The sequence below is a fragment of the Clupea harengus genome, chromosome 25 (genome assembly GCF_900700415.2).
Source record: "Clupea harengus chromosome 25, Ch_v2.0.2, whole genome shotgun sequence".
In the NCBI taxonomy this organism is placed as follows: domain Eukaryota; kingdom Metazoa; phylum Chordata; class Actinopteri; order Clupeiformes; family Clupeidae; genus Clupea; species Clupea harengus.
Genome location: NC_045176.1, coordinates 6,323,753 through 6,463,801, shown reverse-complemented (window position 1 = coordinate 6,463,801; position 140,049 = coordinate 6,323,753). Strand labels below are relative to the sequence as shown.

Here is a 140,049-nt window from a genome sequence, read left to right as displayed (position 1 = left end):
CTGTGCAGTACCTGCTCTTGTTCTCCGGCTCTCTACGTGACACTGTGCAGTACCTGCTCTCTACGTGACACTGTGCAGTATCTGCTCTTGTTTCCCGTTCTCTATGTGATACTGTGCAGTACCTGCTCTCTACGTGATACTGTGCAGTACCTGCTCTCTACATGATACTGTGCAGTACCTGCTCCTGTTTCCTGTTCTCTACGTGATACTGTGCAGTACCTGCTCTTGTTCGCCGTTCTCTATGTGATACTGTGCAGTACCTGCTCCTGTTTCCTGTTCTCTACGTGATACTGTGCAGTACCTGCTCCTGTTTCCTGTTCTCTACGTGATACTGTGCAGTACCTGCTCTTGTTCCCCGTTCTCTACGTGATACTGTGCAGTACCTGCTCCTGTTTCCTGTTCTCTACGTGATACTGTGCAGTACCTGCTCCTTGTTCCCGTTCTCTACGTGATACTGTGCAGTACCTGCTCTTGTTCTCCGGTGTATGCAGGGCCCAGAGCCCATGCCTCCTCCTCCACAGGGCTGCCTTCTGTCGGCACGCTGGTTTCAGACGGAGGTGCCGTCTCTTGGGCCTCTGACAACTCATCAATCTGTTCAGCGGGAAATATAGATGACATAAACACTCAGCACGCAATAGTCTTAAGGCATCAAAACACTCTGCGCCATACAGCAAATGGAGCTAAATCTAATTCCATGAACTACATATAGTGATCTGTTCCTGGCTATGGACCTTGTTTGACAATGTTATACTTTAAGCTAAAACACTGTTAAACGTCGTGTTAAATTACATGTAGCTATCAAACATGCTGGTCAGTGGCCCTCGACAGAGCAGCTACAAAGAGCAATGTTTGTAACGGTCATATTTCATTGCAAGACATACTGTATATATACACACACACAACACTGAATGGAAGAAGTGCTGCTGGTAACACGGGGCAAAGACACCCTTGGAACATGAGCCTCAGCTAGTGCCACAGGCATACCTGTCCTGCGTCTGCCTCCTGGGAGGGATCCTGCAGCAGACTGGTGTCCTGTGTGGGTTGGGCCTGGGGCAGGGGCTGGGCCTGGGGCAGGGGCTGGGCCTGGGAGGCAGCCAGCCTTTGCTCAGAGCAACACACATGTCCAACCGGGTGCCTGCACACAGGGATGGCACAGGGTCTGTTATAAAACCATTACATAACAACACTTCCCGTAGAGAGAATGGGCGAAGCAGATTGCATTATGGTAGCAGTGATACTTCAGCTGTGAGTGCTGAAGAGGCACTGTAGCAAACGGCATGGTAAGTCACCCCCCCACAAGTGCTGGAAAAAAACTGGGTCATGTCTACGTACGCTGCATCATAGTAATGAAATCAAGTGGTGTGCAATGTGAGATGGTAACAGAAAGATAATCCTTTATGAAAAGATGAAAAAAATGAAATCCTATATGAAAACGTCAAATCACTTTCAGCTGGTACCGGATAATCTTTCCCACCTAAACAATAATCATGTTAGAGCAATCCTGGACCAGACAAGGCGTGTTGAATGCTACAGTTCTAGTAACATTAAAATTTTTCTGTGGTGCAGAAAGTACAAGCTAAATGCTAAAAACACATGTGCTACTAGCATGAAATCACTAAGCTTAAAGACTCAACCTTACACATAGCATCACTGACTTTTCATCTTAAACCCACTGTGGACATCTTCATTGTGAAAGCATACAGGCCCTATTTCTATTGCTAAAATGTAGGACACCGGCACTACAGAGAGCCATAAATGCTTTGAGACCCGTGGGTCCTATGATGGCTTACTATGGAATAAAAAAAAAAGGTTCTAAGGCTGGGATGCTGGGGGTTACCTACATACAAAAACATACCCTGTGAAAACTTAAAAAGGGTGATTTAAGAAAGAAATAGAGTGTCTTAGTAGGGTCAGCCCTCATAAGATTGCCCTGTTAGATTACATACCTAGAAAAGTCAGGGTAAAGCCCTGCAGGCTATGCTCAGAATGTCAAATACTCAATAGTTAAGCTTCTTAAATCCAGACCAACAAAAACCACTTGAATGTTTACTGGTCTGGACTACAAAAATTTGAAAAAAAATAACAGAAAAGGACAACTTTCACAACAAATCATGCTTAGGTCAGGCTAATGCCACGAGGTGCGCCACACAGGAGGCTAGACAGAGCCCTGTGAGCGATGAGGAGTTTTTCAGTCTCGTCGTATCAGACCGAAGGGCCAGCCAAATTCTCACCACGGGCAGTCAGGTCGGGTGAAAGGACTGCCAGAGAATGGGACACCTCAATGTCACAGCTGTTTCTTCTCAAACACCCCACCACCAAAAACAAAAGTTCAAAACCAACAGGTCCAAAAATAGCTGCAATGATTATGATACTTTCCCACTGTTTCATGTGCCGAGGACAGGAAACCAGGGGATGTTGTTACTGAAACAGGAAGAGCTTCTTGTTGAAGGCCGTTTGACAGTGCTGATGTAAGCCAATGTGACAGCACGGATCTTGATGTACATCTTTCCATAGATTAGTCCCTATTTATCAGCATAACTATTGTACTGATGCCTCAAGATGACAGAGTAGGAAACAGATAAATAACCTACAGAACAAAATCCAAAGGGCTTGCCAACATTGGCTCAGACAATTTATGACACCAAGGGAGCAATAGTAATTAATTTGGCCTCATCTGAACATTACACACCAGTACTAAAAATATGAAGACATATCTAGGACAGGTAATCCCAGGACAGGTGTTCGAGAACAAGGTTCACGTCACGTCAACCCGGATGTCACATAATTGCCCCGTGTTGTATTACATTACAATATCAGTAGCTGACATGTGCACCGAGTGGCTTGATAAGACAACGAGGTTTTAAAATGGCTGTTCAGTTCACAATAACAATAATGAACTGACAAAACATCTTTGAAAAAGAAAACATTTAGGGATCACAAAACACTCTAACTAACTAGAATTCATTTTGTGATGCTAATTGATAAAACTATATTAAACACTCTACTTAGTTATCTTATGAGGGGGAAGTGGGGGTGGCGCTTACACGAGATATACAAAAATGACTCATCTCCTATGTTAGTGTGACGTGTCAGATTTCAAGATTAGGGTAGATGAGCATTCGTATCAAAGTTTGTATTTAGCACTTTACACTAAAAGGTCAAACGAAGTTGCCGTTGTCAACAGATGCCCACCAAGAGGACGCAACATGACGAGAGGCAGGGAAACGTCATGACAACCTTGGGACAGGGAACTGTTACATCAGCAATTGCTGTATAGATCAGGAAACGTATCCCATCTCACAACACACACACACTCACTTGACTGACATTAACTTTTAACTTGGGATGGGACCTCAGCATCAAAGTTGGCATATTAGCCACGGCACTGTCATGGAAGTTATCCTGGCTAGCTTCGCATTGACCGCACTGATCACATTGCTAATCACTAAGCACAGATCCACTGTTATGTATCGCAGAGTAACTATAAAGCTATCTAACAAATAGCATAACAAATGCTATGAACACATTAGGCACCAAAAACCGCTGAATACGTAGGTAGCTAGATGCCGATAGCCACGGATTCATAAATAATCACACATGAACTGACATGCTTGTGGTTGGCACCGAAGCTTCAGGGGCCACGTCGCGTGTAAACATCAACCAACGTCAGCTTCAAAGCTTGCTATCTATAAAGCTAGCTTGCTAACAAATCCCAAATCATTTAGCGTTAGCAATGTCATCCCATCTTACCACCAAACTCCCCTTAACTAAGGCCAAAATGTATCGATAAATATGCATATTCTACCAGGGACTGTTACAAATAATTGCATGGCAGGTTATACAAGCCCTCTGATCTCAATTTTACAACAATCGAGCACCTGCCACCTCCATTACTTGTTCGGCAGTTCAGGCGTGTTGATGCTTTCAACTGACGTTACGGCATGTTAGGTTAATGTTACCTCCGCAGCTAGCACAGCTAGCTTTCCTAATGTACAGGTAGGTTGTTCTACAGTTCAAACCTTGAAGAATTAGCCAAAACAATAAAACTACTGCTCGGTTACGTGCCAAGTAATGACAACTCAGTGTGCAGTAACTAACGTTAAGTGAAACAACACGTTAGATGACCAACTAGCTCAGTCAACTTACCAACAGAATACTGCAACGACCGCACATATCAATACAGTCCAGCGCTTCATTATCCTGTGGTGACTAACATCCTTTCGGTTTATGCACAATCTTTCTTGTTCGGCCGTTTTTTCGTACATTCAGTTGATACACTTCTGAGTTACACTACCAAATCAACTCTGCTGGTCAGGAGTAGTTGCTGTCATGCAGTGGGTGTTCAGCAGTTCGTTCCCTCCTGTGTTCAAGTTGTTGGAGGAAATAACAGTCGGTAAGCGGCTACTTACTGCCGCTGTCCAATGAGAGGGCAGGAATACTATTGCGCAGTTTGAATGAACCCGACTTGGTTTCTTTTGGATTTACTAGTGTGCACCATTAGCTTATGCCTTATATAAATTAAATGTCTGGTAGAGACAAGCAGTTACACGTAAAACATAATTAAGGCTCATTCCTACAGATGACTCTTGGTATTCTTTATTAATTCCAAGTAAAAGTAGTAAAATATGCAAAAACTCTGTTCAGTTCAGTCGTTCAGTGAAACTCTGCATGGGTGTTTCCATAACAATTCAAACCCACATTTAGACCTGCATTGTTACACAGATGATTTGATTCTGTTTCTACGGACTATAATTAAAAAAAAGTAGCTGGATGCGTAGCAGGCTCAGTCTTCATAAGGTACAGACACATATCTCACCGTAAGTTGCTGGCTCCCTCTGCTGGATACAAAAAAAGACCTTCGGGGTTTCATGAATGAAACGGGGCTGTACAGTATGTTGTCCTGGCCTGTGTCTGGTTATGAAGTGTCTGCATGATAGTAGAAAAACATCAGACGTGTGTTCAGGAACCTTTTCTGTGATTTTAATATAGTTTAGATGCAGTGGCCTAAGTAGTATAGGTTTTCATAACACCTCTACGCCTAAAATAAATATAGCCTATGATATGATGCTGGGGAAAGCAAAAAGATGTTTCAGTGTATCCCATGCATCTTAACTTTTTGGAGAATATAATCTTAAGGATGAGCACCATATGTTTTTCCACAAATTTGTTCACATTTTTATTACAGAGATCTACGGATAATCAGTATGTGAGGAGTGACATACATCACATTTTACATAAACAATCTAAGGCTTAATTAAAGTGATTTTAAGTTTTCAAATGACTTGTGGTCAAAAGAATCAAAAACAATTGGGCGAGTGAGAAGGACATGTTTATTGGAGATCAAGAGAGATACAGAAAGAATGTAGCCACTCACACGGCTCCCAAATAAATACATTTACAAAGGGGAGTTAAATGTGTTCCGCAGAAGACAATAATATTCTGATACGTATGTGTGTAACACTGTCTATGTAATATTCTATTGCATATTATATTCATGTTCATACTATTAGCTTTGGCAATACAGATGTGTTACCCATGCCAGTAAAGCAATTCCACTCTCAGTTCAGAGTAAAAGACAAACACCGTTACAGACAGTGAGCGCGAGATAGAGGGGTTACGTGTACGCCCTTGTGGAATGAATAAATTACCTATTTGGCGATATCTATATTTGGCAGAACACCACTTCACTACAGGACAGACCCACAGAAACAAGACTTTACACTGGGCACTTAATAGCAAAACTAACTTCTGCTCTGACATATCACAGGGGGTCATTTATAGACTTATCATAGAGAAACCGAGTGTGACAGCTGGTCAGGTCATCACCGCAGATTACATGCTTTAGAGATGGAGGAGGTTGACAAGCTCACAGAAGAACATACGGAAACTCATAGGGTGTGTGGCATGATAGAAATTGACAGATCATCAGTTGCCATCGCTGAGGGGAGTCCTCTTCCTACATGGCAGCCAGCACGGATGCTAGTGGCATTCTGAACACATCCAAGGAGACACATGCATTGCCTTCACAAAGGGTATCACCCTTCTATCATTGTCTGATATGAATGTCAAGTATCTGGCGGAATAAATAATGTATTAAAAGCTATTTCCCTATAGCTAGCTTATCAACTTTTGTGTTCATATACTGTGTCACATTTGTGTCAATCACACTCTAATTGCACCAATCACTCTACACACTCTAAAGAGAACAAAAATGATGATGTTCAGTTAACTGGTTTAAAGATACGACGACACCCCCCCTCTGGTATTGAGGGCGTGCCAGTGATACTCGTGACAAAGACTGATGCCCTTTGCCACAGTAGGATAAGGGTGTGTGCTGCCAGAGGTCGAGCACACGAGCAGACACAGTCAGCATAGTGAAGTGCACATTTAGGCAGTTGGTTATAACAGGTTATAACCCCTGTGACTGGTTATAACCCCTGTGAGTGCGCTCCAGCCTGAGCCTCAGCCTCCTGACGCGGTGGGCTTGGCAGTAACAACACAGGCACAGCGTCACAAACCTTTACTTGGTCACCGGTAGGGTCACGTTTGGAGTAGCAACAGAGTAGCACATACACACACACACACACACACACACACACACATGCATGCACGCACACGCGTGCACACACACTTACACACACATACATACATACACACACACACACACACACACACATGCACGCACATGTGTGCACACACACTTACACACACACACACACACACACACACACACACACGCACACAGAGACCATGAAAACAAACACAAAACATGGAACTACAGCCTCAAACGAACATGCAGACGCACGAAAAAAAAAACATACATGTACACCACTTGTCACACAACACGCAATCTTACTCTCTGAATATGTATTTATAATTTCACGCAAACAACACTGACACACACACACAAACACACAGAGGCGCATACGCACACGCACACACACACACACACACACACACACACACACACACACACACACACACACATATATACATTAAATTGTACTATCCATTTCCAACTCCACATTCATATACACACCCCATCCACACAGTCAAAGGCAACCACACACACACACACACACACACATACACACACTGTACAGCACAGCACAGCACAACACACCCACAAACATGCACAACAAGAAGCCTCATGGTCCAGCTGCATTGGGAACATTCATGATAAATGCCCAATGCTGCGTCTCTGCTGAGAGTGTCTAATGAGGAGCAACAGTGACAGTGCAGTCAAGGGAGAGACAGTGACAGGTGATGGTCAAGGGAGAGAGACAAGGGGTTGCTGCTGAGAAAAAATCTAAGAACCACACAGTCAGCACGGGCACAGAGATACAACACAAAAACAAGCACCACTAGAGGGGACACTATCACCGGGGGGGCTGGGGCAGGGGGGGGGGGGGGGGGGGGGAAGGGCACAGGACGAGTAGTGGGTCTTGGACAGAGCAGCGCAGGGTGGAGAGTTAGCGCTAGGGAGAAGGACTTGGGACATGCAGGGGCTTACAGGACTGCATTGAGAGGGGTTGGTGGTACCAACGAGGTGCCACTCAGATGTTAGGAGGGTGGGGGGGGTGGGGGGGGGGGGGGGGTGAGTGCTTCATCCACACAGAAGCGGTCGCCTGCAGTGGCCTTTCATGGGGCCTGCCTGGTTGGGGAGGGAGGGGGGCGCCGACTGCAGGATAGATATGGGATTGGGAATGGGAATGGGAGGATAGATATGGGATTGGGAATGGAAGGATAGATATGGGAATGGGAATGGAAGGATAGATATGGGAATGGACATGGAAGGGGGTGGGAAGGATAAGTTGACATAATGACAGGTCATGGTATTGTGAAGAGAAGAAAGAGAGAGAAAGAGACATATTTAGTGAATGTTAGTTGCAAAAGATCAATACAGCACAGTTGGTTAAAGGAAGTTAATTGTTTTAAGGGTATGGAAAGCATATTGGCAAACCGCCCCACAAAGGTTGAACAGAGTGCATTACAGTAACTGGTAAACAGAGAGAGAAGGGACAGACAGATAGAGGAAGAGAGAGGAAGAGAGAAGGAGATGAGATAGAGAGGAGAAGCGGGGCAGGGAAAGTTTAAGTGAGATTAAGTGTGCTTCCAACAAACTGATCTGTAGTAGTCTACTCCAAGTCCCTGTTTCATGGCCTTTGTCATGAGGCATGGAGTGTCAATGTGAGGGGCATACCTGTGGCCTGACTCACCTGGGAATGCTGGGAGGAGCCCGGTTGGGGCGGCTGGGCACCTGGGGGGAGTCTGCGCTGTTGTTCAGGGGCCCCAGAGGGCCTGGGCGGGAGGGAGGCGGAGGGGCCCCCCGGCCAGGAGCGGGCCTCTGTCCGGACGACATCCGCCTGGACGCAGTGGGACTGGCTGGAGGGGACCTGAGGCACAAGAAGAAAGGGGCGGAAGAGGAGAGATTGAACCTATTATTCTCACTATATATGCCTGAACAAACATGCATTTTCTCAAAAACTGCTCAACTTCTGTGAAACCCAAAGATATTAATTAAAGTGTATTCTTGCACACAGGTAACTAGCTAATTTACTTCACACCAACTGTACCACAACAATGAAACGATGGCAAACGTGTGTCCCCCCCCCCAAGTGTACCTGCGAGATCCCCCTGCTCCCTGCCAGGAGCTGTCCACGGGAGGGGGCATTGGGGTAGTGATGGTGGTGGTGGAGATGTCTCCGATGATGGCCAGTGCCTCTTTGAGGGCATGGTGGGTGCGCAGCACCTCTTCCCTCCTCTGGGCCAGCTCAGGGGACTCGTCCATCAGCGCGTTCTGGTCCCCGGTGGAGTACAGCTGAGCCAGCAGGTCTGCGTTGATGAAGTCTTTCACCTTCAGTGGGACGGAAGAAGGGAAAATGGGGAGATCTTCACTAAAAGTTTTAGTTTTTTCCTGTGCCTTTATTCAGTTCTCTGTCTCTTTCTTTTTCCTTTCACGCTTTTCATTTTCTTTCTTGTTTTAATCTCTGTTCATTTTTTTATGTTATCATTTTTTGCTCATTACTTTTCACATCATTCATTTTTATTTACTGAACGATGTTATATTGAGCTGCCTTTCATTCCTCTTCTTGTAGTCTGTAAATATTTTATATTCATTTATTTTTATATGTCTCTCTGTCCTGTAGATTTGAACATACTCTATGCATTCAGCGCTTCAGTCTGGAATATGCTTTACAAACACTTTGAATTTGGAAATATAAAACCATATCTATTCCAAGTCATATCTATTCATATCTATTCCAAAGTCACACAAAAGCTGTGAGGTGACGATAGAGATCTAGCTATGAAGGAAACTGACCAGGGTGCATATGCCCAAATGCACGAAGTGGGCTATGAGGTTGAGATCGCATGCGATTTTATTCAATTACAGATTTGGAAGACACAAAGGACTTTGCATCCTCACATCCACTGCAATCTATCATCATGTGAGGATGACCTTACGTGGTTAACTCACAAACTTACGTTGGTTATCATCAGATGCATGATGCTCTTGGGCATGAGGTCCCGGATGCACTTGTTGACGATGGCCATGTAGGACTCCACCAGATTACGGATGGTCTCCACCTTCCTCTCGAGCTGTGGGTCCATGGAGAAGTTCTCAGCCGGACCGGAGCTCTCACCACCCTCCATCTAGGAGAACACAAACATAAAGAGCCAATCATCACCCTCCATCTAGGAGAACACAAACATAAAGAGCCAATCACCACCCTCCATCTAGGAGAACACAAACATAAAGGGCCAATAAAGTGCATGGTGTCCTCTTTACACATGGACACAAACATAAAGAGCCAATAATCACCCTCCATCTAGGAGAACACAAACATAAAGGGCCAATCATCAGTGCATGGTGTCCTCTTTACACATTGAAACAAACATAAAGGGCCAATCATCACCCTCCATCTAGGAGAACACAAACATAAAGAGCCAATCATCAGTGCATGGTGTCCTCACACATGGACACAAACATAAACATGTGTCTTCACACGGTCTACAGTATATAGGACAGGTAGATGCTCACCACAGCATTTTTATCGGGGTACACCCCGGCTCGCAGAAGAGAAGACTTCCAGCTGTCCACCTCCTCCTGGGTGTCGCACGCCAGCTCCAGGGTGCGATTGTCCTTGTACACGTTCCTAAGGACCACAAAAAAACAACATGCACTTAGAGTCAAACGATCAAAGTATGTCATGACACGGTCAAATTTCACGTCAAACCTTCAACTGTATCAAATGTTTTCAAGATAAATTCCATTGCAAGCCTAAAAAAATCATGACTGTTCGGCAGAGGGGGGAAATTCCCCGGCACCGAGAGTGGAGACCCTCTCCCAGTTTTTTGCACCAACCATCTGTTGATTAGAATGAACCCTAGAGGGGGGGGGGGCAGGGTCCGTGAGTGAAAACATCTGGCTCAGCACAATGCTGCAGTGAAAACATGGTGGCACTTTTGTTTCCGACAAAACGTCCTCATCGCCGCTCTTGGGAGGCTTAAGTGTGATTTAGGGCCAAGGGCAGAGGCCGTGAGGCAACGTTAGGAAGAATTAGGTGAAGCCTTTCACAGCCGCCCCCGTCCAAATAAAACACAGCACAAAGGTCTCCCTGGACAAAGAGCGCGTGTCCTGACCCTGGAAGGCAGACTGACCTCTGCTCAGTGTTGAAGATGGAGAATATGTGCTTGCTGGACATGAAGCTCTTCTCCACGTCGCGGACCTTCAGGTTGTCCAGGGGCAGCATGTACTTCTTCTCTTTCTCCTAATCAATAAAAGCAGGCAGACAGACAGGGTTTAAAGCAGGCAGACAGACAGAGTCAGGCAGACAGACAGAGTCAGACAGGGCAACAGACAGGGTCAGACAGGGCAGCAGAATTTTACGACAGCACGGGTTCATTCATTTGGGGATTATAACCACAGAAGGGCCAAGACCCTGGCCACCAATATCAAACCCGATCCGCTTTTCAATGATGTACATAAAGAACACTGGGGGAGGACAGTAGCAGAGTAGCGAGCAACAGCCTTTTCATGTGCAAAATCCAAGATTCAAAATGGCTAAACCACAATGGTGGCGTTCACGCAAAAATGTTTCCACCACTAGATGGTATCCCCAGAAACTTTACTGAAAAATTTGAGAGGATGGAGGGGGGGAACGACAGACAGAATGGAATAAATAAAACGAGTGAGACAGGAAAGAAATGCAGAAAGAGAGCAATCATGGAATGGGGTGCAGAACATCAACCAAAAAGAGGGGGAGGGAGGACGGAGCCGCACGGAGGAGAGCGAGGGAGAGCACCCACATGTGGAAGTCATTACCAAACGCTGCGGTTGAGAAACAGTTGTTTCCCCTCCTCCCTCCCTCGGCCACGAGGGGGGAGTTCCAGTCTCAAGACACATTTGAAGGCCTTGGAGTGGTTAAGAGGTAAGAGAAGACACAACTGAGATATGTGAACAACACAAACACAAAGGCAACCCTGTCGGCACTGTATAAGTGCATGATGAGGAACACTGACTCAGTGTACCATTGCTGTAGGGAAGACAGGGGTAGAACACTTAGTGGACGTGATGACGATCTGGAGTATGTGACCCTTGCACAATATGCTGTCCCCTTTAGGATCAATTATTGATCAATATCTTATTGATCATATCTTATTGATCTATATCTTATAGATCTTTCCTTCTCTTTCTCCATCACGCAATCCCTCTTTCTCTCGCTTTTTCTTTCTTTCTTAAATACTTTCCTCTCCATTCCAGAGGGGCCCACTTCCTGTTCGGAGTTTTTAGTGGGAGAAAGAGAGAGAGAGAGAGAGAGAGAGAGAGAGAGAGAGAGAGGGGGAGAAAGAGAGAGAGAGAGAGGGGGAGAGAGAGAGAGGGAGAAAGAGAGAGAGAGAGGGAGAGAGAGGGAGAGAGAGAGGGAGAGAGAGAGAGAGAGAGAGGGAGAGAGAGGGAGAGAGAGAGGGAGAGAGAGAGAGAGAGGGAGAGAGAGAGAGGAGAGAGAGAGAGGGAGAGAGAGAGGGGAGAGAGAGAGAGAGAGGGAGAGAGAGAGGGAGAGATTAAATGACAGCCTGGCGTTAAGTCTCAACATCTGGTAACGCTTAGCAGCACAAGGGAAGGGAGCAAGGAGGAGAGTCGATGAGGAGGCGGAGTGAGAGAACCGGGAGAGGGAAAGAGAAGGGGTGAAAGAAGAGAGAGAGAAGGAGTGCTAGAAAGTGAAGAGGGAGAGCGAGAAAGAGAAGGTAAAGCGGGATGAACACAGGAGGGCAGAGAGAAGAAAAGAACACCGCAAGAACCGACCAGGAAAGACTGGTGGAACAGAGGCAAAAAAATCGGAGGGATGGTTGGGAAAAGAGAGGACTGCGTTTGATGGTTGGCGTTAGCGGCCAGAACCCATATATGGTTGCGAGGGTCCCTCCCTCACCACCCACTCTCTCTCTCTCTCTCTCTCTCTCTCTCTCCCCTCTTCTCTCTGCCTCTTTTTTGTGCTATCCCTTCCTTGAAAGCACGCCCAGATTCCCTGGGTCGTCGGAGTGAATGTGCCACGTCAAGGCTGGATATTCCACTTGGCCTGCTCGGTGACAGGGGGACAGCAGCGGGAGCAAGTCCGTTAAAAAAAAAAGGAAAAAGAAAAAAAAGGCAAAAAACAAACAAACAAGCAAATGGGAGAGTACACAAAGGACAAGACCGAGACCTGGATGGGGGACAGATTTCCTCCCGAGAGAAAAAAAAAATTGGAATACTTTCGCCTCACTGAAGTCGAAAGCGAGCGAGCAAGAGAGGAGGGGGGGGGGGGGGGAACGAGAAGTTCCGAAGTGCTTTCTTCTCTCTGGAAATAGACCCCCACCCTCCACACACGGTACCTGTTTGTAATCGCGTTCCGTCTACCCAGTGTTCAGACTACCTGTTCATGGATATGCTGGTGTACAGTAGTCTGCACATTGGTTAGACTGGGCGAGGGAGAACGTCGCTCCGACTCCGGGGGAAATGGAGGCTGCGAGGGCCGGGAGGCCTGCTTTCATCACCGCCTTTTGTCTCATCTCCTCTGTCTCTCGCTCTCTCGCTCGCTCGCTCGCTCGTTCTCGCTGACGAGACCTCGAGACGTCCAGATCACACACACAACAAGAATTGTGTTTGGTTAACTATGGCGCTCTCTCTCTCATCCATCGTTCAGACCCCTGGGAGTTTGAGCTGACTGAGGCTCCGGTGGAAGTGTGTTGGGGCAGAGATAGAAGAAATAAACAGCATCTAATGGTAATCCACGAGACTGAGATAAGGCCAGTGAGGCCACTATGGCTGGATAGCAACCGCAAATAAACACTGCAGGCAGCGTATAGCTATATATATGTGTGTGTGTGTGTCATACACACACGCACCTACACACACACACACACACACACACACACACACAGACATGCACACACACACCATAGTGCCCAATAGCTATCAGGTGTCAGAAAGGAAATGTTGTATGTTGAAAGGGTGGAGAGGAATGCCTGCAGATTTTGTGCAGTTATATTTGGGTCTAGGCAGAGACTTTTTAGCTTTAACCTCATTTAAGTTGGTATAGTTACATAGAGTCAATGAAACACACACACACAACAGATTCACACACAAAAACCCCAAACTGGAGACGATTACCAAATTAATATGAGGGTCCTGAGGAATTTAAGAAATATTTGCTTCTAAAAATAAAACTTCTAATAATTTGCACAATAACTGAAATACATGAATATTATAAGTTCCCAACATACCCCAAATACATTTTAAATTAATTCATAGTGGCACAGGTAATCATTTCCTGTATTTCATTTGTCAGACAGTCTGCATATTTATCGGCGTATGTGCCTCCGACTTTTTGCATCAATATCAAATTCTTTCTTCAGTAAGATTATTTGGACAAATGCCCAATGCTCCTTGTGTGAGGTTTAGCAGAGTTAGCAAGCAAGGCTGCGTAACAGTGAACAATTTCATAGTAATAAAATTACATTTCATAGTGTAATCTTACTCTATCTTATTCCAGTAGATTGATTATCTGTAAAATGTTGCTTTTGTACATAAAATGATAAAAAAAATATTGATCAGAATCAACCTAATCAGTCATCACCGTAGAGGTATGAAGATTCTTTGATCTCAGCGGATATTCCTTATGACACATGAAGCACTAATGTTTGTTTAAAATGAATCATTCTTTTTTTGCTGAAGAAAAAAGACAGTTACAGCAATATAAGTCTCCACCGCTGGTAATAATGCAGATTTATGGGTGTAGGGGTGGGGAGATTACTGGGTCAGCAAGCGCCTGAGCCACATGGCTGAGAGTGAGTGAGCTATTTGGGGTCCTGGGGTTATTTATGGGGAGGTAAGCAGCTAAGTCCGTTAAGTCTCGTGCGTTGTGGTGGTAACGGTGACTGCACTTCTATTAGACCAAACAACAGCATGCCCACGCAACAACAGCATGCCCACGTCATGTGCAGGGGGGGGGGGGGGGGGGGTGTCCACGTCAAACCCAACAGAACCACTGGAATAATTAACAGATTGGTAGAACTGTAACTGATTAATTCAACATCTGTATAGTCACAAGGCGATGCATTTCAGATAGTAAGGGTGAGAGGTCGTAATGGTGTGATCTGATCTGATGTGATCTGTGGTGGTTAATCAGAGGACAGAGGCTGGGCTGGAGAGAGAGAGAGAGAGCGAGAGAGAGCGAGAGAGAGAGAGAGAGAGAGAGAGAGAGAGAGAGAGAGAGAGGAGTAAAGAGGCAGAGGCAGAGAGAGAGAGAGAGGGGGAGAGAGAGATATAGGAAAGAGGCAGAAAGAGAGAGCGAGAGAGAGAAAGGAAAGACAGAGAGAGAGAGGGAGAGAGAGAGAGAGTTAGAGGAAAGAGGCAAACAAAGAGAGAGAGAGAGGGAAAGACAGAGGGAGAGAGAGAGAGAGAGAGAGAGAGAGATAGAGAGAAGGATGTCGCTGCTTTGTGCCTCTTTGGGAAAGTGGGGGTGGCTGAGCTGTATAGAATTCTCTTCTCCACATCTCATTGGCTGCTCGTGTTTTGTCAGAAAACTCACAATTTTCCGGCCAAGAATGTGTGCTGGCCAGACCTGACCGCCAAAAAACTTCAGTTAGTCTATAATTGAGTATTTTTTGTGCGTGCCTGCAAGCATGCCTGTGTATATGTTTGCATGGGTATGGCTTTTAGTCTGTGTGTGTGTGTGTGTGTGTGTGTGTGTGTGTGTGTTTGCATCAGTGAATATAAGTAAATATTATGAGGATAAGGATTCAGTGTGTGTTTGAGTGTGAGTGTGTGTGTGTGTGTGTGTGTGTTTGTGTGTTTGTGTGTTTGCATCAGTGAATATAAGTATATATTACGAGGATAAGGATTTAGTGTGTGTTTGAGTGTGTGTGTGTGTGTGTGTGTGTGTGTGTGTGTGTGTGTGTGTGTGTGTGTGTGTGTGTGTGTGTGTGTAGTGTGTACAGGTGTGGGTGGATGTGTGTTAATCTTTGTGGAGGAATGAAGGAGAAAGTGTACCAAAAAGGCTAAGGGGAGTCAGATGAGAAGAGAGAGAGCATGGAAACATAGAGCATACTCTACATCCTACTTCTAGTCATTGCGTAATAACGGCATAATTGCTTGATATTTTGAAACAAAACAGCCCTTGATATCACTGTTTTGTCTAGACTGAACCTCTTTTTGATGTCGTCCCTTCTGTGCATGTTCACTTGCGTGCAAGCCATGCGTATGTTTGTGCGCGCGGCTGTGTGTGTGTGTGTGTGTGTGTGTGTGTGTGTGTGTTTGCGTGTGTGTGTGAGTGTTGATTTAACTTGGGGCAGCTCCAGCTGGGTCACAGGCCCCGACCAAATGCCTGAACTCCAAGGAGAAATGGAGGGAGTGGTGGGTGGATGGCTGGCAGAGAGACAGAGATGAAGTCAGAGAGAGAGAGGGGGTGGGAGAGAGAGAGAGAGAGAGAGGGAGAGGGAGAGGAGAGGGAGAGAGAGAGAGGGAGAAAGAGTCAGAGGGAGAGGGAGAGAGAGAGAGGGAGAAAGAGTCAAAGGGAGAGAGAGAGAGGGAGAAGGAGAGACACAAAAACATGTGTAGGACTTAATTAAAGCAAAAGGCAGTGTGGAGAGTGGAGAGATGGGGAGCCGTACAGCCTGTGCCAGTTGTGCTGCACTAGATGCCATCATCTCAACCAAACACACCTAACCTCAGCTGCTCCTCTTCGATCACACATAGCAAAACCTGCCCTCTAACGTTACCATGTTACATGTGTGTGTGTGTGTGTGTGTGTGTGTGTGTGTGTGTGTGTGTGTGTGTGTGTGTGTTTGTGCGTGTGTGAGGGCGCACATGTACAAGATTAATCCCTTAATGAAAGAGAAGACACGCACTATATAGTGGTCAATTCCGTCGCGTCACAACTGCATCACACTTCCATCCACTGTGTATGCTGAGCTAATAATGGGTTTACAGAGCTGTGGATCCCATCCAGGCCTTTTGAGAGTTCCCCTTTGATCAGGACTGCCCTTGTGGCCATGAGAGTTCCCCTCTGATCAGGACTGCCCTTGTGGCCATGATAGTTCCCCTCTGATCAGGACTGCCCTTGTGGCCATGAGAGTTCCCCTCTGATCAGGACTGCCCTTGTGGCCATGAGAAGAGTTCCCCTCTGATCAGGACTGCCCTTGTGGCCATGAGAGTTCCCCTCTGATCAGGACTGCCCTTGTGGCCATGAGAAGAGTTCCCCTCTGATCAGGACTGCCCTTGTGGCCATGATAGTTCCCCTCTGATCAGGACTGCCCTTGTGGCCATGAGAAGAGTTCCCCTCTGATCAGGACTGCCCTTGTGGCCATGATAGTTCCCCTCTGATCAGGACTGCCCTTGTGGCCATGAGAAGAGTTCCCCTCTGATCAGGACTGCCCTTGTGGCCATGAGAAGAGTTCCCCTCTGATCAGGACTAGAGGAGGTGATGAGCCCCGAGGCTGGCGGACCAGAGGAGGTGTTGTGTGTCTGCCTGTCTACACTTGCTGTGCAGAATATCCTGGAGCCTGTACAGCAGGCACAGACAGGCAGATAGACAGCAGCCCACCAGGCACACACCAAGACCACAGATGCCCACCGAAGAGGAGAGCCAGTCACACACACACACACACACACACACACACACACACACACACACACACACACACACACACACACACACACACACACACACACACACACACACACACACACACACACACACACACACACACACACACGCTGAGTAAGTGTTCTCCTCCTGACCACTGTCTTGCTATTGTACATGTAGATACCGGCACACACACACACACACACACACACACACTCAATCATAGTTTCTCTGTCTGTCTCTCTCTCTCTCTTTCTGTCAAATACCCTCATTCGCACATACACATACACATACACAGGAAACAGATGCCCAGATCAATCTACAAGATCTATTCCAGCCCAGCCACACTGAGTCCCTCTGACTGCCCGTGGGCCCACAGCCTCTCACCTCGTCATCCTTGAACCAGGCGAGGCACTCCGCTGTCAGCACGAACCAGTACTCCTTGGCACCGCCCTTGATGATGCTGATGTTGTTGATAGTCAGCCAGCCCTTCCGAATGACCTGTGGAGGGGGGGTAATGATGAGAGGTCAGAGTTCAAGGGTCGAGTGTGTCAGTGTCTGGGGCCTGAGCCTCTCTTGAATAAAACACATGGGTGCACATCATCGCAGGCATCACACACACACTCTTGGTTCAAAGCTTGCAATTCCACACAATGCAGGTTAGTCCGTGTAAAATAAACCAAACTAAAAAAAGAAAACGGTGTGTTTTGTATTCATTCTTCACATATAAAGCTTGTGATACTTAAGGCTTTGTGCAAAGGTGAGGTTCACCAATCAAAACCAAAACATTAACACTGCAGGGATGAGTGGCATCGGTGTGTGTTGAGAGTCACGACGGTTAGAAACGTGTTCAGTGGCGCATCAGCACCCACTCAAAGCCCTGGTGGGAGGATGCAGAAGAGGTTCCCTGTGAGCTGCATGTTTAAAGCCCTGGTGGGAGGATGCAGAAGAGGTTCCCTGTGAGCTGCATGTTTAAAGCCCTGGTGGGAGGATGCAGAAGAGGTTCCCTGTGAGGTGCATGTTTAAAGCCCTGGTGGTGCACTAAAGGTTCTCTGTGAGGTGCATGTTTAGAGCCCTGGTGGTTCCCTGTGAGGTGCATGTTTAAAGCCCTGGTGGGAGGGTGCACTAAAGGTTCTCTGTGAGGTGCATGTTCAAAGCCCTGGTGGTAGGGTGCACTAAAGGTTCCCTGTGAGGTGCATGTTTGAAGTGAAAACCATTTGCATTTCAAAAAAGAAGACATTGTGTGTTTTCTAATTGGGAGGAACCTCTTTAGTGTCTCTAATAGGAGGCAGTCATTCATTCAGACTCTTACAATGATGCCAGAGGCAGGCGGAGAAGTGGCCTAAAATCAGGAGAATAGAGGGAGGGGAGAGGAGGGGGAGAGGAGGGGAGAGGAGGGGAGGGGTGGGGTGGAGAACGAGGGCATTAAAACAGCTGGCGGTATCAGCTGGCACACATTCACAGACAGCGCAGTGGGCATTAGTGCTGGCGGGAGCACCAGCGGGTCAACTGGTGCATGACCCAACAGCTGCACATCTGGGTGTGCAAAGGGCGAGAGGAGCTCTACTGGAGAGTAGGATGCTGCGTAGAAGTTAACATAGAGAATGAACGTGATAGAATGTTTCAGTGTTAGCATGACCTTTCAGAAGTGCAGACCTCGTGGCATATCCACTACATCTAAGCCTAATCCCAAACAATCGGATTGTCAAATAGTAATCATCTTAATGGTGATGCACACTGCACTATGCACAAAACCAAAAACTGTTTTGCACTGTTTTAGCAAAGACACTTTCAACGATGTGCCTGAACATGCCCATAACCCCAGTGGACAAGGGACCAAAGTCCTACAAGCACCTCTATTGATTCATGAATCAAATACACACAGGGGCACACGGCACGATGATGCTGTTAGGAGATGGGTCCCCCAATCACACGGATAACTACGCAGCATCCTAAGCTCACCACTAGAGGTCGTATTCACACATTCTCCATGTCCTTACCTGGTTGCCCGCGCTGGCCTGGTGGAGAGGAAAAGCTGTTCAGAGAGGTTGTGGATGGCATGCATGCGGGCAGACGGGCGGGCGGGCGGGCAGCGTGGTGACACACAGAGGGATGTTTAAAAAGATGTCTGAACACACGCTGGGCAGAGCCAACGCCAAAAACACATATGATAAAAATCTAAATATAAAAAAAAAACTCCACCATCTCAATGAGAACAGACTGCAAATCAAACTGGAGAAGGTGAGTTAAAGCCAAAGGAAAAAACCAAAGGAGAAGATGGAAATTCAAAATGGTTTAAAACATGCCTCAAAGAAATAAAGTTCTTCATGGTGAACACAGTCAAATAATAACAGATGGCTACATGTGGTATTAATTATATGCCACAATAACAGCATATACAATACATGATGACAGCAATCATAACTGCTGGCGAGTATGTATTTCAGACATTGTGAATAAGGGAGGTCCCATGTGAAATGCAGGGTGGAGTTGGCGCAGGGAGCAGATTTTGAACTCCCAATCTCCCTCTTAATCCGTATGAAAGCAAATCCTAAACTGATCCTTGCTCATCTAACCATCCCCAGTTCTGTCGATTCAGCCAACTTTTAAGAGTCTCTCTATTCTAAACCTTGTATGCGTTCAACCAATACAGGAACACGTGTGCTTCCCGCTAAACTAGCATCCACAGACCAAACACAAACAGAAATCCATCGTTTACCTGGTTTCCTGCTGTGTTCTTGTTGCTAGCCTGGCTACTCCGCTGTTGGGCACTGAGAGAAGGAGGGGGAGCAAACGAGAAGAAGAACAGTGTTATTCTCTGACTGGTCACCCAGAGACAGTCAGGCTTTTTAAGCCCTTGTGAGTGCTTCTGTTAACGCAAAATCAATGCCAATTTGTAACACACTGCGGTTCCAATTTGTGTCAATTTCTCGTTCCACTGCTATAATGTCTCACAAAACTGCACTACAATATCCATGTTCGTAACATTATCAAAGATGTACATACATGTAATTAAAGTCCAGCATTTTAGACATTTTACAGGAAACGCTGAAATGACACCTACTTGGCAAACCCGATGAAGTCCTCATGATTTGTATTGATGTAAGCAAGCTGAATATCAATAAGCAACAAAACCTGAAAGGAAGTCGGGTAGAGAGATTATTCTCTTCACTGAAAGTATGAAATGTATTGCCAGATCGTCTCACTATTTTGTACCTCGCAAAAGACTGATTGTGGAGTTTGTGTGTGGGTGTGTGTGTGTGTGTGTGTGTGTGTGTTTGTATGTCAGTGCATGTGCTGTGTGTGTGTGTGTGTGTGTGTGTGTGTGTGTGTGTGTGTGTGTGTGTGTGTGTGCGTAGGTGTGTGTGTAGGTGTGTGTGTGTGTGTGTGTGTGTGTGTGTGTGTGTGTGTGTGTGTGCGCATGTGCTGTGTCCTACCTGCTCCTTGGCTTGGCTCTCTCTGTCACGGATATGCGTAGTGACAATCCTCTCCGTCTCCTCCCTAAGCCTTGGGAAAGTGTCCAACTGAGAGGAAGAGGAAGCACACAGATGTGACCCCACTCGAAATGTTATTTACATGAACTGCAGCATGCCTCAAGAATCAATTCTAAACCTCACGACAGATATTACATAAATACTGAATGTATAGAACCTTTATTTTTACATTAACATAACATTATTTTATCAGATGATCCCTCACACCAGAGCAATAGCAGACAGGAAGTAGACATAGATACCCCCTCATACCAGAGCAGTAGTAGACAGGAAGTAGACATAGATACCCCCTCACACCAGAGCAGTAGTAGACAGGAAGTAGACATAGATACCCTATTGCTGCACTGGCGAACAGTGTTGATGAGCTCCTGGATGACCAGGTCAATGCACTTAATGCACGGCTCCTTCAGTTTCACGATCTGCTTCTTCACAATGGCCTCAAAGGCCATGTCTGGAGTAAACAATCCTGTCCTAGAATGGGAGATTAACAGTCAGAGGGAGGGAGACAGAGAGAGAGAGAGAGAGAGAGAGAGAGAGAGAGAGAGAGAGAGAGAAAGATTGGAGTGGAGAACATGAGAACGGCAAAATTCTACAATCAACGATTGTAAATAGAACTAGGAAAGAGTAGACTTTGCATCAAAATCTTTGCATCAGCCAATACTCTCCTTCAATGCCAATAACACACACACCTGATTCATCAGCCAATACTCTCCTTCAATGCCAATAACACACAGACCTGATTCATTAGCCAATACTCTCCTTCAATGCCAATCACACACACGCACGCACGCACGCACGCACACACACACACACACACACACACACACACACACACACACACACACACACACACACACACACACACACACACACACACACACACACACACACACACACACCTGATTCCAATAACACACACACCTGATTCCGTGAATGTTCTTGATGGCGTAGCTGATCTCACGACGCATGTCTTTGTCATCACTTTCCATCTGAAGACCAGAAACAGACATCAAATGTCAGCTATTGGCAAATGGAACAAAATGACAAAAAAAGACAGCAATGGAACTAGACAAAATAATGGCTGGGCAAAGACAGTTGTACTCCGTCCCAGGCAGACACTGCCCACCTTGACCAGCTCAAAGGGGAAGCGCTCATGGAATATGCGATTGATCTTGGCTCCGCCAGACAACTCCACAGTGTCCACCTGGTCCCCCGAGCCCTCGATGCGTTTGTCAAAGTCCACAGAGAACTGCTGCACCATCCTGCAAAGCCACACAAGATGGTCCCATTTTGTGGCTATTGGTGGAAAATTGAGTCGTGGTTGTCATTCAAGATCATTAGGAGGTTAGCAGGGAGAGCACAACCAAGCTGGCAAAGAGACTTTAACACCAAATCACAACAGCATTGGTATGATCTGTGTCTAGTAGTTACAAAACCCAGACATACAGTACATGCAAAACAAAAAATCACAAGCAAACGATTCAACCAATCTGGTAAAGCAGAGCGTGGCTGAGCGCGGGGGCTACTCACTGCAGCAGGGCCGTGGTCTTGCGTGAGGGGTCGTCGGGTTAGGGTTAGGGTTAGGGTTAAAGTTTATTATTATTATTATTATTATTATTATTATTATTATTACTCACTGCAGCAGGGCCTTGGTCTTCCGTGAGGGGTCGTCGGGGCGGAAGTGGCGGTACTCTTCCGCCTCCTTATCCAGAGACAGCAGCTGGGTCTGCAGCTTACTGCGGAACGCTGGGAGCGTGTCTCGGATGTGATTGGTGAGTTGCTAATTTAAAAAAAAAAGGAGGAAAGTGTGGTGGGTTTATAGTTTAGACAGCTCTTGTTGGCATCACCAGCTAAACTACCACTGTATAATGGGTCATGAATAATGGCAGAGTAATCATAGCAGGACTGTTAGCTGCATGAGAACTTGTACAATTCAGTAGCTGTTCACTTTTTCATTTATACGGCTTAATTTGATTCACACTGAGACCCCATTCACACGGTTCCGTCCGAATGCGTTGATCCGTTAAGGGCGACGGATCCCCATTCACTTTGAATGGGGTGACGTCATCCTTTGCCGAACTGAACGGAGCCACAATTCAGTTCGGCAAAGGATGACGACACCCCATTCAAAGTGAATGGGGATCCGTCGCCCTTAACGGATCAACGCATTCCGACGCAACCGTGTGAATGGGCCGTCAAGGCTTAACCCAACAGCGCTCAATGAGGTCTTCCTTTTTTCGCTTTACCTGATTGAGAGCTTTCTGCAGGTACGCGGTGCCCATGCTGTTGGCCATGTGTCTGTATGAGGAGTGGGTCAGGAAGAACTTCCTCTCAGCATCCAGGGCAGCTTTGATGTCCTTCTTGCCGTCAATGTCCTTCTGACTGCGGTTGACCACTCCAATGTAGCCTGGGAGGGAGGTGAGAGGGGCACGGGGACAGCACAGACAGAGACACGGGAACATCCCAATTAAAAACACAAGAACAATCTCAATGAAAAAACAAACACAGCTGCAGATTAAACGAGGGAAGAAAACTAAAAGGGAGCTTCAGGAGACAGAGGACGAGAGAGAGAGAGAGAGAGAGAGAGAGAGAGAGAGAGAGCAGGCCTCACCTCTCCTCAGAGGCAGCAGCTTGTTCTCCAGCACTTCCCTGGCGTCTGTGCCCTCGTCCATCAAATCCAGCTTGGTGATCACGCCAACCGTGCGTAGACCTGCAGACACGAGATTCAGCGAAAATGAGTGATGATTCGCAGCGTGCTGCCGGTCCAACATAGCCGCCAATCACAACATTTGGCTACGCACAAAATGCAAAATGAGTATTTCTCAATCTGGCTTCTCAAAACTTTTAACAGTTTACAGACACAGCACCATTCCTCAATGACAAAGAAAAGATTTACCAGACATCCACCACAATATGGTTACAATAGGCTGTATTATCTGAAGGAGTTGCAAATCAGGATTAAAGACCACAATTATTAATGATTGACAATAATCCAGTCAATCTCACATTAATTAGTATTTTTTGCCTCTTAATTAGACTTAGGTTAGAATGGAATGTAAGGGTGTGCTAGAGAGGTGTGAGGCCATAGGTGTCTTCAGCACCTCTCCTCTCAGGTCATAGCAAAAGGTCATTGTATTCCTTCAACCCCTACCCCCATGATACAGGCCTCTGAAACATTTGTAGTATAGGCCTTTGGCTAAGTATGTATTCATAATAATAATGAGCAATATATCTAGAACTGTAGTATAGGCCTTTGGCTAAGTATGTATTCTTTTTCCCCCGGTGGAGGAAGTAGGCACCTCACCCTGTGGGTCCACGTCTTTGGCCAGCTTGAGGGCGTCTGAGTTGGCAAGGTCGCTGTTGGCAGGGGTGACAGCCAGGATGAGGCAGCTGTCCCTGCAGATGAACTGCATGATCATGTCCCTGATCTGTGACTCGATGTCCGCGGGCTGGTCCCCCACCGGCACCTTGGTGATGCCGGGCAAGTCGATCAGAGTCAGGTTAAGCACTGGGGAAGAGAGAGACAGAGAGAGAGACATTAGCGTTAGCAGTGTTAGTCAAGTTAGCATGATACGACCTTGCCTTGCATTGCATGCCTATGAGTAGTAAAGCTGAGAAAGGAGAGGGCCATACCATGAGGGGAGTACACCCGCAGGTTGATGGGGACGGGTGAGATGCCCCGGTTGGCTCCAGTGACACGATCGGTCTCAGCCTCGATTTCCTGACGCACCTCATCAAAATCGGTGAACTTTTTTCCTTTGCAGTGGAGAAATTCAGCAAACTCTGCACAAACAGAGAAATCAGAGGATGCGTTCAGTAATATGATACAGGTAATTTTTCAGTTTTTCAGTGTGTGTGTGTGTGTGTGTGTGTGTGTGTGTGTGTGTGTGTGTGTGTGTATGTATGTGTGTGTGTGTGTGTGTGTGTGTGTGTGTGTGTGTGTGTGTGTGTGTGTGTGTGTGTGTGTGTGTGTGTGTGTGTGTGTGTGTGTGTGTGTGTGTGTGTTTGTGTGTGTGTCTGAGAGAGAGAGAGAGAGAGAGAGAGAGAGTAATAAACAGAGAGTTTGTGTGCATGGCTATTACAGGTAATATTATAGGTAAAACTGTGGCAGTAAATTTGAACCAGGATGTCCAAATATATATTTTTTCCATATACTTTGCAACGTGTTGGGCTGGGACCACCATTCAATTACTATTTAATACACTATGATAAAACTGCCCTTGGCCCAGTGTATGTGTACCTGTAGGGTTACTGATGAGCTGCAGGACTAGGGGTCGGCGGGTGGCCCAGTGTGTGTGTGTGTATGTGTGTGTGTGTGTGTGTGTGTGTGTACCTGTAGGGTTACTGATGAGCTGCAGGACTAGGGGTCGGCGAGTGGCCCAGTGTGTGTGTGTGTGTGTGTGTGTGTGTGTGTGTGTGTGTGTGTGTGTGTGTGTGTACCTGTAGGGTTACTGATGAGCTGCAGGACTAGGGGTCGGCGAGTGACAATCCCGGAGCCACGGGGCAGGAAGTCCCTGGGGTAATTGATGAAAACAATAAGTTAGAGAAGAACTTTAGGCTACAGTATATTTCACAGTCACACGCTAGATGTGAGTGCTAAATTATGTAATTCACAGGCAGCTGTTCATATTCGGTCTTCAGCCAATACTTTACTTTACAGGCTCATGAAGTCTGGGCATAATTAATCTAAGTTATTCATCTAATCAGAAAATGAGGCTCAGGACAGAATTATCCAACATTATCAACATTCTTCCTCCTTAGTTTACAAATTCGTTTTTCTTTCATGTAAAAGGGTGATTGACAGGGTGCCATTGACACTTGTTTATTTATGCATACTCCCTAACTAGCAGACAATAGTGCTTATGAGCGCAAAGGTGTCCATGAGTATCTCATTCGATCAGCAAATTGTATTGATCACATTGCCTCCCATCGTCTGCAAACAGAATCCTACACAGGTAAGCAGAATGAGAAATGCCATAGCGCTACCAAGGGAAACAGTGACTAACTAGAGCTTAGGGCGACCCAGGCCTGCTAAAACGTCTCTAAGCCGGGTCGCAAGCCTGATAACCATATTAAGCCCACGACGAGCAATTTACGTTTAACGTAAACATCTAATTATAAACACATTGTATCTGTGACAAGCTAATGGAAGGGGCATTAAAATGCCACTCTGCAATGCAATTTAACAGTCAACTGATTCATTAAGCTTCATAGTAAGGTCAAAGCAGAACATTGTTGAGAGAACACGGTGCCACTGGACGTTTAGGTTTATTTCATTTGGTCGTTCAAGAATTATGTCTAAGCATAGGTAGCCTATCATGCATTTCGTGCAGCAGAGCTTCGTTTGTCCGTAACGCCATCAGAAACTCTCCTGACAGCGCACAGAGGCCCTGCTAATGAAGTTGATTGAGTCGATAGCACGACGAGGGTGGTGTAACCCACATACTGACTCCCTTGGTATATCCATGTAGTGAAGGAGCGGGTTAAAAATAAGCTGTTGTAAGGAACTCTGAACAGAACAGTGTGCTTGCCGCGACTTAGCAAGGAGACAGTTCAGAGAAGACCGTTTCTATTGGATTAATTGAAAGGGCCCGAGGGCAGATCCTCACGCAAGTGGCTCTGCTAGCCTTCGGATTACCAACCTACACCAGTCACCTCGCTGTCATACACTGGAAATCATGCGTAATCAGAATGCTTAATTGGCCCTTACTTTCCCACGAAGTTTTCCAGTACGGAGCTCTTTCCGGCGCTCTGGCCTCCGACCACGGCAATTTGTGGAAGGTCAAGATTGCAAGCCTGGCCGATGGTGCTGAATGCATCTTGGAGTTTGTTGACCAGCGGGATCATGTCCTCCATCCCTTGGTTACCCATCGTGCTGGTCGTATGATAACGCGAGGTGCGTGGGCAGAAAGAAAGGATGCGGTGTTGTCTTGGTCCAGGCTATCGAGGTTGTTGGCGTGTAGTCATCTAGGCGCACATTGCCCCAAGCCAAGGGTTGATTCAGCTGAGGACAGATGCAGAGAATATTGCGCAGTTGCTCGCCACCGCGACATTACAATATTTTCAAGGACATCGGGGAGCTTTGGTGTTACATAGCTTATAATGCGCTTGGACATGGCAACACATAATACACACTAAGCAATATGGCTTAGCTTAATATGTGAGAGGAACGAACAAATTGTTCTACACATGAATTTATTCAGATTTGGTATGATGCGGCCATGTCACACGTCTCGAGAAAGCTGTGTCACCTTCGTCATAAATTGAAGATGCCAGGCCTAAAAGAAAATAGCCTTACCGTTGCCTCTGTCCTCTTGACCCGTTGTGATTCTCCTCTGCAGTGTTGGGCGACGAAACAACAGGCAGGTTTACCAAGTGGCTTATCCGATCTGCTTTTTTCAGGGGATATTTCGTACCATCACCTGTATATTCGGTGTTCCTCTAGCTTGAATGAATGGCCTGTTGCTAGAATCGTATTTTCTTCGATTCGGGTGGCTACATCAGGACTTCAACCTAGAGCCATTTACACCAATGACAGAATAATCTTCCTATAACGCAGCCGCACTAATTACAATGTAACGCTACACAGCGTGACAGGACTGACGCATTATGTAACCAATGTCAGGAGAGCTGTCATGATGAGGCGGACGAAGAGGCACCCTATAGGCAGAGCACACAACATAACAAACCCGCCTCCTCCTGTTTACATCGTGCAGTCTCCATCGTGAATCATGATGCTGTACGTTTTACCGTACACCACAGAGCGGCAAGAAATTCCTTTAAGTGTTAGTAGGTTATGTTGACTTTACCTGTTTAGCCTCGGGCTACGTATTCCCTGTCTTGTCATTCGACATCAAGTAGACTCTCGGTCCCAACACTGACGACGACAGATTTCGTCTGACCACAATGTCTACAGGTACTTCACACCATCTTGTCATTTAGAAGTCACTAGGTGGCAGTGTTAACACTGAGATTGGGCAGTGCTCACATGTCTTGGTGTTGATACCATTTTTAGTCCTATGAAAGGGTTTAGAGTTTTCACCTCCAAATGAAAAAAATGAAACACCCTATCACCTCAAAAAAAAAAAAAAAACCTTATAAGCATCGCAAAATGATTCAATAATAATATTTACTTCAGGACACACAATCAGTGGTCAGTCAGAGTATGTTCTGTATACATATATATATATATGTGTGTGTGTGAGGGTGTGTGTGTGTGTGTGAGGGTGTGTGTGTGTGTGTGTGTGTATGTACTGTGCATGTATATATATATATATGTGTGTGTGTGAGGGTGTGTGTGTGTGTGTGTGTGTGTGTGTGTGTGTGTGTATGTACTGTGCATGTATATATATATATATATATATATATATATATATACATGCACAGTACATACACACACACACACACACACACACACACACACACACACACCCTCACACACACACATATATATATATATATACATGCATGTGTGTGTGTGTGTGTGTGTGTATGTACTGTGCATGTATATATATATATATATATATATATATATATATACATGCACAGTACATACACACACACACACACACACACACACACACACACACACCCTCACACACACACATATATATATATATATACATGCACAGTACATACACACACACACACACACACACACACCCTCACACACATATATATATATATATGTGTGTGTGTGTGTGTGTGTGTGTGTGTGTGTGTGTATGTACTGTGCATGTATATATATATATATATATATATGTGTGTGTGTGTGTGTGTGTGTGTGTGTGTGTGTGTGTGTGTGTGTGTGCGTGTGTGCGTATGTATGTATTCAGCCATCATGCCTCAACCTCTTATGATAAACAGAAGAATTATTCAGGGAAATGGCTTCTGTGACATGAATGAGTCACTGGAGATATTCGCCTACCTAATGTATGATGTCAAGGTCCTTGTGTCCAGAAACATCTGAGTCAAAGAATGTACTGTATGTTTGTGATTATACGTCAATGAAATGAACATTAGGTTGTTCCTTGTTTAAAGTCGAGGGTTTCAGAGTAGTCAAACTATCTAGGCTGCCTCACAGTGGACAGATGTAGTTTGTTAGTCACAAAATATTAACTTTCTGTCTCTCTTTGTGAATTACATTAAATTACAAAATGTTACTTTAGCCCCTTCTCTCCCCCCTAGTTCAGATTTTAGCGTGGTCACTCTGTTTACGTCGGATGTGCAGCACCCTCTGCTCTCACCACTGAAAATGTAATATGAAAAGGAAACTGAAGTGCCAAGGGCAAATCTCAGCCATCACTCAAGGATGCATACATTTACTGTTATTAACGTGGTAGTAGAGGTAGTTAACACAACCCCTGCAGCAAACAGACACTAAACATTTCTTCAAATGTAAAAGCAATTTCACTCTTCATTTTATGACCTTAAAAAATATAAATAATAACAATAATTGTGGTATGTGGCACATGTAAATTGAAATGAGTGATTCTGCCAAATCACCTAAAATCTGAAAAATGTCCCACATGACCCCTTCCGTTTTTCCCCCACATTTTTGTCATATATACCCGTCCTTCAGATATGGGCAACGGCCACATTTTAGAGCCCAACACCAACAGTTAACAAAAATATGGACATTTGAATGAAGGTACCCTCACTCACATTTCCTCCAGCACTGCTCAAAGTGTGCTGTAGCAGTTTCAGACACCGTTGAGGACATCAGGACGGAATGTTCTGCTGTGGCTAACTGCCATCTGTAGAGCCTGAATCTGAGTGCAGATAACCTCTTCAACAACTGAAAATAAAAAATGATATTAATCGAAATCATCAAAGTTTTCAGCCTCCTAGGTAATTACCAACATTGATTTGTATTTACAAAAGACTTAGACCATTTTAGACCTTCACCTCAACTCCTTTTGCTTTTTGAAAACCATGTAGGTACTAAATACAATGCAGACCAATATTTATTTTCAGTGGAAGAAAGTCCTACTACTATGGTACATTGAAATCTAAAAATAATAAAAATTCAGATTGCATGGATCCATCACAGCAGACAATTTTATCCTGATATCCTCAATAGTGGTGGTGCTCATTTTCTTATCTCTTGGTGCTGGGCTCTGAAACTTTGCCTGTGCCCACATCTAGGCATGATGGCACATCTAGAGTACAGGTATACATGATGCTAACCCTAGAAAAACTGAGGGGTCATGTTGGGACCTCTAGGTGAGTTGGCATGGAATAACCCAAATTAAATCTCTTTTTTTGAACGAGACAACAAAATGTTCTGCAAAGGAAAACATAATCCAAATGAGAAGAACTATGAATGAATGGTGGTGATTCCACAGGCTTGCACTGGCTTTGTCCTTTTGACTGTTCTATCGATCCACGTGAAGACACATGACATTTGTCACATTACATAACGCATGACATTTTACAGATGCAGGGTGCACAGACATAACTGTCAACTTTGGATATTTCGGTTTTTTTTCCAAACATAAGGTGAATGTTGTGAGTGCTTCCCAGGTTATTCTGAAGGTTCAATCCATTGTAGAGAGCTCTGTTCTTAGGAAGGGTATAGAAGAAGAAGCCCAAGTAACAGCATGCGTTCTTAGGCAAAATCAGAGCTAGACATTGGCAGTCAGTGAATGTGATGGCAAACCTTGGGCCTTATGTCATGTTCAGCTGGAGTAGTTTGCCTTCTTGTGATGTGAATTTTGGTTTATTTTCACATGTGTACTAGTGAATGAGCTTGTTTTTACGTTAACGTTTGTGTACTTACCTTGCCAGTACCAATTGACAGTGCGTCATAATGGCATCACTTTGTATGTATGTAACGTGTGTATGTGTGTACAGTATGTATATGTTTGTATGTATGTAATGTGTGTATGTGTGTACAGTATGTATATGTTTGTATGTATGTAATGTTTGTATGTTTGTATGTATGTAACGTGTGTATGTGTGTACAGAATATCTATGTTTGTATGTATGTAACGTGTGTATGTGTGTACAGCATGTATATGTTTGTATGTATGTAACGTGTGTGTGTGTGTGTACAGTATGTATAAGTTTGTATGTATGTAACGTGTGTTATATATGTACTTGTATAATATATGTTTTTGATATAGTTCTTATTCTCATGTGTCATGAATGTCATGCTTATACCATTTGTCTGTGCACCATGTCTGATTATCATGTGTGGTGTGGGAGCGCCCTACACGTGTTTTTGTTGCATGCTTCTTTGTCACGTGTCGTGTCTAAAATACACACACACGGCGGTCCCATTTAAGCAGGAGTCGAACAGCAGATGGTGAATTCTTTAAGCAGGGTTTATTGAAGATCTTAAACTACAATAAGAGAAAGTCCTAGGAATATTTTCTGTCTCTCTAGCGTCGCGCCCTACCATTTAAACCTCTTCTGACACTCCCACTTCAGCTTTGACTGGCCGACCCTGTATCCAATCACATCATTAACCCCTAACCTGACTCCATCCAATCAGAAAGCTTAAAATGTGTATCATGACCCATCCTCTACCCGGTGGGCCAAACCCCTTTTCTAACATCGTGTTTTAGAGTGTATTATCTGACCTTCCTTCTGAATCATATTAAAATATCCCACACACGTGGTAGAGACAAATTGCAGAGCATCACAATATAAACACGTATTGGTTGGCTCTGCATCCTGAATGGTCCAGTCTGGTCTGGTCTGCTTTGCTTTGTAAGTCTCCAGAAGTCTCCACAGGCTCCTCTTCAACCAGCGCATCCTGTCCGAATCGGCAGAGCAGACTGCAGTTCTCATCAGAGACTTCACCCCTGTAGAGACTCCGCCCGGCCATTTCACAGCCCATCAAACCAGCCCCCTGGGGGCAGAAGAACCCTCACAGACACACGCCAAACTCGCCGCACGCACACACAAATATTATTCTGCCGCGACTCAAGGGAGGGGATATGGGCCCACCACATGTGGTTGCACTTGACAGAATTGATTTTTGTGAATTATTTATTTGGTAGATTATGACTAACGTCAATGGTTGATTTTTGTGTTTTATATGTTTGTGTTCTCTGTGTGCCTTACTTTAATGGTTGAACACTGAGTGCCAGTTCTCTGAAGTCCTATTTCTTTCCCCGGTACCGGGGGCCAAGGGCAGGAGTGTAGATGTCCCCTCTACTTGTTTATGTTCTTCTTTCTTCTTCTCTTGTTGTCAGTTAGGTTGTTCGGCTGAGAGGGTCAGGCCTGTGCTAGAGGTAGGGCCAGGGACAGCTCACTCTGTTCTTGGAGACTCTGTCATGCGGAGACAGACTAACTAGCTGGGATGATTGGGGAATAAGAATCTTAAAGCAAAAAAAAACATTGCTGACTGAATAGTCAGGACATTTTTCAGGACTTGTGAGGGTATGTGGCGAATTCATTTTGTCTCACCTGATGGCAAGGTGTTACCTCATGGAAAAAGTTGAACGCCAATGGATCAATATGAACAGGTTTCAGTGGATGAAAGTATGCTGAACGGTGTAATAAAAATTCAGCCATATTCTCAACTGGCTTAGTGAAAAAAAAAGGTTTCGTGCAATGTGAGTATTCTAGGCAATTTGTCACATTTTTGTCAAATGGCATCATGGGATTGATTCCAACAGAAAGAGAGAGCGTGAGACTGGAGGGGATTTCAACATGGGAAGCAAGAAGAGCTTGTTTTTGAACACTTCTAGATGAATAAAACAGTTGGACATTACATAATCTGCACAGCACTCCACCCTCTTGCCTGGAACTATAAATGTGACATTGATAGTCTGCCCTGATTCAGCCAAGGAACAAAGTTTGTACACATGTGCACATGGACTATGAGCAGACACAAGCACATTGTTATAAAACTCAATACAGAGTCAATACACGTCCCCATCTACATAAATACTGACTCATATAAATGGTTTTGCGGCAACTCTACTTTTCTATTTGGGAAGTTCTTGACTGTAATGGCTTAATAAGGAATTTAAGAGTCTTTGCATACTGTACTGTGATGATTAGAAAGTCCAGGGCCTGTTCTTACAGAGCCACCTGCCCACAGGCATTATTACTGGTATTATGTTTAACTGAAATTCCATATATTTAATTGTGGATGCCTACTGCAGAAGATGCTCTGCTGAATCACAAGAGGAAGCAGTAGAAGAGGAGTTGGCCAGACAGACCAAGAGACAGACAACTGAATTGGTTCTGTGCATGTCCTGATCATGTCTCCATGGCGATTACTTCCACACCCCCATAAGTGCGTTTCAACAAAAACCTTTGCCATTCTGTTAACAGCAGCACTGTATCAGTAGGAATAACAACGTTCCAGAAACCCTGTTTATTTCCTTGATTATATACCTGGCTGAAGTATACTCTAGACAGCCTGTAATTCATGAAGAAAGAGCAATCCAAACACCCCCACGATCCTGACAGACCATAAAACAACCTGCTGTTGGGCCGCCACTGTCACCGCATACGTCCACCTCTGGTTTTTCCAGAATGTCCTATGGTGCCTGAGGTAAGAAGCAAATAGGCAGTTTGAGTTTAAAAAGAGCACTTTCAATAGAAAAAATAACAAAAAGCACCATCTGAGAATGAATAAACATTGTGTTTTTTCGACCCATTAGCATTCCAAACTCATAAGCACAGCCATTTCTATAATGAGCACGTGTAAGGAATGGTGGTCTGAGAAAGAGGCCCTTCATGAAGGAATTGTCAAAGCTATAATACTGTAAATCAGGCCAGCACCACATTAACTGAAGTCCTATGTAACATTTTGGGGGAAATTACTGCTTTGTATTAGCACTAGTTACACACCTGTGTGCACTGAATGTTAAAGGAACATTGTTTGACATGTGTTTCAGACATATTTTTGTAGGGAACTGTTTTTTTTTTTCAATTTCATTTTTTGTCATATGAAGGACAAATAAACACACCTTTTGTTCCCATTACCTGCCCAAGCCCTTTACTATGCAGCCTAACCTAATATGTTAAACAGCTGTTACAGCACATCACTAAACACGGTATACAACAAGTGTGTACACCCCAGTGCAACATCACTTCAATGTCAATGATTCAAAACCGTATCACCTTACAGTAGTTGCATTACTTCTGAGTTGAACAGTAGGGTATTTGCGCTTGTGAAGTAAAGTTAAATCAAACGTTAAGAGTTTAGATTTATTAAAAATCAGGCCCCACAGTAGGAACTCAAAGCAACAAAAGTTAGTACACCTTTTATTATTGAGATTAAAATCGTTTTTTTTTTTTTTTCAATACTTCGTATGTCCAGCTTTATTTTTGATGACAGACTCAATCCTCCTAGGCATGGAGGATAACAGGTCAGGTGCCATTCTTTTTTGCCAGTGTGCTTTGGATCGTTGTCATGATGAAATATTCCTCTTCTTCTCTCATTGAGACAGCAACTCATGCAGCTTCATAACATCACCCTCCCAACTCATGCAGCTTCATAACATCACCCTCCCAACTCATGCAGCTTCATAACATCACCCTCCCAACTCATACAGCTTCATAACATCACCCTCCCAACTCATGCAGCTTCATAACATCACCCTCCCACCTCTGCAGCTTCATAACATCACCCTCCCAACTCATGCAGCTTCATGACATCCCTCTCCCACCTCTGCAGCTTCATAACATCACCCTCCCACATATGCAGCTTCATAACATCACCCTCCCACCTCATGCAGCTTCATAACATCACCCTCCCAACTCATGCAGCTTCATAACATCCCCCTCCCAACTCATGCAGCTTCATAACATCACCCTCCCAACTCATGCAGCTTCATAACATCCCCCTCCCAACTCATGCAGCTTCATAACATCACCCTCCCAACTCATGCAGCTTCATAACATCCCCCTCCCAACTCTGTGCTGTACTTTTGGGACCAAAGTTCTGGTGTTCACAGGTCATTTTATAACAATGCTCATGCAATCACAGGTGGATTCACTTTTCTTTGTACCATTAGGCTTGTATTGCAAAGTATTTTTGATAATTCATAAGAGAAAATGCTCTACTAGTCAACTTAGAAATAATGCAATTATTGAGAGGTGATACAATTTTGAGTCATTCGATATTGAAGTGATATTGCACAGGTGTGCGGTCACTTGTGTTGTATACTGAACAACAGTTTAGTCAGAAAACCCCAGTGGAGAAAAAGAGTGACTGTCTTTTTTTTTTTTTATAAAGCTGTCATAACCCAATTTCTTTTATACCCTCTTGCTACTCATGACTTAGTCAAAGGCCATAGTTCATAACCCCAAGACCATCTTTCTCCTCACTCTTCTGGGGTCAAGGGCCATAGTTCATAACCCCAAGACCGTCTTTCTCCTCACTCCTCTGGGGTCAGACCAATACTGTCTACCTGTCATCAGATGGAATGGAACAAGCTAGTAATGTATGGACACACATTGTATGGCTATAATGGAGGGTCTCAATATAAGCAGCAGTTTCCAACATTTCCTTGAAGAGCATCAATCCCTTCGAGGTTTTTATATAATTATATAATTTTATATAATTCGGGAAGAAAATGGGATTCCCAATCCTTCCATCATTTTTTATGGTTGTAGGAAATATCCATGGTCTGCTGTCTAGAGCAGTAAGCATGAAAGCCTGTGTTTTACGCCTGTGGAAAATTCCTTTGAGTGTGTGGGAAGGTGGGCTTCAGGGACAGACAAACAGAGAATGAATCATCGTCTCAGCCGTGGTCCATTATGGTACCCCGGCTTGGAGTGCAAAAGCCATTTCTGCTTTCCTCCCCAGAGGACAAGTGGGAGCTCTAAGCCCCGACCCACCCCCCCCCCTCTACCCCTTCCCCCCCACCCTCCCCATTGTTTGTTATTGTTAAATCGCACTGCGCTGTGCTATGCAAACTTCCCCTGTCCTTTCCTATTGCAAACATGTGCTTCAAGCACTCGCTCATAAACAAGTCTGCCTCACTTCCTGTGTCTCTGTGCGGGTCCAGGGTGTCGAGGGGGAAGCGCCGCTCTCATAAAACAGAGGAGAAACACGTGCCTGGATCACCTGCTGGAGAGACGGGGATGCTGTCCAAAACCTCACGCCCCTTCAGCAGGGGCTGACTGACTTCAAACGGGGAAAAAAATGTCTAAACAGCTGCTGGGAAACAGAGAGTGAACGGGGCGAGTTAACTTGTCAGATCACGCACCACAGAGGAGACAAGAGTCTCTGTCTCACCGTGTCTCATAAATCACTCGCTGATGACTATTTTCTCATCTCAATCTCGTCCTCTCTCTATGGGCACCCCCGTTGGCCTGCGAAGACAGGGTGTGGCATCTCCCCCCCCCCGGTAAACGATAACCGTCTAGACATGCTGTGTCACCGGGGCAGACATCCCAAGGTGTGGAGCCAGCTGTTTACAGCAGGGCAGCTGTGGTCTATCGTGCCACTGCAACTTGTTTACTGATTAAATTGCTTCACTAATTGTGGAATATGTCTTCTCTGCTGATGTGGTAATGTGAGGACGTGTAAATACTGTGGAGATTATGTGGATGCACTGATTACAAGTTGTAACCATAAACCTTATCTTTCAGGTCAGTTCAATGTGTCATGTAATCACTCTTTATTTTTTGATTACTTTCACATAACTTTTGATAATTTGATTTCATGTACCAAATAGCAAATGTCTGTGCCAACTAACATTGGGTATATGTTCCAATTCAACAAAAAGGGCAACCACGTAACAAAACAGGAATCATTAATAGTTTATATTCAGTGCATAAAATAAAAAGTAACTACAAAGTGAGGAAAATAAAAAGGAACATTCCTTCCACTTAAGGTCTGAATAAATAAAACAGAGTGTGCACATTTGCAACAAGTTGTAAAAGTAAATCCTGGGATAATGACACCTGACACTTGCAGCTTACTGACACTGACAGAGTGGCAAGTTAAGTTCCAGTTGAAACAGCTAAACACTTTGTTTAAACTGCTTTCATCTATAATATTCTGGGGTAAGAACATCGACCGCTATATAGTTTGCAAACAAATAAAAGCCCATGATTCATTAAAACTGCGTATAATAATGTAATCATGCCATCTTCCAAATTAAGCTGTTATCTGTCAGTGAGTATTTTCAAATGTATCCTACTCTGATTACAGAGGGTTTCTTTCTTTTTTCTTTTAGTGCAATCCTTCATGGTTGAGGTAGACTGGTAGAGGTTTTCCATCTGAGGTCAAACTATCACTCTCTCTCGTGCAGAGCCCACATATCAGACGAGGGGACCAGTTGACTGACCGCGGTGGGGCAGCTGGATGAACTGCATGCCACCATGACTAACTAAGCTGATGGAGTCATCTCTGTCTCCTCATCTTACTACAGAGGATAACAACCTACTAAAGTCTGTGACATAAAAGGCACCACTTGTGGTTTAAAAATAGTTGTGGCCTGTTAAACTTGCATGTGATTCTTACTGTGCGGAGGTTCAGAGCCAAGAACAACTGTAGGGACTCCTATTACAGAGGACCCTTCGCCCCAACCTTTACCACGTAAACATGCTCATGTCCAGAGTAGCCGCTGCAAAAGCGAGACAGGCCTCCGAGTTGGCAACACACAAGTGCCATAAATGTGTCCAAAAGAGAAGTTGCAGGGGTGCCCAAAAACAGGATCTGCACATGGAAAAAACATTTGGGAAGTTTGCATTACATCACACTTCCCGCTAAGTGCCCCTGCCTTCCCAGCTCACTCCCGCCCTCTCCGACAGGCACCTATGCGCTCCGACTCCTCCCTCCACCGCCTCTACCGTGAGTATATATATCAACCCCAACACCTATCTGAGCTCAGGCAAACAAACAGGAGACTCAACCGCAAGACACATGACATCACATCACATCACATCACATCTCATCACAGCACCAACACAACAGAGCAAAGGGAATCAAGGCAACAAGAAAGAGCACCACAGTTTCTCACGGTAACTAAGTACAACTCCACCCAGCCATGTGGATCCGGTTTGCCGTGTGCCTGTGTTGCCTGGCAGTGGGCTGTCAGGGGCAGGACAGAACGGCGTCGCTCCGCAAGGCCAACAACGACTTCAGCGGCCGCTGCCAGTACACCTTCACCGTGGACAGCCCGGCCGAGTCCAGCTGCCCCCAGGCGGGAGCCGTGGGCACGGAGATGGAGGGCGTGGCGTCCCGGCTCACTCTCCTGGAGGCTCTGGTGAGCCGGATGCTGGGGGAGCCAGGGGCAGCGATGGTGGGTGAGGCCGGGCTGCAGACCGCGGAGGAGGTGAGCCAGCTCCAGCAGGACAACCAGCGGCTGAACAGGCAGGTGCAGGACCTCCAGAGGAGGCTGGAGGAGCTGACACTGGAGGCGGAGCAGCTGAGGGAGAAGCCCTGCCAGCAGCCCCAACCCTCAGGGGTCACGACAGGGGTCACGACAGCAGACAGCGGTGAGCTCCGGGGGGAGAGCAGGGGGAAGATGAGGGCAGACAGCGGTGAGCTCCGGGGGGAGAGGGGAGCAGGGGGAAGACGAGGGTAAACAGCAGGTGGAATTGTATGTCCATTTAATTTAGTTGAAAAGGTGCTACGCTACTTCACTGTGTTGTACAACACATCAAATGAGTATTTGCTGAGTAACATTTAATTGGGAAATAGTTGTGCTAATATTTGTCAATATATTCTCGTCCAAAATTAATCTTTTATTAATGAGATTCTGCTTAAGAATAGGTTTTACAATGACTATACATTGTATAATTGTATTGCGTTGTAGTTCAAATGGATATCTAACCTATCTGCCATGGTGTCAGGTTCTAAATGAGAATTCATAATTGATTGTGTGTGTGAGTGTGAGAAGACGTACTCAGCTGGAAATGCATTCATCCTAATCACAACAACCATCAAAGAGCTCTGCACTGTTCTGTGACTGTGTGTGTGTGTGTGTGTGTGTGTGTGTGCGTGTGTGTGCGGGCGTGTGTGTGTGTGTGTGTGTGTGTGTGTGTGTGTGTGTGTGTGTGTGTGTGTGTGCGTGTATGCCATCAAAGAGCTCTGCACTGTTCTGTGACTGTGTGTGTGTGTGTGTGTACGTGTGTGTGTGTGTGTGTGTGTGTGTGTGTGTGTGTGTGTGTGTGTGTGCGTGTATGCCATCAAAGAGCTCTGCACTGTTCTGTGACTGTGTGTGTGTGTGTGTGTGTGTGTGTGTGTGTGTGTGTGTGTGTATGCCATCAAAGAGCTCTGCACTGCTCTGGCCCTTCAAAGCCAATCAGAGGAACATAACAAATACTCGTGACGGGTTTCTCTCGGTGATACCATGTCTACTCTTGTCCTCCTCAGATCCTGCGTTTGGGAGCGGAGCCTTTCAAGAGATGAAGGCTGAGGTGTCAGAGGTGCCTGCCCCCCCTCAGATCCGGCAACATGGACAGAACCAGAACCAGAACCAGAACCAGAACGTGACCAAAGGTACCAAAGGACTCCAAAACACCAGAGCAGTGTGAACGAATAAGACAATTCAAATTCGATCCTAAATTCCCAATGAGAACATGATTACAAAATGACATAGTTACATACAACCACACACTATTTAGGTCGTTTCTATTCCAAACAACTTGGTAATTAAAAAATAACTGGGAAATGGGGTTTTGTCTTTATGTAATGACTGTACTCCTCAGGCTGTGGAGTGCTGGTGTCGGTGGACGAGCCTGTGACTCACCACAAGGTTGACAGCATCACAGGCAAATACGGCGTCTGGTTCCAGGACCCAGAGCCCGCGGGGCCCCCCTACGGCCCTAAGGTGGTGTGGCGCATTGAGGCGGTGGGCAAGGAGGTGAGGCAGCTCTTTGCCTACGAGGACATGGACCAGTTGGTGCGTGGCTTCCCCATGAAGGTGCTGGTCCTGCCGGAGGCGGTGGAGAGCACCGGTGCCACCGTCTACCGCGGCTCCCTCTACTACCAGCGCCGCCGCAGCCGCACCATCATGCGCTACGACCTGGCCTCCGAGAGCCTGGCGGCCCGGCTGGAGCTGCCTCACGCCGGCTTCCACGGCCAGCACCCGTACTCCTGGGGCGGCTACACCGACATCGACCTGGCCGTGGACGAGAGGGGCCTGTGGGTCATCTACAGCAGCGGCAAGGCCAAGGGGGCCATCGTCGTCTCGCAGCTGAAGCCCAACAACCTGGAGGTGAAGAAGAGCTGGGAGACCAACATCCGGAAGAACACGGTGGGCAACGCTTTCATGGTGTGCGGCCGGCTCTACACCGTGGCCAGCTACAGCTTACCCAACACCACTGTCAACTACGTGTTTGACACAGACACCGGCGAGAGCCAAGCCATCGCCATACCCTTCCACAACCGCTACCGCTACAACAGCATGATCGACTACAACCCGGGCAACAAGAAGCTCTACGCCTGGGATAATCACCACATGGTCACCTACGACATACAACTGGCATAGTATAACAACAGCCCTTAAGCAGACACAAACCCTCTGAATGACACAGACCGAAGCATTGCAAGTCACCTGGTGCCATAAATAGTGTTATATGCATTCAATCATCTCGTACAACCATGTCATGTCATGTCAGAAGAATTATTAAGGCTATCCTGGTTTGTAACTGCTTTAGTACAAAAAGAACTTCTTTGTGATGTATTTGTATATATTTTGTATTTTAAAAGCAAATTGTATGTACTTCTGTATATAGAATATTATGATTATTTACCTCAAATGTATTTTTGTATGAAAGCTATTGTAAATTGTAAACTGCTGTCTCCTTACACAAGCCATCTGTCATTCTAATAATTTAAATAATAAATGATTTAAAAAAAAGGGTTGATTGATTAGTGATTATGTCTTGTTTCCCTTTGTAAATAAATTAATAAATAAACATTATTGTGGAAGAAAAATACTATTTTACACTTCTAGCTATAGCTCCATGAGCAAGAATGTACTTGATTTCCACATAGACCCCTCAAACTCACGAGCCTGGCCATTACATAGACCGTAATCCTTACCTACCTCACAAATATCTTCTGAAACGCATTTGATAATGAATTTGGGAAAACAAATATTTCGTTGCAATTAATCAAAAAGATTTTGAATGCATTTATGAATTAAGTATGTTTTGGCTCTGATCTGACAGACAAGTTAGTTCTTAGAGAGGCTCCACATCTTGATTCGGGGAACTGATAGATCATGGGCGCCATCTTCTGGGTCTTTGATGGTATAATTAGGTCGAAAAAAGCTTTCTGTTTGTCTATGGCTTTAACACCATTCTAACCACAGTACATAGCATCCTGTTACAAATATAGACAACAACTTCTAGAGGAGTCACCACAGTCTCTGTTATTGCATTTCCACAAGCACAGCAATGCTTTTTGTTTTGTAATGATTCAAGAATGTGTGTGTGAACTGTGTCAGTTAAGATCCAACTGTGACCATTTTGTGATTCATATTTTACTCAAACAGTACTATATAACAAGTATGTCGAGAGAATGCTTAAGAGACATGTATTTATGAATTACTTTTTGTTATGCATGCACACTCTACCACAGACCATGTTTACTATACGCAAATTTGTTTTCTTTGTTAAAAAAACTTTTCTTCTGGATAAGGCTATAAAATCATCACATCTGGCTGACATATAGTTGTACTCTCTACAGTACAAACATCCCACTCACATCCAACAACTGCAAATCTGTGTCAAGTCCACAAAGCTGTGCTAACAGGTGATGCTACTAAACAACATTCCTCTTTTTCCTTCTCCTGGTGTGTCATTTCGCCACCACGCCACGTTTTTTTGGCATACATGCGCAAAACGCTCCGAAGCAATCCATTTGTAATTCCCCGAATTACGTCTCTCGGGAGCCGCGGATAAACTCCAGGGGGGGGGGGGGCTCAGTCACGCTCCGGCCAGTCTGTTCTGCAGGAAGGTCGTCAGGATGTCCTGCAGGCGCTCGGGGGACAACCAAAGCCTCTCCACCAGGCTGTAGTGGCAGTAGCCCAGCCCCAGCCCAAACAGCACGTCCGTCACGTTGCTCTGGCCCAGTAGGACCCGTGACAGGCCCACCAGCCCGGCCCAGGCCAGGACCAGGGCGTGCAGCGGGGCGGCGGCGGCGGGCACCAGGTGCGTGAGCATGAGGTGGGCGCACATGGCGGCCCGAGTAGCATGGCCTGATGGGAAGGAGAAGCGGTCCACCGCCAAGGGCATGAACATGTCTGAACGGCTCTGGGACGGAGGCCGGCGACGCACGATGGCCTTCACAATTCCAACTAAGGCCATGTCCAGCACCAAGGCTGAGAGAGAGAGAGAGAGAGAGAGAGAGAGAGAGAGAGAGAGAGAGAGAAAGAATGAGAGAGAGAGAGAATGTAAGTAACATACAAGGGCAAAATCACGAATAATGCCTCTCCAACTCAGCGCAATGCCAATTTGCAAGATCACTTAAGGATCCTTTAAATGTTTGAACTTGACTTTTGCAGGTGTCCATATGTGTGTGTCTGTGTGTGTGTGTCTGTCTGTGTGTGTGTTAACTCCCTGACCTCATACTTTCAACCCCCCTGAGGTGACACTTTTTGTGGGGTGGCTAAAAGGGAACATTTTTCCACTGTGGTGTCCTCTGTTCTCTCTGGAATCAGGCTGCAGCTGCCGCGGCCTGCTCATTGATAGAGCTGAGATAACTGGGTTATAAATGGATACCGCACAGGAACCACAGCTGAGGGATCACTATGTATTACAAACAACTGTAATTCCAGAGACTGCCGTGTGTTCACTGTGTCCAACTATATGTGAGCGTGAGTGTGTCTCTCTGTGTGTGTGTGTGTGTGTGTGTGTGTGTGTGTGTGTGAGGAAGGGAGGGTTGTACACAATTAATGATGACCAACCAAAAATCATTGCCAGCATTATATAGAAGCACATGTGTTCAAATAATTATGGGATAGACACAGGCTTTGGGATAATAATACGTCATTGTTTCCCTGACTTTCACTGACAACGTTCGATAAGAGAATGAGGATTTGAATATGTAATATGTGAAAAGCAATGTCATCAAGCATAGATCCAGCAAGCATTAATTCAGACACCGAGCACACACTGTTCTTGCAAATAAAGGAGAGCAACATGAAGTGCAAACACAGGTATTTGCATGTAGGTAGCCACAAGTATAACTACTTACCCATTAAAAGGTTTAACATTGTCTCCAGGTCAGCCGCTGAGTCGCTGTGGACCAAACCATAAGCCGCGCTCATAAGCCAAGGTACTCCGTGCCCGCTCACCTCCACCAGTTTTACAAGTGGCCTCATGCTGCCCAGCAAGGAGTCTTCGCAAGTACAAACACCAAGTCGTTTCGAAAGCCATAAGTCAATAGCTAGTAAAAACCTAAAAGCAATGGTGAGAAGAGATAAATTGAGTCGCTTTGCATTGTCCTGAGACTGTGTACCAATAACGAATGCAGACGCACTAGAAAAACTCGAAGCACGGCGTCGCGACGAGTAATCCACAGATCTACGAGGGGACACTGCCCCGAAATCAAATCTTCCATTGACACTGTTACCACAGATTCCTGAAACACTGCCACTTCGACTGCCGTTTCTTCTCGCTTTCGGTGATGGCATCTTTAAAAGTTGCATAAAATAACTAAATAAACTATAGGCTAAATTGTGCATACAAAGAAGGCTTACGGTGTGGGAAATGACCTCGCAACCTTAATTCAAATACATATTTGAGCAACTACATATGATGAGGCTACTCCCCTGTGTAAATGCCTAATCAACATTGCCGGTAAAAACCCATGGGCAAGGGTGATGCTGCTGAGCGCTTATAAGACCAGCTATCACGTGGTAAAAGTACAGGCGCCGCAGTCGAAGAAGTATAACGGCACCTGAACCCCACGATCCAGCATCAGACCACCCCAGTATTCGAAAGGCAAAAAAGTAAAGTTGTGCCAGACTAAGTAGACCTATAATATCGGTGTTTTCTATGGGTTTAAACAACCTGCAAGCGTCTGATTTATTTTTCCAACTGCCCATTTTAATAGTGTAGGCTACTTGTCACAAGTTGCGTTGCACTGCAGCCCTATGACGCACAAATGTCCCGTTAATACCACCCATCACCTGCACGGACGCAACCGGATGCAACCCTCAACAAGCCATTTGAAGTTGTCAAAGCCAACAGAAGCACAGAGGCTCCTATCAAGCTGTCGCGATGCCTGTCTTATTACTAGGGGACATATTTCCTAATTTCGAGGCCGAAACTACAATTGGTACAATAAATTTACACGATTTTTTGGGAGATCGGTAAGTAGGCCAGCCTATTTGCCTCTGGACCATTCCTTTAAATAAATGCTTCTGCAGAACATTAGCCATTAATTTACAATCAGCCAATCTCTGAAGTCAAGACAATTTGTGATGATTCCGTGGACTGTTTCCTATTTCCCACCCTCAGAAACAAGGTAGTTTAAATTCGACTAACATGAGAACGAACGTTGGAGCTTCTTTGGCAAATGGAACACATTAATGTAACTGTAAGTTAAGCAAAGACGACCCAGCGAACTGGTAATTACTTCCCCCATCTACATGCCTCGCGTAACAGGAACTTTGCTGAAATGAAGCGCCAAAATTAGTTTATATGGATCTGAATGTATATGGATTGGCTAATGGTTTTCTAAAACTGACGTGAATTCTCAATCTGCGTTCGAGAACAACACCGCGCTTTCTTTCTCACTTTCTGTCGGTGCGACTTTGCATTTGATCCTATGGTTTGCCGTGATCTCGGGGCTGCTGTTGTCTCAGTCAAATAGAATGCTGATGCTAGAACTGCATCGTATGTCTGTGGTTTTGATTCTGATGTTAGGCTACACATAGTACGTTTCTTGCGCAAATACAAACGTTTTACAATGAGAAACGCAAATATGTTTAGCTTCTCTCTAATACTGAAACTGTCCGAAATCATCTTATGGGACACTCGTAGGTTTCATTGTGTGTGTGTGTGTGTGTGTGTGTGTGTGTTTTACGTTTTACTGAATAATGGACAATATAATTTGCATGGACGGACTATGAAACCATGGGCCCCTGGGCCTGGACATGTAAAAGGCCACCTCCCCTTTTTCTTTCTTGTCGTTTTTCTATTTCTTATGTAAAGTAGTATTTATTGTTACATCAGGTTTTTTTTAGAGAGATAGATAGATGGATACTTTATTAATCCCGAGGGAAATTTAGGTCATCCATAGTAGCTTATACACTTACTCACAGACATACATACATAAATCACATGTTCACAGGGAGTGGGGTGTTTACAGATACAGGAATGGATCTGACCCTATGGTACATTGTGCATAGATTGGTAAAGTGTTGATGTCCACGAGAAAAGTGTTCTTGTGCTGCAAGTGAGGATAGTGCAAGAGATAGTGTTCATGTGCTTGTGTGGATAGTGCAACGTTCTTGTGCTTTTGTGTGTGTGTTTATTACTCTTAGCTTGACTGTTCTCTCCCTTGTACGTCGCTTTGGACAAAAGCGTCTGCTAAATGACTAAATGTCACCTTCGCGCAGATTTGAGTTTGTGAAAAGGAGGAAACACATCGTCGCGGAGGGAGGGAGCGGGGCAGTGTCTAGCATGCCGACCACGCCACCCCCTCCCCACGACAAAGTTTTGCAATATTTTTCACATGCAAAAACAAAGTTTTTTCCGGGTAAAAGAGGACGCCTGGTCACCCTACATGACAGCAACTTCACGCAGAGGCTCTGGCTTAGGGGCCCCCTGACCTCATGGGCCCCTGGGCCTGGGCTCGTTAGGCCCGTTCAGTAATCCATCCCTGATCATTTGTATAACAGATTGGTTTGACTTTTAAACACATCGTGTCTTCTACTACCTCTCCATAGATGGGGCATCCTCTTCTCGCACCCTGCAGACTACACTCCTGTTGTACTACAGAGCTAGGTCGTGCTGCACAACTGAGTGAAGAGTTCAAAAAGCGGGCCGTCAAAATGATAGCTTTGTCTGTCAACGGCGTTGAGGACCATCATGGGTGGATAAAGGTATCACACCCTCCAAATACAATCACAACTACACAGAATGAGTTTTTTGTTTACCAATCAGTTGCAAACATTCATTTAATCTTACAGATAATGGGTATATGAGTCCCTTGTGTTTGGGGACAAAGGATAAATAAGATACAGCATACCTAAATAGGCGCCTTTACAAAAGCAGCGCAAAATCAATTTCCCTGTGACTGAAGTCATGACGAACTCCATTATAATTATTCATAGGACATCATAGCTTACAATAATGAAGACCCTGGGTACACATTACCTTACCCCATCATAGCGGACCCCAAGCGGGACCTCGCCTTGGCCCTAGGTATGCTGGATCCAGATACCAGAGGCAAAGACGGCATGCCCCTCACTGCCCGATGTGTGAGTAAAGCCAAACATCATCTGCTCTTTTCTCACGTTTCTTTGACAATGTAATGGAATGTTTTTAGCTAAGCATTGTTGTTTCCTGATGCACGCTATGAGATAGACAATTAGGATAGTAGTTAAAGCAACAATATGCCACAATTTGACACTTTTTGAGGTATGGTTTTATAGGCGACTGGTTTTGGTACCATCCTCAAATTCATTTTGATAGCATATGGTCGTGTGAAGGACAGATACACACCTGTGTCTTTCCCACTAGCCATCAAGGATATAGAGCAGTTAAACCGGTGTACATAATGAGTGTAAATGCCAGCTGCTTATCAGCACAGGGGTTTGAAGGACTTAATTACCTTTATAGCCAGAATATGCATGGCTAAAACATCTGTATACATTAACCTTTGTTATGGTCCTTTCAGTAATGATGCCGTAACCAATTGCCTTCCTAACAAAGCAACCTTCCACAGGTGTTTATCATTGGTCCTGATAAGAGGCTGAAGCTTTCGATCCTGTATCCAGCCACAACTGGTCGGAATTTCGACGAGATCCTTCGGGTCATTGATTCCCTACAGCTGACAGCTAAGAAACGGGTGACCACGCCAGTGAACTGGAAGGTGAGAATGATGCCCGACGAGAAGCGGTTCCTGTGACTTCAAAACTGAAATTGTCTGTGTGTGTGTGTGTGTGACCGTGTGTCTGAGTAGCACACATTAGGTCATTGCTCCTTATCAAGGCAGGTTGTTACACTTATCAAGTGTTGCAATTTGTTATTCACTGGAATTCAAGCTACACTACACAGTGTGCCTCTCAGAAGCTTAGGTCATGACAGCACTAAAGTGGACCAACAAACCTGAGTAGACACATGCACTGTAGATATTAACATTACATCTTAATATTTTGATAAATGATTAACCTGACCTTTTTTTTCCTCTTGGGATTGGGAAGCCTGGTGAAGCTGTCATAGTTCACCCCAACGTCACTGAGGAGGAGGCCAAAGCTCTCTTCCCGGATGGTGTGTGCACAAAACAACTCCCATCGGGGAAAAACTATATGCGCTACACACCGCAGACTTGACAAAACACCTGGGAAAGCATACCTGACCTCAAGACCCAGGAACAATATTACACACTGTGACGCAGCGTTCCAGATGTTGAGTGGAGATATGAGAGCAGACTCTACATGTTAAAATAGCTGAAATTATGAAGCCTTTCAGCTAAAGTCTAGCTACTGATCCTGAGATGGAGAAACAGCTTTTAACACTTTGTGCCTTTCCAAGTAATGTGGTCTTCAAATAAACAGTGATTAAATGCAATAGGCTGTGTGGGTGGTGAGTTTATTTCTGGGTTCATATATGTTATTATATGAGTTGATTTTATGTTTTTTATACTGATCTTAGACCGGAGTACTGAACACACTAATAAGCTTTTATATGAATGTATAGTAGTGATCTACACACATCTAATTGCTTTGTGTCTGTAGCCATAACATTTCCTTTTTAGTCTTGTTGTCCTCCCCACTCTGTGTGGCAGTCCTCTGGTTCTAGCCTCATGTAGTAGGCTATAGGTCAGGATGCAGGATGTCAGGATGCAGAACTAGGATGTTGTTGTTCAGTGATGATGGTGTAGCCTTTCCAACCAGGGCTAATACTGAGACGCAGACATCAGGACAGGCATAGACATATATACATGTATATGTGTCTATGAGGACAGGGCTCCTGACCACAGGTCTGGTCAGGTCAGGTCAGGTCAGTGTGGCACCAGTAAACACCAGATGTGGTTCAGGGGCAGAGTTAAAGCATGTGGGCGTGAGTTGAGGGTGAAAAAACAAATAGAGAAATGTAAACAACCAACTATAGGTCAGATTTTGTACGGCAGTTGGGCACTGTTGTGTATCCTGCCACCCTTGCTATCCTAACTAAATTTGCATGCACCATGTCAGCCAACCATAACTAAACATAAACAAAAATTTCCAGACAGCCTCTCCTTCTATATCATATTATGTGAATACTGATACTGATAAAGTGGCCACATTACCTACTGTTAATTGTCCACCCAAATTTACCTTTCTATCCTTTTATCAAATTGATGTTTACTAACCAAATTTTCTCTCTCTTATAGCGTGACCTTTGCTCGCAAATGCTGATGGCTGTGGAAACACTGTTCCTCATCACCATGTCCATTAAGTACATATACGCATATTGGCAGCTGAACTGTCATACACCTGCAGTGTAAATAATTTCTGTTCCATTACTCTACTTACACCTGTAATAGTAACCTTACAAGCACACTGTATACCCACTAAGGTGTTCTACAATACTTGAATGCTCTCTCCCCACCTTATCCACTATCAGTTTTGTATTTATCATGTTTATACCATGTTATGTTTGTATGTATTGTGTGCATTTACCTCATCTATGCCCCCCCCCCCCCCCCCCTTTTTTTTTCTATCTCTACTTCTCTTCCTGGCAGGCTCAAAGCAGATGCCCCCCCCCCTTATGTCGAGGTTCTGCTTAAGGTTTCTTCCTGCTAACTGAGTTTTTCCTATTTTCATTGACAAATAGATCAGCCTCTCTTGTGTTAACTTAATGGAAATTTCAGAAACGGCCTCTTGGGTATTGCCTCATTACCCGCTACTCTTGGACAAACATTTTGTCCAAACCAACATTGAAGGTACAAAAAGTCATTGGCTACAGATAAGTTCAGGCAGTTAAAAGAGGAAGCTGCAAATTGAGGAAGATAAGAGGTCAATAGTAGGCTGTGTGTATGCCACAATACTTTTTAGAATTGTGGTCCGTTACTGGCTACAGTAGGATGCATGTCTGTTTAATAACATTATATATACGTATATATATAAAAGAGCTTCTGTCTGATGTGTTCCATTGGCTCAGCTTCAAGGGATTTGTACAGTAGTCCTACCATCAGGACAACCCCAGACACAGAAGGCCAAACAACTTGCTCCGATCTTGCCCTGTGTGATGAGCTACTGCAGCAACTGCACTCGTTACAGAGCGCTGGACCTCGGGGGAGGCCAGGGAAAGAGCGCTGGACCTCGGGGGAGGCCAGGGAAAGGGGGAAGAAAAAGCGAGAGAAAGAGACAAGGAGAGCAATTCCAGTGAACCAGTGAAAAAAAAAGCATATTCACTAAAATAATTTATTATGATAAAATCGCATTTAGTAGCAAATTAATCTTGGTTGCTGTCCCTTATAAAACCACAATTCCATAGTTTTGAGTTGCCCAGCTGAAAGATTTTTACAGTGTGAGTTTCATTGGAGAACTGTGCCCTGGTATAGAAATGTCAGCTGTGCCACTTCTGGTTGTGTGGGGAAGCCTGCCCACTGCTCTCTCTTGGTCACTCTTGCATGAGAAGAACACACTCCCTCTGGTGGGCAAACAGCCGCAGAAACACACGGAATTTCCTCCTGTAGAAACTGTAAGACAAAGTCCACATAATATTCCTCTTTTTCTTGGCTTCAATAAATTAACCCTTTAGCCAATTGAAACACTTTGCACTGTGCACTATTCGGGTGTATAACAATAAGAAAAATACACCATAAGACAAGGAGGAATTAACAGAGGCTTTAGTTATGCCTATGGCCACCTTGCCATACCATTAATGCTCTTGGTCAGGTCAAAGCAATCTACTGGTGATATTGTGGAACATGACATTACATTTCACAACAGTGTACTCACTTGTCTTGCTCAAGATTTGGTTTTACAACTCTTCCGACTTTTGCCATTTTCTCCATGGCTTCCTGAAAGACAAGTCAGGGTCAAGAGCTGCGGTTTGTAAATGTGACATTGCAAAATGGGCTAATATAATATCAGTTTTTACTTTTTCCTAGATCTTCCTTCAAATGCTGTCAAATGCGTATTTGTTTCCCTACATATGTTGTGTGTTGTCTCTGAATGTTACTATGGCAACAGGGCTATAACGAAACTGAACTGATTTTGACTATTCAGTATTCTGAAGGCCCATTCCCTGTTGTCCCAGCTAGCTAATAGCACTCCATGCAGCAGATTGGGTGTAATTATTCTTTGAGTAAGGTTAATTTCTCTCAGAGTTGTGCCATACCGGGATGGACCTGTAATCAAATGAGGCGCAGGCTCCTAAGATGGCGGCTCCCACCAAAACAGCCTCTTTCTCAGCAGGCAGGACCACTGGCAAACCTACAGAAACAAGCCTTATCATTACTTATATGAGGCACCATTTGTTTATCAGCATTATCTGGACATGCGCTCAAAGTGAAAACATTCTCATCGCGTGTACACTACCATGGACTGACAAAAGTTCATCATGAGAACTCAAAAGAAGGCACAAAGAAGAAGAAGAAGAAGAAGAAGAAGAAGAGGCTCCCCAGCCACCACTAATGTGTGAAACACTGTGAAAGACTCTGGCAGAGGCCCTCTTTCATGGAAGACTCACACCACAAAGCTCTTAGGCCTCTACAGTTTACACTGAGTTTACACAGAGTTTACACAAGTCACACAAGACACTTCACAGATCTGACAGACATTCGGAGCATAGAGGCACCTAAACCAAATTAGCTCACAGTTAAAGTTTAAAGCTCTATTGTGATCCGCTGAAGAAGAAATGTGTGGGCCAAGCACCATAGTACCTAACTAATGTACCTACATGAACTGCAGTCTCATGCTGATTGTCAACACTTACCTGTAGCGTTAGCGTGCATCTGCACAAAAAGGGCATTCTTACTCAGCCCCCCACACAGGAAGAGGGTTGTGATGCAATGTCCTGCTTCCTTCATGGCCTCTAGAATGTGCCGGGTGCCAAGCTGAGAAGTGATGAGCATAGGATCATAGGATAGGACAACATATTTTTCAGAAGGGCTTTCGAATGTCTCCAAGGCTCACATGAAAGGTCTTTCACACGAGGATTATATTACTCACAGCAATAGCCTGAACAGTTGCCAGGTATAACAGGGCCAGGTCATCCAGGGTCTGGGACAAGGAGAGTCCAACAACCTACTCATGAGAAAGATAGTCGTCTGAGTAAGTAAGGCATATCCTAATGGATATAAAATGCTGAATCCAATTATATCAGTCACAATTGTTTATATGGTCAAATTTAAACGCGTACTTGCTAATCTATTAACAAAGTCTGCTGAACTACAAGAATTCCACATAAATGTCTTGCAAAAAACTACACATAGCTGCCTCCAAATGTGAAGCAACATTCATGCACTAGACAAACAGGAGAGAATGCACAGAAAGTACCACATACTATAGAGCAAGAGGCTTAACCCACCACACATTTAGCAAGAGGCTAAACTCACCACACATTTAGCAAGAGGCTAAACTAGCAAGAGGCTAAACTCACCACACATTTAGCAAGAGGCTAAACTCACCACACATTTAGCAAGAGGCTAAACTCACCACACATTTAGCAAGAGGCTAAACTAGCAAGAGGCTAAACTCACCACACATTTAGCAAGAGGCTAAACTCACCACACATTTAGCAAGAGGCTAAACTAGCAAGAGGCTAAACTCACCACACATTTAGCAAGAGGCTAAACTAGCAAGAGGCTAAACTCACCACACATTTAGCAAGAGGCTAAACTCACCACACATTTAGCAAGAGGCTAAACTCACCACACATTTAGCAAGAGGCTAAACTAGCAAGAGGCTAAACTCTCAAATATATGGTGCTTTCTGTGCACCACACTGTGATTCAACACATGATAGTTTTCATGATAGATATTTCATCCCACCGTATCAACCCTTTTCAACAGAATACGGTATAATAACACACCAAATGCAATGCAAGGATTGGAAAGGCAGAAAGCAGCCTGTGGTTGACTCAGACATACACAGAGTGATATGAAAGTTCATGCATGCTTAATTCATATTCCACACATGCATCTGGTGTCCACACAGGCATATGAGACACATAACTGTCTTCCCAATAGAGAGCTTCTTGCGATATGTGTGATACATAACTAGAAAGTATAATATAAACAGAGAGCTTCTTGTGATATATGTGATACATAACTAGAAGTGTGAGGCAGATCCTCTCTTCCCTCACCATGCCTTTCAGAGTGGGGTCGGCAAGAGGGGACCGGTTGCCATGGAAGTCAGGCCACACATGCAGACTGGTGGTTAACTGGTCCAGGTTAGCTGGGTCTTTGGCCATGGCCTCCAGATGTTTGTTGAGGTAGGAGTAAACGCTCTCTTCACTGGGTAGGAAAATAACAAAGTCGGTGGTTAGGATGAAGCTCCCCGACATTTAAAAAAAAAAAACACAACTGCAAGATTCTAAAAGAAGAATCGAATGGTGATTTAGCCATTTATGCACTAACCTTCTCTCTGCTTTCTCCTTTAACTCTGGAAAGGCAGCGTGACCCCTCACCATGTGGTCAATCTGCTGACAGAAAAGTCTATGTACACACGGCATAACGAAGCACCAAGGCATTAAGGCTGTATAGCAAACGTCTGATTAATCAGCACAGCATAACCAGCACTGACCAGTCTTCCAGTGGCACTCTGGCCGCCTTCATTCAACCACAGCGCTGGGACCATAGCAGACCGGTAAGGTCCCCAAACACCTGGAACAAATATGGGATCCTGGCTTATCTACCAGGAAAGGAGAAGGAAAGTCCATGGCCATGGATTAAAGACAGTTGTGCATCAGTTTGTCTCAAGCAGGGATTAAAAAACAAAACGCGATAAAAAAAAAAAACGTACCGCCATGTGACAAGATGATGTACCACAAATCATGGCCAAGCGTGAGGTCAGAGGTTGGTGTTCACACGGCAGGTGAAACCCGGTCACGTCAGCCCCGATGACACCTGTTAAAGGAATTTAAAGAGCATAGAGCATTTAAAGAGCATGTGTTTCCATAAAAACAGAAATATGAAACTTTGACTTTAATCAAGTATGGTTGTGTGTTAATCATATGCCTTTGTTAGCCGAAACATGACGTTTCTGTGTCTGTTCTTAAGTGCTGACGTTTCTAACTCTGTGTATGTGCTTAAACGTGTACTTTATGTGTGTGTGTGTGTAAGCAAGGGCTGATAAGAAGAACTAGTAGTCCTTCTTTTCTGCCTTGCTGATGCATTACGTTGGAAAAAGCATTGTAAGATGACCTCGGACGTCAGAGACCCACCACTTGGTTATTCCTCCCTCCCTGTGTTTTGGCGTCAGAGAACGCTAACTTCTTTCTATATAAACCTTGTGTGATGTGTTTAATTTGGCTTCTCTCTCGTCTGCTGCAGTCTGGGAGTGAGCCCAGGCTCTCGCTCTCTCTCTCTCTCTCTCTCTTTCTCTCTCTCTGGCCTGCCAGGACGTGGGGGAGCCCAACAAGCTTGTTGTTGTTGGATAAATATACTTATATGCAACTCCGGAGTCCTGAGGTAACTTGAGTGAATTTTCACTCAACAATATTGGAAAGTATATTCAACCGGTCCAAGAGCTTTGATAGGGCAAAATCAAACTATTAATGATATTAAGGTATTCTGTTCACAGAGTGGTCAAAGAAAATGGTGTAGAGCCTCGGTTCCCAAACTGGGGTACGCGTACCCCCAGGGGTACGCAAAGTGGTTCAGGGGGTTCGCGGGGAGAACATTTCCGCGATAACAGAAAACGGACGGAATTCGCAGAATGTAACGTTTGAAACAGAATTGCAACTTTCAGACGGAAACATCATTTTGTGCATCAAAATCGCCCAAATTCCCCTGTATTTTGTCCTGCAATGCTGTATTTCTTTCTTATAAACACAACAACGATCGCAACGATGAACAAGCATTAATTAGAAAACAAAACCACTGAGAAAATGTCACGTCTGTGCTGAACTCCGCTCCGGCCACGCCCCCCTATTCAACACAGACCTCCATAGCCTGTCAAATTAATTCGCTCATCTTCCCAATCGCCTGCAAATAATGTGTTTTTAGTCTTCTGTTCTGTTGATGACTGGCAAACAACAACCTTAGAGGGTTTGGGTCACTTGTGGCACATATTATTCACTCATTTTAAGCCATCAATCTACCTCTCAATCAACAAAATGAGCCGAAACTGAATAAAACGGAATTAAACTAAAAGGTGAAAAGCCTAGGCAACATGTAGCTGGAGATTAAATGTCTGAAGGGGTACACGACTGTAAAAAGTTTGGGAACCACTGGTGTAGAGTAATCAATATCCTACCACCATCTTTGCATCCCCTTCGATGCACTGCCAGGCTATCATTTGTTCGATCTTCCTCTGCATATAAGATAACCATGGAGCAACAGAGGCTACTCACCCAACCCTCCAGCATGGGCGTCTATGAGGCTGGCAGCCACGGCTGTGCCAGGGAGGAGCCCCATCTCCGCAGCTGCTTCCTGGGTAAGCCCTTTGCCCACTGCAGTCCCAGGGTTGCAGGTGAGGGCGCCTGTTTGAGGAGAATACCCAGAGAGATGAGGGGGTACTTAGTAAACAGGTAGGTCTGCTAATGAAAATTCCCAAGGCACGTTATTACAACGAAGATGTAGGCCTATGTCCTCCACAAGTCTTGCTTACGTGGCTTTAGATAGTAAAGTATCTACTGAGTCTCAATGTTTTATGGTTCTTTGACATGTAAATGTCCAATTACTTAAATTGATTTTAGCAAATCAACCACTTCACTTAAGTTCTCACAAAGTTCATATTTTTTAGCACTGGACTTCTAAAGACCAGTCTGCAAATCATGGCACCTATTTTGGAGTAGTTGTTTTCCAAAAGGTCCTCGAGTCCAATACTGGTCCAAAATGTGTTGTCCCATCCTTCCGGGGGAGAATAGGTCCACTTACAAACTAAAGTGCAAAGGGATCTAGGAGACAAGGGAGATTTGTGTACCATGAGCTATGAATGCAACTCGTTCATAGTTGATAGCAGGGATACACTTAAAAGTTTTCACATAAAAGTTCCTAAAGCTGAACAGAACATACTGTACGTTATATCATAATGACTATATAATATGATTCAGTTATACTGTAAAGACTTACATCATGACTCAACATAATAGGTTATATCATACTGAATCAAGACTGCCAGTGACGCTGACCTGGCTAATGATCCAGTAGCTTTCCAAGACAGAAAATCTGGGAGATCAAAGAAGTGGGCCGCTTCCTTCCAGCAACTCTCTTTAAGGTTCTGAAACAATGGAGAAACATCTTTAAGGTTCTGTAACAATGGATAAACATCTTTAAGGTTCTGAAACAATGGAGAAACATCTTTAAGGTTCTGAAACAATGGAGAAACATCTTTGAGGTTCTGAAACAATGGAGAAACATCTTTAAGGTTCTGGAACAATGGAGAAACATCTTTAAGGTTCTGAAACAATGGAGAAACAGGTTGCCATGGAGAAACAGGTTGCAATTGGGTTATTTCTTACACTGAGAGAAATGCGCTTGTGACCATGATAACATCATAACTGTTACCCTTCAGTGGCATGTCTAAACTGATCCCATAGAAAGACACATGGTCAATTATCCCCATTATTTATTTATATTCCCATGTAGTATATCTGAAATACTGGAAGAAAAGTAGGGGGAGAGCTTGCCTTTTCTTTCCTGCCAATGCAATGCAATGCAATGAATGTGAGTCATCATAGTCAGGGGAACAGTGGGTATTCTATTTACCCACCGACCTTTCTGCCCTTGGTAGTCTAGGCTTCTTTGACTGTGTATGAAGTTGCTATCTTAGAGGTGGAGAAATTGGGAGAGTCATGAATAAGGCAGTTAGGAAATGACTTGGGTGCCATGTTGTCTAAGTACTGTAGCTTTATATGGAAAGGGAATTTTGGAGTTACCAATGACCAGCTTGGTGGAGGAGTTCAAATGTGCTAAGATCAGCCTGGAGATGACTTTGTCAGAGTCTAAGGATCCAGCAGTCAAGAACACTGATCCAGTGGTAAAAACAGGGAGGAAGTAAAATCCACGAGAAGCTGTTCAACATGCACATATCACATTACAGATAGATATATCATTAGGCAGGTACAGAGTGGAAGAGCAGGGTTTGAGCTATGTGACAGTTGGAAAGTATGTGGTAAGGCTACATTGCTGGAGAGGACATTTACATTACATTTAGTCATTTAGCAGACGCTTTTGTCCAAAGCGACGTACAAGGGAGAGAATATTCAAGCTACGAGCAATAGAACCTGGTGTAACAATAAATAAATAGGAATAAAAGAGGAAGCAGATAGTACCTAGTTTTGTTTGCGAGCAAGAAGAGACAACTGGACAAGCAGCAGTGACTTCTCAAGCCAAGCAAGGGGAATTGAGAAACTGGCATGGTGCTGCTGACCACACTAAATAATTAGTTTGAGCCCCTTATGAAGTCCTCCCAACTCTGCAGAACCTCTGTCAGTGGGTGGGTGAAGACAGAAGCTGCAAGTTGTGTTTGGGTGTTGGCTCATTAAAATATATTTTGTCTCGATATAAAACTAGCCTGACCCGGAGTCGCTACATGTGGAGACATAATCAGGTTTTTAAAATAATTTGCATGTTTGTCTGAGAATAATTGACTTGAGGGTTAACACTTTGCCGGTTAATGACAGGGACGGTAGGATTTATTTTGTGTGAGAGGGGCGGAAAAGTGGACACCAGGCACGTACAAACAGGACTGGCAAATGGTTTTGGCTGAGGCCCTTGCAGACTACTTGGGGTCGTAAATTAACGTGAACTAAAACGGAGACACATGCAATCTTGTCGAGGTGTATCTTGAGGTTGTCGCTTCTGGTAGTGGCATGTGTTCTCACCAATCATAAGTATGGAGGGGAGTGGCTCTGGGATGCCAGACACCAGTCTTCTGGAGATGTTGTGGCCTAATTCAATGAAACAGTGATGAAGTAAGGTGCCTGCTTGAAAACCCCAGTGAAATGCCCACAAAGTCAGATTTTTTGATGTTGTTGCATCCTGCTGCTCAGGTTTTATGGTTGCGCAGGCATGTTGCAGTGTGAAGGAGTGCCTTTACGGATCCCAGCTACAAAGTGCGGAGTGTGTTGCGGCTGTCTCCAGACAGTTTTGCATTGTTGTTGTATCCTGCTGCTCAGGATCTATGGATGGGCAGTTATTATATTCGTTAGGCTGCTGGCTATGAGTATTTGCATGTGACAGTGAGAGGATTAGCCGCTGTGGGAAGTCCCTAACCAATAACATAAGGGATTTAACATCTTTTCCTGTGTATGAAGAAAAGTTCAGCCTATGCACTACTCACAGGAATTGTGAGGTATATTTTGTAAAGGGCAGCCCAAATCTGGGAACGCTCAATCGATATTATTGGCTATAAGAAAGGCTAAAATTGCGATAATCAAGCTTTCATTGTTTGTTTAGATGTCGAGAAACATAGTGTGGTGTTTTTCTCCCTCTGCAGGCAGCCATGAGTGTGTGCCTGTTTCAGATGGGACTATTGATTAAACTCATGGCACCCCTGAAGCTCCGCCAGTGGAGCGAACGCAAAAGTATTTCAGAAAATGAAATTCCCACCATGTGCTTCTAGGGGCCTCATAGCTAGTAGTGTCGGCTGTGGATGTCATGTCACGCTCAGGGCTCCACACATAATGCAAAGGCATCAAGGAAATGGCCTATAGGGGGGGAGCTGTGGCGCAAGCAGCAGCATCCCTGTACCATCCCGGTCTGAGTCCGACTCGCGGTCATTTCCCAATCCCTCTCCCGATCTCTCTCCAGCTCACTTCCTGTCTCTCTCTACTGTCCTATCTGATTAAAGGCATAAAAGCCCCAAAATAAATCTTAAAAAATGAAATAACAAAAGAAATGGCCTACAGCCACAGGTCTGCACCTCTTTCAGCCACAGTAGCTTTGGGGGCTGCATTTCTGGGGACATCACGCCACCCACTCCCCTCAGGACCCTGTGGCCGGTGTCAGTGATCCGAGCCGCTTGCTCCGCAGCCCTGTGGTCCATCCACATCACCACGTTCCTTTCACACACCCCTGCAGGGACAAGAAGGAGGCCTTCAATAAATCCTGCATGGAGCATATTTAATGGTGTATAATATCATAAAAGTCAGGTGGAAGGGAGGCAAAAAACCCAATGCTGAATTTGCGCTGCTTACCGTCACAGTTAACGGCGACTGGTTTAAATCTGTGGTCCAAAACCACCAGGGAACAAGTAGCATCAAAGCCAATGCCTTTGACTTTGATATTTTCAATGCCCTGGGTCACTTTCTGTCAAGTCACATGTTGCCTTATTAATATTATACTTGAGACATAACTGTTTTTGATATAGTTCAACACAACATATTGGGGAAAGTTGAGCTCACTCTAACTGTGCTGCAGCACTTGGTCCAGATATCAGATGAGGATTGGACGTAATGGTCAGGATGAGGCTCCCAGATGTGGATCGGTTCTTCGGCCATGTCTTTTACCTGCCCATCACACGTGACAAGTGCCGCACGAACGCTGGCTGTGCCAACGTCTACTCCTACATAGTACCGCTCCGTCGAACTCTGGACACTCGCCATCTAGCTAAAGCAAACATTAATTGCGAATTTAGGGTTTTCCCAAGATTGCAGTACTCGCTTAACAATTCATAAATTATAACATGTTAATTAACATACAAATGTGATTTTATTTGTTAGTATGCAATGCAATGGCATTCTCAGAAAGAAGTCTATAAATGAAGTGTCCGTTTTTTTTCCATCCGATTACGATGGATAAGCAATGTATCGTTAACAATTTAAATCACAGCTACCCACAGGGAGCATAAGCTAATATGCTGCCGTATTTAAGCCTGGCTTGCAATGTTTCAGTAGGCTAAGTTAAGTTTGACCACTATGAACCCAACGTCAAAGTAGAGAAAAACTAGATGGCTTAATAACTGTATATATAATTGTTTTGCTGAGCGTTTTCTTACCATGTGCAGACCACCGACAGTCAATGTTGGTCATACAATGAATGATTTGGAGCGATACTTAAAGCCAAGCATAACAATCTTTGTACTCTTACGGGTCCCATGAAGGGTCAAAAATGGCTGTGGGTTCGCTAAAATAGTAGCCTAAATCACTTGACAACTTGGTTTGTTGAAATTTCAAGAGACCTTTCATCCCCTTAGCTAACTCAAAATCGAATTCAACTATATTTAGCATTGTGTAGCTTTTCACGAATACTGGGCAAGGTGGAGTAGGATACATTTAAATTTTATATTGTACGACATTTATATTGTTGGTAACATAACCATGGCATTCAGTCATATCACGTTCTTAACTGTATTTATTGTAAGCCAATTCTCAAAACACAAACCTGACCCATAGCCGGTTAAAAATACACCCATTCAATTCAAGAGTGTCTAGTATTGTAGGCCTGTGCAACTGTAGGCCGAATAAATGGATGAAAAGTTGATGAAGTGTGCAGAAATAAAGTGAGATATATGAAAGCTGAGAAGATGATCACACTAGGCATCATCATTTAGGTGAGAGTGAGGTGAGCTCAATCTGTCAAGTTGAAGCACAGCAGTTTATTCCAGAAGTAAATGCAGTTGAGAGTATGACCTCTTAGTGGCAGTGGTAATTGCAATAAATATGAATAATTTTGTACTTCGTGAGGAAATGTAATTACTTTGTTGCAATACAACAAGAATGCCTTTTATTAACATTATCTGTGTACAAAAGCCCAATGTCAGATGACTGACTAGTGGACAGGTGGAGGACAATAAGTGAGCAAAACCTGGTGAAATACTATCACCATATAACAAATTACATCCTTGACAGTGTGAGTTGTACGGCCAGTTGACATCAAACACATCAAAGCGAGTAGACACAATGGTATAACAGTGTGTCTACAAAATGATTATTGCACAGACAATAAAGCTCAAGCATCTGACAAGAGACAAGTGCTGTATGAAAACTTCAGCCATGGAGTAAAAGCAGCCACCTGGCCAAAAGTTTTTTTTTTTTTTTTTTTTTTTTTGCCACTCCACTATTGAACTTCCTTCACAAGTAAATGAAAACCGCATCTATCAGAGGAATCAATGCAAGAGGTCAGAGTTGTTGTCGACTTGTCTTCCCAAGACAGGCCATAGTGACTTGCTGGAACATTCCAACTCTGAATTCAGACTGAACGTGTCAAATGCCTTCATTTGTTTGTTTCACTGCAGCCAAGGTAACCAACAGACCCATGCGCCGTCTTAAAATCTTCACTGAAAATTCGTCCTGGTCCTGACAAGCTGTCTATGAAGTTTATTCATATTTCACATGCATGCACTAATTTCACCATTGTTCCACCTTGCTACCCAAGAAACTTTCATAATACCGTCATACAATTAAAAATGTGGAATACTTTGTCAAAATACATATCATGTGAATATATATACCCCATTAAGTGAGAACATGTAAACAAATATAAACAGTATAAATATTGTATCAAACAATCTCTTTATTGTCAAGGAAAGCTTAAGGAATTAAAAAACAAACAAAAATATAAATGCAATTTAGTAAAAACCTGTATAACAACAATGTATATATAAACGTATAGCCCAACTACATAACCCTAAAAAGCAGTAGCTAAAAAAACACACCACATTTCTAGCTGTATAGCTCCTCTGATGCAAAGTAGGAACGACAAAACTACCAGATAGGATATTCATTTGGGAGAGACAAACAAAATGGAAGATTAAAAGGTATCTCTTGGCTAGAATGGCCTCTACAAGTCCAAGATGACAATACTCTGTATTGTAAAGAAAGCAGATGAATGACAAGGGCGAAATGAAGAATAAATGCCAGAACGACAAACACCTAAAACAGCAAACATGAAGTTCAAGCCTAATAGGGCTACGTGCTGTTCATTCTCTATAAATTGTTAACATTTACCAGGTCCAAAACAAAGCTATATATCTGTAGCTAACTGTAGAGGCTATGGTTCGCCTGGACTAGAAAAGCAGGTTTGGGATTTTGACATTATCTTAGGGGTAAAAGCACTGTTAAATCTGTGGCAAAGCAGACGAACCTACATTTTTCATACAGCACGATAAAATGATACATTGTTTCAAGATACATTTAAAGGGTAGGCCTACTCCCGCGCATTTGTCTGAAAAATAATGTTACATTTGCCACAAATGGTCGTTTGTGCCCTACAGTTTACCTGAAACACACCATTCCAAATATTTATGCAATATTTACGCGTTATTCTGAAATATAGGACACTTTGCCTCAGTCCGTGTAAACTATGCGAAAACACGACGTAATCCCATGGTGCATCGCGAGTAAGGCATTACCTAATCCCATGAAGCACCGGGCTAAAGGAGGGTGGTCCATCGTAAGAGTATAGGAACCAACAAGTAACGCCCATAGTAGTGAGTCAAACCAATCAGAAGTCTTAAATATGACATCATTGTTATTTTCAGAGTCAAAGCAGCAGTGCTTCTTATAAAGTTTGACTCCACGTTGGAAGTAGAGTGAGAGAGCGAAAACAGGGCCGGGACGGCCTTCGACGAAGTTTTTTTTTAACCTACTTGTCAAGTAAGAATTGAGATCTTATGAATTGTCTGTCTACCGCCTACCAGATTTTGACATAAGCTATCTAGGCTATGCGTTCCTCCCAGGTTTCAAGAGCTTAGGATAGACATGTAACATCGAAATTTCATTGGATATAAAGGGCGAGAAGAATTGATCTAAGAAGAAACGACTCAACGATTGTTATCTTTTTATAATTATACCTACCAAACTAGAAGAATCCAACAGTCGGACAGGAGTGATCCGCGTTCAAGCTGTCGTTGAGTTCACGCGAGTCAATATGGAAGCCACATTCTATGACGAGTCTCTCAACGCACCCGTGCCTCCGCAACAAAAAAATGTTGGATTTGGATATAATGCTAAAGCGCTAAAGCTGAACATGACTCTAGATCTTAATGATCCTATGAAACACTTAAAGCCGCACCTTCGCGCCAAGGCAGTGGACTTACTGACATCACCCGACGTTGGGTTGCTTAAACTGACCTCGCCGGAATTGGAGCGTCTGATAGTACAGTCTTGCAATAGTTTGACAACGCCGACTCCATCTCAGTTCATCTCTTCCAAAAATGCCACCGATGAGCAGGAGGGCTTTGCAGAAGGCTTTGTCAAGGCACTTGAGGAGCTACATCATCAACAACACATGCCCGTTATGGATTCCTCGGGTCAGGGGATGCCCACATCCACCAACATGGCACCTGTGACCTCAGATCAGGGAAACGTATCGTTGAACAATAATTTGCGAGTGGATCCACCAGAATACTCGAGCCTGGGTTCCCTCGGCCGCGCACCTGCCTACGCCGACTCCAACTCCATTGTGAATTACGCAGCTATGTCCCCGCAACACGCACCAGGCCTTCGAGTGTCATGCCAACACCCGCTACAGCAGGCGTACAAAGACGAGCCACAGCGAGTTCCTGATATGAACGGCGAGACCCCTCCCATGTCTCCAATTGACATGGAGAACCAAGAGCGGATCAAAGCAGAGCGAAAGCGCTTGAGAAACAGGGTGGCCGCGTCAAAGTGCCGGAAAAGAAAGCTCGAGCGACTCTCGAGACTGGAAGAAAAAGTGAAATTCCTAAAAACTCAGAACACAGAGTTGTGCTCAACAGCTAACATACTGCGAGACGAGGTGGCGCAGCTCAAACTAAGGGTCATGGATCATGTAAACAGCGGCTGCCATCTCATGTTGACGCAGCGGATAAAAGCTTTCTGAGCGGGACTGTGAACATTTCATGGACTTATAGACAATGTGTTTTTGGAGATAGCCAAGTATTTAACGTAGCACTTAAAAATCTTCAGCACATAGATTGGGTTTCCTCCATTTCCTTATAGCCTAGTCATAAACTGCAATGACATCTCGAAAGTGTATTCTCTTGAACATTTGACCTTGTCACCAGCAAACTTCTGCAGTAGGCATTCTGATTTTCCTGGTTAGAGGGGAAAATAACTAACCACATGAAAAGCCGATTCGTTTCTGATTGTAGAAATTTCATGTTGGGTCGGGCGTTTGGAACTGATAATCTTACAATGCTGAACTTTTGTTTACAATTTTGTTAATAAAAGAATAATCCGACACTGAACTCTTTCGGTATTTAACGCATTTGATTACATTTCGTATTTTCAACTAGTTTCTTATTAGCTAAGTGTACATTTGTAAATAATTTGTCTGGTTTTGTAATGTTAATCAATACTAGCTATATTAGATTGTGTATTGCATATTGAAAACTAAAACACAACTGATTTCTGTTACAGAAATTAATATGAATGATGACTTAAGAACATCATTTGGGTCATTACAGCAAATCCACTTCAGTAGACTTCATAATTTCTTGGATGTTCTATTTACAACAAACTGTAAAACTAACTATTTACTTTAATCTCACATACCATACAAAACGTATTCAATTTTACTTCAGTACAAGACAGAATATGGGCTTCGACTCGAGTAAGTAATACTGTGGACAATGGCCATCACTAGATACAAGTGTGTACAATTAATGACCTGATTCTATTATAATACAAAAGATTTTATTCATTCAAGCAGCTACTCAGTTTTTTTTTGCTCCTGCAATTCATTTCCCCCTGGACGTTTTGTATAGCTATAAAACAAAGATATTTACAAAAAAACAGGTAAGAATATAGTTTGGAAAAAAACATTACTGAGAATCCACCCACCAGGCCCCTCAAACACAGAACTGTTGGGCAATCCAAAGATTAGCATTGACACAGTGGGAAAGTCATCTCTCACAAGCCACTAGTCTGTGATAATGACACAGGGCCTTACTTTGCGCCATGTGTTTATTAATATGTGGCTTCCTCGAAAGTCCAACGACCACCTGGTAAACTTGCCAGGCCTGTGGTGGTGGTGCCGGCGGCTAGAGTACTGTCCACTGCCCCCAGGCTGAGTGAGGTCTCAGCTGACCAGTAGGCCCTCCTTGGCAGCGAGCCGCTGGCGGTGGACGCGGTCCTGCTCCAGCTCCTCGTGGCTGGGATGCCACAGCTTGGCCAGGATGCGCTCGATGTTCAGGGCGTACATGGAGTGGGAGGGCATGACCCTGCGATGGACCTGCCATTCCAATGAGTGAGGAGAGTTTGTAAGTATATATGTACAGATTGGCAAAGTCAAGACATATCAATAATCAATTAAGCTAAAACTAAGACCAACGTGATGTAATGGTGTTGAGACATTTTTGTAAACTGAAATTAAATACTTTATCCGATGAAAATCTAAAACTAAACCGATAATGATTGCTTAAAAGACGAATACAAATAAAACGTATTTGATCTTTTGAAGACGGCGAAAGATGCCATTCAAGGTGGCGGATGGCACCCTCCCAAAATTCTGTGTACCATACAAGTGTGTAGCTTTAGTCAACCTTAAGATGGCAATATAGCGTGTCAGGACCTACACTCGCTAGCTAATGGAAGTAGAAGTAGTTATTACCAAGTGAAGAAGTCAGATATGTCAGGGAGGAAAGATGTGAGTCCTGTATGGGGTCTATTTCTAATTTAATAGTGAAAGTACAAGGAAATGTATGGTAAATTCAGGCAACAGCATCTGTGCCATAGAAATCAAAGGCAAAAAAAAAAATCCCCCACATCTTCACTTTTGAAGTTACCATTGACAGGAATACCCATTATCCAGGGGAAAGGCTGTAGTGAGAGAGAGCGTGAGTGACGAATGTAACATTTTAAAATAAACCTGCAAGTTCACGTTTGAGTGCTTTAGGATTTTTTTAGTTAACTATAGAGGTAGGGTTGACAATGAAAACCCATGTCATTGTTTGCCTGAAGAAAATGGTTGAAATATTTAATCGTGTTTAATCGTGTCCAATCAGGTACAGTCTGCGATTCTAATCCCATACACTGTGTTCGTAAACAGTCCTAGATGGGAATCAAACATAATGGCTCTGACTTATCTATAAACAATCCCAGCTAATCAACACGGTGCTTCAGGAGGAAGGAAGGGAGGGAGGGGTTTAGTTTGATTAGCTATTGAACACAAATATTAACAACCTTTCAAGAAACCAAAACCGCTGATTCGCAGACTGCAATCTTTAAGAAAATGTAGCCTATTGCATGAGTTAGTTAAGTTTAGTTCTGAAATGTTGATATATTCAATGACAAGCAGATTCATTTCCGTGCTGCACTAATCCTTGACAACTTTTGTCCTAAACTGAAATGACTTAAACTACAACTATAATATGCTAAAAGTAAATAGAAATGTAGTTAATTAAATAAAAACTAAACGGAAAACTAGAACTACCTTAATACTCACAGAACGGACATGTTACTTGTACATTTTAAGTGCTACAATGTTTGGCATCCTTGTGGCATAACACAAGCCTCATCTTATTAAGTGTGTACCGTACCTGCAATGCTTCCAATAGGTCATACATGTTAATAGGTGGTAGAGGGGCGGGGAGACTGTGACCAGAGCAGGCCAATAGGAGCGCTGCCTGCTGTTCAGCGTCGTCCGGTGACACCTGAGGGGGCGGGCCCACTGGAAGTGAGGCACTGGGAGGCGGGCTGTTAGAGATGGAGAACAGCAGCACAGTAATCAGGAGGAGAACAGCAGCACAGTAATCAGGAGGAGAACAGCAGCACAGTAATCAGGAGGAGAACAGCAGCAGAAGGAGAACAGCAGCACAGTAATCAGAAGGAGAACAGCAGCAGAAGGAGAACAGCAGCACAGTAATCAGAAGGAGAACAGCAGCAGAAGGAGAACAGCAGCACAGTAATCAGGAGGAGAACAGCAGCACAGTAATCAGGAGGAGAACAGCAGCACAGTAATCAGGAGGAGAACAGCAGCACAGTAATCAGATGGAGAACAGCAGCACAGTAATCAGGAGGAGAACAGCAGCACAGTAATCAGGAGGAGAACAGCAGCACAGTAATCAGGAGGAGAACAGCAGCACAGTAATCAGGAGAACAGCAGCACAGTAATCAGGAGGAGAACAGCAGCACAGTAATCAGGAACAGCAGCACAGTAATCAGATGGAGAACAGCAGCACAGTAATCAGAAGGAGAACAGCAGCAGAAGGAGAACAGCAGCACAGTAATCAGGAGGAGAACAGCAGCACAGTAATCAGGAGAACAGCAGCACAGTAATCAGGAGGAGAACAGCAGCACAGTAATCAGGAGAACAGCAGCACAGTAATCAGGAGGAGAACAGCAGCACAGTAATCAGGAACAGCAGCACAGTAATCAGATGGAGAACAGCAGCACAGTAATCAGAAGGAGAACAGCAGCAGAAGGAGAACAGCAGCACAGTAATCAGGAGGAGAACAGCAGCACAGTAATCAGGAGAACAGCAGCACGGTAATCAGGAGGAGAACAGCAGCAGAAGGAGAACAGCAGCACAGTAATCAGGAGGAGAACAGCAGCACAGTAATCAGGAGGAGAACAGCAGCACAGTAATCAGGAGGAGAACAGCAGCACAGTAATCAGAAGGGCTGCCGGTCAATGCCTGGCATTTGGTCAATATGATCATTTGGGAACGTTTTATCTTCACAGAACAGGGAGAGGAGGAAACTGATAGCAAGATCAAGGTAAGTTCGCTTAGAGCACAATCGCTTGGGTAGGCTTTGCCTTCCTGCTCTGGACAAATTGTAGTAACGCTAAGAATAAGGATAACTTTGTCTAAAAGTTACAGCGTTCATTAACAGGATATTGCTCATAAACTCACCACTCTTTGATACTTTGGTAAGCTGCCAAGCTGTTTTTCAAGTACGGCTGAGGTGTGATGTCACTGCTGAAGGCATGCTGGAAATGACCATCACGGAGGCGATAGGCTTTCCTCCTGGAGACCACAGCGGTGAGTACGTCTTTGAGATGGACCTGGAGGAACATAAGGGCAGGGGCCGTGTGACAAGAGAGCCTTCATGTAATATTAGCTACACTGTGGAACATAGGAGGGAGTTTACCAATTCTCCGATTTGGAACTAGACAATTACCGACTTCAGAGTACAACCAGAACGCACCATTAATCATAGCCTACACACCTGCACCTCAAGAATGTGAATTACGGAGGGGCACTGTGGCACAAGCAGCAGCCCCGACCATGTACGGGCTTGAACGCCCACGGGGACACGGGTTCGAATCCAACCCGCGGTCATTAGCCGATCCCACTCCCTACCTCTTCTCTCCAGCTCATTTCCTGTCAAAACCCTTCACTATCCTATCTGATTAAAGGAGAAAAAGCCTGTGAATGTGAATTACACTGAATTTGCTTCATAATACAGGCCCCCCCCCTCATTCCTGGCATCATTCCACACACACACACCAATCTCCCCAGAGAAGCCTCTGCGGCTTATTAACACGCATACCTCCAGCGCGCACACCATGGAGCTGACGGCGTCCTCCGTCAGGTTGTCCAAGCCCATCTCGAAGGCCGTGACCATCATGCGGGCCTCCAGTTGACCCCGCGTGGGCAGCAGCAGCGTGTGGGCGCTCAGACGCAGCTCCTCCTCCTCCCCCGCCGCCACCCCGGGCCCCGGCTCCCGCACGCAGTACGGCTGCACTGAGCTCAGGGGGTTGTGTGGCTGGAAGCGATGCTGGAGGGGATTCATCGGAATACAAACAAGAGAGTCAAGGACAGTGAGGTCAGCAGAGTCATCATGCACTGTGGAAACATGTCTAGGTTTGTCCATTTCGAGCTGCTGCACTGAGCAAAAGCTTTTGATCTACTTCAGCTGCTTTAATGTAGACACTAAACTAAAGTAGTTAAGTCGAACTAAACTCAAATTTCAAAAAAGTGTGCTTGTAGTAACCAATCAAGCATCTGTATCTATCCATAAAACATAAACATTACATTATGGCAGGAAGGGATTGAGGGTGGGCTAAAGAAACTTTACATGAGGCCAATTTCGCATGACATTTTTAGTTGTAGGTTTTTCAGGATGGAAGTGAGCTCTTTAAATGTAGTGACTTTGTGCCATGACTTTGCCACCAGCAGAGTCAAAGTCTGTGTAGTCATCTTAAGAAAATTAAAAAGCTAGTACATACAAATTTCGTGGGCTTTATATTTACACAGCTTACATCAAATTTCTGACGAACAGATGAAAACTTCTTCTTTCCTTTTGGCTTCCCAGGCTTGGAGGCAGACCCGCCTATCCACTGCACTGAGGCTCCCTCTAAAGAACATAACAAGGGAAGAGAACAGCATAAGAATCGCACCAGTATGCACTGAGCTGGATGCAAACGACTCATACCTCAAATTCTCTCTTTGTGAGTCCAGAATAACAATAAAACACTTTTCATGGTGTCGCAAAACCTTACCTGGTGTGGACACAATAATCTGGCATCGTGTCAAAATTGCCAGCAAGAAGTCGTTGTGGACTTGAACTGAAAGAGGAACACAACAACACGATTTCAGTGAACACATACTTACATACATACATAAATACTCACATGGAAATTAAGTGAGAATATATATTTCAAGTGGAAACACGTTAAGGGTAAAGACCAAACCAAAGGCAGTATGGTCAGAGTTTCAGAGCAGACCACAACGTTTGTTTTACCGTTGTCCTGAGCGAGAAGACGGCGTGCCTCGATGTCAAATTCTTCTTTGCTGATTTTCTGCTTGAACCACAGTTTCAGATTTGCCCAATAACTAAAACACGAAATAAAATACAGCGTTAATACATATCGGTGTTGGCTCACTACAAATACTTACTATCAGTCAACACCAGGCAGTTAGCTCAGCAAAAGCACACTGCATTTGAGTGGCATGCTTTACACTTCCTTTGCATTGCACCGATGCTGTGTGGCAAACAGAGGCACTGGTTTTCGAGTTGCAACGAACAGAGGAAAAGGGTAACTGGCCTCATGTAACTAAATTCCAGGACTTGTGATAGTCAAGCTATAAAGTAAAGTTAACACAGCCAAACTAACGATAACTGACATTAGTGTTGCCAGCTCACTTGGCTAGTTAGCTAGCCAGACATCCCGCTACAGTTACATACAGAACAAGAGGACGTTCTGGACGTTTTGGCTATCATAATCAATCTTCAATTGGTACTCACTGTTTGATATTATCCCCAATGGCATCAGTTAGGTTTTTCTTTGCTATTTCCAGCTCGCTAGGGTGAGCTGCCATTGCGATACACCGTCCCGCCGCAGCAACATCAAAAAACAATATTTTTTCGCTACCAGATTACTTATGTCTATACAAAACATTTGACTACTGCTGCCATCTATCGGCCAGGCGTTCACCCTGGGTATGGCCCCTGGATGTAACGCTTTTCCCCAGCAGAGGGCACATTTGCTTTACTGATGTTCGCGGAATAAAAATGGCCAAACATTACACCCCAACGTCATACAAGTTGAACAACATATTTTATAAAGCCTATTCTTTATGTTATTGCTAGTGTGTGTGTGTGTGTGTGTGTGTGTGTGTGTGAGGGAGAAGGCATAGTGGAAAGTTTATTTAGTTATTTAGTTTATGAAGTTTAAAGTTGATGAAGTTATTAAGTTTATTGAAACTGAATGTTGCAGATCAACAATATTAGGCTATAGTTGTTAAACTGAATCAGGGTTAACAGCCGTTAAGCTTGTTAAACACGACATGCATTTAACACAAGAACAACACAAACAACAAAGAAGGCTTACAATCTCCACGGCAGATGTAATAAGGGGCAGACACAGAGGGATTCTGTGGGGCATCGCATGGTACAAGTAAGAGCTTGCCAATTGATTTTTCACTGCCCTTTCCATACTCTGAAAGAAAGAAATAGCTTGCTTAAACCGTACAATATAACCGCAACATAGAATTTTGATCAGAATCTGGTGTTTTATGAGACTTGACACATTCACACCTGCATAGTCTATTAAAGCACCATATAAAAGTCCTTCTTGACTGTGTGACAACATGGTTTTGTCACATGCCATTTGGGATTCAAATGGATGAACCCCTCAGTAGAACTTGGCAGTTTCCTTTCAATGTTTACTTTTCAGCAAAAGGCTGCACATTTAAAGTCAAGAGGAGGTAGTCTTTCACACCGCCGAGTTACACATGTGTATCCAATTATGCAAATAAAGTTCCACAAAATACCTATTAGAAATAGGCTCAAATAGTAGCCTATAGTTGTGTTCTCTATTAGGGCAGACATAAATACCCTTCCGCAAAAACAATATTTTTTTTTAGAAACATCATGAATAGAAGTATACAAATCACATGTTAAGACTATTAGCGGCATATTCGTTGTATTAAAACTTACTGAGGGCACTTGCATGTTTTTAGAGATCTGTTTTCACTCACAGCATTTAAAACTTCACCAGTAGGTCTATAAAATGGGTCTTTTTGAAATCCCTTGACTGCCTCCAATCTTCTGTTGTGCTGTTACTGTAGACAATAATGGGAAAAACAAAATGATGGTGCCCTGGGAAAGGCCCACTTCAAAGAACGCACATTAAACAAGTTCACAACGCAAGCCCTAACCACTGACGCTGCAGAACAATGGCACACGGCATCTCAGCAGAGCTCAGAGAGTTGAGTTTAACAGCAACTCTGTCTGAGGAAGAGGCTCCGCTCTGTTCTGTTCTGCTCTGCCCAACATCCTGAGTTGAGCTGAGAGTGCATAGTGGTAGCTTAACCACATGGACATATGCTTCACGTGGACATGATTAATTCAGTGAACTAAACTATTTGTGTTTGAAAACACATACTGTGATGTTAATGAACGAGAGAAAAATCTCAGACGCATCAACTTAAAGGCCTTAAGGAGAGACAAAAGGTGTGTTTTTAAGACAAAGCTGCGTGCTTGAGAAACCTGCCTTTTACTGAAAAACAAACAAAACAAAAAAATTAAACAAAGAAAAGGCAGACAGGCAAAAGAAGCATGTGTTGAGAAGTGAACTTCAAAGATTCAGGAGGACTGTTATCACAGGAGTGAAGAAGCGTTGTGGGTTCCTCCAGTCTCATCAGTCTCCTTCTCCTCGGGCTCAGGGATGCCAGTAAGCACATTCCCCCCATCTCATGACTGAAAGAGGTGGGATCCTGCTCGGAGAGAAACGTAGGGAGGAGCCGTGTTTTTCTGTGAAAGCCCTAATGACATCAGATTTAGTAGGCTGGGCACCACCTCTTCTCCACAGAGGCAAGAGCCCATCTGGACCGACTGAGCTCAGGGTAGTTCAGTGTGATCCCACTTGGCACCAGAGAGAGAGATGCTTTGGGGCAGGTAGATACTGAGGTGAAAACTTTGGATGGAACACTTGCGCTCTTAGCAATTCAGTTGGAGAGACTGGCCCAGTCGTGCATGTAAATAGGAACATTATAGACAGTAAAGGGCAACAAGACTAACCCCTCTTCACAGCGCAAAACTCTGAGGTATGTACTTGCTGTTTTTGCCTTTCCTCTCTCTCCTGCTCGAGTCAGGAACAGCAGATTCTCTTTGTTCCTACCTCTCAGCTGGTAGACATGGCGCTAGCACCCACAAGGTCAAGGGTGAAATTCCCCATGAGAGTAGGCTACTCCTGCTGATGAGATGGTGCAGTGTGATATTGTGATGTGTAGCATGAATCACGGTGTGTTTTCACTTAAGTGCCAGTTTTAGTGTTTATTGTCTCTTTTCTTTACTCTACTTGTCTGCCCACACGTCTAGGTCTTTCCAGATTAAAATCCAGATAAAATTAGGTTTACTTCAAATAAAATAAAGAAAAATACATTTGGTGAATTAATAGATTATTATGACTATAGTTCTGGACTTTTGGTTCTTGTGGAGATAAACTGACATTGTGTCTCTAACAGTGACAATGAGCATGGTGACATTCTTTTTCTGGAAATCCATTAGAAACGTTTCAACAAAAACAAAAGTCCCAGATATTAAAAATGCTGGAGGGGTGAAATATGATGACCATAAGGCTTCCTTCCTCTCCATGGTGTGCAGGCGTGCTAACCCCAAGCCCAAAGACTGATTCAACTAGTCATGTTTTCAATTGAGAGAAATTCTGTGCCTCCCGTCCGCGAGGAAGTGAGATAATTTGTTGAACCAGGTGGTTTTGTGCTCGACTGAAATTAAAGCCCACATTTACAATAGCCCTGGTGGAGAGCAGTCCAGGATGCCGTGGGTAAGCAAGGGGCTGTGTGTCTGTAAGGTTATGAGAAAAAAAAACAGCCTTTACCCTTGTATGAAAATCTCCCGACACCATAAATAAACATTCGGCTCTACAGCAGGGATCAGTATCGGGGACACAGGCTGGACAATCACACAGTTCATTACGTGCGACCGCGCCGGTTTAAACAGTTCCTCTGGTTATACCAGATCAGTGTAGTGCCCTGCTCCAACGTGCGAGTGAGCGAGTGAGCGAGTGAGCGAGTGAGCGAGGAGCTTCTGAAAACACTGACTTTAGGCATAAATAATTTCAGATTGGTCTGGATTGCTGCCCAATAACTAAACAAGACCATGTCAGACATTGACATGCAGGTTACTGACCAGGTAAACGGGTAAATGACTAAATGTTAGGATATGGATATTAACAGACAAAAACAGATTTATCTGATCAATTTGATCAAAGGTACATTCAGCATGATCTGAAAGCTTACCAATATGAAACAAATGTCAGTGAAATTGACTAGATGTGTGGTGCCTATATCGACACACACCCCATAAGAGTGGATTGATCTCTGAGACCAAAGCAGAGCATTTACCTCATCTGACATATTCTTGTCCTACTTTTTTCTGTTGACCCACTCGGAGTCACTTGGACCTACGCTTAAGTGCCAAATGTGAGACGTCCCCTGATGTCTTTGGCTGGAATTGTAATTACGTTGAAGAAGTAATTGCACTTTATTTTCCTTCACATCATCAGGGAGTTGTGGAGATTGCCTTCCCCACTTATGGTTTCTTGACAGTGATGGAGGGGACTCTTTCGCTTCTGCAGCACTTTGGGTTTTTCGGCCCGTGCCAGGAGAGTCCACTTCCAGTGCTAAATATTTTCTGGAAAAAACCGCAGGGATGATTGAAAGTGCCTGTTGATTAATGCTGTTTCTGAAATATCGGATTTGCTCCCGGGCACAACAGAGCACTGTATTATGATACTGTGAGGCCAGACGTGATGGTAGCCAGCGTGATCATGGTCATGTTCCTACTCTCTCAAAGCTATATTCCACTAAGGTGGGCAGACATCATACCCTGTGGAAATGTGTCACCACCTGTGCCAGACAGCAATCTGAAAGAAGTTTATTTTTTTACATTTTTTTTGGTTTTATCCCAATTTTACACCAACAGCTGCTTTTCTTTCACTGTCAAGACTAATACAATCCTTTCCACAAAATAAGTTAGAAAAACAATTACTCATAAAAGTAAGAGCCCTTGTGTCATATTCTCTTCTGCTGGTACTTACCAGAAAAAGGCTGCCAATAGCACGGCATGGTTTTTGTCATCAAATGGAAACCAAATTGTTGCAGCGGGCTAGATGAAGCCGTCACTGCTCGCTTCCCATAATGAAAAACACAAAGCCTCTCTAAGTAGACGGAGGCTTCATCCAAGGAAAAGAATGGCCATAGTCCAGCTATCGTTACCTTACCTCTGTCCATCCAGCTGCAGTGGGTCAACAGGTTTATTGTGTGTTAAATTTGTAGTTTTAGGCCAAAAAGAATTCTTGCTAGAATGTCTATGAGAGTGACAGATAAGTCCCTGCTAACAAAGCCTGTGTCCTAAACAAGCTTGCATGTTACATAACAGAAGGGGAGGAGAAGTAAGGACAAAACAATAGATGTCCTCACATAGCCAGTTTTATCTCATAAAGTTGTTTCCTCAGATTAGTTGAATTCGGTGAATCGCTTTAAAACTTCATGTTGACATTTTAATGACTACGAGTACTTAAATACTGCTTGTCAAATGATCCTGCATTCTTGGACACGCATGAAAGCTGACATATTTCTTTGAGTACAACAACAAGTACTGCCTGTATTGTAAGGGATCTGATACTGAACCAATAGATCTTATCATGACTTTTCCATGATTTGTCAGCACAGTTAAGCTTTTCTGCTTCATTATTCTACTCCTGGGAGAGAATCAAGTAAGCAGGCAGTGATGAACCAGTAGCCATGGGACTAAATGTTTGGGGTAAATATAGTCACCGCAGATTGATTTGTTGATTTGATATCTGACAATAATAGTGTTTGCTCATTGGTTCTTGTTGAGGGAATCTCAAAGAGAGACAACAAGCACGGGGACAACTTTTTCTTGAAATCCATCAGAAACCTGTAGAAAAAGTACCAGCTATTAAAAATGCTGGAGGGGTGAAACATGACTACCGGCAAGGCTGAATCATTATTCTGATTCTAGGAGAGAATCGAGCAAGCAGACGGCATCTGAACCGGTCGCCATGGGGCCAAACGGATGGGCCTTTCTCTGCGTCCCTCTCCTCACGGCTGTGTGCGGTCAGGCAGAGGGTCTCTCCAGGGGACCCTTCCTGGCCCGCAAACGGAGGGCACCGGCAGACGGGGGTGAGGGCGCCCCGAAAAAGTGCTCCTACACCTTTCTCGTCCCGGAGCAGAAAATCACCGGCCCCATCTGTGCCTCCCGGGGCCCTGCCCTGCCGGACAAGGACCGCGTGACGCGCATGGACATCTCCGACGTCCGCGAGCTCCTCTCCAAGCAGCAGCGGGAGATGGACACGCTGCGGCTGGTGGTGGACGTGGACGGCAACCTGGTGAACGAGATGAAGCTGCTGCGCAAGGAGAGCCGCAACATGAACTCCCGCGTCACGCAGCTCTACATGCAGCTGCTGCACGAGATCATCCGCAAGCGCGACAACTCGCTGGAGCTGGCCATGCTCGAGGGCCGCATCCTCAACGCCACGGCCGAGTCGCTGCGGCTCTCCTCGCGCTACCGCGAGCTGGAGACGCGCTTCGCCGCCATGGCCGCGGTGGTCAACAACCAGTCGGTGCTGATCGGGGCGCTGGAGGAGCGCTGCCTGCAGGTGTACGGCAGCCGGCGGCCCGAGTCCGGCGGGCCCCCGCTGGTGCAGGTCGTGCCGGAGAACATTCCAGTGCACGTGCCCCGCTTTTCCAACGAGATCCAGAGGGACCACGCACGGGCCTTTCCCCGAGACAGGGGCTCCCGGGCCGGCCCCGGTCCCACTGGAAGCACTGTGGACGTTCTCAAAACACCTGAGGGCAACTTCAGCTCAGACGGTAAGAGAAGCAGAGAAGAAAACTCAATTCATGTAGCTGAAGAGGTATTCTGAGGGTACAGTACATCTTTCCTTTGATTTATACACTTTGCTGCTGGAAGGGTTCTGTATTGGTCCCTAAAAAACACGTAGCTGTGGATAAGACCTTGAGCTTGCCCATAGTACAACACTGCTAAGGTATATATTTTTTTTAATACCCAGTCTGCCAGGAAATGGCCTTTTTACAGCTTTTTAATACAAATATTGAATGTAATTTCCCCACGCTTGCAGTCAGGTAAACAACTTATGGTAAGGTATCACACTTTGTGACTCTACCCATCTAGTGATTTTCTTGACACATACCAATTGTCTGCGTCCAAGAAAAACAAAACCTGTGGGTTTTTAATGCAGCTGCATAGGCGAAAAAACTCTCAAGGACTTGGGTTCCTTCTGGTTTCTCCGACCACAAAGTAGCAGCCGCTCCAAGCTGCAGCACTTCTCCATGACAGGAGAGCCCCAGCGCCCAGTGAGTGAGAAGGGTTTCAATTTCTCCGAAGAGCCATTGGTCTTAAATTCCATCATGTGTTTGGACTGCCTGCTACCTGCCTGAGATAAAAATAAAAAAAATGAACTGAACTTAAAAGGTACTGTTATAGATCAGTAGGAAAAAGAAAACGGCGGAATTCCACACCATGAAACATGGAAAACACATTAAGGCCAACTAGAAGAAAAAAAAAAAACATAAATAAAACCTCAGCCTCTCCTATATTTAGCGAAAGGAATAATAGATGTTGAGACAGGACGATATTACCCGTGTCTATTATTCTGGTCATCTGGTTTCCTCGTTTGGGCAGGACCGTTCCGGGACTGCTTCCAGGCGATGCAGGCGGGTCACACCACCAGTGGGATGTATGTTCTGAAGCCGGACGACGGAGCGCAGCCTATGCAGGCCTGGTGTGAGCACGACATAGACAATGGCGGCTGGACGGTCATCCAGAGGAGGAAGGACGGCTCAGTGAACTTCTTCAGGAACTGGGACAGCTATAAGGTAATGGCGCTGTAGTGCTTCAGTACATGATGTAACAAACATAAATAATAATAATTCATTTAATTTATAGCGCACTCTATATTCATCTAAATCTCAGAGTGCTACACTAAAAATATAGTTAAAAAAACATAGTTAAAACAACCTATAATAAAACATAGGTTGAAAACATAGTTAAGAACATAGTTAAAAAAACATATAGAATGACGCAAACCTATGACAGAAAGGTCATAGGGTCAACTGAAGGCATCGTGAAGCGTCATGTTACCCTCACCATAATGGAGGTTAGTAGGTAGGCAAGAGAAAATGCTAGATGAGACTCCTGATTTCAGGAAGTCAGGGAGTCTGACTGACTAAAGGGAAAGATGCAATATATACAGCTGAAATGAATTACTTCTGGTGAATCAGACAAAATAACCATCTGATTCACAAAGCCTGTATTGTTCACTTGGTCTAGTGTCCTAGATTTTAACTGCAGGTTGAGTCACAATAATTACAGTACAGTTGTCCTGGTGAATATTCTCTAAATGAGTTGGGGGAAAAAACTAAAACAAACAGTAAGCGGAAACCTGAGCTTTAATTTACTTAAATCCTGAAGTTGTTTATCAGAGCTCCTCTCGTGAAATGTTAGATGGCCAAAGCGGAAGACACTTTCTACATTCCTTGTGCTTTTGTCCAAACCACTGGCTTGCCTGGCCCCAATACATCAACACAAGACAAGATGGACGTTATCTAAACTGACACGGGGTGATTCAGTGTTCCATGCCGAGTATCCAGCATATGGGAAGCTGTGCCTCTGCCTGTGCAACTCTCCTGATAACCTCTCTCTCACACACACACACACACACACACACACACACACACACACACACACACACACAACTCACACACTCTCACACACACACACACACACACACACACACACACTCACACGCCAAGAAGGCTGCACACAAAACCCTAACTCATTCATCATGCCTCTAAGACTAGAGCACATTTACCCACAAAGACGAATCTATAGGCTTGGATTACCCCAGTGCTTTCAAGGGAGAAGCCGACCGCAAATTAAGTGCAGTTATACAACGTGAGCGTTTGAGCCAGGCTCACAAATAATCATGAAAAATTTGTTTGTGGTTGAAAGAGGGCCTGGAGATAGCGTCACACAGTCAGCATTTCAGAGTACGATTTTAAAAATGTTCCACTGCAGCTTCTGGAACTCGCAAAAACACAAAAAGGCAAAGTCCTGCCAAACATTGGGATCCATGAGCCGACTCCCTCTTACCTGTTAAAATATTTACACTACAGTTCCATGTACCTCCAATACCTCTCATCCTCTTCCAGAAAGGCTTTGGCAACATAGACAGCGAGTACTGGCTGGGCCTGGAGAACATCTACAACCTGGGCAAGCAGGGAGACTACCGGCTGCTGGTGGAGATGGAGGACTGGATGGAGAAGAAGGTCTACGCGGAGTACAGCAGCTTCCACCTGGAGCCGGAGAGCGAGTCGTACCGCCTGCGTTTGGGCACCTACCAAGGCAATGCTGGAGACTCTTTGACCAGTCACAACGGGAAGCAGTTCACCACCCTGGACCGCGACAAGGATGCCTTCGCAGGTGGAGATAGTATTCAGTCGGCATCTTAAAAGCAGATGGTTTCTAAAAAAAAAAAAATTCTGACACATAATTGAGGTTGCATCAAAACCATACAGCACTTTCTCTGGAGACTACAGGCTCTACACCCCATTTATTTTATTATTAATTGAACAATTTTCTGTAGTGCAGTATGCATAGATATACTACAGTATGTGCATTTAGAAATAGTATTGTAAGTGTGAGACACTCTTCATAGTGTGTTAGTTGAGTGTGAATGTTTATTCTATGCTCTGTCACAGGTAACTGTGCCCACTTCCATAAGGGTGGCTGGTGGTACAACGCCTGTGGGCAAACCAATCTGAACGGCGTGTGGTACAACGGCGGAGTCTACCGCAGCAAGTTCCAGGATGGCATCTTTTGGGCCGACTATGGAGGCGGCTTCTACTCCATGAAGGGTGTACGCATGATGATCCGACCCATCGACTAAGGCCCCACAGACAGACCGGGGCAGGTCAGGGGGGGTCGCTCAGCACCGCCCCCCCCCCCCCACCCTTTGGAAACTCCCGGACCATGCTGCCAATAGTTCCCAACCGCGATGGTCCAATCACCCTTTGTTTACCACGTTCCGAGACAGAACATTGTGTTCTCATTCCCACTGTTTGTTTATGTGTGTCACGGTTTCCGCTCTACCTGAGAACCTGTACGGGTGGAAGAAGTTTAGCGATGAAATGGAGTACAGCTGACGCCGATCATCAGCAAAATAGGAGCAGCGGTCTAGAAAGCTGCCAAGTCAGTGCCAGCAATGGTCTCCGGCAGGAATGGAGCTTTTTCCAATGTTCCCTCTAGTCCCGTCACCCCAGAGTCCTGCAGGTGCTGCAGCCCTAACATCTCCTCAGTAGCTGAGGCAGGGCGCCAGCATCTCCTTTGCAGGTCTCGTTCACAGCTACCAGGTCATTATTACCATGTCATTGCCAAAATCAGAACTAAGTGTTGGATGAGTGAATGGTGTCAAGTGTTGGAATTTAAGAAAACAAAAGACATCATAATGCGTATGAATGAATGAATGAATGAATGAATGAATGAATGCATGAATGAATGAACGAATTAAAAGATTTGTACAGTGCCACATCAAAAGCACTCATATTCTTGTTTTTTTTCTCATGGGTTCGCTATTATTTAAAAGCCTTTGCCATGATATATCCTGAGGATTTAAGCTCTGGTTATGTTTTCCAGATGTGAATAGTTGTTACATCAGAAAAAAAAATTAATATGATTATCTTTAATAACTCAGTCAGTTCAGAGAAAAACAACTTCTGGAAAAGTTGTGTATTATACAGAGAAGAGCAGCAGGGAATATATTTAAACAATTAGTGCAAATCATCTTCGATGCAGCCAGCTTGTGTACAGCGGATGTTATTGCCATCTTACTGCTGATTAGTTTTCAGTGTGAGCCTCTGAGAGAAAGAAGGGTCACAAAGAATAAAAGAACTTACGATTTGCTTCGGCGGTTTGGGAGATCTGAAGATATAAAATGGCAACTAGCACGAGGCTACAGGACAGACAACGAGAAACACATTGCTGAAGCTCAGACAGGAGGGAGAAGTGGTGGAGAAGGGGGGGGGGTTAGATTGGTGGAGCAGGGAGGTGGAGAGGGGGGTTGGGGGGTAGATTGCGGCGAAGAGGAATCGGGGGATGGAAACTTTCCAAATTTCCATGGATTTTTTTTTTTTTCGATCTTCCTTTTAAACACAGACATTTACATTCTTTCCATTTGTATGTGCTCAGCATTTTTGGTGTTTTTGTTCAGTATATTTCATTCAAGCGACTCACGAATCTCTGTGGTCTGCAATCACCAGAGGAACATGGACATGGCTGCTGTTTGGTGGCAGGAAACCGTAGACTCATCGTTCTGCCTGAAGGCATATAGTGTGGTGGTACTTGAGGAGCTCTCAATAAACGATAATAAATACCTTGCTAAGACATATACCTGGGATTGTAATTAATTTGCATTCAGTGACTCTTGACTAGGTACCCAGTCATGTGATTACCTGAACATTGTTGAATGGTGAAGTTTCTTCTCAATAAATCAATGATGGATGGGAATATTGATATCAATTCTTTTTGTGATGATTGAAAAATATATGTGAAATGTTCCATTGTGCATATCGTCAAATATCCGAATAACACAAGAGTTTGTAATCTCACAAAGCTGGCAAATGAGATTGAGACAGAATCAGAAAGTCCTTCAAATACAACACAGATGTAAACGATTGTGCAGACAAGGCTCAAGCAGATGGAGAGCCAATGATGACGTGCCTGCAGCCTAAGTAAACTGACTGCCCAGCGCAGACACTCTCCAGCCCACAAGACTTTGTAGAGCAGACGTCACGCCGGCCACAGGACAAAGTCTGTCTGTAGCGCCCTGTAGCGTCACCAACACCTCGACAATGTCTGAAAAGTATTAACCGACACCACGACCCTCCCAGTGTCTGAGTCATTCTCATGCAGTTCTAACAAATATGAGCTTTATAAATGGAGAACTCAAAGACTTGCCACTGAAGCACACTATAAAGCTCTATAAACAAGCTTTATTACCATATAAAAATGCATGCCAATCCGACTTCCACCATCCAATTGCCGCAGGGGCAACACTAATATTGTTAGAGTTGCTATCCAATAGCAGGACAATGTTGTTGTAACCGGATCGGTGACTATGGAGTGGAGTGCTATTATCATAAGGAGTTTAATCATTGCTTTTAAAAATGTGCTTACCGGCACTAAAAAAGCGCAAGATTCATCCACCATTTGAACAACAAACATTTACATTTCATGTCCCACTCATGTCCATGGTGGACAAACAGACCCTTGGCTTCTCAGCTCCATTTCAACCCATGCCAGCCAGCCAGCCAGCCATTAGTCCCACAGACATATTGCCTGCAGATTGTTAGCCCTTGATTTTAAGAGTTTAATGCTTCACATGGGCAACTGGTCCAAGCAGGCAGTGGTGAACTGTACACTAATAACAGGGGGGTTATGGTCACTTAACCACTGTATAACTCAGTACATGACATGGGCAAGGAATTCTAATCAACCATGTTTTTTATATCTATATGTACAAGACTGTTTGTCAGTGTATGGTCCAATGTAACTGCCTATTTAAAATCGCCAGGAAGGCTGGACATAGGGAACTTCACAGCTAAAGCGACACAGTTCCCTGTGTGATGTCTGATGGCCCAGCATGCTCTTCACCATCCGCTCAATAACTGAGCTACCTTCATCATATCATCAGTGAGATGTGCATAGGCGCCTGAGTTACTCTCATATCATCAGTGAGATGTGCATAGGACCCTTCATCATATCATCAGTGAGATGTGCATAGGACCCTTCATCATATCATCAGTGAGATGTGCATAGGCGCCTTCATCATATCATCAGTGAGATGTGCATAGGACCCTTCATCATATCATCAGTGAGATGTGCATAGGCGCCCGCTGGACTTCATGGTTCTATTCTAGGGGGGTTGGCCTGCCCTCCAGCATGGGTGCAGTGCAAAGGAGAGAGATGACAGCAGGCACCTTCTCCACACTGGACTTCTAAATGTTGCGTTGGATGGAAATACATCTGTCTGTGTAAGACTGAGCCGTACTTATACCCAAACTCACTCTCAAGCAAACTCTAATGGCAAATATAATGCCACTACATAGCAGATACAACACTTTGATCTCTCTCTCTCTCTGTCTCTCTCCCCCTTTCTTTGTCTCTCTCCCTCTCTCTCTCTTTCTCTCTCTCCCTCTCTCTTGCTGTCCTATCTTTCTCTCTCTCTCTCTCCCCCCCCTCTCTCTCTCTCTTTCTCTCTCTCCCTCTCTCTCGCTGTCCTATCTCTCTCTCTATCGCTCTCTCTCTCCCTCTCCCCTCTCTCTCTCTCTCTCTCTCTCTCTCTCTCTCTTTCTCTCTCTCCCCCCTCTCTCCCTCTCTCTCTCTCTCCCCCCCTCTCTATGTATTGTGTTCACATGTGCATGTATTATAAGCAGTCTTTCATTTTCCTGTCCTTTCCTGTAAGTCTACATTTGTGACATAGTGGATGGGAACTGTGTGTAAATTGAACTGTGTGTAAAACCTTGTGATTATGAACATGTGCTGATATGACCTGACTGAACCTGAGGTTTGTCTTGTGACAGCTTAAATAAAACAACCTGAGTCCAGCCACAGCTCAACACGTCCTCAGCTGGCAGGAGTGTGGACGAGGGGAGTGGATCCAGTAACTGTTGGTCCAGTTCCCACTGACCAGAATAAAATGGCGTGTTTTTCGACATGGACCTCAAGAGAGAGAGAGAGTCAAAGGGGAAAAGAAGAAAATTCCTTCTTAAGGCTTTTAGTCACGATACCGAAAATTCCTTCAACCGTTATGCCCCAGTTCCCTAGTCCCTTAGTGTCACTGATGAAACTCATAGTGTTAATAAATAATGTAAATTAATAATGTTAATATATATAATGTTAATACATTATTCTGTTAGTTTGTTAGATGTCTGCATAATATAGTTGCAACATTTATGTAATTGTGATATTTCTTGACCTTTAACTCTTGTGTATCGACTCGTACTCAGTTTTTACAAGTGCATTTATGCATGTGCTATTTTTAAAGTCCTTAGTGCATTATTCATGTTGTGCACTTGGTAGGGTAAGAACTGATAATAATCTTACGACTGAATGAATGATTACAATGTCAAATGACACATCTAAATGCTTATAATTCTTACCTGTGCATTAACCCAACTGTAAGCAAGTGTGTATGGCACTGGAAGACCATTGTACTTTCTTCAAGATGCGTAGCACTTCAGCCAGGGATGACTTGGCAGACACTATAAGCAGGATGATTTGTGCTTTCCTCATGTGTGCAGCTGGACAATGAGGCAATTCATGTGAACCACTCCTATTAGATGTAGAGTCGAGTATAACCACTCCTATTAGATGTAGAGTCGAGTATAACCACTCCTATTAGATATAGAGTCGAGTATAACCACTCCTATTGGATGTACATAACCACTCCTATTAAATGTAGAGTCGAGTATAACCACTCCTATTAGATGTAGAGTCGAGTATAACGCTTTTGTTTGACTGGCCAGTTTTTCTTACTGGTTTTAAGTTTTGCCTCTGTGTTTAAATCAATCACTACCACTTCAGTTTAACAGGACCCAATTACACCAAATCAATACATTATCCAGTGTATCACCATCAGCATACTATACAATAACGTCTGACACATTTTCATTTACAAAGTCATCCCGCTGTTGATTTGTAATCAATAAGGATTAAAGTTGTGTTATGCCAGTCTCAAAATAGCACACAGACTTAATATAAACATGCTAAAACCTCATCTTTAGCATAACTGCCCCTGGCTGTGCCAGTAAGTGCCTAGCCTCCAGTCGCTAACGCTAGTGCAGACTATTGACCATGTATTCTCTCTTGTACTCTGATTGGCCCAGCTCCCCTTGCCCCATGTGGAAAGTCTTCATTTGGCTCCGCCGGGGTGTGTTTGTCCGTCAGTCGTAACCCGTCTGGACACTGACCACCACCACGGCGTGCCAATCCAGACCAGTGGACGTCTGGAGGAGGAGGTTGTTTGAGGAACTCTGAGTTGTGCTTGTCTTTTCAGGAGCTTCCATTCATTCTGGCTGGCGCGCTGTGCCAAAAGCTGGCGAGGCAGAGGTGACATCTTTGGCCCCGCGGTGCGGGGACCACACTCACGCTCGCACACAGCAGCTGGCTCTGGCGGGGGGAAGAGCAAACCCGTCAGGGGGAAAAGAAATCCGACCATCTCAGCAGCTGAGGGGGGTATTTGCCCGTGTGGGTCTCCCCATGGAAAAACCCCACAGAGCCACAGACTCGGACCTCACTGCGATGTTATGAACACCCCTGTGTTGATGTTCCATCAATCTTTTCGGACGCCACGGGTGGTTCCTGAGAGCACACCGCTGCTGGGAAATCCCTGAACAGGCACCGTCAGGGCCAATCAGCTTCCAGCCGTCCACAAATAGCCCTTGACAGACAGGGAGCCATTCTCCAGTCTATTTATCATGGAAGCCATTGAGATAATGCGCCCTCTCTTGTTCAAATATAGCCTGATATTCTAGGAAAAAACCCATTAACCTGGAATGGTTAGCAAAGTGTGTGTGTTGGGGGGGTTGGGGGGGAGGGGGGGGGGGGGGGGTCTGTTTTAACTGACAGCAGAGCGGATCATTTTTCAAGGATAGGAGCTGATCCAATGATAACAAAAGGAGGAATTTTAAACGATCTATCGTGAACCCAATGCTGGGGAGATGGAAATCCGACAGAGTTAAAAGATAAAGTGTGCAGGACTCTGAAGCTAGTCATTTTAACTTCAAGTCCTTGGATTCGACACAGGAAATAAAAATTAGAGCCCGAAATAATCTGTACTTTTGAGCGATTATTAAATGGAATTAGTGTTATTAGCAACATCAGCATTAAGTATTAGAGTTTATTAAAACTTATATCCTGTGAATTCTTAAAAATAATTCCCTGTTTGCTTGACCCTGTGTGCTGTATGCTGTTCTTGTCCGAGTCTGCAAGGACGTCATTGAGAATCACTGTAGTGTTTTATGTGTCCATGCTCACACCTGCTTCCCCCTCCCCACAAACACATCCACTCATCACCCAAAACAGACCTCACTATGCTCATACGGCCTTGGTACTTAGGTTCTAATGTTTGATACTGGGTTAAATGTAGTCAGGCTACAATCACAAAGTCAGAGCCGTGTGAAATCTGCAGTACATTGATTAAAATGAATTTATCACTGCCAAAATGTACCATAACAGTCATCGGCACGTTCAGAATCCCACGAGACCATAAGTTCCCTTCATCCATCGTCTTCCTCTCTCAACTTTAGTCACAATGTTTGCCTTGATCATTTGTGTAAACAAATCACATGTTCTAAAGACTGATCTCTTAAGTGTGTATATACGTGACAGGTTTAGAAATGCCTGTCACATATAGCCAAACATGCAGAAAAGAAATATAGGGGAGAAAATCAGTTAAGAAGAGCCCTGTTGTTAACTTTTCAAAGTACATTAGCGCCTCCTTGTGGTAAGAGTGAAGAATGACTTGATGTGCACTGTGAGTCCATTGCAGTAGAGGTTTTCATTGGCTGCTAATACATTTTGAATCAGGCTATACGTTCATAGTAGCTGGATGAATGAATGTATTAAAGCAGCAATAAGGAGTTCTGTTCCAAAACAAGCAAGCTAGGATAACTACCTAAAAGGCATTCAAAAACCTTGCAAACACCACCAACAGCCCAGCTGAAACTGATAGAAGCTTGCCAACACACTAACTGGTGTCTTTTGGCAGTAGCATTGTCATGCTGTGAAAGTTTTTCTTCTATTTTTGCAGGGTATTCCAGCCCGTAACACAGAACTGTGTGGCATATCCTGGATGGCTAGTGGGAAAGACACCCGTGTTTATCTGTCCTTCACATGACCATATGCTATCAAAATGAATTTGAGGATGGTACCAAAACTAGTTGCCTATAAAAGCATACCTCAAAAAATGTCACATTGTTGCATAGTGTTACTTTAAAGCTGACATGAGAACAAATGATGCAGCACATATCCTAAACATCCTATAAGAAAGATTCTAAAAATCCACTGCAGAGTCTACCCAAGCAAGCTATACAGATGCTGTAGCAACTATTCAGCAGATGACTCTAACATTATACTCACTATACTCTGACCACATGCTACAACACACCATTCAAATCCAACGCTAGCGCTTAATGGAGATGAAAGTTTGTGGATCTACGCTCCTAGGAGTGATAGGCAGTATAAGGCAGGCTAGTTTTTCATCCTAGAATAACCTTACATCGAAAACACCACTTCTATCAGTAAACTACAGTAGTCTTATGCACTCTCAGGTATCTCAGTGTGACTGAGGTTACGACCATGAATAAATATTATGATGAATACTCCAGTGCTCATTGTGCTTGTTGCTGCTGCTTGCTCTACAGTTCTCTTTGTTCCCCAGTCATAGAGACACCTTTTCCATGAGGTATGTCAAACCACCTCTACGTACCCCGAGGCCATGTAAATTACACATAAACAACCTTAAGCTCGACCACACCCATTCCTTTTTACAAGTCTGTTTGTGTTGATATTCATTCACTACAACCATTTCTTGAAGTACAATCACATAACATGCAATTACAGCAGTTACACTTCTGCACTCTTTCTTTCTTTTTATTTCATTTTGTTATATTTCTAATGTAAAGTAGTATTTATTTATTGTTACACCAGGTTCTATTGCTCGTAGCTTGAATATTCTCTCCCTTGTACGTCGCTTTGGACAAAAGCGTCTGCTAAATGACTAAATGTAAATGTAAATGTAGCACAAGAGAGCAACCGCAATAAGCCACAAAATAACTTGACTGGGTGCATTTTCTACTTTATTTTGATCTGCTCCTGTCCTTTGGTGTTTGGAAACAGAGTTATGTGTGTTCAGTGGAGTATCCCAGACTTGTTTGTGCACGCTCTACAGGAGCATGTCCCTGCAGCTCCCCGCCCTACATGTCAGGGTGGGATGACTCGCATTGCTGTGAGCGTGAAGAAGCTGCGACACAGACCGAGGAACGCCTGTAATCAGCGTGTGACAACGGAGTGTTTCGCAGGCAGACATCATGAACCTTTGCAGACCTGTCATTAAATTGGCGTTCTCTATAACAACAACAACGTGTAACAATGCTCATTAAATGCTAACTCCACCAACTTTATAAAGTTGATTTCAATCTACAACATTTCATTCATTCTTCCGTTGATGATATAGAAAATAATTCTGCAAATTGAGGGACACATGGTCACCAAGGTGTGTTTATTTTATATTGAAATGGTCTCAAATAACTGCAATCTATTGAGACAAAACCACACAGTAAAATCAATAATCAACAACAAACATCAACTTCCCGACATACAGTAAAAAAAAAAAACATTTTTGAATCCAAGGCCCAAAACATTATAATTTCGAAAATGGCAGAAATGATCCCACAACACCACAAACCCCTTCTATTGTGTTCTCTTCCTGATGATCTGCCAGTTTCCCATCATCCTCTCACCGCTGTGTCTCCCTACACATGTGAGCCGGACTGACCTCCACGAGATGCGGGGTAGTTGGGTGCTTTTCCCGACGATCCACTGCTGCAGGTGCAGCACAAGAAGCCTCCTCCGATGATCGTGAGAATAGACGCTGCCCATCCCACGAAGAGAGCGGCACCGAACTCATATCTAGCATGTCAAATCACACCTTGCATTAGTAAACGTTTCAGATCTACATCCGCTACATTAAGACAGAAATGTCAACTTAGATATGAGTGTGCGATGTCAAACCTGGAGTTTGTTGGAGTGAATGGGTTGTAGAAGTCCTTGGCTATCTTGTGCCCATACATGCTGGTTGCAACAAGAGAAGTCAGTCCTATGGGGGGTAAAAACATAGATAGGCCAAATCAGTCGTGACAGAGAGTGAATGATTTTTGTCATGATAGAAAACAATGTGTTTCATGCTGTGGATGAATCAAAGCTAGATGGTAAGTGACCTCCTATAATGAAGAGAATTCCTCCTGCCAGGGCAATTTTGCTTTTCTGTTCCTTCTCGCCAGCCAAGCATGTGGTGCATTTCATGCCCACCACAGCCACCATTATGGAGATGAACGTCAGCAAGATGGCGAACACCATCAGGCCTCGGGTGGCCTGCAGCTCACCTATATGACGAACAGGGACACACACACACACACACACACACACACACACGAGAGAGAGAGAGAGAGAGAGATCAATGTTTGAACATTTATATCATAAAACAAACCAGTAACAAAGCAGTTTAGCAGTTCAGTAAATGCTTAGGCATCCCTATGAACTAGGCAAAAGAGCAAGAAAGACAGAAAGAAAGGGATAAATACAAACACAACCCTACTCCCCTGAATGTTTTGTGTTCCAACCCACATCTTATGTTAGTCTTTATATCATTTACATTCCTACTTTAATGTGTCTTATTCAGTTGCAGTGTAAAGTTCAGTCTACTGAACAATGCTGTATCTACGTGCATTCAGTCCAGTGAAGGTATTCCGAATATGCACGAACTTGCCTCAACAGGTTGGGGTCGCGTAAGACGTCAAGAAACCCCACCCTTGGATTATAAATAAGTACTAAGTAAACGCGTTTAAAAGGCAATTTAACTCTTAATGCACCCAACTGATAATTTAATTCAATTCTTAAATTAAGATATACTATTAAGACTTGTAAATACACCTTTCAAATAATAATAATACAAAATAAATAAATAAAAAAAGTCGTTAAAAGTAGGCTGTTCTTACCTGGCAGCTGAAGTAACGAATCGTAGCTTTTGCATTGAATCTGCCCAGTGCTCTGAGACACACACGACTTCCAAAGTCCTTCGTACATGGCTTGGGCTGTTATAATATTGTCGCCTGCATATGAAGATGCTTTCCATTCCACCATAACAGTCGATGCAATTATTCCGAAAAGGCCCAGCATAGCCAAACTGAAACCAAGAAGTTGAACCCCTCCGTTTGCCATATTTGCATAAACAGCCCAATAAAATACAAACGCCTATTTGTAACCAGAAAAAATTGTGACACTGCGTTTCGGTGAGTCTCACACGTCGCTCTGACTGCAAAGGAGTTCCTCAGAGTGGGCATCCATGGTATGGGATGCTGACATTTCCAGGAATTTTTGAGCTTTCCATGAATTCTACGCATTCTGCACGGGTTATAATGCCACCTACTGGTTATTTGTTGCAAAGCTTTTTCTCAAAGAAGACTAAAGAAACAACACTGCAAGGCCTTCACTGAATGTAATGAAATCAAATGAAAACGAAATATAATATAACATAATATAGCTGTAGAGGGTAGATGGATTCATCTTGTTTTTCAGTACAGTACACTCATATTTCTCCATGTTTTCACCAACGTGTTTTCTAAAGTCTACCATGTGAATTTCACTATACCAGTCTTTTTAGTGGTATTCAGATGGTATTCATGAAGAGATAACTAACATAAGCAACATAGGCCATGTATTACTGTGCCCATGGCTAGGGACATACCAACAAAAACAGTTGTCTTGTGTTCCTTTCCCAGGAGATGATGTAATAATGTAACGTCCAATCCCAAAAGAGTTCTGTTTTGGCTAGCAAATATTTGTTGTGTGCGTAGTGTCTTTCCACTCTAATTCAAAGAGAGGGAATCACATTTCTCCGCCTCTCAACGGTGCTGAACATAACGGTAAGTTATGGCTTGTTCCTCTTTATGATCTTTCTCACAAATCAGATTGATGAAAGAGAATATCTGAATGCATATTGTGCCATTGTATGGTCTGAGTATAGAGAACACATGTCAGAACATATTAAGTGTTTGTTTAGCCACCTAAAGCATTTACAGACTTAAAACAATAACATAGTAATATAGAAAATGGACAAGTCCAGACACCAACAAGCAATTGGTTAAGTGACTTTTCGTGTGTGACACTTTTAAAGTTCACATATCTGCTACATTCTAAACAGCCTCTGTGAATGCTATTTTATCACACTTTTGCGACAGCCCTAAAACCTTCTTACTGTTCAACAGAGCAAGGATGATACACTACTACAGAGTCGCTCTATTTCTGTTACTTTTGCACTGTTGCCACATCAGCAGCTGTCCTTCCCAGTGCCAGTGCTTCCTGGGGTCAAAGGTTATGTGCTCTGAGGAGCGAATGAACTTCCTGCCCACAAGCCTCTCCCCACAGGCGAGAGAGCTCATAATCATAACCTCTGGCCTCACAAACATATACCCCAGCAGTTTCCAAGGAAGCCCTCAGCTAACTAAGCTGGCCATAATCAGCAACCCTCTGCAATTCGTCTCCCCGCTGGCCTTCAGCGGTCTCACAGAGCTGGAGGAGCTGGAGCTCAGTGGAAACTATCGTCTGGAGAGTGTGGAGCTCGGGACGTTTGAAAAACTTGGCAACCTAACGAGACTCCTCCTGAACAACAACAAACTGTTGAAACTAGATAAAGGGCTGTTTGATGATCTACTAAAACTGGAAACTCTGGAGCTGAGGGGCAATGCATTTGTCTGGCTGCCCATTCTCCTCTTTCGCAACCTTCAAAACCTCCATTCTCTGGATCTATCGATGAACAAGATTGTATCGGTGGAGGCCCCCCTGTTGAGTGACCTGACCCAGCTGCAGGCCCTAAAACTAGGCCACAACCAGATAGGCACTCTTCCATCTGACATGTTTAAATATGTTCCAGGACTAAAGGAACTCAGTTTGCAGAGTAATAGAATCTCAAAACTGTCAGAGGGACTGTTTACCGCCCTGACCAAATTGGAGGAGCTGAATCTTCGATATAACCAATTGACTGATGTGAAGGCTGGCACATTCCCCTCCAGTCTGAAGGAACTCAACCTCCAAGGAAACCAGCTCGCCTCACTGTCACTGGGTAGTTTACCTCTACTCACAGATCTGGTGCTGTCAAAAAACAGCCTCGTGGATCTTCCCAGCGACCTGCTCGGGAATCTAACTTCATTGGAACAACTGGATCTATCGGAGAACCAGCTCTCATCTTTTCCCGCCACCCTTTTCTCAGGCCTCTCAAAACTCATTTCCGTCTATTTGCACAAGAACAACCTGACTTTTTTGGAGGCTGATTTGTTCCAGGACCAGGTGGACATGGAGCGTCTGACTTTGTCTGAGAATCGACTGCAGAACCTTCCCCATGGCTTCTTTGATCCATTTCTGGAAACGAGGAATGTGATTACTCTCCGTGGCAACCCGTGGAATTGCGACTGCAACTTTACATATCTGTACACCTGGCTGGAGTTCGGAGGTTACCTGGTTGAGGATCTAAGTCGGACCTACTGCAAAGGTCCTACTGCCCTGAGAGGACAAAGCTTGGTGTCGGTAGAGAGTGATCAGCTGGTATGCTCCTATAACTCTAGCACAACTAAACCAGTTCCTGCAGATTCACTCCAACCTCTTGACAAGGAAACCTTCCCACCAAATCAAGCAAATCAGTGCATCCTACAGGAGAACAACGGTGTTTATTCTGTCAAATGCACAGTGACAAAATGCTCCAGTCTTAAGATTGAGGCCCATATTTATGGTGCTGATGGAAGCACAACAGACTATGTTTTGAACAAAGAGTGGTCTGAATCTTCCTGTGTAAATGGCACCATAACTCTCAATGTTTGAATGTTTTGTAGTTATTTTCAGAAAAGGAGAATACTGTTGCTCTCAGGATGAGGTGAGGTGTATAAAACCACGGTTGAAATGAAGAGGTAAGAGTTTGTTGGTCCACAAACTAAATAAATGAAGACTTAGTCTGTCAAATTATTTCATCCTTCTTTATTTCAAACAACAGACTTTTCAGCTTGCTGCTATCCTCAGTGCCACTGTTGGCCTAACCTGGATTATTGATTATGTTCCCCAAACCACTTGATTAGCGGGGGACATAACCAACACCATACAGCCAGCGGAGAGTTGTCAGAGCATGGTCATTATGCTCCAAATCGGAAGTTAGTCTCATCATTTTTAAGTGTCAGTTTGTCAACTTCTCTCCACCAAAAAAGGGGACCAATGGGTTTGTCAACAGATAATTTGTCTGTGCTTTGTAGTCTTTTCTATAACCACTTTGGGTAATGAGAAGCACCCCCCACCACATAGCACTGACAAACTGATAAGCAAGGAAGATAAACTTCTGCAAATATTCAAAGTACAAAGCAAGTTTGAACAGAGATCCCCACTCATTCAGCCTTATCATGAGGAAGGGCCAATGGTTTTTGCTCCAGAGGCATGGTGTACAGTTTGTCTACTTGTTAAACTTGGACAACTTTACTTAGATTAACTTTGACTAATTTAGGAATCTACTAAAGGGTAGGCCCACCTGTCCTAGACTCTGTTGTATGTACAGTATGTAAATGCAGTATGGTTCTTTTGCAGGGGGTTTACAATGCAGTTGCCAATTATGAGTGTGTGCGTGTGAAAGTCCAGGGTTACTGAAAAAAAGGTAGTAAATAAATGATCATTTTTAAAAATGAATTTACCGGTACTGTTTGGATGGCCTAGATCAATTTCAAACCGTTTACACAAACATCAATAAAGTTGAAATGTAGGAGCCTAAATTGAGTACATAGTCGTGTTGAGAGAGTAGAGACATCACAACACTTTGCCAGTCAAAATGTGTTGACATTTCTCCGCCCTCACACCTACGTCACTAACAATAAGTCCGGAAACGAGAGGGGAGCTGGGAATAGAAGTTTAGTTTATCTCACGCAAAGCTAAATTGTAACGAAGCCCTAGTGGGTGAAGGACTACAAGTCCCCCAAACGTTCTCTGTTGTTTGCAGCATCCCGTGCAAGATCCACAGATCGTGTTGAAGTGTACAGAGAACGTAGTGAGAATTGAAAACACGGGGTTAAGTTGTTGTAGTCTTCATCTTTCCTGCAAAGCACTCTCTTGAAACGTTGCCAAATAGCTGTTTTGCAACTGCAGCTCCTCCCTTGCAAGGTTTATCGCCACCACCCTCTCACTGGGGAGCGCCTATTACCTTTGGCTGTTCGCTCCTCCCGAGTCCAGTCAGTATCGTTAGCTAGTTAGCTAGCTAGCTAGCGACATCGAAAGATTGACCCATGTCCTCTGAAGAAGTCTCATCGATATCGGATTGGCTCTGGCTGAATTCCTGGTGGCTACTCTTGCCTTTCATCATGCTACTAGTTGTTGCTGCATTTATCGTTGCCTTCGTGTTGCTGCTCTACATGATATCACCACTAATAAGCCCCAAACCTCTGAAACTGAACGGGGCCCACGTCGTGGTAAGAGCATAACGACAGCAGCATTACATCAGGAGCAGTCATATCAAAAGTCAAATGATATTAAGCAACATGTTGACTTGTGCAGTTGTCTTTTTGTAAGAAAGCGTTAACTAGTTAACGGTTAGTGATTCATTCTGGCTAGCAATAAGCATAGAAAGACGCATACGTCAACAGCTTGCTGACCTGTGAAGGATGATGTCTGTCTGCAGATGACCTTTGCTCTAAATCGATCATTTATATCATCCATATGTGGACAGTTGTGCCATGGAGACGATGTGTATCGTTGTCTGTAAAAAAACGCATTGAGTTGTTCAGCGGCTGATTATGTTATATTAGGTGTGTGTGTGTCTCTGTTTTCATTACTGTTGCTTTTGCTTAATCTCATGCTAGTCATGTGGACTGCTTCAACACTGCCCATATTTGCCTTGTAGCATATTTTCTTACAGTAATAATCATAACAAGGCATGCTTATATGCAAGATGCAGGGTGGTGATATGTCTTACATACAGAGTATTGCTGGTAGTCTGGTGTCCCTACAAATTCTATTTAGGTGAATCCTGAACAGGTCCAGTGGCTCAGTGTTGTTTTTATGACGGCGCCTTACTGTGACTTTACATCCACATTGGAAAGCCCTTGCTTTGGTCGTCTCAATATTTGCCCTGATCCCACTATTGAATGAATTAATACAGCTGGATGTAGTGTTAGTTGATGGACCAGCTGGACTTCCAGCCCATTTATTCCTGTTACATCTCCTGGTGGTGTGTGCCAATGGCCAAGACAAGCCTCCCTGGCAACGCATTGCACCTGGACACAGGTTCCCTGTCTTCCCCCTCATAACCTAAGCCAAAATGATCCTTCATGTTGAATGCACTGAATCCATCTCTATGGGCTGATCTTCACTGAACTGTGTTGCTTCCTTGGACACCATTCTACTCTTTAGCTGTCCGTTCAGAGTCTACTCAGATTTTAGTCTGAACAATTAAGTTCTGTTTATGAGGCAGTATATGATTTTAATTAATAATGAAATACAGCTCAGGGTTCAGGAGGTGAGGCACTTTAAGAATTTAGAGTGCTTGAGAGAATATGTGTCTGTCTGACGGGTACATAGGGCTAGCGCATGAGGGTTTGCATTGCTGTATTTTACAAAGAATAAAACTCAAACCCACAAATGTTTATTGTTTCACATCTGCTATTTGCTTGTCTTATTTCAGGGCTCGTTCGTCATGATCATCTTTGTTCTATTTGTTCTGTCTTTAGTAGTGTCCTTGTTAAAGCATGACATGGCATGGTTACATCAGGGCATTATTTATTTAATGATAAAGCACCTGATAGCTCGCTGCCTTCAGAAATGTAGGTTATTGGAACCCCACACAGCAGAATGGTGACTTTCATATACTGCCAGGAAAGTTTACAAAGAGAAAGCAGTGACATTGTGTAGCCTTGCAGACTTATCTAGGTTATGTTGATGTCGGAGACTGGTTTGACAACATTATTGCCTGCTAGTGATATGCAAGATTACTGGAAATTAAGATCAAGTGAGTAAAGTTATTGTCAAAAATATCAACAAGGGGTGGGAATAACTATAGCCCAGCAGTATGACATTAGCATGAGACATTAGCCCCACTACAGTATATTGTGATCATCACAGATTTGGGATATGCTTGGCACCTGAATTTGTTACAGAACCTTTTACTGCAAATGTTGCCCCCAAAACAAAAATTCACAATTATAAACTTGTTTCTCCTAATGAGGTACTCACTCTGTTAATGTGATTTTAAAACACTTCCTAGTGCCACATCCTGGATAATGAATGCACTACCTTTAATTATCCAATAGGGCTAAAAGCCCACTCGAGACATGAATAAGTGAAACGTGTTGTTCTGTTGCCTCACCTACTTCCTGTTTGCCAACAGGTCACTGGCGGCTCCAGTGGAATTGGGAAGTGCATCGCCATCGAGTGCTACAAGCACGGGGCCTTCATCACATTGGTGGCACGCGATGAGGTGAGGACCGGACAGAGTTCTGTGGGCCGCCAGGATTGGGGGTTTTGATAGTTAGTCTCTTTCGAGACTCTTCCCATGGTTGAGGCTTTTAAGGGTTAAATCTGTTGCTTTACAAATCTGCATGGGCAGGTCTGCCTATTCTTACTCTATTGCCAGGGAATTAATTAACATTCAAATACCTTAAGGTGTTTAAGTACTGTATATACATGTATAATACACTTCACTCTACACAGCACACAGAAGACGTTTAATACCATATGGTTTGATCCGAACTGTCTTCATGTTCTCCCTGGTATTCTACTGATGGTAGTTGAATGACTGACTGTTTCCAAAGTGGGATGAAATGTAATATTCATTTAAATTTATGGGTGCCCATGTTGTTCAGTGTTAATAAGTATTGCCGTCTCTAAAGGTTTTTTGGAATTCATTTAATTATTTTGTGTGATTTTATATTTATCTCTTCACAGAGCAAGTTGCTCCAAGCAAAGAAGGAAATTGAAAATTTTGCCATAAATGATAAGCAGGTGGGTACCAATAGATGGCTCATTTCTGCATTTAGTGGAGGTAGTTCTGTAATTAAGAAAGCGTTGCCTCCTATTGATTTATTCTCTGCGTTCTCTGCCATATGTAGATGCTGTTTTCTGAGTAACATTGCACTTTATCATGTATTGCCAAATTAATCTTGTAGCTTTTTTACTTTTGTAGTTACCAAAGAATTTTTATAATTGTCTTTGTCCTTAGGTCGTGCTGTGCATATCAGTCGATGTGTCCAAGGATTATAGGCAAGTGGAGAGTGTCATCAAACAGGCATGTGAACATTTTGTCTGTAAAATCTCCACACGGGAATTCCATCAAATAGGTGATGTGTTGGGTTAATATGGGGTTGATGTGTTGGGCTAACATGGGGTTGATGTGTTGTGGCTTGCAGGCTCAGGAGAAACTGGGACCTGTTGACATGTTGGTGAACTGTGCCGGCAGCGCCCTCTCTGCGAAGTTTGAGGAGGTGGAGGTGGACCGTTTCCGGGTGAGTGGGGGTTTGTGGGTGTGTGTGTGTGTGTGTGTGTGTGTGTGTGTGTGTGTGTGTGTGTGTGTGTGTGGGTGTGGGTTGGGTTGGGTGGGGGGGGCTCTGTTTGAAGGACGTACAGGAAATATTGCAGGATAAAACATGTATCAAGTCACTTCATATATGAGTGGTACCAGAGGTGGGACAAAGTCAGTGTTTATCAAGTAACAAATAAGCTTCAAGTCTTAACGATGAAGTCCCGAGTCAAGTACCAAGTCAAGGCAGAGATGTCCAAAGCAAGTCCTGACGTCAAGGATGACCAAATCCAAAGTCCATGTTTCAAGTCTTAATCAAGTCATTGTGCAGTTAGTGTGCTTCATTTACTGAATGCCTTTTTAAAATATAAATAAACGGCATATTTTCAAATTAACACACCATACCAGACTTTCCAAATTGAAAGATTTTACAGGCCTAAAGATAAGAAGCTAAAGGAGTTGAAAAATCAGAATTAAGATTTAGAGTTAATAATGATTGAGAATATTCAATAATCAAATGAATATTATTTTCATTTGTATTTGTTGCTTTTAATTGGATTTAGGCTAAAATGTTAGCATTTCTGGTTGAATATACTTTTTTTCGATATCCCTTTCCCCCATGAATACAGGCCTCTGTACCAATACAGGCCATCTCTTTACCAATTTCCCCTGTGGACAAATGTTGTGGAGTGTCTCAGACTCTTAATTTGACTCTGATCTTATAACAATGGTTTGTGTTCAGAAAGTCAGAAAGACTTTAAAAAAGGGGGAATTGAAGGAGTTGAAAAATCAGAATTAAGGATCAGAGTAAATAATGATTGACAATATTCAAAAATCCAATGAATCTAGTTGAGAGCTTTTTTTTTACCATCAGGTTCAGGGTATTCCCAATGCGGATCGAACCATCAGGTTCAGGGTATTCGCAATGCGGGTCGAACCATCAGGTTCAGGGTATTCCCAATGCGGGTCGAACCATCAGGTTCAGGGTATTCCCAATGCAGATCGAACCATCAGGTTCAGGGTATTCGCATTGCGGATCGAACCATCAGGTTCAGGGTATTCCCAATGCAGATCGAACCATCAGGTTCAGGGTATTCGCATTGCGGATCGAAGCATCAGGTTCAGGGTATTCCCAATGCGGATCGAACCATCAGGTTCAGGGTATTCCCATTGCGGATCGAAGCATCAGGTTCAGGGTATTCGCAATGCGGATCGAAGCATCAGGTTCAGGGTATTCCCAATGCAGATCGAACCATCAGGTTCAGGGTATTCGCAATGCGGGTCGAACCATCAGGTTCAGGGTATTCCCAATGCGGATCGAAGCATCAGGTTCAGGGTATTCCCAATGCGGGTCGAACCATCAGGTTCAGGGTATTCGCATTGCGGATCGAACCATCAGGTTCAGGGTATTCCCAATGCGGATCGAAGCATCAGGTTCAGGGTATTCCCAATGCGGATCGAATGTTTGGTGTTCAGCTCCCTGGCAGAGGCTGCTGCTGCGTCTGTGACCAGGCACGTGACTTTGTTTGATTCCCCATTCCTCCTCAATTGAAGCCTTGGCTACTGCCAAGTGTGCAGCAGTATGGGCTTTGGGGGATTTCTGTACTCCCTAAAGGAACTGTGTTAAAGGGAAACTTTGGGTATTTTTTAACCTTGGCCGTATTTCCCATCTTTTTGGGTTGAAATTTTCACAAGGGACAAAAGCGATCAAAACCGGTTCAATATTGAGTTAAGCCCAATAAGTGGCAAGCGCACAACAGCTATACAATGTAATCTTATGGGGGATTAATCCGCATCAAACTAAAAAAACGTTTTCCCCCGCCACGAACAGGCTCATAATGTAAGTAAGTATGTAAGAACCAGACTTCATTGAAAGGACCCCTACAGAGATAGACCTGTGTCTGTTTACCTCAATAACAGTAAAGTAACTGCAGAAAATTATTGTTATTGAGGTACAGTTTTTGAGGTTAACAGGGGTATACAGTTATTGAGGGCCCTATTAATGATATGGTAGGTGATGGCAAGGTATGCATCCATGTTCATGGATGTCTACATACTGTATCTACGGTAAGGCACACTGCAGCAGCTTTCTCCACCATGGCCGTTAAAGCCTTAAGAAATTAAATTAGTGTTTTTATTAGTGTTGAATAAAAGCTGTGAAAAAATATTTTGGCATGTATCAATGATCATACACACCTGTCTTGTAGGCAGAACATATGTATGATCCAGTTTGTTGACAAACCCCCGAAAACCCTTCATTCCTCGACCAGGGTGAATGGCTGGCTGTCTTAACCACTATGTCAACCAAGGCCTCATCCAGTTGATGTTTCCTGGAACTTAGATCAAAACAACATAGAGACAAAACAAAGTTAAACAAACCATGTAAATAGGCTATGGATACAATTGTAATTCAAAATATGAAAATTGAAATTAGGCACATTTGCTTGTATCTATTTTTTTTTAGCATTAGCTAATTGGTTTAGCCACGTTACTACAGTAGCCTAGTCAGACTTGATGTTTGAGCTGTCCTTGAGCAATTCATCCACAACTCAGAATTGCTGCTAATTTATTTGATCATGACAGTCTGTCTTAATCAAAGAGCTCCTCAGGAGGGGTTATTACGTGGTGTAGGCAGTACGTTCACGACAGACGAGTTGGGAACTGAAACGCTTTACTTCTCCAGTGCCAAAGACACTCTTATCACCTCCTCTTCTTTGCTCTCAACTCCCTCCAAAACCTGTTTTGGCCCTGACTCCAAACAAAGCAGTGTAATCAGTACCATATTTTCCCGACTATAAACTCGCACCGTATATAAACTGCATCACAGTTTTTTTTAATGTAATTTTATAAAACAAACCTGTGTATTGACCGCAGCTTATTCAATGTTACATCATCCTGTTATGTAAAACGAAATGCCATATAGTTGTGGTGCAAGCACTACCAGCCATTTCAAAGTTGTATGGGATGGGCATTTCAGTCAAAAAATGCTACACCCTCTCCTCACACGTACGCACACACAGACATAGGCTACCTCATTCCCGCTCGCAGTGAAAACCATGCATTTATTAAGTGTTTATTTAGTGTTGTGGTGTTGTGGGAAAAAACACTAAATGTTTCATTTGAATCGTTAATAGATACCCTGGCAACTTCTGAATTAATGTGTTGGAGAAAGGCAAGGTGGAGGGGGGACTTCACCCCATTAATTCACTACTTGAGACTTCTTTGTATTTTAAAGTGTGCTATATAAATAAAATCCATTATTATTATTATTTATTATTACATTGGTATCAGAGTAAGCCCTCGCTCCACTGATATCCCATTATTTCTTTCAGGCTTGTTTGATGTGTATGTGGAGCCATTTAATCCACAGGTGGTTGTGATCACTCATTTCCATTTGATTTTCAATCTAAACTCAGCCATCTTAGAGTAGATGGGAGTCCCCAGCGGTCCTCCTGAAGCCTGGAGGTATTTTTTCATAGCTGCTTCTGGGGGTAGAAGGGGTAGACACTTTGCACTGATGCTCTTACTTTCAAATACTTGAAAGTAGGAAAAAACTGTTATTATGTGCTTTGAGAATTGTGTATAGTTATGATTAGGTATTGTGAAAGATTAGGTAGTGAGTGAAAATTAATAATTCGAGAATATATAGGCTCTTAGGTGTCTACAAAAAAAACGATTTGCAAGCTGCTACATTTGTATGTATTTCATGATGTTTCATGAACATCACATTGCTATTTCACATGGTTACATTACCTCACCACCCCTGTGATATCTGAATAGTGATCAATTCACCCAAAATGGCGTTTATCGCATCAAGACACAAAGATGAGAAAGAGATTACAGACTTAATTGACCTAAACGAACAAAGAGTTTAAAATCTGAACATAACTTCACATGAATGTGCAGCTACAGTGCCCTCCAGAATTAATGGCACCCTTTAGTAAAAATGAGCAAAACGTGATGCAATTTTTTTTTTTTATGGTTTATCCTCATGATCTTTTATTCAAAATATTCACAAAAATATAACCTTTAATTGAAGTAACATAACTGAAAGAAACATTAAATTCTTATCATGAAACAAATATTTTTCTCAAAAATATGTGTGCCACAATTATTGGCACCCCTTCCTTTAATATTTTGTGCAGCCTCCCTTTGCCAAGATAACAGCTCTGAGTCTTCTCCTATAATGCGTGATGAGGTTGGTGCGGGATCTGAAACCATTCCTCCATACAGTATCTCTCCAGATACTTCAGATTCCGAGTTTGACGCTTGTGGACACTCCTCTTCAGCTCATCACAGATTTTCTATGGGGTTTAGGTCGGGGGACTGTGATGGCCATGGCAAAACCTTTATTCTGCGGTCGGTAAACCATTTTTGTGTAGATTTTGAGGTGTGCTTTGGATCATTGTCCTAATGAAAGGTCCAACCACGGCCCATTTTAAGCTTCCTGGCAGAGGCTGTTATGTTTTCATTTAATGTCTGCTGGTATTTGATTGAGTCCATGTATCCTAACAAGATGTCCAGGGCCTTTGGAAGCAAAACAGCCCCACAACATCAAAGATCCGCCACCAAATTTCACAGTGGATGTGAGGTGCTTTTCTGTATGGCTATGTTTCTGTCTACGCCAAACCCACCTTTTGATGTTTGTAGCCAAAAAGCTCTATTTTGGTCTCATCTGACCATATAACCCGGTCCCATTGAAAGTCCCAGTAACATTTGGCAAACTGTAGGCGCTTTCGTTTGTTGTTGATTGACAGCAGAGGCTTTTTTCTGGCAACCCTCCCAAACAACTTGTGGTGATGTAGGTGGCATCTGATGGTAGTTTTGGAGACTTTCTGAAGACTCACCTAACCTCTGCAATTCTCCAGCTGTGGATCCTTGGAGATTATTTTGCCAGTCGAACCATCCTCCTCACGGTGCGTGGGGTCAATGTACAGACACGTCCTCTTCCAGGCTGATTCTAAACTTCTTAATTATTGCCATGATCGTGGAAATGGGTATTTTCAACCATTTAGAGATTTTCTTATATCCATTTCCTGATTTGTGCAGCTCAACAACTTTTCGTTGCACATTGTCACTGTGTTCTTGGGTCTTTCCCATAGTGATGAGTGACTAAGGGAATTTGACCTGTGTGACACTCATATTTATAGCCCAGTGAAACAGGAAGTCATGGTTGACCACTTAAGAGTTCCTAATCCTAAAGTGAACTTAAAAATGTAAAACATGATTGGAAATATATTTCAGTTAGATTATAATTATAAGATGTTCTAGGGGTGCCAATAATTGTGTCACAATGTTTAATGTAAAAATAAAACATTTCTTTCAATAATTTTACTTCAATAAAAAGGTAAGATTTTTGTGAATATTTTGAGGATAAACAGAAAATACATTTTTCAAAGCCTGTTTTGCTCATATTCACTAAGGGTGCCAATAATTCTGGAGGGCACTGTAAATTATAAAATGAATGAATATTTCTCACTTAATTTGGAGTAATTTTTTTTGCAGCGTTTCAGAAATATGAGGAATGGCTGGGGAAAAATGAAAAACACTTTCAGAAATATATATATATTCCAAATATACATGCACGTTTCTGAGGTCATCCTTATGGTGATTTATTATTGTATTTGTAAGTTTTATAATGTCTTTTAGTCTGTCGTTTTCTTTTCAAAGTTTGTCATTCTTCATGGATGTTCATAGCCAACCTGATCCAGTTCCACTGTTTAACTGGTGAGAGGCAACAGATGACACACAAGAGACAGTGGGAAAAACAACTGATTGGCAGGCCGCAATTGCAAAAGTTGCAATGATAATTTAATTAGCAAGATGAGTAAACTTAGCCGACTAGCACACTTAAGTTAGACTTTAAGCACCTTTAAATAGAGTTCTTCTTGCTAGTACCGTTGCCTTGCGCTTGCTATCGGGGGCTCAGCCCTTGGGATCAGTGAAGCCCTTTGAGACTAATGTCTATGGTTAATGGCACTATATAAATCATTGAATTTAATTGAACAGCTGTACCTATCCTCTAGGTGCATAAGTGTACATGCTGTCGTCTGCGTCTCCCCTCTATGAGCAGTGTAAGATACATTTGAATTATCAAATGTATCTTGAATTATCAAATGTATCAAATGAAGTATATCAAATGAAAAAATCAGTCAGAGACAGCAAGTTAAATTCACGTGGAAAATGTAAAGCCAGACGAGAGAGCAAGTTAAAACTGGGACAGAGGGCTGTGACAAAGGGCAGCGAAAAGAGAAATCATAAGTGGTCAGTCTGTGGCGCAGATAAAGGAACGTTTTCAGACGATAAAGATGTGTCAGCAGATGAAAAGCAGAAGTTCTGTAAATGGAAAATACCACAAGAATCATGTGTTATTACTATGTGCAGAGTGGACGAGACAGTATTTCACAATCTTAAGATCGATAGATGGGCGGCCCAGGGGTCCAGAGTGACATCACTGGATTAGGCCTTAAAAGTTTGAGCATCCCCTGTATCAGATCAGAATGCATTCTCCAGCTTGCTTGACTGTACTTGATTGTCTGTTGGGCGAGTTGTATTGTGTCAGTATCTACCAGTAAAACGTATCTTGTTACAACAAATTGCTTCGTATGGTGGTTCCTCTCCAAAACAACACGCAAGAGTGAAAAATACTCTTACAGCAGGCTCTCTGCGCTCATGTTCTGATGACCTGCGTCTGCCTCCAATAGAAACTGATGGAGGTGAACTACCTGGGCAGCGTCTACCCGACCCGGGCCGTCATCACCACCATGAAGGAGCGCAGGATGGGCCGCATCATGTTCGTCTCCTCCCAGGCCGGACAGCTCGGCCTGTTCGGCTACACCGCCTACTCCCCGTCCAAGTTCGCCCTGCGGGGCCTGGCCGAGTCTCTGCAGATGGAGGTGAGGAGGGGGGGGGGGGGGGGGGGGTCGCACACTCAAAGTCCTTGGGGGTGTCTGTGGGCCAGTCACAGCCCAGCTACGCTAACCATTACATAACCATTACATAACCATACATAACCATACATAACCATTACATAACCATTACATAACCATACATAACCATTACATAACCTTACATAACCATTACATAACCATTACATAACCATACATAACCATTACATAACCATTACATAACCATACATAACCATTACATAACCATACATAACCATTACATAACCATACATAACCATACATAACCATTACATAACCTTACATAACCAGTACATAACCATTACATAACCATTACATGACCATTACATAACCTTACATAACCTTACATATGAACGTTATAGTCAGCACAGGATGTGAAGTCACACTTCTTTAACTTGGGAATTTATATTTTTGTATCATATTTTTCAGGTCAGTTTTGTGGGGAATGTAATGGAGAAATCATCATGAGTGTTTATAACTTTATTTTGTGGTAATAATGGGTCTGTTGCCTGCAGATGAAGCCCTATAACATCTACGTGACGGTGGCCTACCCCCCTGACACTGACACCCCTGGCCTGGCAGAGGAGAATAAGCTGAAGGTGAGACGGACCAATCGAAGGCCTGCATGTCATTCTCATTACTATATGAAGATGAAGTCCAGTGTGATTTGATTGGTAAAACTGACACTCTTGCTGCACGCTGTTATTAAACGTGGTTTTTCCCCTCGCAGCCCTTAGAAACTAAGCTGATCTCTGAGACGTCAGGGGTGTGCCAGCCAGACCAGGTGGCCAAAATATTTGTCAAGGACACTGTGGTAAGGAAAAAGTGAGAGGCAGACATGCTGATTGTGTCTGTCTGTCTGTCTCAGAGTATGTGAGTTCATGAGTGACGAATGAAGACTTGCAGTGTCCTTTATAGTTCTAGTGCTTTTGCATAAGTAATAGGTGTAAATGCGTAATAATGAATAAATAGGTACAGTATGTAGTATGTGAATGTAATTGAATGTACATAAGTGTGCTAGTCTTTATCTTTCATGCTGTTGGAGAAAAAGTATAATGACAGGGTCTTGAGGAAAATCACTTCTCTGCTGGACCATAAAATCTCTCCCTTAGATGTATTTGTATGTGTGTTAAGTTCTATAGCTTGTGTGTAACCTGTGTGTGTGTGTGTGTGTGTGTGTGTGTGTGTGTGTGTGTGTGTGTGTGTGTGTGTGTGTGTGTGTGTGTGTGTGTGTTTTGCAGCAGGGGAACTTCAGCAGTTCAGTGGGGCCTGATGGCTATATGCTGTCCGCTCTCACCTGCGGGATGAGTCCAGTCACGTCCATCACAGAGGGACTACAGCAGGTACAGTACACACTGCTTCAGTACAGACTGTGTGCTCCTCCTGAGAGTCCAAACTAGCCAGTATTAGCAGAGAGAAAAATCACTTCTGCAGCCAAGGAACATGGGTACTACTGAGTAGGGTTTCTGTTAGCCAGTAAGGTTTCTGCCAGGTAGAATTTATATATCTAAAATATAAATATACCGTTACGGTTTGACTGAATGGTGAGCGTGATACGGCGAAATGGATGATAAAAAGCTTCTGAATGGAAAGTTTACTTTTAAAAGTTGTGTTGTGCAAAAGAAGCGAGCTTCACTATTGTCTGAAAATGTCAACAGGCTTGTCTGTTTGAGTACCGTATTTTCCGCACTATAAGGCGCACTTAAAAGCCTTTAATTTAAAAAAAAAAACGACACTGCGCCTTATAATCGGGAGCGCCTTGTATATGGATTAATTCTGGTTGTGCTTACTGACCTCGAAGCGATTTTGTGTAACTACAAAGCCGCACCGCTTGCAGCATTACGGCTACCGTAGTCAGGAGCGTTGCGAAGTAAGTGTGTGTGTAAAAGGACCCCAAAATGGCACCTGTCAAGAGACACGCGTACGACGCGGACTTCAAACTTAAGGCTATCAGTCACGCAGTAGAACATGGAAATAGAGCAGCTGCAAGAGAATTCCACATTAATGAATCAATGGTACGGAAGTGGAGGAAGCAAGAAGATGACCTGCGCCAGGTAAAGAAGACCACACAGAGTTTCCGAGGGAACAAAGCAAGATGGCCACAGTTAGAGGACAAAATTGAACAGTGGGTTATTGAACAGAGAGCAGCAGGTAGAAGCGTCTCTACAGTCTCTATTCGACTGAAGGCAACAGCGTTAGCACGGGACATGAACATCAATGACTTTCGAGGCGCTCCTTCTTGGTGCTTTCGTTTTATGAAAAGACGTAATCTCTCCATCCGCACACGAACTACCGTCTCGCAGCAACTGCCAAAAGATTACCAAGAAAAGCTGGCCAATTTCCACGCATACTGCAAAAAAAAGATCACTGAAAAGAAGATTCGGCCAGAGCACATCACCAACATGGATGAGGTTCCCCTCACCTTTGATATCCCCGTGAACCGCACCGTGGAGAAAACAGGGACCAGAACGGTGTCTATACGCACCACAGGGAACGAGAAGTCATCCTTCACTGTAGTTCTCGGTTGCCAGGCTAATGGCCAGAAACTTTTACCCATGGTCATTTTCAAGAGGAAGACTTTGCCAAAAGAAAAGTTTCCAGCCGGCGTCATCATCAAAGCTAACCCGAAGGGCTGGATGGACGAGGAAAAGATGAGTGAGTGGCTGAGAGAAATTTACGTCAAGAGACCGGATGGCTTTTTCCACAAATCTCCGTCCCTATTGATCTGCGACTCCATGCGCGCCCATCTCACCGATGCTGTCAAAAACAAAGTGAAGCAAACTAATTCGGAGCTTGCCATCATTCCGGGAGGATTAACTAAAGAACTCCAGCCGCTAGATATTGGTGTCAACAGAGCGTTCAAAGTTAAACTGCGAGCTGCGTGGGAGCAGTGGATGACAGAAGGCGAACACACATTCACCAAGACAGGGAGACAGCGCCAGGCGACTTACGCTACTATCTGCCAATGGATCGTGGATGCCTGGGCTAAGATATCAGTCTCAACTGTTGTCCGAGCTTTCACGAAGGCCGGAATCATCACTGAACTGCCAGGTAACAGCAACGACACTGACTCTGACTCGGATAATGACGAGAGGGATCCGGGCATGCTGGATGCCGTAATCGCCCAACTGTTAAACTCGGACACTGAAGATGAAGAATTTGAGGGATTTGTGGATTAGGAATGAACTGAATGAACTGAAAAAGTTGTGTTGTATTTTGTATTTTACGTGTTATAACTGAACAATTTTGAGAGTTATTGCGAATACGCTAACGTTTGATTTAGCGGTATCAGACTTTTTTTTTTTTACGTGTTACAACTGAACAAGGTTGGGAGTTATTGTGAATACGCTCATTAACGTTTGAACAATGTTGAGAGTTATTGTGAATACGCTAACGTTTGATTTAGCGGTATCAGACTGTTTTTTTTTTACATGTTACAACTAAACAAGTTTGGTAAAGTTTGACTGACTGACTGTTTTGTTTCGCTTAATGCACCTTATAGTCTGGTGCGCTTTATATATAAAAAAAGATCGAAAATAGACCATTAATTGACAGTGCGCCTTATAATCCAGGGCGCCCTATAGTGCGGAAAATACGGTAGCTGGCTGAAAGCAAAGAAGTAGTAGGCTTACCTTTTATTGGTTACCTAACTGTTACGATTCATTGTTTCTGAAATAAGAGGCCTGACTGCTATGTTCCCAGCAAACTTGAAAAAAAGAAAATATTAAGCCATGGTTTAACTGCACTATAGACTGAGTCCTTGTTTACCTGAAATGTGCACTTTATAATTTTATTTTGTACCGCCTGTTTGGCAATGTTGTTTTTCAATAAAATAAAACATTTGCATAAAGCAAGCTAATCCACTTTTCCATGTTGATAAGAGCATTAAAATGAAAAAAAAATGATGGAAAAAAATAAATGAAGGGACATTTAGAATAGATACAAATTTGCGATTAATTTTGAGTTAACTATGACATAAATGCGATTAATCGCGATTGAATATTGTAATCATTTGACAGCACTAATATATATTATCTTATTATTATCTTGTTTTATTGATGGATGCGAGTCACAAAATCTGACTGTTTCTCTCTCCCATTAGACGGTGTGGGGAGAACGTTCCATTCCAGCACTAGTGTTGCGAGTAGAGATGAGTGCTCATGTTGCTGTGCTTCCTCTGTCTCCTCTAGATCGTGACCATGGGGCTCTTCCGCACCATCGCCCTCTTCTACCTGGGCAGCTTCGACAGCATCGTGCGCCGCTGCATGATCCAGAGGGAGCAGCAGTCCAGAGCTGCCGAAAAGAAGGAGTAACACGGAACCCCCTCCTCTCCCCCCCATCACTCACACATTCCCACCCCACCCCACCCCCCTCCTCTCCCCCCCCCGCAGCAGCACCATCCCCTGCCCAGAGATGCTAAATTAGCCCCCTACCCCGCTAGCTGCAGCAGGCAGATGATGACTCTCCCTCAGCTCACCAGAGGAGGGCCACGCACACAGCAAGCAGGGGCCTGCCCACCGGAGTCATGTAGTGCGCACCGCGGCAGGTGGCCACCGTCTCTCCGCAGGTGGCCATCGTCTTTCCGCTTGTCTTGTCTTGTCTGTCTGTCTGTCTGTCTGTGTCTCCTGTGGTTCTGTGGGAGTGTGTGTTGTTTGTTGTTCTCATCATTCTTAATTGTTATTCTTCGAAGGAATCGATATTTAATTTCAGAAGAGATTGATTCTTCAGGTGACACTGTTTGAGGTTATGTGGAAGCCTGTGTGTGTGTGTGTCTGTGTCTGTGTCTGTGTCTGTGTGTCAATGCCTGTTAAACATTTGACATAGTTTTGGGAGAGAGGATGTCTAAAGCATTTCTGTGGCCACAAGTGTGTGCTTCCCACAGCTCTCTCATTCCTTGCATGCTGCAAAAGCTGAAAACGTGACGGCCAGCCGGACCGAGAGCTTTTGTTTGTTTTGTGAATGAGTAACTCAGTGAGTGCTTTAGAAGAGCTCTCTCTGTCCATCTAAAGCACATCTTTACACACAACAAAGCTAGTTGCACAGTTTCCACAGAAGTCATAGAAGAGAGCTGTGTAGGAGTGTAGTGTCGCTTTATGGTAGTGCGTTATAGTGGGGCGCCACGCTGGAAGAAAAAGAGCCTCGTGCCATGCGGCTTTCTGCCGGAGTTTGTTACGTCGTGTGATTATGCCAAATGTCTACTCGTCCCCTCAGAAGCATTCGGGGGTCTTTGCGGGCGAAGCACTCCTCATGTAGAGGGTCCACCCCTCACATCCCTTTATAAAAGCAGAAATATTCACTCTTTGTCTCGAAACACACGCTCACACGCTCTCTTTGTCTGTATATATGCTATATTCTATATGGAAGGGTGTATGCGCCCAGATGTCTTGTAGAGTAGAACTTTACAAGCCTTACCTTGTATGCTTATGTTGGCAGTCCTGATGGAGATGTTTACGGGGTGTGTGTGTGTGTGCGTGTGTGCGTGCGCGTGCTTATGTGAATGTGTGGATGCAAGTTAGTGTAGGTTTTACATGACCTCAGGAGCTCTGTGATAATTGTGATTGCTGGATGGTGTCAGTGAAAGCCATGTCAGGGGGATTAGACTCGCAGGTACGAGTCATTGCCTCCATTGGCCAGAGGAGGGAGCTGGAGAGCTGATATTTGAATGGCTGAGGGCTTTTTCGTGTGCTGCACGCTGGTGGTTAGTGCTCTTCCTGGGCGCTGACATCGACTGTCTAGTGATTTAGTCAGTGATAATGAAACATCTCTGACCAGCTGCAGTCAGACAAACCCTCTGGTAGTTTCTAGCTGTGCTGTTGTCTTTTCAGAGAGAACTTGTCCAGCCTTGGGCAAATGTGGCCTTCAGGTGGTGACCGATTGAGGCGTCAGATCGAGGATGCCATTTCAACACGTTGTCCCGCACATTTATTAAAAATTTTTTAGTGGACACATGCATCACAGAAATGACTGCAGCTCAGGGGAAGCCGCCCCCCCCCCCCCCACTCATCCTCATTTGCCACAAGTCTGGACGTCTCCTCTGTAGACCAGGAAGGCACTGCTGATTCTGAGTGGACCAGGTGGATGGTTTCAGTAAGTGTGTGTGGTGTTCTCAGTCAAGTCCCCTCTGACCCCCTTCCTCTATTATCTCTGTGTCACTCCATTCCCTGTCACTCAAACACAGTACACTAAAGAAGACGGGAGACAGAGAGCAGTGAAGGATGAAAGAGAGAGGTTGTCTTCCTTTTTTTTTTTTTTAAAGCATCACTTGGGAAGAATGTACTGCTAATACAAACCACACTATTGGGGGGGAAATAATAGATATTTGCTTTGTTGTTGTTGTTGTTGTTTGTTTGTTTTGTTTATATTGTCTTTGGAAATGGCTTCACCTCATCCCAATGGCAAGTTTTGAGAATCAGCTGGCTTAGTGTAGTGTTGATTTCGGTTTCAGTTGAATCAGATTCAGTCGATTGCATTTGTTCGGCCCGTGCTGCGCTGCTGCTGTTTAGAGAAATGAAGCGAAGGCGGTCAGGCGCTACTGGCTTGGCGGCCCATTCTGCTGGAAGAGCCTTAAGAGATACGCTGCATTCAGTAATACAACGCCTAGACGAATGGATCCGTCCACAGCAAAATGTGGCTTAAATTCGCTTTAGGTTCGCAGTCTTTCGTTTGATTAAATCCATTTTTTTGTCCATTGGGATATATATTGCTTACTCAACTCATCTTGATTTTTGTGTCGTTGCTGTTGTTTTTTTGCTTTGCCCTTTTTTTTTTTTTTTTACAGAAGGCCTTAGTATGACCCAAAATATGAAAGTGAGAATGCTTGACTCGGTCTGATGATGTTCTCATTTGATGTTGGCACAAGGCGGGGGCATTCTCCAGCACAGCATAGCGATCTGTATCAGGTGCTGATTAGCCGGTTTTAAACACGCATGATCGCCGTCTCATTCTCAAAGTAGCGACTTTTAATTCAATAGCCAGTTGGTACGTAGCTAGCTCCCAGAGAAGCAATCATTTTACCCTGATGTTTTATTTTCAACACCTTTTTAAGCTATGCAAAACTAGCCTAAGCTCACCGTGTATTCAAACATCACATAAGACAATTCCTGTGCAACATTCCTTATCGAGGCTAAGCTCTAGATTTCCTTTTTGTTATGTACGGCTGAGAGGTATTTAAAAAAGAAAACTGAGTTTATTACCACTAAAACACTGGAATGCATTCCTTTTTGTTGCCGTCTTCTAGGTCTCTTATCCTCTGTTGCGCCTTTTGCTTTTATCGTTTGTGTTGCCATACTTGTATAAATTTCACCTTGTGTGCCATTGAGAAGTAAAGAAAAGGATAAAGTTGTTGCTTTGTCTTATTTTCTTACATGATACAAAATAAATAACTTTGGAAAATCTAGCCTCTGCATCTCTCTGTTTTCTTTCATGTGGTGTGTGTGTGTGTGTGAGCGAGATAGAGAGAGAGAGAGATGGGTGCACCTGATCCTTGTGAAGTACTTGTGTGCATTGGAGATGAGAGAGAGAGAATGAGCGAAAGATAATTCTTTTTTCTCTCCCCAACGAGCACAGCTTAGTGTGCTTCTGTGCCTCCTTGGTTTGGGGATATGAGTGACTGTGCGTGAGGCAGATGAGAGCTATTTCAGTTTAGAAGTCACCTTTGATCTTGGGTGTCTCTCTCTCGCTCTCTCTTTGAAAGTGAAGACAATGTCATGCCCCTATTCATTCTTTAAAATAGTACCTGGACCCTCAGGGTAGAATAAACGGAACCACGACAGATTTAACAGACACTGAAATTGGAAAAATATGCTGATGGGTACCATCAGGCCAGTGAACAAAAAATATTTTCTTAAATCAAATATTGTGTTCTCTTCGCAGTTCAGCTTTGTGACACGATTCTGTAATTTATATAAAACATCAACATAACTGGGCAGGAGTAAAACGCCCCACAAATGACATGCAAATACCCAATCTATGGATATGTGAGATGAGGAGGACCATATGATATTGATGGACGAGAAGATGGTGTCGGGGTCAGCAGAGAGGCATGAAATACATATCCCAGAATTCCCTAGCAGAGACGGCCACTAGGGGTCCCACATGAAAGCCCACTGGTATGCATGATGCAGTCCGCTTCAGCATGAGCGCGGCAATAATTCATGAGCTGCTGCAGGAGTTGGTTCACCTAATATTCAAAGCAGAACAATTGCAAAGGCCGTCACGGATCAAAGAGCATAATTATGCAGTGCAGAGAACTGGAGCCAGTCTAATTTTGGCTGATAGCCAAAGTAGAATGATTTGACATTTCAAATTAGTTCTTAGTCTGGTTTATAAAATTATTACTGACTCAACTGTGTCCCTAAACTCTCTAAAAATGCAAAACAGATTAAGAGTTTCACATGACATCACAGCGATTATTTTTGAGCATTTGAAGTGAGGGAATTATTGTAGTTTTAGCCTTCATGATCCACCTAAATGTGCTGCGTCGTCAAACCCTTCACTGGGCGATCCTTTAAGGCTATCCGAAACCTAATTTGGGTATGGCTACTATCTCTTATTTATATCTAAATGTAATAGGCTACAGGGACCACACATGAATGAGTGACGTAGGTACAGGAAATACCAGAGTCGTCAATGCGATTCAAGGCTCCCAGCAGAACAGTCTAGCAAAGTCTGCCTGCCACAGGGTCTCGCTGTAGTCAAATGGATCCTGTATGTGCGACTTGGGCTTAAGTTGTGCAGAAATTCATTTTGGATGTTCATTTCTTGCACGAACACGGGGAAGCCAGTAGAGTATTGCAAGATAATCCAAGACTCGGCGTTGCAAGCCCTGCGCTGATGAAAACTCGAATAAACGCGTTCCGAAATTATTTCGTTCTCTTCCGTCTTTTCAGGAGCTCCACTCCAGGCAGTTTACTGTAACTGAATATCGTTCTCTCTCTCTCTCTCTGATCGTCTCAAACCTCGAATTCTGTCAGGGTTGTAGAACGCATTTGCCACAATCAAGGTTGTCATGGACTGTCATCTTCACGGATTTATATTCTGATTCACATCGGAGGATTTTCGCAGCAGAAAAAGTGGGCGTTTTACTAACCACATATTGATGGGTCATATTACTGGCCAGCATAGGGACAGGAGTAAGTTTATTCCCGTGTTTGTGATTACATTAGGAAACAGAAGACATTTCAACACACTATAAAACAAGTCTTAGTCTATATTTGTATCTTGATTGTGTCGATCCTTTGCTTCACAGAGCTTACAGAATGATTACACTGAGGATGGATATATTTTAACTCTTATACGTTGTGCCAGTGTGCTGTTGGCTATTTGAGCCGTAATCTGTCATGGCTAACGAGAAACCCTACGATAATCGCAACATTGTGGAAAAGTACATCCACTACAAACTGATGAAAAAGGGATGTGCGTGGGACTTCCACACGAGCGAGGAAATAGACTCATCTACCAACGGCGTCAAGGACGCGTCTACTGTAGTGACACGGCGGTGCCAAGCAACATCGGCTGAGGAGGATAGCGCTCCACGGAAGGACAGAGTCGCTACATCCGACCCACACGACGCACTTCACCGAGTTTTACGTGAGGCTGGGGATGAACTCGAAAGATTATACCAGCCTGACTTTGCAGAGATGTCTATGCAGCTGCATCTCACATCCATCACTGCGCAGCGAAGGTTCACCGCAGTGGTTGACGAGTTGTTTAGAGATGGGGTGAACTGGGGTCGAATAATAGCGTTTTTCGAGTTTGGGGGGACAGTATGCGTGGAGTGCGTCAATAAGGAGATGACATCACAGGTGGACAACATTGCTGGCTGGATGGCCGAGTACCTCAATGGGCCGCTTCAAAGCTGGATCCAGGAGAATGGAGGCTGGGTACGTATCATGCGCTGTCGCTTTCGGGGCAGCAGCATTTTTTTCTTTCCCTGTTCTTTTTTTTTTTAGTGCGTGCTCTTGCGCGTGTGGTAACGCCTCTCTAAGAATGACGCTTGCATTTCGAGCGCCGCTGATTTGAAGCTCGTTGTTTGTCCTTTGTGTATGACCAATAAGACTTGATGCTATCCGTCACACCTCCCACACGCCCCCAGTGCGCCTGTCATGTTAAGCCATCAATGATCAGATGGAAGCGGAGCGGTATCGTTTGAGGAAGCGCAGTACCCACTTCATCTTGACAGAGATTAATGCACATTTTCATGTCAGCTTCTCCAATAATTGGAGATGGCCTGTCCCTCAAATCAGACTCTGGACAAATAGGGAGTTGCCAGTGACATGTCACATGTTGTCAGTTAAAGATCACACATTGATATGGAGTCCTTCAAAATCCCAAGTCAATTTCAGCCAGTGCACCAGAACCATAGGCCTAGAAATGTTTGCATTAGTTATAAGATAGGACATGTTGTCTAAGAGTGTTGGCCAAAGCCGATGTTGGATGCGAGTCTCACAGTGAAGGTCTCATACATCAGGACCTGCCAGGGCTGGAGAGAGAGAGAGAGAGAGAGAGAGAGATAGAGAGAGAGTGGGGCTGCTGATGTGTGAGGGGAGAAAGATGGCAGCCATTATCCAGTGGAGAAAATCAATTCAACAATCCGGAAGCACAGGGGACGCATGTCATGGCACATGTCAGTGTAATTTGAATGGCCCCTCTGGGCAAAAACAGACAAAGCATCACATTGACTTAGGCTTAGGTGGCATCCACAGAGATCGATTGTGTTTCACATTGACTAAGGGTTAGGTGGCATCCACAGAGATCGATTGTCTTCTCTGGCTCATACTTTCAATTTGTGTACATTGAACCTATGCAGTAAGAGAGAGACTGACCCATACACACTCAAAAACATAAGGAGTTTTTAATCACGATTTAGTGAAACGTCTCATTTGGGCCTCATTCACCTTTCAAGAGGGAAAGCATCTGAAGCTTTTGAATAGTCTGAAACCATACAAGCAGAAGCAGCTTGCTGTGTACCAGACACGCCTAGAAGAGCAAGTGTTGGCAGGCAGGAGTTGGAGGGAAGGAGGGAGGGGAAGGCTCGGGGTGGGGGTGGATTGGGATGATGTCCCCTCTGCAGTCGGCGAAAAACGAACAGCAAAAAATTAGAGGCTAATTAGCAGGGAGCTGTTCAAACGAGAACTTTAACATGCGTCTGCATTATTCAGCCTCTCTGTCTGGAGGGGTGCATGCCGTTTCATCAATGATGTATGGGGGAGAATTTCATCTTTAAGGAAGGAGCGTTTAACATTCCCCCTGAGTCCAGACCTCCAGAAGATGGCACGGCTGGGCCTCCATATCAAAGGCTGCCTCTGCTAAGGGGCCTGGAGCGGGAGAGGCATTAACTCAGCTCCAAGAGCTTCATCTGGAGCGGGAGAGGCATTAACTCAGCTCCAAGAGCTCCATGCCCTCTCCAATCCAACATGTTACAGGAAGCCCTTTTTGCCCTCTGTTTTTGGATATGAAACACAGGGCCGGCGCTTTAGGGGGTGCAAGGGATGCAGACTCCCCCAGGATCGGTCTTAAAGGGGGCCCAGAAATAAAATGATATCAGGACTCATGACCGTATAGGCAAACACTCTGTGTCTCAGTGCTTTAAGGCAGAGACAGAACGTGTGGCTTGAACTCTCTAAAAAGGATGTCAACTGTTTCTTGCGCCCATTCGAAGGGCAGATTCTCATAAAAAAAAACGTAATTGCTATTTGACAAATTTACAATATATGCCCTGCCCTCATTGGAGCGCTACCTTCTATCAGTTCTGCGATAATGTTGGTTTAGGGTGATTAGAAATCGTGTTGTGAAAAACGGAAAGAACATCCACAACAATCAAGCACTGACATGGTAAAATATGTATGTATATAAAATGCACATTGTAATTCTCATTGGAACATAATGATACATAATTTATTCCAGTGCAAACAAATGTAGGCCAGTACTGGACATGTAAATAAGCCTGTCTCATGAAATGGTCAAATTGTGACATTGTAGAGCACATCTAACAGTTGCAAAATATTTTCTCATCTCAAACGCCACTGAAAAGACTAGACTAGACTATAGTCTATACGTTAGTGCTCGGGGAAGCCCATAGGGTGGGATTTCAGGTCACTTTTGTGGATACCAGATTCTTTATCACTCATATCTACAGCCTGAGGAGCAGTTTCGCAGGTAAGGGTTCTGCTTCTCACGATCCTTAAGTGAAATACACACTAGGTGTGGCCTAAATACAAGATGAACCAGAGAAGACATAACTTAGATGTTGTGAATAGCTGGAAACACAAACCTATCTATATCACCCATTCATTCTGGTTTTCAGGGTGAGTTCAAGCCAGAGGCTGGCAATAGTAATGGTAGTAAAGTAATGTAGTGGAATACAGGGGCTGAAAGGAGTTGTTTTTAATAGAGTAAAGAGTAATGATCTTATCACCAGGCATTTATTATTTTCACATCAACCTCATTTTCTTATATTGGAATATTTAGCATGTCACATGAGTAATTGTTTTTTTTTTAAAGCAGTGACTTTGCATTTGTTATGTGAACTTTGTCGCATTTAATCAAGTGACCACATCATTTGAGCAGTGGTCACAAGTTTGTCACTAGACAGCTTAAGGCAGCTGCTCGAGCCTGATGGGTTTAATGTGAGAGTTCATTTGTGGGTGTGTGTGTGTGTTTCCACACACTAAATCCAGATATAGGTGTGCCACTAATTAACCTAAAAGTGACGCTGTTGTACATAGTGTGATTTGGAAACGTTAGAGGCCTGACTGACCGTCTGTTTCCTGTTATTTGAATGCAGGTTCTGCTCAAAATAGTTGGGCAGTGAACTCCCAGTTGTTGAGTCTGCAAATCCTGCTGTGCTCTCCTAATCACAACAGTTCTTCAACTACAACACTGACAGACTAAATACAGTATGTCTATCTCTCCGTCTACTTACCTTCTCTGTATGTATCATACACTGACACACACATAAACTCCCTGCTCACACACACACGCACACACACACACACACACACACACAGACACACACACACACACACACACACAGACACACACACACACACACACACACACACACACACACACACACACACACACACACACATACTCACACATATACTCTTACACTCTCATTCTCTAATTTCAGCTGGGAACCCCCTCCACTCCCCTCTGAGAAAAGGCAATTGAGGCTAGATTAGGGAGCAGAGCTGGCGTGCCTGACAGGATAATCACTCCCTGTGCCCACGCGTGGAGCACCTGTGTTTATTTGTGTGCCGTTGTTGCAAAGGTCGGGTGATTGGGTACAGTGGTGACTGCCAGCCTCTTAAATTACACGTCTGACCCAGACATGTGGCAGCCTCACAGCAGGGGGTGGAGGCTGCCACATGTCATCCTGACGAAGATGCACAGTAATGTATGCGCCTCAATGTCGCGCACGTTCAGTTTACTGAGTTTGTGCAGCGCGAGTGGTGTGATTAAAAGGATTATGTTAAAGGGCTTCCAGAAGAGGGACTGTACTCCTTAATGTCTCCTTTGTTCCTTTTGTCATGTTCTGTCTTTCTGTGAGCATGCGCTGGGTAGACTGATACATTGAGGTGTATTTGTAGAAGAATACAGTGGTTGTAATGCAGTGGTGTGGTGAACATGGAGCAGTTTTGCCAAGAGACAAGTGTCACGTAGGGTCAAGACCAGGACACACACCTAGTCTCACAAGTCACCGTTGTCTTGAAATGTTTTCCGGCAATAAGTGAGCAGAATATTAGTTTGTTTTCAATTTGGAAAAGCATAGTGACGGAAATTGTAGTGTAAAAAGAAAGTGCACTGCTTTTTGGCGGAGATGCTCCATGGACCACCGCTCAAATTGGCTGGAAGTCTGCAAGATTAATTAAACTTCAGTTCATCGCATTGGTTCATCTGCCTCTCATTGAAGTAGCCCCTTTAAGATTTGAATAATTAGTTCGCTACAACAGTATTCTTTGTGGATTTGTATGTACTCATAGCAAACCCCATGCAACCATCTGGTCCTCAGTTGAATACAAAACCACCAGAGGAAACTGCCCAGAAAGGAAAAGAAGTAGTCAATTGAATCTCACTCTTGCAAGAAATGGCTTATGCATTGATTGGTTAATTACTCTTATGTTTTTGTGTATTTCATTTAGACACCTGACATCTGTCCTTTTCAACCACTGTTCTCTTTTTTTTATTCCCCCAAATGTTTTGAATGTACTCTACATCATCCTTAATGGGACGCCACACACCAAATAAATACTTAGATTCAGAGCACAGCGGGCGCGTCCATGTAGGCAACCCCTTAGTAAGAGTGAGAGGGAGTTGGCCATTTAACAGCACACTCTTACAAGGCACTCCCAGTGCATCTGGAAAAGGTCACAGACAGCCATATCAACAAGCTTTCCGCTTCAGTCGAGGCTGAAAGGATAGAGAACAGGAGGAAGTGATTTCTCTTCGTCAGGAGGCCGTGTTTAGCGAGGATGAAAAGGAAAGTTTGAGTGCCGCTGCTGATGAAAGCCAACAGGGCCAGTGAAAGAATGAAGAAGGAATCAACATGTCAAACACAATCTACTGCCGATACTGGCGCAGAGATTTCCACTGTATGATATGTTGTTGGGTGTTTTGAGAGTGGAGAGGAAAGCAGGAAACAGGTAACAGAGATGACACTCAGTTCTCCCTTTCTGAGACGAGAAAGTGTAGATGAATCCCGTTTATCCATCCATCTGTGTAAAATATGTAACCTGTTTATTCTCCAAGATGTCTGACTCCCAAAGGCCAAGTGGTGTCCTGATCCCAGCAGCTGTTTTACCAGAAACGAGAATAAAATGGAGTGCCTGTGGCACCTTAAATTGGATCTGAACTGTAGTATGAAAGAGGCTCTGTGAGCTCAGTGCAGTGGGAGAGCTCAGTGCAGTGGGGGAGCTCAGTGCAGTGGGTGAGTGAGCTCAGTGCAGTGCAGTGAGTGAGCTCAGTGCAGTGGGTGAAGTTCAGTGCAGTGGGTGAGTGAGCTCAGTGCAGTGGGTGAGTGAGCTCAGTGCAGTGGGTGAAGTTCAGTGCAGTGGGTGAGTGAGCTCAGTGCAGTGGGTGAGTGAGCTCAGTGCAGTGGGTGAGTGTGCTCAGTGCAGTGGGTGGGTGAGCTCAGTGCAGTGGGTGAAGTTCAGTGCAGTGGGTGAGTGGGTGAGCAGTGGGTGAGTGAGCTCAGTGCAGTGGGTGAGTGAGCTCAGTGCAGTGGGTGGGTGAGCTCAGTGCAGTGGGTGAAGTTCAGTGCAGTGGGTGAGTGCAGTGGGTTAGTGAGCTCAGTGCAGTGGGTGAAGCTCAGTGCAGTGGGTGGGTGAGCTCAGTGCAGTGGGTGAGCAGTGGGTGAAGCTCAGTGCAGTGGGTGAGTGAGCTCAGTGCAGTGGGTGAGTGAGCTCAGTGCAGTGGGTGAAGTTCAGTGCAGTGGGTGAAGCTCAGTGCAGTGGGTGAAGCTCAGTGCAGTGGGTGAGCAGTGGGTGAAGCTCAGTGCAGTGGGTGAGCAGTGGGTGAAGTTCAGTGCAGTGGGTGAGCAGTGGGTGAAGCTCAGTGCAGTGGGTGAGCAGTGGGTGAGTGAGCTCAGTGCAGTGGGTGAGTTCAGTGCAGTGGGTGAGCAGTGGGTGAAGCTCAGTGCAGTGGGTGAGCAGTGGGTGAGTGAGCTCAGTGCAGTGGGTGAGTTCAGTGCAGTGGGTGAAGTTCAGTGCAGTGGGTGAGCAGTGGGTGAAGCTCAGTGCAGTGGGTGAGCAGTGGGTGAAGCTCAGTGCAGTGGGTGAGCAGTGGGTGAAGCTCAGTGCAGTGGGTGAAGCTCAGTGCAGTGGGTGAGCAGTGGGTGAGTGAGCTCAGTGCAGTGGGTGAGTGGGTGAAGCTCAGTGCAGTGGGTGAGTGGGTGAGCAGTGGGTGAGTGAGCTCAGTGCAGTGGGTGAGTGAGCTCAGTGCAGTGGGTGGGTGAGCTCAGTGCAGTGGGTGAAGTTCAGTGCAGTGGGTGAGCAGTGGGTGAGTTCAGTGCAGTGGGTGAGCAGTGGGTGAAGCTCAGTGCAGTGGGTGAGTGGTGCGGCCAGGGTCCCTCCTCTGCTGGGCCTCAGCCGCTGGCCATCTGCCACTCTATTTACACTCATCATCCGTGCACCTTTAATCTCAGCAACGGCTCTTACCCATAGAATACAAACACTTACACTCTACAGCAGCACAAATGGCCTCTCTCACTCTCTCTTGGTGTCCTTTAAGCTCTCTCACTCTCTCTTGGCCTCTCTCACTCTCTCTCTTGGTGTCCTTAACGCTCTCTATTTTTCACTGTCTGTTTTTCAGCCTCGTCCCCGCTCATTACACACACAGACTTGATGGGGTGACATCGAATTTGGCTGAGGAGCTCCTGCCCCCTTATTGGTTGTGATTTTGTTTTCAGCTCCTAGGGCCTCTTTAGATTAGCGGTTAACTCCCTCCCTGATCTCGGGGCGTTACATTGAGCTGCCTGCAAGTTCAGGTCACTGCAGATAATGTATGAAAGCGTGAGGACTTTTCTCTTTCTCATGCCGCAGTACAGCAGTGTCAAGCAGTTTGCCAAAATGTCCATCCTTCCGTGCTATTTGCTCTGGGTAAACATCCTCTGTATGTTAATAGTTTGCAATGGAGAACCCACTAAGTATACAGCTCTGAGACCAAAAGCCAAATAAATGTACTCTCATTTCTTCAGTAAGCAACCAATTCCTGTGGCGTATCAATTTGGAGAGTTAAGAACTTGTCTTCATATCTTAATAAATATTTGTATCTTCATTGCCTTAAAATGTGTCTCCGACAGCACAACACCCCTGGAGCACGGAGGAGAGCTCCTGTGTAAAAAGCTTCGGAGCAGTGTTCATTCTCGAAGCCAGTGTATGCATGACAGTAGGCACCTTGTACTGTAGTCCCATTAGCGGGCCTCCCCCAGGCCCTCCACACCCTTTCCTGAGGGCCCCCCTGCAGAGGCCCCCGACGCCTGGTGGACAATGACACCAGGTCACCAGAGTTCACACACCCGAGACCATTTTAGATCCATGTGAACTCCCATGTAGGTGTGGCTATTCTTGACAGCATGTCTGGATGTACGTATGTGCATTGTGTGTGTGTGTGTGTGTGTGTGTGTGTGTGGATGAGTGTGTGTATGTGTGTGTGTGTGTGTGTGTGTGTGTGTGTGGATGAGTGTGAGTTACTATTATTGTTGGTTGTTGGGGGTGGTACTATATGAGGTCATTTAAGTGTGGCCGTTAAAACTTTTGTTAATCCCTCATTTGGCCAGTGGAGTCCATTTATGGTTCATGGTCACCAGTACTCTTATGTGGTACATTGGCACTGAGAGGTTTGCTTTGTGCGTGTGTGTGTGTGTGTGTGTGTGTGTGTGTGTGTGTGTGTGTGTGTGTGTGTGCGTGTATGTGTGCGTGTGTGTGTGTGTGTGTGTGTGCGTGTGTGTGTGTGTGTGTGTGTGTGTGCGTGTGCGTGTGTGCGTGTGCGTGTGCGTGTGCGTGTGTGTGTGTGTATGTGTGTGTGTGTGTGTATGTGCAGGCCCATGTACGTGTTTGGTTTCCTTCCTCTGGCTGCACACAGCCGTCACGGCTGAGCGTCCGTGCATCCTGAGAGGCTGTTCTTGACATCACGAATTAGCTCTTAGCAGGGGAGGAACACACGCGGATCAATTATACATACCTGGCATAAGCTCTGACACTAAATGGCCATCCCTCAAACAAGACCATGCCCGCCGCCTGCCCGGGTCTTCTCCTCTTCCTAAGTACCTGCGGATACTGTCAGTGGCAGAGTCAGGTGACGAGTGTGAGCGCTCTGAAATATGCAGAGCTATGCGAGCCGTCTCTAAATATAGAAGCGTTGGAGCACCAGTTGATTGCATTATCATGAAAACATCAGAAGATTCGGACGTGTGTGCGGCTTTTTTGCGCATGATAGACGGTACTGTCGCACAGTGATGACACAACAGGAGGAACAGGAAGGGAGGAGGGGAAGGGGGGGGGGGGGGGGGTTGGAGACCACCAGCATGAGAACAGGGAGGTGAAATCGGAGAATGAGGGAGATAGTTATCTGTCTCCCCTTGTGTGGGCCCTCGGCAGCTGACACACCTAGCTGGAGTTTGGTTGAGCTGTGCACTGGCCGGTGGCCGGTGTGTCACCTCTGACTTCAGTTATGCTGCAAGAGGTCGTCGCCTGGTCGCCTTCAAGTGCTCTCCGTGCCTATTTATGGTTGTGTTCTCCAAGACTCTATGAATAAAATATCACAGTGTGCACTGTTTTTGTTTCTTGTCCAGTGCTACTTTTGGCTTTGGAACAGCAAAGGGGTCAGGTTCTGTAAACAGACAAACAACGGACAGAAATAAGCCAACCACAATTTCAACATCAGTTTGGAGTTGAACTTGGAGTTTTTTTTTTTGCTAAACCCACACAATGGCTATGGAATGCCGTGCCCAGAGGGTTGACCCTTGAGAACAGCTGCCATATTTCTTTTCACGACCAATTTCAAAAAGAGAGAACAGAAAAGTAAAAACTGAACACATTTGTTACAGGAAGTGAAAAATTGAAGCAACTGATCCCAGTGGCGTGTGAGGCCCTCTGGTGAATTTGTGAGCGAGTGAACGACCGGATTGGCACGGCAACAGCAGGCGGCGTAAGGCCCTGGCGCCACACGACCAGGGCGAGCCACTCCCTCCCTCCCAGAGCGCGGGCAGAGGCAGGGGTATGAGATCAATAATGCCCCACTGTCAGTGCCTGACACGTGAGCTGTGGTGGGGAGTTATCGCCCTCGGGGGGAAGTCACTTCCTCTCACACAGCCACAAAGCACCAGTTATTTTAGCCAGGCCAGGATACAGCATTACTGGCTTGCCATGGATCAGCCTCCATTTGATCCAGCAGGAGATACTGGTATCCAGTGTCTGGAACCATACCGTGACAGTGTTTTACATCGAGTGTTTCCTGGGAATTGAACCCATGACCCATGACTAAACTCATGCTCTAGGCTCTATGGGTTGAACTGTACCGGGAAACTAGCAAGTCAACATTACATTTACATTTCAATCGCCAAAGCGACCTACAAGGGAACATTCCACTTCTCAGCATGGAAATCTTTCTAAAAGCTCTGATCTGAGTTACCTGTTGCCTTGATTCAGCCATGACTTTCAAGAGCTGCGTGGTTCCTCAACAAGTGCACTGCACAAAGCAAGGACATCATATATCATATAGGCAACAGAGGAGAAAAATAAACAGCATCACAAAGTGGATTTATCCCCCCAAACACACACACACACACACACACACACACACACACACACACACAAAGACACACACACACACACAGAGACACACACACACAAACACACATACACACACACACACACACACACATACACACACACACACACACACACACACACACACACACACACACACACACACACACACACACACACACACACAGAGACACAGACACACACACACACACACACACACACACAGACACACACACACACACACACACACACACACACATACACACACACACACACACGCACACACACACACGTTAGTCAGGTGGGTTCCTTTCCCCCTGCTCTTCATGCTCTGCAGACTGGCGTCCCCTTTGATGACGCCTGATTGGTTTTGATGTGTTGGAAAGTGATGCCTGTGCGATGCCTGTGTGATGTCGGGGAGATGAAAGCCGGAGGGAAGCGTTTCCCACGTACCTCTGCGGAGCGCTGCCACACAGATCCTCCTCTGTGCGGATGATGCCCTCACCGCTGTGCTCCGAGCACATCTGTTTTTGAAGCAGAGGAAACACAACATGTTCAGAAGATGGATATCGCCCCTATAACAAGACTCCTTTCACAGCTTCAACTTGAGCCCTTATTTCCACGACGGGCTTTCACGACGGGCCTGTCCAAAAGCCCTTGTGTGCGTACAGAAGGGGCCATTATTGTTTGTTTTGATTTTTGGTTCTGATATGAAGCAGAGACCTTAAACTCACTCAAGCAGAGACCGTGAACCTATTATCCAAAATAGTGTGCCCCTAACCTAAAGCCATGGGAACAGTAGTCCATCAAACAATTATGTTCTAAGTACACAGTCAATGTGGAAATAATTTACAATGTGGAAGATTCATTTGCAAAGCTTGTATCATGTATGTGTATGAGTGTCCGTGTGTGTGTGTGACAGTGAGTGTGTGTAAATGTGTAAAACTCAATTTTGCTGCATCATGCATCTCGAGGGGAAAAAAACACCGTTTCCAGTAAACAGTCTCACTCTAGGGCATGTGACCAACAGCAAACTGTAAAATGCTGATCTCAGAGTGACCTCACCAAGAGAATGATCTCAGCATGACTCTTTTTCCATCATGTTACGGAAAGTGAGATTCAAAAGTTCACTGAATAACACTCCACACTCCACACTCCACACTCCAGACGTGTGATTGAAGAGAGAAAGGGTCCTGAAGTAGTGCTCTTTTTAGTAAGACTTGATGTCATGTTGACTCATGTAAGATGTTCAGTGGTTAGTGGCGCATGGTCAAATTCTGCTTACTGTCAATGATGCCAGAGGAGCAAAACATCTTATTAGAGGAGGACTCTTACGCTGAGGACTCTTACGTTGAGGCAAATTGAAGCTCCTGTTATTTTACCATGGCTTTGCATGGCGCCATGATACACACGCCCAACACCTCATAAGTAAACACTTTTATAACTTAATATTTAATGAGCGTTTTGCTACCCAAACATTTGATCTACCCAAACATTCCCAGTTTGGAAGACCCAATGTCTAGACATGGTTTAGTTCAGTCAATGACCAATATAAACCACCCTTATTGAGTCTAATGAAATTCTATTTTTCCAAAGCTAAGTGCACTGTCATTTAGGGTGTTTGGAACAATATAGTGTGATGGAGACTCAATTTCCACTGCCTCATTACTTTGTGTTGAGTCACTCCAATTTTGTGTCTTTATTAGCAGGTCAGTTTTATAATGACAAAGCAAAAGGTTTTTTCCAGGGAGCAGCTTGACTTAGCTGTGCTCTTTGCCCTTGGCTAACCTTGTTTAATGAAGACGGAATATTACATCGATGTTTGTCTTTTACAAAGGCCTCTCAGTCAAAAAAAAGAAGCCAGGCCAGCCACAGTAGCAACAGTGATTAGGACCCTTTGATCTGTGGGTGATGTTAACAAGTGGAGGAGGCACGTCATGGGAGGGGGGGACCTTTTGTCTAACTACAAACAGCAGATTTTGATTAAAGTCTGACGGTGGAGTTTGGGCTAAACAGTAGCTCAACCACATCACACAGGCAGAGGCGCACACACACACACACACACACACACACACACACACACACACACACACACACACACACACTCACACACACACACACACACACACACACACACACACACACACACACACACACACACACACACACACACACACACACACACACACACACAGGGAGTGGCAGCTGACTCCGCCAAAGATGAGGGCACCAGAAACGTTTGAAGAGGCTCCCAGCACTAGACATGAAACGGCTCCCTCCTTGGCTTTCAGAGGGGCAGATATTCAGGTCACAACTAGCCAAACACTGAATCGCTTTCAAGAGATGGTGTTTAGATATTGATATTAATAAGAGACAATTACAGTTGTGTGCCGGTGCTGACTCAGAGAGAAATGACAACCGGGAGGGGCTGTGTGCTATAGTCTACTTTTTTCAAATGAATGTAGGATATTGGAGTTGTTCTGTTAGTAGATGTCCTTCAACTGTCTTTGAATATGTTTCCTCAAGGTCGTCAGCCAGCAGTGGAACAGTATTAACTCATTAATTATCCTCTAATTTGAATTTCACCACTCTTGAAACGGAACATTTGAGGGGGAAAAAACTATTAATCTGCAGCAGAGGAGAGGCCATTTTCATATGATTAAAGCCAACTTGACCTTTTAATGTTTGAGTTATAAAAGCTTTCAAAGCGTTCTACTTGGTTCGTGGCATTGACAGGGTTTTGTTGCTCCCTGTAAATACTAATCAAATCCCTAAATGCTTCTGAATCCACTTAGACTATTGTATAGAGCAGTCAAGTCACATACCAAACGACCTTGCCTATAAAAGTGGCGCTGACCTTCATGTCTTTCATCTGTCTTTGTCAGGGGGAACTTCTTCAACAATAGGCCATTTATTGTCATTTAACACTGTGCTTATTCTCATGGTCCTGCTCATGTTAGTATATGCGTAGATGATGACACACACCATTTGTATGTTCAGCTATATTTGCTTCAGGTACAGTCAGTATATCACTTTAAGTTTGTATAAAAATAACACTATATACTTGTGTGTTACCTGTGACCTATTACTAACTTGTAATAACATGTACTGACATAAGAAGAAGTATATTAATGTATGATTGTTTATTAATTAAGTATGTTCACTTCATGGACGCTTCTTTCATAACATGGTAGGCTGATGCTAGATAGAGGTAGAGCAGTAGCTCTTAGCATGGCAAGTTTGTTTCAGTCGCATGAAGCTGGTTTTGAATCAGACTGATTGGCATGCCTGATCAGACTGCACTTGTGAAGGAGCAAGAAACTACAAAACAAGGTCTAGACCATGTGGCTCTTCAGACATACCAGACCCCCACACTCACGTCAGGGAGACCCAGCAGGCCACTCGGCCATTCCTTGGCCATCCACTGTCTTGTACTGGCCAAATAGAGGCATGCACTGGGATATGGCTGGACTTGAACCCTGCCCCATCACAGACCTGAGGGTGGCTTTGGGTTAGGAGAGGCTCTGGAAGCTCAAGCCGCGTCCCGTATCATTTAGCACCGGGGAACAAAGTGGGATTGTTTGCCTCCACGCACCACAGCATTCCTCTCATTCCGCAGCGCGAGGCCAGGCTGGGAAATCAGCTGGGCACAGGGGGAGGCAACCGAACTTCTCCCTGCTCTCTACCAGCATGTTGACAGCAGTTCTGCTAAGAGGAGGAGGAGGAGGAGGAGGAGGAGGAGAAGGAGGTCTGTGTGTATGGGAAGAGAAACAGGGTAGGGAGTGAGTGTGGGATTACTGAAACACAAGCGAACATAGAGGTAGTGTCAATTTTGAAGGGAAAGAAACTTGATATTCTATGCTTTTAGTTTCAGTTCAGTCAAGTGATTGGGAGAACGTCCTCCTGGCCTGGCACACTAAGACTCTTTGTCTGATCAAGCATGAACTAATTGTGGGGGGAAACATGGCCTGTTATGCCAAGCTATGCACAGGTTAGGAAAGCCGTAGATGCATAACTGGGTCCGATCGATTAGGGTGGCAAAACAAAAAGACCCTGTTGTGATCTCTTGGGACACTTGGCTGTGATGTACTCAAACGTTCTTCTTGATTCTGGGTGCAATGTCATGCAACTGTAACATTGGTATGAAAACTGCATAATTTGCATTGCAGTGCTACACGTGACTGACATCCCTCCAGTAACCAGGCCTGAACACACTGGTGGAGGAGATTCTTCTTGTATCGCCAGTGCTGTTACTCGATGCTGGGGGGGGATGAGGTGGATGAATTTTGGAAAATGAATCCAATGGGATACTGGACACGGGACATCTTCAGAAGATCAGCTTGTGGACAGCTTGGCCAACTGAACTCGAAAAGGGACAGAATTTTAGACATTTATGACAGTTATGTTTACCAGTCTGCACGTTAACTGGTCTACGTGCTGTCTGCCATATTCATGTTATGAGGTCACGGATTGAGCTTTGGAATGTGTTTTAAAGGCCACATTCCTTCACATTCCGTTCTGATAATTATATTACACTGCAAATACCAAGGAAAGCCTAAAGCACAGGCGATCTCCTTGCCTTCCCATAGATGAAAAAGTAAGACTCCTCTCCTGCAGCTCCAGGACTCACCATCAACTAAGAAGCCTATGCTACAGAAAGGCAAAAACTTCTTGATTCTCGTCTTTCCACTTCAAAGATCGTCTTTGAGGCCCTTTCTTTTCTCACAAGGATCATTGTTTTTCTCCTCATTTTAATGGCCATCTGAAACCCTTTCATCTTACCTAAGCTGGAGTCAGTGTTTAGCTTGCTCTTAGAGAACGGTGAACCTGAAACCAAGCACCATTGTGTGCCAGTGTGTTGGAAGAGTGGAACCTTGTTGCCAAAACCTGACTGGTATCATTATGTTGTAGCGGCACGGAGGGCATTAACAGTGAAAGCGGAGAAGGAGAAGATTGGTGGATGATGTGAGACATGATCACGTCTGATGATTCGTTTGGCTCTGATGTCTGACATGTCTTTCTTTTCTATTTTTCTTCTTTGTTGGTGTTATGTTAGTCAGCTGTGCTTTCCCATTTGACTTTGTAATGCGCTGGCGTAGTTTGATGTAATGAGGGCAGAAGGAGCAAAGCTGAATCATTCTTTTGGCCACTTGAGTGGTGACTCCATGGCGTCTTTGCACCGTTATTTCCATGGCGACCAGACGTTTAGGTTGGCAGTGGGTTTCTCCTGGTTGCCAGGGCCGTCTCTGAGCTTTAGCGTTACCGGCCGTGCCGTAATGGAAAAGTTCACCAATGTCCAGACCTAGTCTGAGTGCTTGTTACACCCACTCTCAGGAAGGAGGAACGGTATGCTAGCAATCTCCTCACCAGGGCTTTAGCTCTCAGAACACGCACACACGCACACATACTCACACACACACACACACACACACACACACACACACACACACACACACACACACACACAGACACAGACACAGACACACACACACACACACACACACACACACACACACACACACACAATCTGTTTTTGCTTTTTTCACCTGCAGTCTTCAGCGCAGGAAATGTCTGAAATGAAACGGCTGCTCTGTCCTCCTGTTCTGTGTTTGTGTCAGTGCAACAGCATGCCCTCTCAGTGCAGTGCAGATGTCTGGGCTATGACTGAAAACCCTCAAGCCCCACTATGTCAACAAGTCATCATCACCACGCGCAAGGGCAACACATGGAACTTTCATTCCCAAAAAAAAAAAAAAAAAGAGAGAGAGAGAGAGAGAGAGAAAGAAGGAAAGAATTGTAACCTCTGGTTGCATGATCTTTCCAAACATGAAGGTAACCGGAGAACCTTCTCCGTGCTTGTGGGTACCCCTTCTTCTCTCGTTTAAAGAGCCCTGGGCCCATGACGAGTTGACGTTGCTAGGATACAAGTAGAAACAATGCCCTGTACCCAAACAGAGGCACTGGAGTGCGGTTCCTGATGTGGGTTCTGATTGGGCACAGGCCGAGGTTAACCATTGAAGAGGCTCAGACTATGATGTCTGTGAGCGACTCCATGACCGCACAGAGAGTACCAGTGTGGTGCCAGTGGTGTGGTCACAAGGCCTGTGCTGAGGTCAGCAGGGGGGGGGGGTTGGGGCATGAAGAGGAACATGGTAGCTGGGTGCAGTGAGAGGAAACGAGCCCCCCCACAGGGAACGTTAGTCACACAGCATGCAGCAGGACACGGGGGAATGTTGGTGTTCCCACAGTCTGGGAGGTAAGGCCTGGGCTAATCTCTTCTCCAGGGGCAATGGGGCATATCCAAAAGGATCCGGTCTTGCTGTCTTGAGTGGTGTGTGTGTGTGTGTGTGAGTGTGTGTGTGCGTGTGTGTGTTTGTGCATGTACGTGTATACACATGTATGTGTGTGTGTGTGTGTGTGTGTGTGTGTGTGTGTGTGTGTGTGTGTGTGTGTGTGTGTGTGTGTGTATGTGTGCGTGTCCACAGGATACGGTCACATCATTTCTACCCTTCCATCACATTAGCTCATGAAGCGTGGCTGTGCCAGACGAGAGCTTGACCATTTGACCCCCATTACCACAAAGGCACCTTCAAATCACAGCGAGGTTGGCCTTTGAAGAGGGAGGCATTTTTAGTTGTCCTTGAAAGTGTGCTAAAGGTCACAGGCCACACGTGCGAGGAGACACACACTACATGACATAGGACTAACTAACGGCTGTCAGCTGCCATAAGGCGAGGCACTCTGTGGTGAATAAAAAGGATGCATCACTCAATAAACAAACATGTGGTGAGGAGATGCAGGGAGCTGGTCTGGAGAGTCCGCTGTGCTCCCTGAGTGTCTTTTTTATAAACTCTATTTCAGTTCGTTTGACTTGAATAGCACATGGACTGAAATACACAAAGGGTCACAAAGAGTACCCCTAATAGAAGCCATTGTTGCCGGGCTGGGCCGGGCTGGGCTGGGCCAGGCTGCTGTGGACGCATTGTGCCTCCTGGTCTCTGGTTTAACCCTATTGTTCCAGAGGGCATGGCGTTGGCGCCACAGGAGTGGTGTTGGATGCCCTCTCAGTCTGCTAGCCTCACTCCTGGCACCCCCCCCCCCCCCCCCCTCCCACCAGCGTCAGGTGATGAGTCAGCATCCTCTCCTCTCTTGATGCGTGCGCCAGCCCTGCCCTTTCCAGGTGAGACCCAGAGGCCAGAGTGGCTTTATTAGATTGTCCAGCAGGCACAGCCCCCTCCCCTCGATCATTTTATTAATAGAAGCAAGAGACAGTGCTGCTTCCTCTGGGGAGCCGGTCGGGGCAGCCAGCCTGCTGCAGACGGGAGCTTTCGTCAGCACTCCCCTCCAGGGATGCCAGCGGCAGAGCCAGGTCTTCATGAAGAGGACACACTCCCCCCCAGCCCTGTGTGTGTGTGTGTGTGTGTGTGTGTGTGTGTGTGTGTGTGTGTGTGTGTGTGTGTGTGTGTGTGTGTGTGTGTGTGTGTGTGTGGGTGTGTGTGTGTGTGTGTGTGTGTGTGTGTGTGTGTGTGTGTGTGTGTGTGTGTGTGTGTGTGTGTGTGTGTGTGTGTGTTTGTGTGTGTGTGTGTGTGTGTGTGTGTTTGTGTGTGTGTGTGTGTGAGTGTGTGTGTGCTGAGCATGGAGGGGCTGCGACAGGAAAAAGCTTCAAAGGTGGTGTCAATGCCAGACAATGCAAGCGCAGAATACACTGACTGTGGCATCAGAATGTTGTGACACAATGTGCTTGACTCGATGTGATTTGCAGAGAGAGTTTTTTTCATTTTATCTTCATTCATTTCATTCTTTTCTTTAACAGGTCTCCTCATACTGGTTACCTAATTTCTAAAGGTATCATTCTGGCAACAGTACTACTTTATTACTTTGGTTTTACAGGAGCAGGTTGCTTGATACTATCACAACTGACAGGTTTCTGGACAGCTCTCCCACTCCTGCTTTTCAGAGAGACGACCATTACCACTGACAGGTTTTCCTGACAGACAGTCACCATTGACACTAATATGTGAGGGAGAAGAAATTAGACTTATTCTAATTGCCCGGGCGCTGTTCAAAAGACACCAGACTGGCGAGGGAGGGCAGTGTGCCGCCCCAGGCAGTGGGTCCAGGGTGGGCACCGTGGTGAGCCAATGCCCAGTGGACCAGCGAAGGCAGAGACTCAACCAGTTAGAAGTGGGACAGAGTGAAGCAGCACACCACTCCCCCCCCCCCCCCCCCCCCTTCCAGTCAGCCATGATGCCGCAGCCCACTGTTTGTGACAGGGGGACGTAAATTTGATTGTGGAAATATTGGATCGGTAGAGTAATTGGATTATTGACAAACATTTTTCTCTCGAAGGTCATTTTCTTTTATGAAAAATGTGATGAAAATGATTTTTTCAGCCCAGGTTGATGAGAGATAAATGAACAATATATTGAATTAAGGTCTGGTTCATGTCCCCCGCAGAAAATATATAAATATAGAAAACAAATAACTTAACTAGATTGGAAGTAAAATGTCACCTACACAATTTGCTCTGTTTGATTTATACATGGTTGTTACAACATGAGCAACGAGGGACTGTAAAAAACGTGAATTCTCAAGATGGCTGCCGTTGATTTATGGGTGTATCAAGTTCCATTTTTCCAGGAGACTGGATAATGGCCTGGGGAGGCTCGTGTTGTGTATACACTCACACTACCACTGACACACATTTGAATATTTATGAGTGGGAATGGGGACGTTCGCGGGTCATTTTCTGCAGACAGTGGCGCTTGGATCTGGGCTGCCAGCTCAGCTGCTCTCCCGGGGCGCCTCAGGTGTTTTCCAGTGAATGCAGACGGCCCTTCCAGCCATGGTTCATCAGCACCATATCCAGAGCGCATCCATCTGCTGCACGGCCCCTCAATCTCAGACTCTTACCCAGCAGGAAAATGTATCCATGTCAAAAACCTAGATTTTTTTTTTGCATTTTGAGAGACAGAAATATTCTACAGTGTTGCAACTTTTTATCATTTGCTGGTAATGTTTTTACACACCAAGGTGTGTCTAATGAGAATATATCTCTGGACTGTTCAGTTAACTCTAATGCTGACCCTTTTCCACATTAATTCAGCATACACTCACCCTTCTCAGCCATTGTAAAAACTGCAGCCATGCCGCATTGGAGCAGCGACAATTATAGCCACCTCTTCTATTTTCCTTGGCCAGCTTGTTAAATCAATAGCCTGAGGTTTTGCTGGATGCTGTGTGTCAACTTCATCCAAGGGCTCGGTGTCCTTCGCCCGCTGAATGGTGCTGACTCCCTGGATTTGGGCAGTAATGAGCATGACCCACAGAACTCAGTCATCTGATTCCTTCAGGCGGGTCGATGGACGACACTCCCGAGACTTGTGGCTAGGACCTTGCCGTCTGGCACAAGGTTACTGCTTTGTCACCTGTCGTATGTGCCGGTCCTCACTGGGAAGCTTATGTGTGTGTGTGTGTGTGTGTGTGTGTGTGTGTGTGTGTGTGTGTGTGTGTGTGTGTGTGTGTGTGTGTGTGTGTGTGTGTGTGTGTGTGTGTGTGTGTGTGTGTGTGTGTGTGTGTACTTTGGGCTGCACTTTGTATAAACACAGTAGAGCTGTTTGTTTATGTGAGAATCCAAAACCCGGTGGGAATTTCCTGTCTTTCATCGTATGATCAGCATGACAATCAGTCATGTGAAGTCTATCTATCTATCTGCATTGCAACATAGTGGAACATCCCACTGGGTACAGCTAGAAATGTATCCATCATGGCTTCTAGTATATCCAATGGTTTACACATAGCTTGACTGTAAATAGTGTGGATTTTGCCAGAACTAAAGTATAGAATGAATCTCCCTTTCACCACAGCTACCCTTTCACAAAGGTCACGGTACCACCTCACACAGACGTCTGAACAGAACAAAGCCGCCATGTCCATGAGAAAAATAAATCTGAGCTCGACTCACTGATGCCCACAAAGCTGTCTGGTAACCATGGCGCACTGGCAACAAGTTGTGGGTCATGCCCCTCCCTCCCTCTGCAGGGCTTTCATTAGTCTGGGGCTCACTGCGGGCGCGGGAGGTTTCCCTCCGCGGGTTTATAGATTTCACATGGCGGAGTCGGGGGCGTCATAAAAAGGCCGGGAAAGTGATGTTAGTGGGGAGGGATTGTGGTCGTGGAGGCTCCGTGTGATTGCTTCTGACTTTATTAAAAGAGGGCCCCTTCAAGTGAGCGCATTCCTGCGCGCTGCTCCCACGGCACTGGCACAGAGGCTGACCTGAAGGATCACGGGTGTGTTTGTCAAAAGCAGCTTGATCACAAGAACGTGACCACTGTGTTCTCTCCGTAATTTCATTTGTTGCCATTTTTAGTTGCTTCCCCTATACGTTTACCCAGTGTAGTGTAGAGTCCCTTATGAAGAGTGTTTTGATAGTAATGTCATTTATAATAAAATGTCATTCATTCTAATGAGCTGGTCAAAGCTGCAGTAGTACTTTTCCACCTCGTAATTTGGGAACAAACAATATTGCCACCTCCGTGCAATTCATTCAAAGTCATTGGAGTCTCTAAATACATTTAGATTCAAGTCAGGCAATGAAGAAAGCCAGGGGCCACAATAAGCCAACCAACCAATCTATCACCTACACACATCCACCCACTGCCGCTATGTACAGCAATCACACACACCTAAGGACAGTGAAGAAGACATCGCATGTTTGTGTGTTGACACAGAACTGAGGTAATGGAAAGGAGTAGGCTGCTGTGCAGGAGTCACATGTGTGAGTCGGGCGGTCTGGGAGCTGTGAGTTGTGGGAGATGAGACAGAAAGAGAGAGAGAGAGAGAAAGAGACAGAGAAAGAGAGAGAGAGAGAGAGAGAGAGAGAGAGAGAGAGAGAGAGAGAGAGCAGTCTCATGATGTCCACCTGACTGTTCAGCAGCTTGCCATTCCCGCCCTGTTGGAGCAGCGGTCTGCTACCTCCACGTGCCTCTCATGTGTCGGCATCTAATCCGCAGCTTCACGTGCTTCCTGAGGCTCTTCCTACAGCCGAGGGGCGCCGTGCGGGAGTCAGGATGGCACCTGAGAAAGATACTTGGCAAAATGTGAAATCCATAGCTATGTCGAGGTGACCTCATTGCCTCTATGTGACCCCCTGCAGCAAGTTGGTAATAATAGATCCCTTTGGTGTGGCGTGAATAATGGCGTATGAGCTCCTTCTGATTGTCCAAACACTACACACATGTGATCCTTTGGTGTGGCATGAATAATGGCGTATGAGCTCCTTCTGATTGTCCAAACACTACACACATATGATCCTCATGGGAATGAGTGCTCGTCTCCGTGTTTCTTTTGGCATTTAGGGAGACCTTTATGAATGAAGGTGTGATGGTCAGTGTGTGTATACACCAGGCGAGCTGTATTAGTGTAAGGCTGATTGTTTTACTGTGACATGTTGTTTTGTTCAGTGCACATTAACTGTAAGGGAGAGAGGCAGACATGGACCCCCCCCGAAGAGAACACACTCGCACAGTCGGTGGTCCTGCCATGGCCCACACCACGCTAATTAGGACATGAATTCATTGGTGAGCCACACAAGGAAGGGTGCGGAAGCAGACGATGAGAGAGGAAGAGAGAGAGAAAGAGAGAGAGAGAGAGAGCAGTCTCAGGGAAGGGTGCTGAAGCAGACGATGAGAGAGAGAGAGAGAGAGAGAGAGAGAGAGAGAGAGAGACAGGAAGAGAGAGAGAGAGAGGAAGAGAGAGAGAGAGAGAGGAAGAGCGAGAGAGAGAGAGACAGAGAGATAGAGAGAGAGAGAGGGAGAGAGAGAGACAGGAAGAGAGAGGGAGAGAGAGAGAGAGGGAGAGAGAGAGAGAGGAAGAGCGAGAAAGAGAGAGAGAGAGACAGAGAGAGAGAGAGAGAGAGAGAGAGCAGTCTCAAGCAAGGGTGCTGAAGCAGACGATGAGAGAGGAAGAGAGAGGAAGAGAGAGAGAAAGAGAGAGAGAGCAGTCTCAAGGAAGGGTGCTGAAGCAGACGAGAGAGAGAGAGAGAGAGAGAGAGATAGGGAGAGAGAGAGAGGGAGAGAGAGAGAGAGGAAGAGCGAGAAAGAGAGAGAGAGACAGAGAGAGAGAGAGAGAGAGAGAGAGAGCAGTCTCAAGCAAGGGTGCTGAAGCAGACGATGAGAGAGGAAGAGAGAGGAAGAGAGAGAGAAAGAGAGAGAGAGCAGTCTCAAGGAAGGTTGCTGAAGCAGACGAGAGAGAGAGAGAGGGGAAGAGAGAGAGAGAGAGGAAGAGCGAGAGAGAGAGAGAGAGAGAGAGAGCAGTCTCAAGGAAGGGTGCTGAAGCAGACAATAAGAGAGGAATACGGAGAAGGGAGGGAGGGAGAGAGGGAGGGGGAGAGAGAGGTGGAATGAGAGAGGTGTCCTTAGGGTGCCTGATGACCTACATGTCTCATCAGTTTGTTTTCCAACTCTCTCACATCCGTCTTGGAATAACAGCCCATTGAGGAGGGAGTTGGTAAATGAGGATACCTGCAGGTTTTTACCCCATAGGTGTGTGATTGAAGATGCAATGGAAGGCAACACATTTTCAGACAGAGAATCGGAAATTCGAGTACTGCTGACACACACACACACACACACACACACACACATTCTGACACACAGACATTCTCTCTCCCGCTCTGGCTCCCTCTCCGTCTGTGGTTTATGGTTATAGGGGCCTTAGCTGCGGAAAAGGGAGACAGAGGGAGGCAGGAAATGGTTTTGTCTTGTTGTAGCACTTTTGGAATGGATCACACGAGTGAGGTAATTTTAGCAGACGCGTCTAGAAGTCATATTTTCTTACATTGCCGCTATGGAGCTCCCAACTGGCTCTCCCAATGTATTAAATGCAGAGATGAAGAGGGACTGTTGAGCGCTCATTTCTAACAACAGTAGAACAACCGTGTCAAGTGTTAATTGAAGTGCCTGAGATACCCAAAACCATATTATTGTGTTCATACAGTTCACTGAATTCCTTTAACCAGATGCCAAGGTAATATGCAATAGACAGGACTAGGAGGGTACCATACTGAATCTAGAACCTCTGTTTGCCACTGCATGACAGGAGATATTTACAGAAAAACTGAATATTTGATATTTTTGATATGTAAGAGAGTTATTTCGTTACCATCAAACATTTAGCATACGTGCTATACATGCTGAAATGATGACACTGATGTTCTGTGGAGGGAAAAACACAGAATTTCTTCTCGTGCCAGTTTCAGTCAGACTGTATGACAGGCATATCCTGCTGGTGGATTCCACCTTTAAGGGCAACTTCCCGTATCCGACTGGTTTCCCCCAGCGGGCACCAGAGGAGAGGACCTCCTCGTCCACTTCTGTCATTCTCAAGAACTTCCCTTTCTCGAGTTAGAGTGAGAACTCAGCCGCGAGGGTCAGGGGTACGGAAATACAACCGCCTTTGTCTGACCTGAACTGGTTCTTCCTCTGAATCAGTCCCCCGTGAATAGAACCGCAACTGGCGCTCAGACACTGTATATGTTTGACATTCTCTGACATATAAGTCAAGGGCATTGGTGTGTCTCTGTGTGCGTGCTGGTTCACATGACTTGGTTATCTAACACACTCGTGGTCGAGAGTCAGATGCTTCAGGCAGGAGGGTGGAGAGCTATGACCAGTGTGTCACTAGCTTAAAGAGCCTTTTTAAGGATTAAGAATGAGAATTACAGAGTAGCATACTATATATATATATATATATATATATATAAATATATATATAATCACATTGGCTGGCACTCTGATTCCTGTGTATGTCTGTGAATCCTTTGGCCTATTTCTTGTGATCACTGTGTATACTTATCTGTGTGTGTGTGTGTGTGTGTGTGTGTGTGTGTGTGTGTGTGTGTGCTTTAATCTGTTTGCGTGTGTGTGTGTGTGTGTTGTTTGGTGACTCCAGGGGGTGGATGTGGACTTGTTTTAATGCCCTCTTTTTATATGAGTGGTCTTCCATGTGAAAGCATGCGCAGGATGAACATTAAAAACAGCACACGTGTCTACAGTCTCTAGTCTCTACTCCCCCCCCCCCTCCAGCAAGCTGTGATCATGTGATCACACACTCATTCTCTTCTCTCTCTCTCAAACCCACACACACACACACACACACACACACACGCACACACAGACACACACAGACACACACACACAGACAGACAGACAGTTACACATATTGACTTCAGCTTTGCAACCGCTATTAGTCTATATACTTTCTGGGAGGTGCAAGACAAAACTCCCATCACAGACTAAATAAAACAATGCATAAAGGTGTTTGTAAATGTCTAATGGTTGAATAAATGTTGTAAATTATGCCGCATTTCTGTCTTCTTCCAACAAAGCAAAAATGACTTTTAGCTTCGCTGAAATTTCTAGAATGACATTTCTCTTCCTTTCTCTCTCCTCCAGGAAGCTTTCGTGGGGCTGTACGGCCAACAGAAGGAGAGTGTGCTCCGCAGCTCGTGGCCGTCCATAGTGACCATCTTTGGCTTGGCTGCCCTCGGCGCAATGGGCCTAACTCTGGGGGCATACCTGGTTCAGAAATGAAGGACACCCCTCCTCTTCTTTCCTTCGCTCCTTCTGTTGTCTCTCCCTCTCCCTCTCCCTCTCTTTCTCTCTCCCTCTCTCTCTCTCACACACAGACACACAACACACACACTCCCATTTCCGAAGGAGCTCCCGCCCCTGAGAGAGGCTTGCCTCACTCTTCCTCCAACCTGTCTCTCTTCAAAGCGTCCCACCTCGCTCTTCCCCCTTCTCCCCCCCGCCCCCCCGTCCCCCCAGCGTTCCCCCTGATCTTCAAAACAAAGACACAAATCAAACAGTGTGAAACTAAAAACACAGCGGGAAAGGAAGCCTCTGCCCACACGTCGTAAAGGAAAATGGCGCCGTTAACCAAAGACTGTTCTTCAATAATAATAATAGACCGACGTGCAAAGAGGCTGAGATGAGGTCAGAGGGAGCTCCCCCAGTGGTGCACCTCTCTGTTCTGGCTCTCCCCCAGTGGTGCACCTCTCTGTTCTGGCTCTCCCCCAGTGGTGCACCTCTCTGTTCTCGCTCTCCCCCAGTGGTGCACCTCTCTGTTCTGGCTCTCCCCCAGTGGTGCACCTCTCTGTTCTCGCTCTCCCCCAGTGGCGCACCTCTCTGTTCTGGCTCTCCCCCAGTGGTGCACCTCTCTGTTCTCGCTCTCCCCCAGTGTGAAGCTCTCGGAGTCTGTGTGGGTGGTGGCGTGTACAGTGGAGGAGGCATCGAAGTGTCCCACTACAGTTTGGACTGAGACACTGGTGGGGGGGGACTCAAGGACACCCCCACGGTTTCACAGAAGATGAAGTAGTCTGACCCCCCCCCCCCCCCCCTGCGCTGTTTGGAGTAGGGGGCTCTCTGGTTGAGCGATGGACTGAGGGTTCACCCTCCGGAACGCTGTCTAAAACAGCCCCCTCCTCCCCTCACCTGGTGCTCTGCATGCTGGCGGCTGATAGAGGCTCGCGCACAGCCCAGTGAGAGACTGCACACTGTTGCCTGGTGGTGAAGTGGGCTTTCCTTCTCAAGGTCAACCAGGAATGGCTATTCATCCTCACACTGTCTGCCAAAAAAACTAGGCGAGGCCGGCCAAACCCAGCGGGTGTTTGAATTCAAAATGCATCTAGTGCCATGGTGTGTGTGTGGGGAAAGGGGGGGGGGGGAGCTGTGAAGTTTTTTGATTCCCGCACAGTTCAATCACTTGTCCTCTTTGACCGCTGCAAGGGTCATTACGTCCAATCAGCACCTATCATTTCCCTAGAAAAGTGTCTGCTTGCATGTTATCACTGGGAGAGAGAGAGAGAGAGAGAGAACCAGGAAGCCTTTAGCATGTGACTGACTGAAAAAGCACACAGAGCGAGGATGTCTGCAAGTGTGGTTCACTGTCTGTGTGTAATAGCCTGGAGCTTTGGAGCGCTGCTTTTGAGAGCCTCCTTGGCCCTGAGGAGTTAAACGTGGGGAAGAGTGTTTATACTGGAACCATTAGGGAGATAGTGCTGAGAGACAAAGCAACCAGGCCTGACTAATGGAAAGGAAGAGAGAGATAATGAGACCGGGCACGCAGGTGAGAGGGAGAGAGAGAGAGAGAGAGAGGGAGAGAGGGAGGAAGGAAGGAAGGAAGGGGAGATGGAAATGGATAGATGGAACAGGAAACAAAGAAATTAATACAATGGCCTTTGATAGACTGGAGCATAAGGGTGTTTAGATGGGCTGACTTTGGTTTGGACAAAGAGAGAGAGAGAGCGAGAGAGAGAGAGAGAGAGAGAGAGAGAGAGCGAGAGAGAGAGAGAGAGAATTCCTCCTGGTGTAAGTGGGCCTCTCACTGTCTAGGTTCTCACACGGTTACTGTAACTGTTAACCATTCTGACTCCAATTAGCCTAACCTGGTAACCTAGGTAACCTTCCCCACAGTACTGTATGCATAGGCAGTGACTGGAGCCTGGCACTAAAACAGCTCCATTTGAACTGTTCCTTACTAGACTCAGTGCCAGGTCACGGTTCCTGCAGTCCCAGCTACCCCCACACATGCACTTCAAGGTACTGTTTACTTTAAGGACACTAAGCAAACGACCAACCAATCGGAGAGCCAGCGTCCTCTCAGTCATGTGTGCTTTGACAAGTACTCACGGCACACATGAAACTGACTTGGCTGTTGTCACATTCAGCTGTCCGTTTTACTGGTTGGGAAGATACTATCTGCAATCTGCATTCACTTTGTTTTCACTTGTGTTTACTCCCAAAAGACTGGTCTGTGTTCAGTGTGACAGTTGTCTGTGTTCAGTTCAGTACAGTAACCTTTAAAAAAAAAAAAAAAAAAAATTGCATTAATTGCGTATAGTTATATTTTTAACAAAGCAAATGGTGACAAAATGGTGACTGATTCTTATGATAATTCCTTAATCATTTTATGAAACACGTCAATTATCCAGACGAAAATATTCTTGAAGAGACTGACCCGGCTCTCACGTAGATATTGCTTTATATGAGGTTTCTGAGAATTCTGTTGTTCTGTTATTTCATACGTTGTTTAGCAGCAGCTGCTGGTTTACATGTAGGACACAGTATAATTGAGTCTGCCTCATTTTTTGTTATTTATAACTGGGTACCCAAACATAGTTATTTAAAATCCAGAAAATGTAGAGAATGTTTTTCTTTTTTTTGTCTTTTGAATGATATTGAGAATAGCCCCCCATATGTTGATTATTTCCTTTGTATTTTATTTATGTTAAAAAATCTATTTGTATCCTGAGAACCAATATCTGTTATGGGTATAAGTGTGTGAGCCCATTCAATGCTGCTCAAGAAGTAGGGTTTATCACAGAAAAACAATGCTAGGCATTTGTATTCGTTTAGCCTGGTCATAGCTGGGGATAGCACATGTGTATATGTGTACAATAACTACACAATGAAAAAGCTAAATATTGTGTTATAACAGATACTACATAAAGACATGCCAAATCCAGGTTGGAAAGTACTCTTTTGATGGTGGAAAAAAGAGGATTGAAAAAGGACCGAAGACACCACCAGACTGGAAACACGCAGCCCACAGGCCCTTTTGTTTGAGTCAACTTGTGAGATATCTGCCTGGGCTGGGTCAGTTGTATGTGTTTCAATGACGCGACTTCATGCAGAGTGCACGTGTGTTCACCGTCCGCTGGTTAAATGTTGTTTATAATTGTAACCTTCTGTGTGTAAATTGAACAGGTGTAGCCTCACGTCACGTCACAGCAGCAGTGCACCATGGGATTGGTTCAGTTCCATTTCATTAGCGCCACATTAGAGGAAGGAGAGACAGGAACGTATGTGGTAGTGGATAGGATTTAAAATTTAGGATTTTAATGAAGCTAACTCACATATGAATGGAATTGACCCAAAGCTCGGTGCAAACTCTGTCAGTAACCTAAATGTATATCAACAACTCACATTTCTCATATGTAATCATTAACACTCTCAGAAAAATATGTAGGTCTAGAAATGCAACATTGTACAACTCTTAGAAAGGAGGAGGAAGAAGCAATCACAGTTGTTAATCCCAGACTAACAACAAGTATACAGACAGTGCGGTTCAGCACAGCGGCAGCGTGTAGCACACACACACACACACACACACACACACAGCGGCAGCGTGTAGCACACATATTTTCTTCTGCATTACACACAAAATTCTGGCCTTTTCTGTGAAAAGCTGCTATAACCCTTGCAGTCTGTGCAGCATA

General features: G+C 44.7%; 13 protein-coding genes across 23 annotated transcripts in view; 7 read left to right on the top strand and 6 right to left on the bottom strand.

Annotated features, from left to right (window-relative positions):
• LOC105891321 (SUN domain-containing ossification factor-like) overlaps nucleotides 1-4,400 on the bottom strand; it is an 18,910-nt gene extending 14,510 nt beyond the window's left edge. For all 3 annotated transcript variants that reach the window (XM_031562997.1, XM_031562998.1, XM_031562999.1), the window contains exons 1-3: nucleotides 4,147-4,400; nucleotides 985-1,135; nucleotides 466-591 (exon numbers count right to left, since the gene is read on the bottom strand). In XM_031562997.1, coding sequence (XP_031418857.1) covers nucleotides 466-591; nucleotides 985-1,135; nucleotides 4,147-4,265 — 396 coding nt within the window. In that variant the 5' untranslated portion in view covers nucleotides 4,266-4,400. The remainder of the gene's footprint in view (nucleotides 1-465; nucleotides 592-984; nucleotides 1,136-4,146) is intronic.
• Nucleotides 4,401-8,117: 3,717 nt separating this feature from the next.
• Nucleotides 8,118-27,707, bottom strand: dnm3b (dynamin 3b). 3 transcript variants are annotated; one of them, XM_031563063.2, is made up of 22 exons: nucleotides 27,424-27,706; nucleotides 26,913-27,127; nucleotides 26,325-26,618; nucleotides 25,055-25,128; nucleotides 24,248-24,397; nucleotides 23,919-24,122; nucleotides 23,226-23,324; nucleotides 22,861-23,021; nucleotides 22,252-22,394; nucleotides 21,741-21,876; nucleotides 21,536-21,603; nucleotides 20,947-21,085; nucleotides 20,558-20,644; nucleotides 20,185-20,255; nucleotides 19,840-19,891; nucleotides 19,121-19,138; nucleotides 17,508-17,621; nucleotides 10,663-10,772; nucleotides 10,043-10,157; nucleotides 9,487-9,654; nucleotides 8,625-8,857; nucleotides 8,118-8,396 (listed from the first exon to the last, which is right to left on the bottom strand). In XM_031563063.2, exons 3-22 carry the CDS (start codon nucleotides 26,483-26,485, stop codon nucleotides 8,216-8,218), a joined length of 2,484 nt encoding a protein of 827 aa, XP_031418923.1. In that variant the 5' UTR covers nucleotides 26,486-26,618; nucleotides 26,913-27,127; nucleotides 27,424-27,706; the 3' UTR covers nucleotides 8,118-8,215. The 3 variants fall into 3 exon arrangements, with proteins under 3 accessions (XP_031418923.1, XP_042559648.1, XP_031418924.1); XM_042703714.1 differs by having other exon boundaries at nucleotides 26,913-27,707; XM_031563064.2 differs by lacking the exon at nucleotides 19,121-19,138 and having other exon boundaries at nucleotides 8,120-8,396; nucleotides 26,913-27,706.
• Nucleotides 27,708-37,347: 9,640 nt separating this feature from the next.
• On the top strand, nucleotides 37,348-40,624 carry LOC105891350 (myocilin-like). The gene is made up of 3 exons (XM_031563139.2): nucleotides 37,348-38,035; nucleotides 38,916-39,041; nucleotides 39,251-40,624. The coding sequence occupies exons 1-3, from the start codon at nucleotides 37,585-37,587 to the stop codon at nucleotides 40,030-40,032; spliced, it is 1,359 nt and encodes a 452-aa protein (XP_031418999.1). The 5' UTR covers nucleotides 37,348-37,584; the 3' UTR covers nucleotides 40,033-40,624.
• An 847-nt stretch (nucleotides 40,625-41,471) lies between these two features.
• Nucleotides 41,472-43,327, bottom strand: LOC105891319 (phospholipid phosphatase 6-like). Its single transcript, XM_012817483.3, has 2 exons — nucleotides 42,747-43,327; nucleotides 41,472-41,871 (listed from the first exon to the last, which is right to left on the bottom strand). Exons 1-2 carry the CDS (start codon nucleotides 43,234-43,236, stop codon nucleotides 41,477-41,479), a joined length of 885 nt encoding a protein of 294 aa, XP_012672937.2. The 5' UTR covers nucleotides 43,237-43,327; the 3' UTR covers nucleotides 41,472-41,476.
• A 350-nt stretch (nucleotides 43,328-43,677) lies between these two features.
• Nucleotides 43,678-47,293, top strand: LOC105891318 (peroxiredoxin-6-like). The gene is given in 6 exon segments (XM_012817482.3): nucleotides 43,678-43,866; nucleotides 45,448-45,485; nucleotides 45,488-45,603; nucleotides 45,835-45,981; nucleotides 46,449-46,595; nucleotides 46,927-47,293. Coding segments are annotated over 6 exon segments (669 nt in total). The 5' UTR covers nucleotides 43,678-43,774; the 3' UTR covers nucleotides 47,056-47,293.
• Nucleotides 47,294-49,117: 1,824 nt separating this feature from the next.
• fggy (FGGY carbohydrate kinase domain containing) lies at nucleotides 49,118-61,704 on the bottom strand. Of its 5 annotated transcripts, none has more exons than XM_031563034.1 (16): nucleotides 61,622-61,704; nucleotides 58,229-58,433; nucleotides 58,022-58,133; nucleotides 57,748-57,899; nucleotides 55,013-55,101; nucleotides 54,663-54,778; nucleotides 54,233-54,361; nucleotides 52,681-52,784; nucleotides 52,462-52,569; nucleotides 52,296-52,357; nucleotides 51,989-52,172; nucleotides 50,887-50,961; nucleotides 50,651-50,771; nucleotides 50,054-50,148; nucleotides 49,672-49,733; nucleotides 49,118-49,409 (listed from the first exon to the last, which is right to left on the bottom strand). In XM_031563034.1, exons 2-16 carry the CDS (start codon nucleotides 58,427-58,429, stop codon nucleotides 49,331-49,333), a joined length of 1,689 nt encoding a protein of 562 aa, XP_031418894.1. In that variant the 5' UTR covers nucleotides 58,430-58,433; nucleotides 61,622-61,704; the 3' UTR covers nucleotides 49,118-49,330. The 5 variants fall into 5 exon arrangements, with proteins under 5 accessions (XP_031418894.1, XP_031418891.1, XP_031418893.1 ...); XM_031563031.2 differs by lacking the exon at nucleotides 61,622-61,704 and adding an exon at nucleotides 61,044-61,287; XM_031563033.1 differs by lacking the exon at nucleotides 61,622-61,704 and adding an exon at nucleotides 58,822-59,207.
• On the top strand, nucleotides 61,695-62,994 carry LOC105891385 (transcription factor AP-1). The gene has a single exon (XM_012817558.3). It carries the CDS (start codon nucleotides 61,695-61,697, stop codon nucleotides 62,625-62,627), a length of 933 nt encoding a protein of 310 aa, XP_012673012.1. The 3' UTR covers nucleotides 62,628-62,994.
• Nucleotides 62,995-63,425: 431 nt separating this feature from the next.
• Nucleotides 63,426-69,080, bottom strand: tada1 (transcriptional adaptor 1). Its single transcript, XM_012817493.3, has 8 exons — nucleotides 68,941-69,080; nucleotides 68,437-68,528; nucleotides 68,195-68,260; nucleotides 67,955-68,049; nucleotides 67,243-67,470; nucleotides 66,603-66,754; nucleotides 65,287-65,443; nucleotides 63,426-63,980 (listed from the first exon to the last, which is right to left on the bottom strand). The coding sequence occupies exons 1-8, from the start codon at nucleotides 69,012-69,014 to the stop codon at nucleotides 63,828-63,830; spliced, it is 1,017 nt and encodes a 338-aa protein (XP_012672947.1). The 5' UTR covers nucleotides 69,015-69,080; the 3' UTR covers nucleotides 63,426-63,827.
• A 5,165-nt stretch (nucleotides 69,081-74,245) lies between these two features.
• Nucleotides 74,246-78,208, top strand: LOC105891317 (angiopoietin-related protein 1-like). The gene is made up of 5 exons (XM_042703697.1): nucleotides 74,246-75,008; nucleotides 75,646-75,678; nucleotides 75,889-76,082; nucleotides 77,418-77,688; nucleotides 77,967-78,208. The coding sequence occupies exons 1-5, from the start codon at nucleotides 74,246-74,248 to the stop codon at nucleotides 78,152-78,154; spliced, it is 1,449 nt and encodes a 482-aa protein (XP_042559631.1). The 3' UTR covers nucleotides 78,155-78,208.
• Nucleotides 78,209-86,141: 7,933 nt separating this feature from the next.
• Nucleotides 86,142-88,814, bottom strand: cldn1 (claudin 1). The gene is made up of 4 exons (XM_012817479.3): nucleotides 88,041-88,814; nucleotides 87,264-87,428; nucleotides 87,058-87,142; nucleotides 86,142-86,955 (listed from the first exon to the last, which is right to left on the bottom strand). Exons 1-4 carry the CDS (start codon nucleotides 88,261-88,263, stop codon nucleotides 86,799-86,801), a joined length of 630 nt encoding a protein of 209 aa, XP_012672933.2. The 5' UTR covers nucleotides 88,264-88,814; the 3' UTR covers nucleotides 86,142-86,798.
• A 57-nt stretch (nucleotides 88,815-88,871) lies between these two features.
• On the top strand, nucleotides 88,872-91,056 carry zgc:153913 (carboxypeptidase N subunit 2). The gene is made up of 2 exons (XM_012817529.3): nucleotides 88,872-88,967; nucleotides 89,310-91,056. Exon 2 carries the CDS (start codon nucleotides 89,317-89,319, stop codon nucleotides 90,913-90,915), a length of 1,599 nt encoding a protein of 532 aa, XP_012672983.2. The 5' UTR covers nucleotides 88,872-88,967; nucleotides 89,310-89,316; the 3' UTR covers nucleotides 90,916-91,056.
• A 952-nt stretch (nucleotides 91,057-92,008) lies between these two features.
• On the top strand, nucleotides 92,009-109,897 carry kdsr (3-ketodihydrosphingosine reductase). Its single transcript, XM_012817524.3, has 10 exons — nucleotides 92,009-92,534; nucleotides 94,448-94,537; nucleotides 95,005-95,061; nucleotides 95,279-95,344; nucleotides 95,466-95,561; nucleotides 102,280-102,471; nucleotides 103,017-103,100; nucleotides 103,232-103,315; nucleotides 103,743-103,844; nucleotides 106,692-109,897. The coding sequence occupies exons 1-10, from the start codon at nucleotides 92,352-92,354 to the stop codon at nucleotides 106,812-106,814; spliced, it is 1,077 nt and encodes a 358-aa protein (XP_012672978.1). The 5' UTR covers nucleotides 92,009-92,351; the 3' UTR covers nucleotides 106,815-109,897.
• Nucleotides 109,898-110,786: 889 nt separating this feature from the next.
• bcl2b (BCL2 apoptosis regulator b) lies at nucleotides 110,787-136,581 on the top strand. 3 transcript variants are annotated; one of them, XM_012817518.3, is made up of 3 exons: nucleotides 110,787-111,632; nucleotides 111,749-112,382; nucleotides 136,223-136,581. In XM_012817518.3, the coding sequence occupies exons 2-3, from the start codon at nucleotides 111,840-111,842 to the stop codon at nucleotides 136,358-136,360; spliced, it is 681 nt and encodes a 226-aa protein (XP_012672972.1). In that variant the 5' UTR covers nucleotides 110,787-111,632; nucleotides 111,749-111,839; the 3' UTR covers nucleotides 136,361-136,581. The 3 variants fall into 3 exon arrangements, with proteins under 3 accessions (XP_012672972.1, XP_012672973.1, XP_031418734.1); XM_012817519.3 differs by having other exon boundaries at nucleotides 110,787-112,382; XM_031562874.2 differs by lacking the exon at nucleotides 136,223-136,581 and adding an exon at nucleotides 115,286-115,476 and having other exon boundaries at nucleotides 110,788-112,382.
• Nucleotides 136,582-140,049: the final 3,468 nt, after the last annotated feature.

Excerpts from the sequence above, each read along its gene's own strand:
- dnm3b (XM_042703714.1), bottom strand. The coding sequence starts at position 26,485 with ATGGGTAACCAAGGGATGGAGGACATGATCCCGCTGGTCAACAAACTC. Across the intron at positions 21,877-22,251 it reads AAGACCAAGGCCCTGCTGCA|GATGGTGCAGCAGTTCTCTG; the intron begins GTGAGTAATAAT and ends GTGGCTTTGCAG. Across the intron at positions 20,645-20,946 it reads TTCGCCAGTGCAGCAATAGG|TTGGACACTTTCCCAAGGCT; the intron begins GTATCTATGTCT and ends TCTTCCTCTCAG.
- LOC105891350 (XM_031563139.2), top strand. The coding sequence starts at position 37,585 with ATGTGGATCCGGTTTGCCGTGTGCCTGTGTTGCCTGGCAGTGGGCTGT. Across the intron at positions 38,036-38,915 it reads GGTCACGACAGCAGACAGCG|ATCCTGCGTTTGGGAGCGGA; the intron begins GTGAGCTCCGGG and ends TGTCCTCCTCAG. Across the intron at positions 39,042-39,250 it reads GAACCAGAACGTGACCAAAG|GCTGTGGAGTGCTGGTGTCG; the intron begins GTACCAAAGGAC and ends TGTACTCCTCAG.
- LOC105891319 (XM_012817483.3), bottom strand. The coding sequence starts at position 43,236 with ATGCACAATTTAGCCTATAGTTTATTTAGTTATTTTATGCAACTTTTA. Across the intron at positions 41,872-42,746 it reads AATGTTAAACCTTTTAATGG|CCTTGGTGCTGGACATGGCC; the intron begins GTAAGTAGTTAT and ends TCTCTCTCTCAG.
- fggy (XM_031563030.1), bottom strand. Across the intron at positions 54,779-55,012 it reads GCTACTGGATCATTAGCCAG|ATCCCTTTGCACTTTAGTTT; the intron begins GTCAGCGTCACT and ends CTTGTCTCCTAG. Across the intron at positions 52,785-54,232 it reads CGCCCATGCTGGAGGGTTGG|GTGTCATCGGGGCTGACGTG; the intron begins GTGAGTAGCCTC and ends TTCCTTTAACAG.
- LOC105891385 (XM_012817558.3), top strand. The coding sequence starts at position 61,695 with ATGGAAGCCACATTCTATGACGAGTCTCTCAACGCACCCGTGCCTCCG.
- tada1 (XM_012817493.3), bottom strand. The coding sequence starts at position 69,014 with ATGGCAGCTCACCCTAGCGAGCTGGAAATAGCAAAGAAAAACCTAACT. Across the intron at positions 68,529-68,940 it reads ATTGGGGATAATATCAAACA|TTATTGGGCAAATCTGAAAC; the intron begins GTGAGTACCAAT and ends TTCGTGTTTTAG. Across the intron at positions 63,981-65,286 it reads ACCTATTGGAAGCATTGCAG|GTCCATCGCAGGGTCATGCC; the intron begins GTACGGTACACA and ends TTGGAATGGCAG.
- LOC105891317 (XM_042703697.1), top strand. The coding sequence starts at position 74,246 with ATGGGGCCAAACGGATGGGCCTTTCTCTGCGTCCCTCTCCTCACGGCT. Across the intron at positions 75,009-75,645 it reads CGGCCCCGGTCCCACTGGAA|ATAAAAATAAAAAAAATGAA; the intron begins GCACTGTGGACG and ends TACCTGCCTGAG. Across the intron at positions 76,083-77,417 it reads GGAACTGGGACAGCTATAAG|AAAGGCTTTGGCAACATAGA; the intron begins GTAATGGCGCTG and ends ATCCTCTTCCAG.
- cldn1 (XM_012817479.3), bottom strand. The coding sequence starts at position 88,263 with ATGGCAAACGGAGGGGTTCAACTTCTTGGTTTCAGTTTGGCTATGCTG. Across the intron at positions 87,143-87,263 it reads AATTCTCTTCATTATAGGAG|GACTGACTTCTCTTGTTGCA; the intron begins GTCACTTACCAT and ends TACCCCCCATAG. Across the intron at positions 86,956-87,057 it reads TTCACTCCAACAAACTCCAG|ATATGAGTTCGGTGCCGCTC; the intron begins GTTTGACATCGC and ends TTGACATGCTAG.
- zgc:153913 (XM_012817529.3), top strand. The coding sequence starts at position 89,317 with ATGATACACTACTACAGAGTCGCTCTATTTCTGTTACTTTTGCACTGT.
- kdsr (XM_012817524.3), top strand. The coding sequence starts at position 92,352 with ATGTCCTCTGAAGAAGTCTCATCGATATCGGATTGGCTCTGGCTGAAT. Across the intron at positions 95,062-95,278 it reads TTGCCATAAATGATAAGCAG|GTCGTGCTGTGCATATCAGT; the intron begins GTGGGTACCAAT and ends CTTTGTCCTTAG. Across the intron at positions 95,345-95,465 it reads TGGAGAGTGTCATCAAACAG|GCTCAGGAGAAACTGGGACC; the intron begins GCATGTGAACAT and ends TGTGGCTTGCAG.
- bcl2b (XM_012817518.3), top strand. The coding sequence starts at position 111,840 with ATGGCTAACGAGAAACCCTACGATAATCGCAACATTGTGGAAAAGTAC. Across the intron at positions 112,383-136,222 it reads TCCAGGAGAATGGAGGCTGG|GAAGCTTTCGTGGGGCTGTA; the intron begins GTACGTATCATG and ends TCTCTCCTCCAG.